At 40.5% G+C, this 129601-nt stretch overlaps 2 protein-coding genes and 1 long non-coding RNA gene across 11 annotated transcripts; 1 reads left to right on the top strand and 2 right to left on the bottom strand.

The window, feature by feature from the left end:
* Positions 1–16576: 16576 nt before the first annotated feature.
* LOC111093810 lies at positions 16577–18012 on the bottom strand. The gene is made up of 2 exons (XR_005383327.1): positions 17626–18012; positions 16577–16824 (listed from the first exon to the last, which is right to left on the bottom strand). It is a non-coding gene; the product is annotated as an uncharacterized LOC111093810 (long non-coding RNA).
* A 112-nt stretch (positions 18013–18124) lies between these two features.
* GTPBP8 (GTP binding protein 8 (putative)) lies at positions 18125–94152 on the top strand. 6 transcript variants are annotated; one of them, XR_005383325.1, is made up of 8 exons: positions 18126–18496; positions 20849–20947; positions 22919–23049; positions 24184–24283; positions 26239–26357; positions 44695–44800; positions 61907–62004; positions 93713–94152. XR_005383325.1 is itself a non-coding variant. In XM_038582821.1 (6 exons), exons 1-6 carry the CDS (start codon positions 18161–18163, stop codon positions 44825–44827), a joined length of 918 nt encoding a protein of 305 aa, XP_038438749.1. In that variant the 5' UTR covers positions 18126–18160; the 3' UTR covers positions 44828–44842. The 6 variants fall into 6 exon arrangements, 4 of the variants coding, with proteins under 4 accessions (XP_038438751.1, XP_038438749.1, XP_038438752.1 ...); XR_005383326.1 differs by lacking the exon at positions 44695–44800 and having other exon boundaries at positions 18127–18496; positions 93713–94148; XM_038582821.1 differs by lacking the exons at positions 61907–62004; positions 93713–94152 and having other exon boundaries at positions 44695–44842.
* On the bottom strand, positions 34809–48621 carry NEPRO (nucleolus and neural progenitor protein). Of its 4 annotated transcripts, XM_038582817.1 has the most exons (9): positions 48419–48621; positions 46362–46516; positions 43012–43091; positions 42339–42470; positions 41841–41918; positions 40742–41103; positions 40533–40594; positions 38067–38314; positions 34809–36045 (listed from the first exon to the last, which is right to left on the bottom strand). In XM_038582817.1, the coding sequence occupies exons 1-9, from the start codon at positions 48519–48521 to the stop codon at positions 35583–35585; spliced, it is 1683 nt and encodes a 560-aa protein (XP_038438745.1). In that variant the 5' UTR covers positions 48522–48621; the 3' UTR covers positions 34809–35582. The 4 variants fall into 4 exon arrangements, with proteins under 4 accessions (XP_038438745.1, XP_038438746.1, XP_038438747.1 ...); XM_038582818.1 differs by lacking the exon at positions 46362–46516 and having other exon boundaries at positions 48419–48554; XM_038582819.1 differs by lacking the exons at positions 43012–43091; positions 46362–46516 and having other exon boundaries at positions 48419–48553.
* Positions 94153–129601: the final 35449 nt, after the last annotated feature.

A 129601-nucleotide genomic window follows, 5' to 3' on the forward strand; every position in this document is an offset into this window, starting at 1 on the left:
ATCTAACTTCATCTCAGCTCAAGTCTCAGGGTCATGAGTTGAAGGCCCATGCTGACATGGAACCTACTTTAAAAAAAAAAAAAAAAAAGGCCTTTGTGAGTACATTGGACTGCTCAGATAATCCAGGATAATCTCCACATCTCAAAATTCTTAATCACATCTGCAAAGTCCCTTTTCTCATGTAAGTTTAACTACTTACAAGTTTCAGAGGTTAGGACATGGACATCTTGAGGGGGGCATTAAATTTAGTATTTATTTCCATTTATTTTCACCTTTAAAGAGCCAGACTGATCATTTGAGCCAAATTACAAATAAACACCAATCTTTAGCTATTACACATCTGGAATTCAGACTTACCAAAAAACCCTCAGCCTTCCTGTGGCTACCTCATATGCACTTAGATTATGTTTGGGAGAAAAGAAATCCTTTATTTGCTACACCAAGACTAAAACTCTTCAGGAAGGGGAAGAAATATTGCAAACAGGAAAAAGATTAAACAACAAGCATTTTTTTTCTTTTAGGCTAGCAGTTTCATCTTCCTTCTTGCCAAACATTAAACTATATATATATATATATATATATATATATATATATATATCCTCCCTTCCTCTTCTCAAGCTTTCTTTCTAGTGAGCCAATTTGATTGAGACAGTAGAATCAGGCACTTGAGGGCTTGGAGTACACAAAGAGATGTGCTATGTAAAGATGGTGGACTATAGCAACAGGAACTTCCCCATTGTTTAATATTTCACTCTATGTCAGAAAAATCAGTGACGAAATGTCATTTAAAATAAAGCATTCCTGGGGCGCCTGGATGGCTCAGTCAGTTGAGCGGCTGCCTTTGGCTCAGGTCATGACCTGGGGGTCCTGGCATTGAGCCCCACATCAGACTGCCTGTTCAGCAGGGAGTCTGCTTCTCCAGCTCCCCCTGCCCCTCCCCACCATTCATTCTCTCTCTCTCAAATAAAATATTTTTTAAACTAATTAATTAGTTAGTTAGTTAAATAAAGCATTCTGGTTTCCACTATGTAGAGGCCAAGGTTAAAGAGGTCAAGATCTTGCGTTTTGATAGAGGAGAGACCCAGGGTTGAGGCCCTAGTCTGATGATTCTAGGTAAGCTTCTTACTCAAGTCTGTAGCCTGTCCTTTCCACTTAGTATTCTATTGACATGAGCATTTTTTCACAATCATTTCATATCATCAAAAAAAATTTGGTGATAATCTATTTTATTGCCTGTTCAATTCCACAGCCCAAACTAAAGCACAGAAGGGACTTACTGACCTGCCTAAGATCTCAAAGTGACCTGGTGACATAGATGGGTGTAAAAACTCAAGTTTCATGTTTGCTAGCCTGGTGTTCTCTCCACTCAGTTCCTTTGGTTTGAGTGTCAGGCCAACAACTTTCAAAGACACACTCTCACATTCTCATCTCAGTCAGACTACAAATACAATTACCAGTTTAAGAGTCAAAAGAATGGTTTCAAAACACATAGAATTCTCAAAGTAGATTTGGGAGGATGAGCCTTTCTTCCCCATTCCTTTACCTCTTCCATCCAAAAGTTAGGGGAGTGGACCTCTAACCTCCCAACTCTAGCCCTTAGCTCTTATAGAGAACAAGTGCTTGGAGAAACAATAAAGGGACCAGGAGTTTGCTAGCCAAAGAAATGCCATGAAATTAAATATAATAAGAGAAAAATGTGCTTGTCTAGTAAATGTACCTCTTTGAACAATCTAAAGGCCCCAGATTCTCCTTAGTTGTGTCCCTTGGCACAGGAGCCCAAAAGCAGAGCAGAAGAGAAAGACAGGATCAAGAGAAAGGTTTGGCTCAAACCAGAAACCCAAACATTTACTCCCTCAGTCTTCCAATTTCTCTTCAATACTGCCACTTAAGAATCAGTGCACATGAGGGCTATCAAAATAAAAAGCTTGGCATAACTGAAGGAATAATCAACGAAACTAAAAGGTAACCTACTGAACGAGAGATATTTGCAAATGACATATCCAACAAAGGGTTAGTATCCAAAATACATAAAGAAATGATAAATTCAACACCAGAAAAACAAATAATCCAATTTAAAAATAGGCAGAAGACATGAACAGATACTTCTCCAAAGAAGACATACACATGGCCAACAGACAAGAAAGATACCCAACATCACGCATCATCAGGGAAATGCAAATCAAAACTACAATTAAAAAAAAAAAACTACAAGGAGACATCACCTCTTGCCTGTCAGAATGGCTAAAATCAACAACACAAAAAATAAGTGTTGGCGAGGCTATGGAGAAATAGGAATCCTCCTGCACTGTTGGTGGGAATGGCAACTGTTGTAGCCACTACGGAAAACAATATGGTAGTTCCTCAAAAAGTTAAAAATAGAACTCCCTATATTGCAGTAATCACAGTACTGGGTGTTTGCCAAAAAAAATTTTAAAAACATTAATTCAAAGGGATACATACACCCCTATGTTTATAGTAGCATTATTTACAATAGCCAAGACATTGCAAAGCAGCCCAAGTGTCCATATACATGAAATGGAATATCACTCAGCCATAAAAAAAGAATGAAATTTTGTCATTTGCAACAACATGGTTGGAGCTGTAGAGTATAATGCTAAGCAAAATAGAGAAAGACAAATACCATATGTCTCACTCATATGTGGAATTTAAGAAACAAAACAAATGAGCAAAGGGGGAAAAAAGAGAGAGAGAGAGAAAGACAAGTCAAAAACCAGACTCTTACCTATAAAAAACAAACTGATGGTTACCAGAGGGGAGATGTGTGGGGATGACGGGCAAAACTGGTGACAGGAATTAAAGAGTGCACTTATCATGATGAGCACTGAGTAATGTATAGAATTGTTGAGTCATTATATTATACACATGAAACTAATATAACACTGTATGTTAACTATATTGGAATTAAAATAATTTAAAAAAAAGAATCAGTGCACATGGGAGACAAAGAAAACAATATTATGCTGATTAATGTTGTGGTAGCTGAAATGAAAAGACTCAGAAAGCTTTACTAAGTTAGAGCTGCTTTAAGATATAATGCCCCCAAATTTGGACTGTTGATTTACTCAAAAACTGATTTATCTGCCTATAAGTGCTTTTGAAGTAAACTTCCTCTGGCCAGATGATTCCAGAATCAGATTCATATGTAGTCACAATTGAAGCCAGTTAAGAAGATGTTGTTCGCTTGTCCATTACATAGAAGCTTTGCATGGATCTTGAATACTTACTGCAGTCTCTAATGGCCTTTTACCCTTGACTCTTTGTTCTCCACTGCCTATCCTTTCACCTCCTGGATTTGAGTCCTGACTGCCTAGAGCTCAAGTAACTGCTTGCTTCTCCCTATCACATGAGAGTTAATCATTATTTTTTATATAAAGTCACAAATTATGCAAAAAGAAAAATTTGCAAATGTTTGAAAATAAAATATATGCAATCTCAGCAAGTCAAACCAGAGCAGAGAAATTAGTCACCACACTATATTTTTCTAAATATTAATTCTAGGCCTCCCTCACCACATCCATAGTAAATAGCATATGTCAAACCCTCAGCTTAACATCTAGCCCCTCGTTCTAAACACTTTATAAATATGGCCTCATTTACTACTTAAATTTTAACTCTCTTTCTTGTCTCCAATACCTCTCCTACACTCCTTATCTCTATTAAATCTATTCATCTATTCACTCACTATTTTGCCCATTTGGGCACTCCTACAGCTTCATAGTCATCTGTTTTGGAGAAAGAGATAGAGAGAGAGAGAGAGAAGAGTGGGGAACTTAGGGAAGAGAGGAGGGAAAAGAAGCAATAAAGTAATAAAAGAAAGAAAAAAAAACTGCTCTGTCCCTAATTCTCTAGTTGCAGAATTACTAATTTAGGATTACTCTTTGCTGCCCCCTGGAGATAATTTGGTGAAACTAAAACTAATGTTTTCATAAATTTATTTCATAAATTCAATAATAGCAAGCACTTTGAGATTTTGGTAATGTTTTGATGTGATTTTGATTGCATACCTCACATTGCACATTTATTTACATTTTTTGGAAGCTAGCTAAACATAACAATTGACTACTTGATGGATAGTATAGATATGACCTAAAGAAATATTATTGAAAAGAATAGTAATCATCTGAGACACCAGGATGGCTTAATAAAAACAGTGGTAGAAAGAGGTGGATGGCTTGTTGAATGGATTGGTGAATGGACGGTTGGATGATGGATGGATGGATGGATGGATGGATGGATGGATGGAAAATAGATTCCATGCCTCATTCCTGGGAAATTTGAGATAAAATTGTTATAGGTTGAATATCCTACAAAGCAAAATCTAAAATGGAGTTTAGTGTAAAAGATGTTTATTAAGGAATAACCTTGAATTCATCACTTGTAAAAATGAAGGAACAGGAACTAGAGTGGACAGAACCAGAAATAAAACAATAAGGTAGGCCCACAAGTTCAGCTAACTCCATTGGGAGCTCTGGAGCTTGAATGCCCTTCAGAGTTGTTCTCTGTTATGCTAAAATGACCATATTTTATACTTCTGCATCTATCAGTCATTAGATATAACTCTAAGAAGGAGCAAGACATTGGGTGAGGCAATCCATGCAGGATCTGACTTTAACTGACAACACTATCAACACTGGAACAAAAAATCCTTCACCGAAGGAATCAAGTGGTACCTCACAATGCCTGCCATGTGGATAAATGTTGGAGAATAATTGATCCAATTCTGGTCTCAAGTAGAGTGGTATGCCAATCAAATAATTGTCTTTCATTCCCAAAAAAACAAATTACTAAATAAAAACCTTGAAAAGGTAACTGAGGTGCCTGAGTGGCTCAAGGGATAAGTGTGGGACTCTTGATTTCAGCTTGGGTCATGATCTCAGGGCCACTAGATCAAGGCCCATGTCAGGCAACATGCTGAGCATGGAGCTTGCTTAAGATTCTCTCTTTCCCTCTCCTTCTACTGCTGCCAATCATCTTGCTCACAGCTCCAATTCTCTCTTTCTCTCTCTCTCTCAAAAAAAAAAAAAAAAAAGTAACCTTGTGGGAACTCTGCATTAGGATGCAGGTGAAAAGGGAATCCCCACCCCATGCCAGGACCCCCCTCTCCTGGGGCCTACTCACACTATACCTTCTTCCCACAGCCCCACATCCCACCTCCCCCAAGAGGAACTAGACATGGGGGATGGGAACATGGGGAATGGGGAGGGGAGCTGGCCAGAGGAGAAGCCCCCTTTCCCATGGCATTAGAAAAGAGAGAGATAGCTGGGGGTCCCCCTCCTATTACCTCTTTCTGCAAACTCCTGACCAAGTTGTTGAAACTCTTCGTTCCCCCTTGTGCACCCCTTAGCAAATCTTCTGAGATGATTTTTGGCCACTTAGGGACTAGATGGCAATTCTCACAGTGGGGGATGGGGGTGGACTTTAGAGGCAGTTATGTTATTTTCATCTATGAATGACAAAGGAGAAGTCCAGAAAAACACACACATGAACGGAAAAGAATGAAAAGCTAACTCATAAACCATGGCTAAAAGCTGATGTTCAGGAAAGTTATACTAAAAAGAGAATCAAAAGGGACAGGAGGGACACCTGGGTGGCTCAGCGGTTGAGCGTCTGCCTTTGGCTCAGGGCGTGATCCTGTGTCCCGGGATCGAGTCCCACATCAGGCTCCCTGCATGGAGCCTGCTTCTCCCTCTGCCTGTGTCTCTGCCTCTCTCTCTCTCATTCTGTGACTATCATAAATAAAATTTTAAAAAAAATTAAAAAAAATAAAATAAAATAAAAAGAAATATTCCAGAATTAGCCAAATGGGATCTGAAACTTCAAAGTTTCAGATAGTATTAAATTAATAATAAATGACTTCTGTGCAACTTCCTAGTAAAAAAATATGAAACATGAAAAGCTGATATCTGTCTGCAATTTCATTTAATTTACAATAGACCATTTTCAGGAGGATGACAAATATTCTTTTGAACTGTCTTTGTTTAATATATCAGTGATTTAAAATTCTTGTTTCCAAATTACATATTTGACCATGCTATCTTTTATACAACAATGTAACATTTTCAATGAATAACTGAAAAATAGTCTGAGTTGGCTGAACTTTAAAGAGTTAAATTTGGAAGTTTAAAAATGTTAGAATGTTTTTCCTAGTTTTAAAATAGCTGTTAAGATTATGGCTTGAAGTTGAACTTCCCCAATTCGCACTTCAGTTTTGCTACTTAGTTTTTGGTTACTATATTGTTTTTTTGTGTTCTAGAGTGTTTATTTTGTTCTTTTTTTCAAAACTACTGTCATTTTTATAATTTCTAGTTCTCTACCAAAGTTTTAATTTTGTTTTTTTAATCTTTGAATATTAAAAGGATATTTTATAGTCTCTGTCTAATAATTCCAATATTTAGAGTGCCTGTGGGTAAATGTTCTCTATCAGGTTTTTTTTTTGTTGTTGCTTCCTTCTGTAAAGTTAATTTCTTCTGGTCCCAGATATTATGTTTTGCTTTTCAAATCATAGAAATAATTTGAGGACTTTTAATGATTTTATCTTTCTCCAGAGACAATGTTCATTTAGGTCCACCAGGAATCTGTGAAGTTAGCAATCTGGGATCATCTTAATCCACTGTTAGGACAAATTTTGTAAATCACCAGGTGCCTCAAAGCTAGATTGCAGTCTACGTGAGGGATGGTTTTATTTTCTCCCCTTTCTTCCCTCTGATCCCTGCCCCCAAAAGGCTGTCAAAACATCCCTTAATTTTTCAGTCAGGTCATCTAGATTAATAAATATCCTAAAGTAAAAGCAGTTCCAAATTTCAGCTTCACTAATCCATGTATTTTTTTCTCAATCTTGGCCAGGTAATTTTTTGTTACCTTGCAAGTTCCCTGATAAATTCCTGCAGAATTACAATAACAATTATTATTATTTCTCACTTTTCTACTTCTTTCATTGGGAAGGTTGATGTAAATTTCTGTCTGCCATTTCCAGATATAGAAGTCTCATCTGGGACCCCTGGGTAGCTCAGCCGTTGAGCATCTGCCTTTGGCTCAGGGCATGATCCTGGGGCCGGAATCATCTCTCATGAATAAATAAATAAAATCTTAAAAAAAAGAAGAAGAAGAAGTCTTATCCTTTGATTCTTTACTAATTTTTTGTTTTGTTTTGTTTTTGTTGCACAATCCCTCAGCAAGTCTCTCAGACTCCTCCTTTTAATATTTCCTGAACTTGACCAATTCACCAGTGTCCGCTGTATTGGATTAGAAAAGAAAAGGATAAAATTATGAATCCAAAAGCATGGTTTATAAAAATAAATCACTATGTCACTTAACTTTGGATGGCAGCAAAAAGATAAAAAGACAACAGAAGCTGAAGAACCCTGTGTTTGGCAGCTGCTCCATTTCATACAACTTCCTTCGGTTTGTTCTATTCAAATCTTTGTTTATTTTGGTCACCTGTCACATTGATCATGTTAATAGAATATAAAAGCTCAGGTATTCCATATAACAAATTAAAACATTTTTTAAGTCAAAAGTCCTACAGTAAGATATCTTTCCTTGAGTACTTTATGTGGCATTAACATCTATCTAAATTATTTTTCCATTGACTGTTTTCCTACTAGTGACCTTTCTTTCTTATATGCTTCATTTCTTCTTATTAAATTATTCTGATTTAATATACTGCCAATTGCTTTGGAGTGGTTTAATATGATTTGAAAGTGTGTCTAGGGGAATTTTCTAAAGAATACTGTTAAAATTATCTCACCTTGGGGGAAAAAATGGTTACAAGACTTGAAAATGTTTAGATGTTAAATGCTCCATGCTGAGAAAAGATAGATAAGATCTTTTTTTTGTTTTTGATTTAGTGTTTCTATATTTTACTTGGCTGAACATGATAAAGCAATCAAACCCATGAGAAACTTCTAACAAATTTGTCTTAAGAATAAGTAAACCAATTATGACTAAGCCCCTACTAGTTATAAGAACCCTGGAGAGAATGAACCAGGGATGAGCTTGCATCATAAGTTGATCTATAAAACCTAATTCTTCAAAACGAGAACCCCAGAAACAACAGCCATGGAAACACCAGTAGTCATCCCTCCATCTTCAAAAGTCAGTCACTTTCGTAATATCTATCTTGAGACACCTCCATCCAGAGGGACAGCACCCTGACTTTTGGTAGATACTTTGGGGAATATGTGATGTGAAGAGTAGGCTGCTTTTATCTTTGTCCATTGTACATGTATTAAATAATTTCTGTTTTAAGATAATGCATTTTATGACCACTTAAATCTGGTTTGCCAATATGAAATGATCAGGAAAAGAGGGAAATAAACTATTGTGATTTCGAAGAGTTAAGTTTTCCTGGGTGTTCCATGAAAGGGAGATGTATGCAAAATGACCTCCAAAGACTGAAGGAGTCTTAAGTCTGAAAAAAATAAGCTGACAAGTCCAGTGTGACAAGAAATGTTTTTTTTTTTTTAAGAGAGCTTAAAGACAGAATTGTGTCTCAGATGCCACAGGACAAGTACAGCTCAGTAACCCCATCTCCCTAAAGACCTGCTTTGATAGCCCTAGAGGCTGGGCACCTGCTGGGGGGCCACCCAGGAGAGTGTTGATGTGAGTCATGGTCATATGCCACAGCAGATCAAAGACACTATGCCTGGAGGGTGTACCTAAGGGTGTGACTGAACAAAAGGAAAGAATGTGGGGGTGGGAGACCTGTACCCAAGAAGGCTTCAAGTCATAGAGCAGTCATCATCACAGAATTGTGCAAGTTGGCGTTAGAAATATGTCATTGAGTATTTAATATTTGTCTTAGTCCAGTTTTTTGTTTTGTTTTTTGTTGTCGTTGTTGTTTTGTTTTGTTTTTTGGCCTTAGGCCAGTTTGGAAGCAAATAGCAACTCCTTGTCCCCTGGGATATTAGTATTAATGAAGAAGACTCAATCCACAGATTGGAACTAATATGGGGGAAGTGACATGCTGAAATATTTCTTAAACATCTTTTTTTATTAATGCCTTACTTATATTCTTTTATACCACTGTTTTCTTCTTCCAAAATATATTCCCTTGTAGTACAAATATTACATAATTCCTCCAAGGTCTCCAATTTCTACTTGCCTCCCTATTTCGTGCTGCATTTTTGGTTGAGAGTAATGTCTTCACAAAGGACATCCATGTCCTATGCCCTAGAATATGTGAATATGTTACTCTACATGGCAAAAAGGATTTTGCAAATGTGACTGAACTAAGGAGCTTGAAATGGGGAGATTATTTTGCCTTATTTGAGTGAGTCCAATATAAGCATAAGTTTTTCATAAATAAGGAGAAAAGGGAGAACAGAGTCAGAGTCAAAGAGAGGGATAGAAGATGCTATATGCTGGCTTTGAGGATGGAGGAAGGTATCATGAGCCAAGGATTTCAGGCTGCTGCTAGAAACTGGTAAAGACAAGGAAGAAGAATCTCCTCTAGAGCTTCCAGAAGGAACACAACCTTGCCAACACCTTGATTTTAGCCCAGAAATTAAAGCCATTTCTGATTTCTGACCTCCAGAACTGTAAGACAATAAATTTGTGTTGTTATAAGTCACTAACTTACTTTATTACAGTAGCAATAGGAAATTAATACATCATTTAATCACTGTGGTACTGGTATAACTTTCCACAGTATGTATAAAGGCCTGCTATGATTCTATTTTATAATTCTACCTCCTTTATCAGGCCCATTCCTAATATTTGTGGAGCCAGGTGAGAGTGCAGGTACAGGCCAAATATTTTAAAGTTATAAATCAAGATAACAAATTGTTAAAAAAAATATGTTCTGTCTTCCTATCTTAACAAATATACCTTGAAACAAATTTTTTAATGTAACCTGTGATTTGTATAAGAAAAAATGTTGGCAAGATATCAAAGATGGCTGAATTTAATTACTATTATGTAGTCTAAGTGTTCTCTTAATGGTCCTTCTATGTTTGGATGAGATATAAGCCTTTATGTAATTATGTCATAAATCCTTTTCTTGTTTCTACACAATTTAGTTTCCCCACTCATATGAATTGATCACTCATATGCTTTGCCTAGCTTCTTATCTATTTGGGGTTAGCTATATACATATTTTTTATAATGTACTAAAGTTATTTTATTCTAGATATTAATCCCCTTAGCTGACTCATGCTTCCAATAAATAGTTTAGAAGAAGAGAAAAGGCTACCTATTTTTATCTTAAACTTTGACTCAAAGACAGAATATAGCATTATCTGATGGATTTGAAACTTGTATTTTGTTGTCTTGTTTTTTTTTTTACCAACATAAGAATCTTATCACTTTATTGGTTTAGATTATTTATATTTATTATGTTGCTGTGATATGAGGTCTTATTTCAGCCATCTTATTTTTAATTCTCTATTTACCATTCTATTTAAGGTTATCTACTTTTTTTTTCCTAATACTTCCATTAGAAAAATGCAATTTCCTTGTTTTATTTTAAAAGATCTACATCCTGGTTTCAGTCTTACAGTGGATTCTCCAACTTGATAAGTTTATATTCATGCTTATTTTTCACTATAAAGTGTTAAAGTTTATCAATACCTAAATCTTCTCTCCACCGTAAAACCAAGACAAACCTCCAAGCTTACTCTTTTGTCCCTAGGGTCTTACATACCCACACTTACCCCATGTTGGTAGCTTCCAGAGCAGTGCTACTGGAAAGATAGTTCATAAACCAGTGCTGGTCCACAAATGGATATCAGTTTGCAATTAAAAAAAAAAAAAAAAAAAAAAAGCTTTATGCCAGTGTGAATCACTCTATTACTAAGCTTTTAGTTTAGTTCAGCTGACTTTTTTTCTTAGCAAGATTTCCTCAATAAAAGAAGCAGTGTACTGATTTGATGTACATTCCCACACAAGCTCCTTATCTCATTGAGATGGATAACAAACTGTTCTTTGAATGGCCCTTTGAGTAGCACTGGTCTAGACCAGACTTTTGGTTCTAGATTTTAGAATATGTTTTTGTGTGTCACTGTTTGGTCAATAAAATTTACTAAGCTTGATTTTTATTTTATTTAATGCTTTAAAAATGCTACTTTACTCTTTTCTTGCATCCAGTGTTGCCACTCAGAAAATTTAGTCTGACTTTTATTGCTTAGTAGTTAACCTGCATTTATCCTCTAGAAACTTGTAGCATTTGTTTTTTTTGAATTTGGTGCTCTAAAATGTCAATTTAATATGTCTAGGTATAGAGTTTTATCATATGTCTTGATGATATATTGATATACATATAAGCCCTTTCAAACACATATCTTCCATTCTGGAAACTTCCAATAATTCTTTTTTTAAAGATCTCTTTTGGGATCCCTGGGTGGCGCAGCGGTTTGGCGCCTGCCATTGGCCCGGGGCGTGATCCTGGAGACCCGGGATCGAGTCCCACATCGGGCTCCCGGTGCATGGAGCCTGCTTCTCCCTCTGCCTGTGTCTCTGCCTCTCTGTCTCTCTCTGTGTGACTATCATGAATAAATAAATAAAATAAAAAAATAATAATAATAAAAAAATAAATAAATAAAGATCTCTTTTATTATTTATTTATTTATTTACTTACTTAATTGAGAGAGAGAGAGAGAGAGAGAGAGAGAACAAGCTGGGAGAGATAACAGGGGGGAGGGAGTGGGAAGGACAAAGAATCTCCAGCAGACTCTACTCTGAGTGCAAAGCCCAGTGCAGGACTCTATCTCATGACCCTGAGATCATGACCTGAGACAAAAATCAAGAGTCAGATGCTCAACTGACTGAGCCACTCAAGTACCCCAATAATTATTTTTCAAATACTAATATCCCTCCATTTATTTTACTGTGACTCCAATCATACTGATAGTAACATTTCCTCTCCTATACCCAACAGGTCTTAACTTTTTAATTTTTTTAATTTATTTTTAAAGATTTTATTTTTAAGTAATCTCTATACCCAGCATGGGACTCAAACTTACAACCCCAAGACCAAGAGTCACATGCTTCACCAACTGAGCCAGCTAAGTAGAACAACTTTTTAATTTTTTATCTCATTACCACCTCCTAATGCTTAGAACTTTACCCCTTTCTTAGAATATTCTCCAAACTGATTGTCCATGTCACTATTTTGTTCTTCAGCTGATTGTCCATGTCACTATTTTGTTCTTCAGCCATATTCATTCTATTATTCAGTTATGAAATCCAACCATTGGGATCTTTACATCAACAATAATATATTAATATCCAATATTTCTAATTGATTCTTCTTTGAAGCTTCCTGTTTCATATTTCCTATATTCTCCCGTATTTCTCCGATAATATTTACTGTTTTTATTTTAAATTCTTTGTGCACCAGGTCTGTTCACTGTACTACTTCCAGAATGATTTTTTTTCCTTCAGGGCTCATAATATGAGTCTGTGAGCTCAATTATCATGGTAAAATTAGTTAGCTACCTTGGCAAATAACAAATATCTGGGGAGAAGAGCGAAGGTCTAGGCCCTGGTTTGTATTGGTTTATGCGGTAGAGGAGAACATCACAGCATGAAGACTCTAACATTACATTCTATATTTAACCACTCCTGTGCCCTCCACCTATGAGGGCCTGCCTATCAGGTAACTGCCTGGTATTTCTACCCTAGGCATTACTCCTTTATAAAAGCAATCATAAAACAAAACAAATGTACTGTCCAGCCCATGAGGAGAGTGAGTAAGCAGATTGGAAGGATGAATGGTCAAGGATCTAGTTGCACTCAACAGCAGCTAAGCATTGCAGCAGAGCACACCTGGTCAACCTAGGATCTGCTATTCATACCAATTCAACCACTATCATTCAGTGCCAACTACTCTCTAGAAGCCCCATACTTCATTATAGGTAGCTGACCTAGCTACCTCCCACAAAGTTCTAGTTTAAAAAGACTAAAGAAGACTAGAGAAGGTTCTGCTAAAAAGACTAGAGAAGGTTTGTCCCACTTTTTAAAAAATCTCCAGGGAAGTTATTTGTATTTAGAGCAGAACCTAACGTAACTGACTTACCTACAAGTGAACAGTTTCATAGTAAGTGCAGATGAGGAACTTCTTACTTTTAAATTTTTTTACCTTAAAAAGGTACCTGGGTATCTCACTCAGTGGAGCCTCCCATTCTTGGTTTCAGCTCTGGTCGTGATCTCAGGATCGTGGGATCGAGCCTGGAGTCAGGCTGTGTGCTCAGTGTGGAGTCTGCCTAGGATTCTTTCCTCCTCCTTCTCCCTCCCACTCTTATCCTCCCCCTACTCTCTCTCAAATTAACTAATTATTTAAATTTTTTAACCTTTTAATCAATGTACAGAAAAGAGTTAACATAGCAGGCCTATGACTGCAATCTCCAGAAGGGCTTGTTTACAGACTGACACTTGGCTGGTGTTTGGGAACTTGATTAGAAAATGTTACCTAAATGACAAGAGTGGCTCAGTGTAACCTCTACTGTTTGTATGAAAGATAAAATGAGGTTTATACTGAGCACCTGCTTTCCTTCCAAGAGTCTGGAATTTCAGTGACTAGAGTCAGTTACTACTACATGAACAGCCCGCAATACAAATGCTAGAGTCTAGGCTCAAGTAAGTGTTCCTGGGAGACATTTCTCACATTATGGGCAGAATCAGGTGCATCCTGTGCAACTCCACTGGGAAAGGACTCATAGAAACTTGTGGCTGATTGACCTCCAGACATTACCTTGAGTGCCTTCCCCTTTACCAGTTTTGCTTTGTGTATTTTCACTGTGATAAATCATAGCCAAAAGTACAATCACATGCTGAGCACTGTGAGTCCTCCTAATCTGGGGAGGACTGAATTCTGAGCACTGAATCTGGGGAGTAGTCTTGGGAACACGTGACAAATCTATTTGTAAGTGAATTAAGTGATCTGAATATATCTCAACAGCTCTGCCCCTGGAATGCATCTCATCTACTCAGGGTGCCAGAGAACACACCATTCACTTACAATAAAGCAATGAAGATATAGATTAGAGATATACTACAAGGTAAATTTACCCATTAAAATAACTTGGTCAATTAGGCAAAAAGAATTAAAATGTTAATGAAGTCATCAGTGAGAACAGCAAAATCCATGCTTTTTTTTTTTTCTGGCAAAAAAAAAATGAACCTGAGTAATATAAAAACACAAGTTGAAGAGTGTTTTAAAATATTTTAATAGCTTAAGTATGACAGAAATCAAACACACAATTACAAATGAGAAAAACTGACTACATAAAACATTTTTTTTCTATTGAGAAAAACAACTTTGAAGGAAGTGAAGCTCTACATTACCCTTCCTCCAAACCCAAATCATTCTAAGAACTCACCTCCTACACATGAGCACTGTCTGATATTTAATCTCCAGATCTCTTTAAAGAAATCTCTTAGTACAGCAGGCACAACCTTAAAAGAAAGCTCAAAAGGCTTCTCTGAAGGAAAAACCCTCTCTGAAGTTAGAGAGAGTCTCTAAAGCGACATTAATGAAATATAAAGTGAAACTAAATTATGTGTTGAGTTCCAGAGGAAGAGGATCATCTCTGTTGTTCTAGATTGATGGTAAAACAATGAATCTCAAGAATAATTTACAATCCAGTTAGAACATTAAAGAAACAAGTCATACATCACATTGCATGTGTGCACCATAAACTTGTGTCAACATGTTAGGGGATATCTAATGTACATTTTTTAAAAGATTGTATTTATGTATTTATTTATATGAAATAGAAATAAAAAAAGAAAGAAATAGCATGAGCACAAGCAGGAGTGCGGGGGAAGAGGCAGAAGGAAAAGGAGAAGCTGGCTGCCCGCTAAGCATGGAGCCCAACAAGGGGCTCGATCCCAGGGTCCTGAGGCGAAGGCAGACATCTAACTGACTGAGCCCCCCGGGGGCCCCTAACGCACCTTTTTAAATGTATTTTTAATTGATTGATTAATTGATTAATTTTAAAGAGAAAGTGTGTGAGAGAGAGTGGGGGCAGGGAGCATGGGAGTGGGAAGGAGAAACTTTTGCAGACTCTGCAATGAGTGCAAAGCCCAACTCAGGGTTCCATCTCATGATCCTGACATCACCACCTGAGTGGAAACCAAGAGTTGGATGCTTAACCAACTGCACTAGCCAGGGATCCCTAATGCACTTTTTTATTTTTTATTTTTATTTTTTTAAGAAACTTTTTAAAAACATTTTATTTATTTAATCCATGAGAGACACACAGAGAGAGTCAGAGATATAGGCAGAGGGAGAAGCAGGCTCCATTCAGGGAGCCTGATGTGGGACTTGATCCCGGGACTCTGGGATCATGCCCTGAGCCTAAGGTAGATGTGCAATTGCTGAGCCACCCAGGCATCCCCCTAATGTACATTTTTTAAATAAAATGAGCTGTTGTGCAGAAAACTTGAGAAAAATATAATTAAATGCATTTTAAATTTACTGCATTCATTCAGATAGTAGTCATTACAACCTAAGCGATTTAAGTTACATGTGGAAAGTTCTTCCATGGTGCTCCCATTCATATAATGCCTCCTCCTTCTTCCTTTCTCCCAATATTTTCTTCCTATTACAAGAGTTGGAGGTCCCTATTAGATGGTGACCCTGTTTTTCTTTTATTCCTGGCACCCAGGTCAATTCCAGGCATAGCAGGCACTTAATACATGTTAATTACTATTACTAGGGAAGAGTATGGTAGGAAAATGTTTTGTGTCAATTGGACACTGAGATCTTTACCTTTCTCTGCATCTAGAAGTGAGTTTTCTAGAATTTCTGCCTTTGCTTCTGGCAGAGCATGCAAACTTCTTGGCCTTAGATGAGAGTTGATCTACGTGTATGCTATGCTTGCTGATTTGCTGATGTTATTGACTCTATCTACCTAGTTCAGCCTACAGTGTTTGCCTTCTCAGTGTCTTAGATGGATTCCCTAAATTTGACACCTATAGAATTTGAACATAAGTTGAGATCACCCCAGAACTAACGGCCAGTCATTATAGAGACAGACATTACTGAGGGAACAATTGAGATAACCCTGTCCTAATGCTAAGATCCTGCCACTGTTCTGTGTTCCTCCCATTCTCATTAGATGAAGGTGACAGAGTAATACTATGGCATTTAGGCCAGCCAGATTGTAGCAATAAACGCTAATGCTAAGGAATATATGCAAAGTATATAATACCTCCCCAAGTCATACTAAGTAGTAAGATCTTGTTAATTTTGTGGTAAACTACCTTCTAAACTGTCAAACACAAGGTACTTTTTCTCAGGAGGATGAACCATAAACACATCCTGAACTCTGCTGATTTTCACAATGTAACTAGATTACTGACCTTTACCAAAGATGATAAATACCCACTGGATGAGGAAATACTGTGAGTGGAAGGGAGACTTAAACTCCCTAAAGTCCAGCCAATACAGTAAGGGAGGATAACATTTGGCTTGCCTAATCTGCTGTCACAGGTACTTAACTTCAAGCCCTAAAGCTCTACCATGACTTCTCTCTAATAGGGTTGAAATTTACCTAGGACATTCCAACTATCCCACAAGTCTGACGGCTCTGGATTTACACGAGGAACCACACAACATCCTACAGTGCTATATTAATCAGGACTCTTGGTTGCAGCCAAATCCATGTCATATACAGTCCAGTAAAGGTGAAGGTGAGGAACATGATGACTTGTGTGACTGAAGAGCTGAAGGACAGAGAACATGATAGTCAACATAGCTCATCAGGAGTTATGCTGCCTGGACCCCCGCTTCTCGATATTGTTTTTCTTTGTGTGTTAGCATCATTGTCTCTTCAAGCGCCTTTGGTGTCCTCCACGTAGCTGGGAAGAATGGCCGTCATGAGTGCTGGACTCACATTCTACCACTGTGACTTAATGGCAGAGCCAGCTGCCCATCTGACTTCAACATAATGGCTACACACACACACACACACACACACACACACACAACCTCGTGACTCATCTTTGGCTTTTTCCTAAGCATTCATCATCTAATATATTCCGTGTTTTACTTATTTGTTGTCTCAAGACAATAACATGGGGACAGAATTAACATTTCTGTTCAATTTACTCTCTGATACATCTCCAGCGTCTAGTGTAGCACTTGCCATATAGTTGGTGCTCATTACATATTTGATGAATTAACAAATGATGGAATCTTGCAGGGGATGCCTTACCACTCTGTTAGATAATGTACCCTACAGTATTATACAGGGGAGTACACAGTGCTTCAGTGTGAGGAATACAATCCTCATTTATCGGCCTCTCCCAGCTTCTTTCTGTTTAGCAAAATACATGCTAACTTCAGTGCTGTGGACCTAGACCCAGGAGGGATTTGCAGAGTTCCCCGGGGAAGAGCGATGCCCTTGGGACAATTCAAGCCCTATCTCACCTCCTTGTTATGTTTGCAAACTCTGCATGATTTAAGTAGCTGCTTGGTTTCCTAATCCACGTTCCTCTTCCCCACTGGGATTTAAATCTTATTCTGAATCGAAGGCCTGAAACCCTGCCCAGCCAGGAGGCTAGGTCCTTTGCAGAGGGAGCTACTTCACCCAGACAGACCCCCTGGAACCCACATGCTGCCAACCGTCAGTCAAGCTATCACAAGAACACCTAGGGTACCATGGCAACACCCCATCCACCAGGACTGAATCTTTTAACACTGATGTGGCCTGATTTTCCCGGACTTTTGACAGTTTCCTCTGGGACTGTGCATCCATCGCAGCTCTACAACAGCTCATCACATCTCCGCCGAGTGATGGGAACGTCCGCATCAACGTCGATGATCCGTGACACCACCGGATACAGCGAGGGGTAAACAGGCCTGGAATCTACCAGAGTTTCACACATCTGCTCCTTCGTTTGATACTCAAGGGCCACGCAGCCCGAATATGTCTTTTCACCTCTGTAACTGTCTAACAACCGCTTCACGGTGATAATACATGTCAAAGGCACAGTCGTCAGCGAGCGGCTACGTGTGACTCAACCATCAGTTCCTGAGTCCCCCGCCCCCCCACCCCCGCAAGGAAACCTCCGCCTCGAGCTCTGGGGCGGAAACGCGTGAGGCCGGAGGAGACTACAATTCCCAGCAGGCGTAGCGGGAGCGGCGCGTCACCCAGGCGCAGACCACACGCCGCGGGGCTTGTGGGAGCGCAAAATGACCGCGCGGGGGTTGCGGCGAGCCGCGAGCAGGCTCCTGGAGCGGCCGGCGGTTCCGGGCCGCGTGAGCCGAGCTTGCAGCGCTTTCCGCACCTTCGCGGAAGTTCTCAGGCTGCCCCAGAGACAAATGACGAAGCTCGCGTTCCCCTTACGGGAGCTGGAGCGGCAGCTCACACCGGACTCGAGGGTGGGCCTCCACGTGAAGACCTTTGACCCGAGCCTGGAGGCCATCTCCCGGGCGGAGAGCGTCTTCACCGCCGGCGGCCGGCACCGCATCGAGTACGTCAGCTCCGCCGTGCGTCTCGACCACGCCCCGGACCTCCCTCACCCTGAGGTGAGAGCCGCCCCTGCCCCCGGGTCGCGGCGGCTGGGGCCTCCTGCCCTCACCTGTCGTTGGCACCGACAGAGATTTTCTTTTCTTTTTTTTTTTATTTTTATTTTTATTTTTATTTTTATTTTTATTTTTATTTTTATTTATTTATTTATTTATTTATTTATTTATTTATTTATTTTTGAGAGATTTTCCAACTCTGTGTGGACGCATAGAATTATTTTAACTAAATCCGCATAGAATCTGCGCATAGAATTTAACGAAAACATGTGTAGTTTTAGTTATTTTGGGGTAAATGAATATGGAAAAGATAGCGAAGCCCAAACCAGTTCAAAAAACAAAACAAAAAAAAAACCTGACTGGCCTTTTGTGACCTCTTTCTCTTTTAATGAAAGTGGGGAAAACGTGCCGAGAGGAACGAGACAGACGAGTGAAGAAAATGAAAAGTCTTCATAGTCCCACAAATGTGGTGGTGGCCCTTAAACGTACGTCATTTTCACCCAGTCTCGGTTTCCTGTCCAAAAAATAATAATCACATATACATGGCAACCACGTAGGTTTATGGTCTTAAACAGCGTGAGTGAAATTCCACGGAGAGTGCCTTTAACGCGTGCCTTACGGATGTCATTACTTGGGACTGCACCAGGGCGGTGGAAACTGTCCTTCTAATTACAACTGGTGTGATAGTTTGAATAGTGGGAACTAAGGGTGTAGGGAGGTCATTTAAAGATTTTGAGATAGTATCGTATTTTGACTGAAGCTTCTGAATTCCGGACTTTTTGTGTAATTCGTTTTTTGTTTTTTTTTTAAATTCAGTCTTACTCATACTGTTATTGGATTTAATCCGGCAGAGCATTTGAAATTTATGCAGGACTCAGATCAACTCCTGTTGAAGGACAGACCCCAGTCTTGCAAAATATTTAGCGTTCCCGGCCCCACCCACTGAGTGCCACCCAGTCGTATCCATAAGTAGAAATACTCTTACAGATTCCCAAAGCCCCCCCCCCCCCCCCCCAGAGGGTGATACCACCTTCACCAAGAACCACTGGTTGGGGGCAGCGGTTCAGCGACGCCTTCGGCCCAGAGTGTGACCCCGGGTCCTGGATCGGAGTCCCACTTCAGGCTCCCTGCATGGAGCCTGCTCCTCCCTCTGCCCGTCTCTCTCTCTCTCTCATATGAAATAAATCTTAAAAAAAAAAAAAAAAAAGGAACCACTGGTTAGTATTGTACCTCCTTCAATACCATGTTAAAAAGCAGGGTCATGTATATTAATGGTTAGTATCAGGAACATTATGTTTCTTTCTAGGCTATAGAAGTCTAAAGGGGAAAACTTTAATTGGAGTGAGAGGTCAAGGGGGAGGAATAACCTATAAATACAGTGGTGTTACAGTCTACTCTGGGATTTTTTTTTTTTAGGGAAAAATCAGTTTCCCGGCAGTTTCAGACTTGTAGTTGTACTTGAGAATAAGTTTTGTTGGAATGCATCTAGTTTTTAACTTCAAAAAGCTTTGTAAATATGGAATGCTTAATAAATGTCCCAGATATTCTTGAGTAGCATAATGTAATTCAAGGCACAGGTTCTGGATATAGATGTTCCGAGTTTAAATTCCCACTTCTTCCCTTTCTAGCTATATAATTTTGGGCCGCTTTTTTAGCCTCTCTCTGCCTCTAGTTTTATCATTTGTAAAATGGGGATAATAGTATTACCTACCTTATAGAGATACTGTAAAAATAGGTAAGAAAACATTCTTTTTTAAGATTTTATTTATTTATTCATGAGAGACACACAGAGGCGGAGACACAGGCAGAGGGAGAAGCAGGCTCCCTGTGGGGAGCTCCATGTGGGACTCGATTCCAGGACCCCAGGATCACTACCTGAGCTGAGGGCAGATCATCAACCACTGAGCCACCCAGGTGTCCCTAGATAATAAAATTTACGTTAAGTGCTTTGAACAGTACGTGGCACTGGGAATCATTCAGTAGATAGTAGCTATATGTTAGAATTTGAGGTTTGACTGAACATAAACCACCTTTCTACATGGCTAGGCAAGACAATAGTCTGACAGATTTTTTTTTTTTTTTTTTTTAAGATTTATTTATTTATTTATGATAGTCACAGAGAGAGAGAGAGAGGCAGAGACACAGGCAGAGGGAGAAGCAGGCTCCATGCACCGGGAGCCCGACGTGGGACTCGATCCTGGGTCTCCAGGATCGCGCCCTGGGCCAAAGGCAGGCGCCAAACCGCTGCGCCACCCAGGGATCCCTAGTCTGACAGATTTTTGCAGCTAATACAACATATAACAAAAATGAATATATATACCTAGTATTCAGTTATCTTCTTTTTCCTTGTATAAGGTATGTTTTATAGGCAGAAGCAATGTTGGAAAATCCTCTCTAATAAAAGCCTTATTTTCACTGGCCCCAGACGTCGAAGTCAGAGTCTCCAAAAAGCCGGTATGTTGAAGGAAAAGGTTGGGGAGGTGAGATATAAAAGAAATAGCTACTGAAATTAAAACATGTCTGAACTATCTCTGAAATGACTAAAGTGACTAATGTTGAGAGTTACAAGCAGTCATACTTGTTAAGTTCCTAGAACAATGATTTCTTTCAAACAAGTAGTAAAGTGAGACATTTTATTAATGCCTTTATATTTTCCTGAAGAAAAAGGAAGTATGTCTGGATTTTAGTTGTCTTGCCAGTTTCTTGAGGAAATCTTTTGTCCAAATCTTTTCAAAAGAGTTGCCAGGTTAAGTGTTCTATTGCCGTTCTGTATTCGTTTAAGAATGATCATCTAGTTCCACACTGATTTTATTTTATTTTTTATTAATAATAAATTTATTTTTATAGGTGTTCAATTTGTCAACATACAGAATAACAACCACTGCTCATCCCGTCAAGTGCCCACCTCAGTGCCCGCCACCCAGTCACCCCCACCCCCCGCCCACCTCCCCTTCCACCACCCCTAGTTCGTTTCCCAGAGTTAGGAGTCTTTCATGTTCTGTCTCCCTTTCTGATATTTCCCACTTATTTTTTCTCCTTTCCCCTTTATTCCCTGTCACTATTTTTTATATTCCCCAAATGAATGATTTTAGAGGAAACTGCTTTGAAGTGGTTTTTTTTCTCCTATAATCTTGTATACTTTGCTAACTTCTTTCTCCCTCTCTTTTCCTACCCCTTCTCTCTTTATATATAGATGTAGATAAGATATAGAGATACTTGCATACATATACATATATATATTAGGTAGACCTCAGTTTACCCAGGGCCAAATTATGAGATTATCCCACCCAGTTTGCTATAGTAGCTTTCTGTCCTTTTTTAAATTTCCTTTACTCTTTCTCAATAATGCACACCACCAATATCTAAGATACCGTGTCCCTAAAACTCAGCCCTAGTTCCCCTCAGCTTATTATCTATCCATGGCAAACGTTCCCACTAACCTACGGCTCACTGCCCCCCCTTTCCTTGCGTTGGAACCCTTCCATGAAGCTTCACTAGTCTTCTCTTGCTCCCCATTTCTTCATATAGTTGATTCCCTGGCTCCATTGCTGATGCTAATGATTGTTATAATTCATTAAACCTCCTATCCTTAGGCCTTCTCTGTCTCACCAAGTAATACAGCTAACCTCTCATTTCTAGGTAGGGTGGGTTGCCTTCCTGCTTTGAGAGGACAATGGAAGAAATGTATTCTTGACATTCCTCTGAAAATATTTGTTCTAATTCCAAACAATTTACTTTTTAAATTGTTTATCTTAATCTTTTGCTTTCTGATTAATAGTGCCATTGGACACGAGACCCTGACTTTTTATCATCTTTACATCGTTTTAGTTTAACATATATTTTATAGTGCTGTACATTCTTTTTAAAAATGGTTTAATGAAAGCACTAAAACCATCTAATGAAACATGCAAAACATGCTGATTCTAGGGAAGCAGTAGTCTATCAGGTTTTGCATCTAGGTTTTATGAAAACCTATATGACTGGCAGTAAGTATTTTTAGTTTAACCAATCTGTGCCATAATTTATTTCTCTTTAAAGTGGAAATATATTATTCATCAGAGAATACTGACTAATACGTGACACCATTACAAGGTAACTTTTCACTGAGAGAGAGAGCTAATGAAAAGACTCCCAACATATTTTGGGTACATATTCCTAATCAAAAGTTCTTCTAAGTCATATAGATTCTCTTAAGAATGAATTGGAGGGAAGAAGTAGTGTCATCTAAGCTTATCTCCAGCCACTTCTCTTTTATCCACTTCTCTTTTATCTTTTCCTGTATCATCATCAGCACAGCTAGGATTATATTCAGGACACTTAGGCTCTTAATAAATATTTGCTGATTGAATAGAAAATATTTTGAGTCATTAAACATGTAAAGGACATATTTTAAGAAAGCTTTTATTTTTCCATTTATTTTATCAGGGACACACAAAGAAAATGAATTTTTTCAAAGTTGGAAAATATTTTACATTGGTGGACATGCCAGGTTATGGCTATAGAGCTCCTGAAGATTTTGTTGACATGGTAGAAACCTATCTAAAAGAACGAAGGAAGTAAGGAAAAAATTTTCTTATAAGTTTAATCCAAAAGCACATTTTCATTAATGGAACATTAACATTCTCCACATTATGACTTCACATTAGCAAGTGACTTCTTTTAGAAAGTACATTTTACTCTCATAATATTCTGTAATATAATATTTAGGGCCAAGGTATATAATGCTTGCTTAATTTTTTTCCTATAGATTAGCTTAATGTTAAATTCAAGGGGTTTTCTAAATTGAGACTATAAATGTATTTCAGCAGAGTTCATTAATTTTCTTAAAAACCTCAGTATATTTAAATAAATAAATAAATAAACCTCAGTATATTTTAAATACTTTTTTAAAATATTTTATTTATTTATTCATCAGAGAGAGAGAGAGAGAGGCAGAGACACAGGCAGAGGGAGAAACAGGCTCCATGCACCGGGAGCCCGACGTGGGACTCGATCCCAGGTCTCCAGGACCACACCTTGGGCTGAAGGCGGCACTAAACTGCTGAGCCACCAGGGCTGCCCTATTTTAAATACTTCTGACACCACATCATCTATAAACGTTACTTTTGTTGTCTCCATAGGTAGTCAAATGGCAGTTCTATGTTTCAAGCATTACCACAACGTATAAAACAAACTTTTGAAGTATAAAGAAGTATCTGCAAGTATCTTGCTTGTTATAGCTTTACATAGAAACTAAGATGAAATATTTACACAAAAAAATACAAAACATAATGTGTCTGTTTTCTCTTACCTGTTAGTCTTAAAGTAATATTTGAAAATTTAGACATATTTTTGATAACTTATAGGTAACTGAGGTCATGTCTTGTTCTCCCACTAGAGTTCAAGCTTCTAAAGGAAGAGACTCACTCATCTTTGTGTCCAGTCCTTGGCAGGGGATCTTAGGTCCAATACTTGCTATTGAAATAAATTAATATTTAGTAAATGTAGTGATTGAAAGTAACAGCATTGAGATTTATTGGATTGTAGGATGGACTTCTGGTGAACCGAGAATTCCTTTTGCCTAAAAAAATCTTTAAATTTGGAGTGAAAATTATCCAAAGGAAAAATTTCTTAGCGTAGTAAGGGTCAGGGGGAGAAATGAATGAGTATATTTTATATTGTCATTAATTTTTATTTCTGCATTCTTATAGTTTGATGAGAACATTTTTGTTAGTGGATAGTGTTGTTGGAATTCAAAAAACTGACAATATTGCCATAGGAATGTGTGAAGAATTTGCATTACCTTATGTGGTAAGTATTTCTTTTGAATTATGGTTGCTATTGGAAATACCAGTTTGTGTATATGCATGTGCACTTGAGTCTGTGTGTGTGTGTATGTGTGTGTGTGCCTGCTCTCTCTTTAGTGAGAGAGCAGATCTTACCTCTGCAAGAGTAGTTTTTGAATAATCTTTTTATCAGCCTTTAATAGGTAAGTTCTATGGTACTTCTATTTTCTTTTCTTTCTCTCAGCGTTAGGTTTTCAAAATTATAATCAAAGTATTTTTAAACTGTTCTTTTAGTGTTCTGAAGTGCTTTTCCCTTTCATTTTTTTTTAATGGCAATATAAATACTTGTCTAAAACATGTTAGTGGCTTTTTAACAGCAGTTTGCATATAGTACTTACCAAAATGTCAATGAAATTGCAACTGAAAAATTTGCTAGTTTTTGAAGTTTAAGAATCATTTCAAGAAAATAGCTGGCTCCAGCATACACAGGTAGGATTTTTACATTCTTTAAGAAAAGAAAATTTCTTCTGGGAATATCGTACCTCTGTTTTTTCTGTTTGTCCTAGAATAGACAACTTAGTAGGTTAGTATCTATATTTTCTTTGCTTCATGAGTTCTCCAGATAAAATAGCACCCCAGAGTTCCAAAGGAAAAGTGAAGAACCCATTGACTATAACTTGGTTTCAAAAAAAAGTTAGGAGACCACTAAAACGTATCAGTAAAGTTTAATGCAAATCCAACCATGTTGCTAGTCAGCAACACTTTTGTGTTCTTGTGGTTATGGAATTTGGGGATTTGCAAAAGCCCTGTGAAGCAAAAACTAGAACTACAATTAGTATGAGGAGCCAAAAGTTGGATTATAGTTCATATAGCAGAAAATACTCAATAGTGCCAAACTGGTTTTATTAAGTGATATAGTATTCCTAATTTGGTATCATAGATACCAATTTGTGAAATCATATATTTTCCTCAGTTTTAACTTTAAGGAAATACTACTTTCTTCTTTGGAAAAGAGGTTGTGATAGAAAAAATATGCCTCCTTTTAAATATCAGCATATTTGCTCTTATGAGGAAAGATTCCAAATTCGAGGGACTCACAAGTCATTAGAAACCACAAACTTTCTGCCTCTCACTCCTTTTGCCATTAACATTTTCTATAACTGAAAAGCATAGGTTATTATTTCAGGAAATTTAATTTTATAGAAATTCCCCAGGAAAATTGATAGATCAAAGTTTTACTTTTTAATTGATTTTGTAATCATTCCTATAATTGTAGTGGATATAAGATACAAATAGCCTGATTTCTAGTTTTCCATTATATTATTATATTTAAGGCAGAACTATTTCCTGGTCAAAAATGATTGTAAGTTGGCAGTTTTATATGGATCAACCCAATAATACTATGTATCTTAGTTAACATATATAGTGATTGCATGAAACATTTGTTTTATGTCAATTGCAAATATGGCTCAAGGGTCCTTTTCACTGGTCTTGAATCCAAGATATTATGGCTCTCTGTATTTAAAGCACCATTAAACAGCAAACACATCATATATGCTTTATACATTGCATGCATTAACTCATTTAATCCTCATGGTAACTCCTTTTGGGGGTGTCACTTTTATTTTATAGATGAAAAAATAAGTATAGAGAGATTAAGAAACTTACAAAGGTCACCTAATTGTTATTAAACATTTGTAGCTAGGGATGCCTGGGTGGCGTAGTTGGTTAAGTGTCCAATTCTTGTTTTTGGCTCAGGTTGTGATCTTGGGGTTGTGGAATTGAGCCCTGCATGGGACTCTGTGCTCAGCCAGAGTCAGCTAAGGTTTCTCTTTCCCTCCCCCTGCCCTTCCTCCTGTGCCCTCATTCTCTCTCTAGAATAAATAAATAAATCTTTTTTAAAAATTGTAGCTAAAGTGTGTAAAACTGTATATTAAAAAGATCTTTATTTCCAATGCTTAAATATTTGTTTTCTTACAGATGGTATTAACAAAAATTGACAAATCTTCCAAGGGACATCTTTTAAAACAAGTGCTTCAGATCCAAAAATTTGTTGAGAGTGAAACACAAGGATGTTTTCCTCAGTTGTTTCCTGTAAGGTAAGACTTGATTTATTTTGTAACTAACATCCTTTGTGTTTGATACACATATATAAAAATATATATATAAATACATATAAAACATAAATATATACATAGTGTTTCTTAGTTTGTATTTGTTATATATTATATAGTGTTTCTTCCATTGAGGTATCACTTAAAATAAGAGGAGTTTGGAATACTACACACGTAGCCATGATTTATTGGTACAACCCATCAGCACTTTTATTTTTTCTTCCCTCTATTTTGTCTGCTTTCTGCAGGCTTTTGCTGGATCTTCCCTGTAGGTATCTTCCTTCTCTTTCTGCCTCAGCCTTGCTCAACCCTAGACCACAGCAGAAGTGAAAACTTTTTCCTTTTTTTTTTTTTTTTTTTTTTTAAGATTTTACTTATTCATTCATGAGACACACAGAATGCGAGGCAAAGACATAGGCAGAGGGAGAAGCAGGCCCCATGCATGGAGCCCGATGTGGGACTGGATCCTGGTCTCCAGGATCACGCCTTGGGCTGAAGGCGGCTCTAAACCATGAGCCACCCGGACTGCCCAAACTTTTTACTTTTTAAAATCAGCTAAACAATAGCCACAATAAAGATACTGCCATGCTCTTCTCACTTTCAAAAACAAACAAAAAAAACTACATTATTTTTATGAAAGAAACCTTATTCAGGCTGTGAGGGATAAAAATTTTTCTTTAAAAAAGAAATGCTTCACATAAGTTAGAGTTAAGCATTGGTAGCAGACAGAATGGTTATTTCTCGAGCTGGCAATTTTGAGATATTTGATATAGTTTAGTGATGAAACATGAGTTTGTACTTTGAGCATATACCTTGGATGTAGTAAGTGCCTTGTATTAGAGCAAAGATACAGTACCATTTCCATACGATTTTCTTACTCTAACTTCTTTATGGAAGGCACTATAGTATTTGCTATGAGAAATAATGAAACCAAGTAACAGTTTTATATGAAACTGTCCCCTCATCAGTTATTCAAGGTCCTACCAATCCAGATCACATTTAAATTGTTTGTAATTATGAACATGCCTGTCAAAATCCTTCATTCACTCATTTCTACAAAATGCTCTTCTCCCTTGACTTTCATTCAGGTATTTATCCTGTTCATTTGTCTGTGTCCCATCTGTACAATGGAGATTCCTACAGGCAGGAGTGAAATCCTACTTCCTAGAACCCTGAGCATTGTCATAGAACAATAGCTGTTTCTTTTTTTTTTTTTCTAAGATTTTATTTATTTATTCATGATAGACATAGAGAGAGGCAGAGACACAGGCAGAGGGAGAAGCAGGCTCCACACCGGGAGCCCTACGCAGGACTCGATCCCGGGACCCCAGGACGGCACCCTGGGCCAAAGGCAGGCACCAAACTGCCGAGCCACCGAGGGATCCCCAATAGCTGTTTCTTTTAACTATTTAATAAGAAGGAAGTGAGACCTTCACTAAAAATGCAGCACAAACATAAGATGGACAGATTGTGGCTTAAGAGCAGCATTTATTGGGAAAAAATTAAGCTTTAGTTGACTATAAGTTGAATATGAATTAACAGTTCAGTGAGGCTGGAAAAAACTGACAGTGTTTTCTTGATCTACGTTAATAGAATTATAGTGTTCCAAACAAGGGAATGATCTAACAGTAGTTCCACACTGCTTTGAGCTATATGTCATCAGACCAATCAGATTGGATTGTGGCTCGACATTAATAACAACTGAGCTATCTGAAAACAGATGGTCTTGGGGTGGTTACGTCACTACATCATTCATAACACTTACCTGGTCCTCAGAGTAAACATCCCTATGCCTAGTTAGGGATGTTTGTAAGTCAAAGAAGTGGAGTTGCAGAGAGATATTTGTTTAAATAGAACAGGGAAGCCTGGGTGGCTCAATGGTTGAGCATCTGCCTTTGATTCAGGGCCTGATTCCAGGATCCAGGATTGAGTCCCGCATTGGGCTTCCTGCATGGAACCTGCTTCTCCCTCTGCCTGTGTCTCTGCCTCTCTCTCTCTGTGTCTCTCATGGATAAATAAATCTTTACTTCTTGGCTATAGATTTTAAAGCAACTTACTTCATTTTCTGAGTCTGTTTTCTCCCTAGTAAAAATATGATTGTTAGAGAATAATAAAATGTATTGTGACCGATGTACACACAGCCATATAATAAATGTTAATTTTCCTTTTTTGCCTAAAATCAGTCAGTAAGTAGCATGGTTAGGCCAACAACCCAGATTATCAGATTCTCAGTATTTTTTAGAGATAATCCTTTCTTTAGATATGTCAGCATTCTCTGCTGTATGGTCCTGGAATCACTGCTGCCTCTGTACTCACCATAAGTGACCAAAGTACTGCAGAAGCCATACAAGTCTAAGACCTGAGGTGTAGAAGCCTGGTGACTTTCAAGAACTTCAGCATTCACTGTACCATAGGGACCACATACAGGAATTTGGCAGGCTATACTCTGTAGCTCTCAAAACCCAATTCAGAAAATAGTTAAACACATTCCTTGGTTTTATGCTCATGACCAAGTCCTAGTCCATCCCTCCAGAAAGAAGTTTGGCCTGTTCACGAAATAATTATTATAAAATATGTCAGGTTTTATTTCCTTCTCTTCTTATATGATCCTTGTAGGAGAAAGGTGGAAGTACAGTCCAGCAAATGTTGGCCTTTAAGGCTATAGGCAAAAGTTTAAATGCTAAACTTCACTTATAACCCAGAAATCATTATGGGCTGTTCTCAAGCAGACAGCTTTGGTCAAAAAGCTTAAAATGCTGTATTTTATCAAGAAGGGAATCAGGAGTACAGGAGAAAATATTTTACTTGTTTTATATACAGGTATATACCATTCCTATATCCATAAAAGTCATAGTGTATTCAAAAAAGTCCGTGTATCCCAAGAAACCATGTGGTCACTTCCAGCTGTCAAATGGATGGATGCATATAGATGATATAGTAAGATGAGTAGACAATAATAGACACAATAATGGTGATAATTTTTAAAAATAACAAAAGGTCTAAAGTATTAAGGTTGTTGAGTGTCAAAAAAAAAAAAAACTAAAAAGATCAAAACTTTTAGTCTGGGAAATAAAAAGCAGAATAGAAGATATTCCAATGACATTTTCACAGAAATAGAACAATCTTAAAATTTGTATGGAACCACAAATAGCCAAAGCAATCTTGAGAAAGAACAAAGCTGAAGGTATCATGTTCCCTGATTTCAAACTATATTATAAAGCTACAGTAATCAAAAAAGTAGTACTGGCATACAAAAAAGATACATAGATCAGTGGAACAGAACAGCCCACCAATAATCCCACACATAAATGGTCACTATGACAAGCCAAGAATATACAGTGGGACAAGGGCAATGTCAGTAAATGGTGTCGGCAAAAGAATGAAACTTCGATTACAGTCTTATATTATACTCAAAAATTAACTCAAAATAGGCCGGAAGCCATAAAACTTCTAGAAGAAAACCTACACACTTAACATCAGACTTGGCAATGATTTTTTGGATTTGACACCAAAAGCAAAGGCAACAATAGCAAAAATAAACACAAGGGACTACACTGAACTGTAAAAAAGCTCCTGCACAGCAAAGGAAACCATCAGCAAAAGGAAAAGGCAACCTACTGAAAGAATTTGCAAATCATGTATCTGATAAGGGGCTTATTACATAACTCCTATAACTCAATAGCAAAAAAATAAAAAATAAAAATAGGCAGAAGATTTGAAGATATTTTTCCAAAGAAAGCAGACATATGACCAACAGGAGAAGATGAAAATATGAAAAGATGCTTAGCATCACTAACCATCAAGGAAATGCAAATCAAAACTGCAATGAGATACCACCTCACACCTATTGGAATGGCTATTATCAAAAAGGAAAAAAAAAAAAACAAATAATAAGCATTGGTGAGAATGTAGAGAAAAGGGAAACCTTGTGCACTGTTAGGAATGAAATCACTGCAGACATTATGGAAAACAATATGAGGTTCCTTAAAATATTAAAAAGAGAATTACCATATGATCCAAAAATACCACTTATAGGTATTTATCCAAAGAAAACAAGAACACTGATTGAAAAGATATATGCACCCCCACATTCACTGCAACATTGTTTACAATAGCCAAGATACCAAACAGCCTAACTGTCCATTGATAGATGAATGGACAAAGAAAGTGTAGTGTTTATGTATATACAATGGAATATAATTCGGCCATAGAAAAGAATGAAGTCTTGCCATTTGTGACAACATTGGTGGATTTTGAGGGGATTATACTAAGTGAAGTAAGTCAGGCAGAGAATGACAAATACCATATGATCTCACTTATATGTGGAATTTGGGAAACAACAAAAAAGCAAAATCATAGATAAAGAGATGGGTGGTTGTCAGAGGTGGAGGATGGAGGATAGGGGATACAGGGAAGGGGATCAAAAGGTACAAATTTCCAGTTATAAAATAAGTCGTTGAAATGTAATGTACAACATGATGACTATCATACTGTGTTGCATATTTGAAAGTTGCTGAAAGCAAATCTTAGAAGTCCTCATCGTAAGAAAAAGAAAAATTAGGCCTGATGACAGATGTTAACTAGACTTACTGCAACCTTTTCACAATATATAAGAGTATCTAATCATTATGTTATACAACTGAAGCTAATGTGTCAATTCTACCTCAAAAATAAAAAACTTAATCTGGTTAATAAAAGGCAAATTGGTGGATAAGGTGAAATTTTTAGGATTCTGAGAATATGGATCATCATTTTTAAAATAGAAGAGGCTGGCAGAAGAGAGGAAAAATTAAGACATTATTTCATATATGAAACTCAAGAGTTTTAAAAGAGTTTTTAAGTTAGATGAATTCAGATACGTTACTACATCTGAAGTAAAGAAGAAAATTTTTCTTTTCTTTTCACAGTTCTGTGACCTATTCTGGAATCCATCTGTTGAGATGCTTTATTGCAAATATAACAGGAAATCTTAAGACTGATGGCCTCTAATTTAGCTGAAGATTCAAAATCCTTTATGCCAACTAGAGTTGAACACCTAGAATTTCAGCATTGTTTTAAATGTTGTGTACCTATTAATTTGCAGAAGGATCATTTTAACTTTAAAATCTGCATCTTGGGCAGCCCGGGTGGCTTAGCGGTTTAGCGCCGCCTTTGGCCCAGGGCCTGATCCTGGATACCCAAGATCGAGTCCTGCATCGGGCTCTCTGCATGGAGCCTGCTTCTCTCTCTGCCTGTGTCTCTGCCTCTCTCTCTCTTTCTCTCTGTGTGTCTCATGAATAAATAAATGAAGTCAATAAATCAATCAATCAATCAATCAATCCTGCATCTTCCCAAACCAAGAATGAATTTGTGCTGGGAAAAAGAAGTTTATAAATAATAAATTATGCTATTCATTAGGACAGATACTGTTTTATTTTAACAGTTCCTATTTTAGCAATGTTCCTATTTTAACAAACTGGCAAACAAGAGCATATAGAAATCCATAATAGGAAACCTATTTAGTGCTACCTAGAGAATGGTTTGCTGTGTTTTTATTGGGCTTTTGCCTTTTAAAGACAATGTTTATTATGTATATTTAAGTATTAAAATGGAATAGTTAATAAAGGGGTTACTTTTCTGTTAAGCACTTATAGGGAGATGGAAGAGAAATGCTCCTCTCAATGCCTTAACTTATCTTTTTTCTGAGTCCTTACCTGAAAATAAAATAATATTCTTGATAAAATTTCAGTCAGTCCATGATGAGGCTGGAGTCATTCACCTTCAGATGAACACAGGATTCAGAATCAGAACACCAGAATTTAAGTTTCAGTTCTAATATTTATTATGTTGGGCCTTGGGCAGATTACTTGATTTCTCTGCCCTTCATTTATAATTTGCAAAGCTATAGAGATTAAAATGGTATTATATGTGTAAAATATATCTGTTTACAGATTTATAAAGTGAAACCAATCCAAGAAACAGCAAACCTCAGATTTATCACAGAAAACCTTCTGTCCTAGAGGAGAAAACATTTTCTTTAGTGAAAGACAAAATCCAAAAACCAGTTTTTTTGAGAAAACTGGTATTTGCAAAAGGCGAGAAAAAAGTTGATCGGCCTGTTTAGAATTGGTACAGTAAGATTCAGAATGGAAAGATAAAGCCTTCCTTTGAGCTAAAGTTAACAGAAAAGATTTTTATGAAGATGCTACTGACCTATTCATGTAAGTAAGTGGCTTAGCTTTTCAAACTGAGAGTGAATATTAAAAGATTATTGCAGTAGCCCCAGATAAAACCTTAAGGCTGTAAAACAACTTTGGGGTTCTTTAGGGAAATTCAATTATGAATATATTTTCATAGTTGATAGCACTGGTCTGTTCTAACCAGCAGTGTTTTAAGCTCAAACAAACAAAAAAAAAACTTTAGGTATTCACAAAGTAAAATATATGGTAACAGTAGAATGATCTTAGAAGTCATCATTTTGCCTGCCAGTGTTACTTTACTGCTCGTCTTAGCCTTGGTTCTCCTAAAAGCAGAGTCCAAGACAAAAGTTTGCATTCAATCATTTATTTGGGAAGTGATTCCAGGGAACAGGAGCGATGAAGAAAGGAAACAGAAGGAAGGAGAGTCAATCAAGGATGGAGGAGTCGGACATCACATAAGTACTGGTCTTGATCTTGAGGCTCCCTTCTAGAAGAGGAGCCTTAGGAAATGTGCCTCTGAGTTGTCTTTGAAGTGGCCTTCTCCCCAATTCTTCCAGTTTGTGCATGCCTAAGTGCCAAGTAGTTCTTGCAACTTGTCAGAAGGAGCAGGAAGTGAGGGGTCTCTGGAACAGGAGGCAAAGTGCAGTTGTCCACTCCTGCTGGAAACTGGTTGGCACAGCAGTGGCTGAAGTAAAAAAGCTAAGTGGATTTAGAATGGGAGGCCTCAGCATAGTGCTCTTACGAATGAGAGGAGTGTTTTAATGCTACTAGGGCAGGAAAATACAGTATTCACTGTGATAACACACTAACAGGAGTTTTCTTGGAGGGCCTGGGGCGTGGGGTGAGGAACAGAGGGAAAGGAATAAAGAGAATCTTAAGCAGGTTCCATACCCATCACAGAGCCCAACATGGGACTCAATCTCACAACCCTGAGATCCTGACCTGAGCTGAAATCAAGAGTTGGATGCTTAACTGAGCTACCCAGGTGTCCCACTAACAGAAGTTTCTAATCTAATTTACTACTAATATATGGTTTGTATATCACAGATTTCACTTTTTAAAATTTAAAACATTAGAATTCTAAGTTGTTTGGAAAGATTAGCTGATCTAGAGTAGGGGAGAAGGAGGAGATGAAGAAATTTACTCCAAAGGAACATTAATGAAGTACAAGGCTTTCTAGTTTTACCTCCTTAGACAATTTACTGAACACTGGTTTTTCCACTGAGGGATAATCTCCAAAGTCTCTTTCAGCTGTCAGAGTTTATGATCCTTGAACTATAATGCCACTTCACATGAAGCAGTCTAAGCCCCAGGAACCTAACTCTGGAGTCATATGCAAGTAAAAGCAGAAACAAGATTGGACCTTAAATCTTAGAATCATAGAAGCTGATGGTTATTTCTAGACTGGTCATGAGATCTCCTTAGTATTATCTATGTTTTAAGGCACCAAGTAGCTTCTACCACTTGGTAGGAAGACAGGAAAAATATAAACAATGAAAAGTGACTAGAAATTAAGGACTTTGAAGTAAATCAAGATGTTTAGCAAGGCTTCAGGAAAGAAAGAAGCTGAAGCAGTGTTTAACTCTGCTTCGCTGGCTACTTGCATCAAAATCATCTAAGCTCCTTGTTACAAATGCAGGCTTCTGGGCACCTGGGTAGCTCAGTCAGTTGGGAGTCTGACTCTTGATCCCAGCTTGGGTTTAGATCTCAGGGTCATGAGGTCATGCAGGCTTCTGTCCTCATCCCCTGGCTGTGTTTATCTGTCTCTTCAGAAAGGTATCTGCATTTTTAAACAACCCACCAAGTGATTCTCAAAACAGCACAATGTATGAGAACCACTAGTATAGATAAGCAGGAAAATGTACGGAAAGAATAGGCCAAATAAAGAATGGAAAGGAAATAGAGTGATGGTGGCCAAGGAAAAGATGTGGTACATACCAGGCACTGTTTTATTTTTCTATAAATCTACATGTAAGATAAAACTTAAGGCTACAGACTTCTTAACAAATAGCTTACTGACCTAATTCTAGTAAACTAGACCATTCAAAAATACATACGATTTGCCTTGAGCAACAGTGCTAACAGTATACAAATGTCAGATGACAGCATCAGCACTAAATTATAAATTTATGTGTGACCTCACTCCTGGGTCTATTTTGTGTCAGCTAAGTTTTATTTTTTTCATTTGACTTTCTCATCTATTTCTACTTTGTTTTCCTGTTGTATTTCAGGTATAATAACCACATGTCACATTACATCCTTTTTGAAAAAGTTTATTTAGAATCTGTCACTAGCACCCAAATAAATAAACCAAAACCAAAACCAAAACAAAACAAAAAAGCCAAAAACTTTTGGAGAACTCTGTAAATTCTCCTGTGAGATGCCCTTCTGTGAGATAAAGTGAACAAATGAAGTAAACTAATGGCATGACCAGTCTCCCTGATAATACAATTAGTGGCAAAATTTTTAGTCCCTTGTGATGATGGATTCTAATATGTAATCAAGATAGCACAGGCATTGGAAGCTACAAACAGTGTTCAGCGGTGGATTTACTTTACCTACAAATGGAGCCAGTAAGACCAAAGTGACCTTTTAAGCACTCCTTGATATTTCCCACTCCACTCAACTCCCCATATACCTGAAGGCACAGAGTAGGTTTTTATAAACCTATTCACTCATTCACTCAGTTCTTAATTCTGTTGTTCCAGGGATCCACCAGCTTTAATCAAGGAATTATATCTGCTTCTCAAAGACAGGATATGGTAGTTTCTTCATCTTAACCCCTGGTACAAAGTTAAAAGTCAAAATTTGACTAATAGTCAAATACTTGTCAGTTAAATGACAGTTACTATAAACGTTTATTGAACGGAAATGAACTGCTGTACAATGTTATACTAAAGAAGCTCCTCTCTGAGTACCTCTTAGCACTTCCAAGTCCTTGCAGATTTTTTTTTTAGCAGTTTCACATAAAATAGCAGAAAACTGGACCAGTTTGTTAAGCACTTAAATGTGAGCACTCATATTTGAGCATCTAAACTCCCATTAAAGCAAAAATATCATCAATGTCATCTGTCTCCTTAATGGTTCCTGATGTATTATGTTTGTCCATTTGCATCATTTTCCATGAATCAGTTTCATTTTCATTGCTTCCTATAAGGTTTTCATGAATTTGTTTCTTTTTAGTTTGTATGACAGGGTCTGAAACTCTGCTACTCAAGAGTTGCTTACTATTAGGGTAGAGATCAGTTCTATGAACTGTACAGTGTGAGAGTCTCCATTTACTGCTATCTGTAGCATTCTGAGTCCCTTGAGGGGACTGCTGAATTTCTTTTGAAAGAGTCAATTGCAACTTTCTCTGCGGTTTCCTCTGTCCCAGTAAAAATCTATTCTGAGATCTTCTTCGTCTCACAAGACGCTCTGAAGTTTTGATTCCTGAGCCACGAAGAAGGCAGTTGCAAATAGAGGTTTTTATGCATTCCAATTTCTTTGGCAAACTTTAAAAGACAGCAAGAGAAAGGAAAAATCTGGGATTAAGACATAGAAAAACATTTTCAAAAACTTTTGTCTCTATTTTACCAACTCCCAAAAGAAAAGTACACAATTTATCTACAAGTCCTATGCCTACAAGTGTACAACCCCAGAATCATCACAAAAAATATGAAAATAGGAGCTTCAACCCAAATCTGTGTTTTCAGAGCAGAGCTTCCCTGTTGATTCAGGGTGTAGCCAAGTATGCCCCCATTACGTTCCCAACATAAAGTAGCTCCTACAACTGCCTACCAAGACAGCTGAATGGTGAGATCCCTCCTTACTTCAGTGTCACAGCTTTTCCCTGATAAGTGCTAAAGTTCATAGCGTAATAGTGGAGCTGGGGAAAGGATATATCACAAATAGAACAATCTGCCTGGATGCAGTAATGCGTTTCTGGATAAACAACTTCATGTTGTAGCTGAGAATGAACAAGTGGAAAGGAATAAAAGTGGAGGAGGGAGTTTATCTAAGAATGAGAAGACAGAGCTGCTGACATAGACCACCTACACCTTGGGCTACCCTAATTGTGACTCATACTTCGTTTCAAGTTGGGGAATTCAGAATTCAAATAGCTGATTAGTTTAGGTGTTTTGCTTCTGAATAAGGTATGGTGATAAGGTACATCAGTGCCTTGCTAACTGCCTCACTGTGATAGATTTCAAAAGATTAGCATGGGTCTGTAACTTATGCCCTGTCACCCTCCCCTTTTTCCTTTTTAAATAAATATGTAACTTTGAGGAAGCTCTTTATAATGTAGTAGTTCAGGAGGATCAGTTTCTAAACACTTTTCTTGTCTTACTGTAAGTGACGATTTTTAAGTGGGGAAGAGGGTAAGCGTACTTCCTAACTGAAATGGAAATAGAAGAAAAACAAAAACGGAAGAATCAGAGGATCTGAATTGAGTTCTAGATCTCCAGCTGTTAACAATCTGAGAAAAATCCCCTATGTCCTCAGCTACAAAATGGGAGTAATACTGCCTACTTCACAGAGTTATCATGGACATTAAGTAAATTTAAAATGTACTGTAATATATAACATACTGAAGCAGCAAAACAGGGCAGTACTAAAGAGCAGTATTTTTGTGGGGTAGGGAATAAGGTTTAACCAAATACCACTTTGTTACCATTCTCATTAACTCTTAAAATATATTATCTGTATCTCATCTACCCCTTCTCCATCTCAGGCTGAGTTTTCACCCTAGAATAGATCCTTTTTAGATGCTAGAGATCTTTAAATGACTCTAATGTAGAAATAGTTCCAACAATTCATTCATTCCTTAGGAATACTTAACTTCTCCTACAGCTCTTAATCAAAACTTGCTTTTGTGATCTTTAGAGCCATTTCTGTCGAAAATTGTTACCATGGGCAGGCATCTATTAGTGTCTCAATAAAAATATAAAACCCTAAAGTGTCTAACTTCATTGTTATGTTTCAAGTAATACTGGCTCACATCCTTAGGCAGTTCTACGAATCTAAATCAGGAAAAGGGAGAAATCAATATATGGAGAATTGGGCACCCATGAATGAACATTGCCTGACCCAAAACCCAGAGTCTGGTGTGTGTCCTTGTAAGAGGCAGACACTTCTCTCACACCCTCATCCTGCTGCACGAGGTGGGCAGACTGGCTGTCTCCTACTAGAGTGAGAACTAGAGCTAGTGCTCCATGAGGATTAAATCTGTCTTACACAACCTATCCCCAGGCTTAGCATGCCATAGACACTCCTAAGGCTTTCTGAATGAACACATGGAATGGTGAAGAATATAAATGAATACATCCAATTAACCAAGTTAACTTTCTTCCTCCCAATGATACAGCTGTACCCAACAAAAGCAAACAAAATTGCAGTTTGAATAGATCCTTCTCTTAGCCCCTCTAGGGCTACTGGACATTCCATTTTTTAAAAAGCTGACTTGAATATATATACTTTTGCCCTAAGTAACAACAGAAAAAGTAAAGGAATATAATTTTTAGTATATACCTACCTATAGCCTTGAGCTTCCACATGTTTAAGCCGGTTACTTTTAAGAAGTTTGTTACCCAGAAAGGAGGCCTGAGCCTTGAGTTTTTTGCTCCTGCACCATAAAATCGCTGTTTGGATTTCTTCAGAAAGTTGAATGAAAGTCTCAGCCTCTCGAAATCTTTGCACAAAACTTTTGGCACTGGGAGTTCCTGTTGCTTTCTGAGGAGAATGTTTGGTTGCCTTTAGTTTTGACTGAGAACCTTTAGTCTCCTGAAATATGGAAAGGTGAGAAAAGTATATTGGATTTGCTACTGACTTGTAAATATATAACAGAGAAAAGTTGACTATGAAAATTAGAAAATGTCTTTTTAAAAGAAGGAAAACTTAAAGCTCACTGTGCTTTCCTTTGTCTTAAAAATCTTAATTTTTTACCCATCACTCCTAACACAAGATTTTTTCCCCTCTGTGCAGCAAAGGTCCTATCTATAACTGAATTCAGACAGAAAATATAAATATTCTAACAGATATCTATTTAACCTATACATAAGAATGAAACTCTACATGAATAAATATTGGTCAAAGCCCATCTGGTAGGAAAAATAATCTCTGAAGAGCCCTTTTCCTTGATACTAATACACTACCACAAATTTGTTTGTCACTTACTTCTATACCCTGAGTTACTCCTCAATGATGAGTCATAAATGTTACTGAAAACGCACTAAGACAGGAATGATGCTGAATGTATGTTAAAAATGCTTAACTGAGCAACACACTTCCAATTCAGCCATCGTTTGATGTGGCACCTTTGTCTTTTCAACCCCCCTCTGTCCAGTAAAGTTTGAATTGTATCAACTTTTGTTGTTTATGAAAATGTGCCACTTACTAGGTCTGCTTTTTTTTTTTTTTTTTTTTAACTAGGTCTGCTTTTATCTTTCATTCAAAAGTTGTTCCAAATTTCTCACTCTCAAGAAAAACATAAAAAGTAGAAAATATTGGGCAGCCTAGGTGGCTCAGTGGTTTAGCGCCGCCTTCGGCCCAAGGCATAATCCTGAGGACCTGGGATCGAGTCCCACGTCGGACTCCCTGCATGGAGCCTGCTTCTCCCTCTGCCTGTGTCTCTCTCTGTCTCTCATGAATAAATAAATAAAAACTTAAAAAAAAAAAAAAGAAAATATAAAAGTAGAGACCTATCAATATTGTGTACTGCTGACTTGATAAAAGAAATCTGACCTTAAAAGGAAGCTGAGCCTGTTAGTGCTAATTGCTCAAACTGTGGTAGTGACTAGTCATGAATAGGGGCTGCTGACCAACCAAACTGCTTCACAACCAGCTCACCCAGGAACAGCTGGATGGGACTACAGAACTTTCAAGGATCAGAGAGCCATAGTTCTAGAGACAGAGTTGAGAAAACGATTTGGGGGACTGATATAATGGTAAAGAACAAAGACTGTGAACCCAAACTGCCTGCGTTCAAATCCCAACTCTGCCCCGTATTTGTGGTATGCCTGAGCAAGTTTCTTGTCCTATCCAGGCCTCGATTTTCTCACCTGAAATATGGAAACAATAATAACAGCAACAACCTTACAAGAAAGTACTCTGACTTATCAGAAATTATTTAGAGTTCTTAAATAGAAAAAAAGAAATAATCCATGCAGAAAACCAGGAGAAAACAATCTGAGAAGGACAGATGGTAATAAGTCAAGTAGTTACCACATGAAAGAGGGTGAGAGACACTAAGAGGAATCATGTTAAAGCTTAAACTGGGAAAGAGAAACCTCGTGACAAAAAATGAGGATGACAGTAGCTAATGACATCTAACATCAGTTAAGAGCTTACCATACTCCAGTCTCTTTGCTGAACACTTTACATGCATTAAAACTACATAACCCTATGAGGTGCATACTATATTAGAAAAAAGAGGTGTGGGCGGGTCAAGAAACTTACATAAGGTCACAACTAAAGCCAGGACTAAAACCATTTCTGTCTGACCACAAAGCTAATACTCTTTTTTTTTTTTTTAATTCTATTCATTTATTAAAGAAAGAGATTAAGCGGGGCAGGAGCAGAGGAGGAGGGAGAGGGACAAGCAGACTTCATACTGAGCACAGAGTGCAACTCCCAGGGCTTGGTCCCAGGACCCCGAGATCTTGACCTGAGCTAAAATCAAGAGTGAGATGCTTGACTAACAGCCACCCAGGTGCCCCCAAAGCTTATTCTCCTAATATATTCCACACCTATAATGGATCCTAGGAACACTTTAAAATTCTAGTGAACTCTGAATAGAATGTTTTTAAAAGCATTCTATAACCTGATTTTAGACCCCTGGGAGTACTTCTATTCATTCAGAAGCATAGGCTGGGAACTATAATAGCACTAAACTAAGAGCTGGGGATAAAAACAAAGATTCGATCTCTGCCCTTGGTTAAGTGGCATCTACTCTACAAATCAGCAGAACTCATAAGCCATAGTAATTATAAGCCAGACAAACCTGCATAGCTTTGTGTTTCAGCTGTTTGCAGAAAACTCTCACGTCAAATTCTGATGACTTTTCTGCAGAGATAGAGAGACCGCAGATACAAAAGCTTAGGCATACTATTTCAAATCAATGAATTCTTAAGTATATGATATTTCTTGCCAAATTACTACAAAAGAAATAAAGAGAATTTTAAGAGTATGTGTTATATCAAAGCAAATTACCTTTGATGATTTTCTTATTCTTTATTGGCTGCCCAAGATCCACAGTATTCTGTGTACTGATCCTCATTTCTTTAGCTTTTTTGGAAATTCTGAGCACAGTTTCTTTGTTAGACATCAGTGATTGCTCTTTTGTTAAAAACAGTTTATTTAACAATTTAGTTACTCCTTTAGCTGCAAAAGCTGTAGGCATTTTTTTCTTACAGATTTCAAAATAGGGCTGTCCTAAAAATTCAGCAATATCAGAAGGAAAGGTAAAATCTTTGAAGTAAGGCAGTGGTTGAATCCTAGAGACCTCCTGAAGCAATATGAACAATGGCTCATATAAAGAGGTCAGCCTTTTCAAAATACCTTTATAGAGAACCCTAGGAAAAAACATAGGAAGTCATGAATTAGCCAGTAATTATAATTTGCAAATTATATAATATCTACAACAGATTCAAAGCTGAAAATAAATGTGTATCAGTCTGCCACTATAGATTTAAAAAAAAAAAAAAAGGCTCCAGCACATATTTGCAGAGTCAGATTAGTCTAACCCAAACAGAAAAAAAAAAAAAATGTTACTTAAAACTAAATAAAGTACTAAATGGAAAGATGTCTCAAAGGATATGCATCAACATCTTATGTGTGGGTTTAGCTAGGTGGTGAGATTTTAGGCAAATTTCAGGTTCTTCACATCTTCTCTATTCTTTTGGAATGTGTCTAAATAAAGCATGTATTATTATTATTATAATCAGTAAAAATTAAAGCTGTCTTTATTACAGAAAAGAATAAAGCATGTATTATTATTATAATCAGTAAAAATTAAAGCTGTCCTTATTACAGAAAAGAATAATATGTTAGCTATTGGTAATTCTAATGTCGTTACCTCTAAGAATAAGCAGAATAAACAAGAAGATTGGAAATAGTACTTGAGAAACCCAGGTTAAGACATCAAAGACCTGACCAAACACGTAGGTTCCCAATCCACCCCAAATAAACTCTGATCAAGTGAAGAAATGGAACCCCTACACCATTAACATCCCATGGGAAAACAAATATGAAAACCTAGGCTGAGTTAGATGAAAAAAATTATTTCAAAGGTCTGTACATACATACATACCATAATCTGCTCACCAGCCCAACCATCACAAGGTTTAAAATAATGAATTCTTGCAAACCTAGATGTTTCACAGTCAAGCTGGAGAATCAAGTTAAAGTTGGAAAACAAAACCAAAGTAATTTGGGTTTTATAAATTATATTTATGAAAGAAACAGATTGGAAATAGAATTTTCTTGAAGAAATTCAGCTTTAAACATGTTCTATTTCAGTCATGGAAACTTTAAAAAAAAAATAAAATAATATGCACTCTGCTAGAGCTCTCATTATTTAGCTTCTATGACTAAGAATTTCTGTCAATGCCCTTAGGGTAATATGTGCTAGATGAAGACTGGCAGTCTCTGGCAATGGCTCTATCAGGCAATTCCAAAGGAGGCCAAGAAGCAAAATTTTAATAGGTTATAACTTCTACAAACCTCCTAGCTTTCAAACAGAAATACTATTAAGTATATCCAAACAATTCCAATTCAGAAGAAAGCATTTTAGTTAATTTAAGGATACAGAAATGTCTTGCAGCAACAGTCCAAGCAGCGAAGTAACAACTTGCAGGCTCCCAAAATCTTCATGAGCACCAATTCGACCACTGGTTGGCTGGGAATAACACATGCTTTGGTAGTTACTGGCTGGTTTTTGCTTCACAAAAATGGAAAAGAATGTTACTTTCATTCTTAAAGTTCATCAATTGTAAAGTACAGTTTTCAAGTGCAGATGAGCTAGAAGCTCAATTTGAAGTAGTTACGTTCAACAATGACTGGTAGATTATGTAATAATGTTTCAATATAATCAACCCTACCCCTGTCATGCCAGTCCCTCCCACTGAGGAGAGAATATCACAAAAACCATGTGTCCCTTATTTTTTCTTTTAAAGATGTAATTATTCATTCATTAGAGACACAGAAAGGCAGAAACACAGGCAGAGGGAAAAGCAGGCTCCTCGCAGGGAGCCTGATGTGGGACTCAATCCCGGATCGAGGATCATGCCTTGAAGTAGCTCAACCCCGGAGCCACACAGGTGTCCCCTAGGTGCCCCTTATTAAAACAAAATTTGTAAAGCTCCCCTGTTGGGTTATATCCCAGCACCAGGCAAAGAAAAGTCCCCAAAGGGTGATCATATTGAAGACCATGAGTTCCCAACCCACCACAAAGCCCATCAGAAAGCATCTGGACCACTTACTTGGAAGAAAACAACTCAGACAGATGTTGAATTGAACCCTCCAATCCCATGTTTTTCAAACGTTTTAAACATTGTTCAACCTGAGAGGGGAAGAGCAGCTCAAATTCATATAATACAGACATGGCCATTGATGTGACCAGGAAAGCAAAGAAATGCAAAAGTTAAAAGTATGGAAATATACTGAACACCAGAGAATAACTTTATTTTAGGGTAGTCTACCCCAAAAGCAATTGTTCCTGCTTAAAAATTTGAAATTAACCCAGCCAAACATATGTCTCAAGTTATAACTAAGAATTTACTATATGCCAGGATGTGATTGATGCTATAAAGTGCATCAAAGTAAATACGAGATTATTCTCAAACTATTAAAACAAGATAGTAAGTTAATTAACTACTAAATTTCAACAGTTTGTAAATGGCCACAGAAATGAGGCAAGTGACAGATTTTACAAATCACTTTACAAATGCATACTGAACATCTACTATTTCCAAGGTATGCTAGGAAATAAAGTAGTATATAAGATACTTCTCATTCTCTTGTTATAAAAATCTAGTAGTAAAAATAAGACATATAAAGTATTTAAATACTAAAATAAAAGATATGCCTTCTTTAAAATTGCAATCCCCTCAGCACTCTTCCTTTTCCTGCTTTATTTTTCTTCATGGCACTTACCACCATCTGACATTTGATCAACTGACTAATTGACTGATGGTCTTTCTCCTCTCAACTACAATGTAAGCTCCATGAGGGCAATATATTTCATCTATTTTATCCCCCACTCTAACTCAGTACTTAGCACAGTGTTAAGTAGGCACCTAACAGCATTTTTATCTTAAAAAAAAAAAAAAAGTAAGAGCTATCCATTATGCAAAACGTGGTAAGAATTCTATAGTCCTCAGGAAATACCACATAAAGGGCATGTACAGGACTGCATCTGGATTTTGAGGGTCTAAAATCTGAATGGGGCACTGATACTAGCAAAGGTATCTTGCCAAAGCCACATACATACTAATGAAAATTTTCAGAATTGATTCTATGATAACAGCATAGTTTTCAGAACAAGGGAGGCAACCATCTTCAAATTTTGAGGTTAGCACCTATCTTCAGTTTTTAATTTTGGACACTATACTTTGAGAGAAGTATTGACAAACCAAGATGGTAAAATTAACTTGGGAAATATAGTATGTGAGCTATGGTTCAAAACAAATAAGGGAAAATAATTTTGAGAATTGTAGCAAGGCAAAGAGAACTGAAACAACCTAAGAACAGTCTTCATATACCAAAAGTATTATACAGAAAGGGGAATCAAGACTATTTTCTGTGCTGTATGTATGGGAACATTAGAGGGATGCATGCTAATTCTACTACTTAGCTTTCCTTGAAGGGAGAAAAAAGTCAAGTGGATGACAGTAATGTGTAAATAGTGAAATGTTAAACAGATAGAAGGCAGTAGTAGGAATGGGGATAGTAGCTGCAGCAGCATAAAACACATTCCCTATAGTAGGGAGCACAAACTGTACACAAATAACTGCCACATGCAGACCATACTCAATATCATAAGAGAAGCACAAAGGGGAATCCCAAATAGCCCACAGTCATAAAAGAGGAGTTAACTATATTAATAATCAAAAAATGCAACTTAAAATGAGATTATCACAGTATGCCCTCCTGTTACACCATAGGAAGACGTTTATCAATGCCAGATGGCGGCTTGGAATGGGACTTGCAGGATGGGAAGTCCTTTACCAGGCATCAGATGGGCTGGGCATTCTAAACATACAGGACCAGGTAAGCAAAAGTCAGGGGAGAAAATGAACATGGTGATCAGGGGAACTCGTGAAGAGTTCAGGTTGCCTAGAATATAAAATATATGAAAGTGAGAGAGAAGCCTGAGCTAAAGAAAACTGAAAAGGCCAGATCATGGAAGATCTTATAAGTCAAGCTAAGAGGTTTCATCTTTATTCAGGAGAACCATTAGAAAAAAATCAAAGCTATTTTTTAGGATGATTAACCTGGCTTTGCATATGGAATATGCCAGAGTATAGTAAAGACTGGAGTTGAGGAAAGATCACTTAGGATAGCAAGGCAACTGAAAGTTGACAAGGTCTGAAAAAAGAAGATGCAGCCAGAACTCAAAGATGGGTCTAGATGCAGAGGAAGTTTTGACTGATCAGTTGACTGAATGGGAGAGCCAAATAAAAGGAAGAAGCAGAGAAAACACCAAATTTTTCTGATTGAATAATTATTTACAGCTTGGAAGCCAGAAGGAAAAAATAGGTTCAATCTGTATGTTCAACATGAAATACATTCAAGTGTGGTTTTATAAGACTCGTGCAGAGATAAAAAAAGCTGCCCCAGAGAAGAAAACTTAAGAGAAAGACCATGCTCCCAGATCTTTCTTTGATGAAGAAATCTCCATTCTTTTGCTTTAGGTAATAGGAGTGGAAAATTAGCCAGAGAGCACAAATCTGTGAGGTTAGAGAACATGTCTGTCTTTTTCACCCCTGTATACTGAGCACCAAGCACAGTGCCTGGCACATAGAAAGTTATAAAAAAAAATACCTGCAGAATGAATAAGGTGAATGAATGAATGAGCTTATAAGGAACCCAGCTAGACTTGACTATATGATGTAGTCCCTAACAAAGAGGACCCATTTTGTCTTAAACTCTAAAAATTATAGGAAACCACTCACTTTCCATAACTTGTTATATAACCATTCAGTCTAATATATTACTGATTAGATTATGTGCCCCACAGCACACAACTTTTGTTTTTATGATTTCAGGATTTTTTTTTTTTTTATTTATTTATGATAGTCACACACAGAGAGAGAGAGGCAGAGACATAGGCAGAGGGAGAAGCAGGCTCCATGCACCGGGAGCCCGACGTGGGATTCGATCCCGGGTCTCCAGGATCACGCCCCGGGCCAAAGGCAGGCGCTAAACCGCTGCGCCACCCAGGGATCCCGATTTCAGGATTTTTATTGTGTTCAGAAAATTCTCTTAATCCAACACTTTATCTTGCTCAAATCACTGTATCTGTGAACTAGGCAAAAGCACTGTAATTTATTACAGATTACATATAATGAAGAAAACTTTTCATGAAAATTACCCACTAGAAACAAGACTGAGAAAGAATTAAACATGGTTCCTTTCTGAATAAATTGGTTTTTGAAATGCTTTCCGGGGAAACAAAAATGAAAGTCCACAGGCAGTTGTGGACTAAAGATCTATTGAATCACAAGTAATTGAGTTTCCCTAAATAACAAAGTATTATATTAGGTGGCAGTGTGATCTCATTTTCATCAAGTAAACATGTTGAGTCTTTAACACAAGGCTGCCTCCTTACCTGTTTGAGGGCTAAATGGGGCTTGTGGCGCCCCATTCTGTTGTGATTGCTGTAAAGGACTGCGCATAGCACATCTGTTTCTGCATCTAAGGTTTGGCTCTTCAGTGACAGTGTAACAAGACCGCATTCTCTAATTACAGCTGCAACACAGAGGTCTAAACCAGAGATATTAATAAGACTTAATAAGTATCTCTACATTAAGTTTATTATGTAAAAATACTCTGAAGGAACATCTTTCCTTATTAAGTGGATTAAAAACAAACAACTTAACTATAAGAACATAATGAACAATTCTAAGTGAGAAGATAGAAAATGGTGGCCGATGAGATAAAAGTCCAGAAATCACTGAGAGAGCATCTGTTAGTGTCTTTGTATCCTATGTTATTATGATTTTTATTAATCTTTCATATGAATACTTTGCAATCATTTGGTGTATACTTACACCTAAGTACCTTGACAGTGGGGTATGTGTTATAAACTTGTCTAAATCCCCTATTTTAGGGGCAGCCCGGGGGGCTCAGTAGTTTAGCCCTGCCTTCAGCCCAGGGCGTGATCCTGGACACCCGGACCGAGTCCCGCATGGGGCTCCCTGCAGGGAGCCTGCTTCTCCCTCTGCCTGTGTCTCTGCCTCTCTCTGTGTGTCTCTCATGAATAAACAAATAAAATCTTAAAAAAAAAAAATCCCCTAGCAAGACAGATTGGATAAACTCCTATTCTTAAAAGCAAAGGTGCTGTATGCGGGTACTACTTTTAGGTAAGGATATACTCAGAAAAGAGAAACCACTGTGGCAACTGCAAGTTACACTGGTGAATGCCTGACTGAACACGGGGTGCTCAGCAGGAGGAAGGAACGGCTTCCTAGTCTCAAAAGCTGTGAAGCAGAAGCTGGAGTTAATGTCTCCGTGGCAGTAAGGATGGCGCCAGCTTCCAGATGGACGTAATACAAAGACGGATTCCTGTAGAACAGGACTCTAAGAAACCAGAATGGACCGCTCTGAGGAGCTGCTGAATTTCCAGGCCTCACAGAAATCCTGTTAAAGAATTTTTGAATTGAAGAAGAGGCAAAATGAATCATTGCACAGGCTGGGTGGCTGGTGAGATGGGTGTGAGGATTTGATAGGTTGTACTTAATGCTATCACTTGAGGGTCTATTCACCGTACAGGCCCTGTTCCAAACACTTTATAACAGTGACTCTTCCTCCAAACAGCCCTATGAGGCAGGTACTATTTTTACCTGCACTTGAAAATGAGCCGAGGCACAGAAGGGTTACACGACACCCCCGGCCTGCCCGCGCCCGCAGAGCGAAGTGCCAGGATTCAAACCCAATTTGGCTCCTGAGCCAAGCTCCCAATACTGGGCCCTCCTGCCTAAAAACAGGTACCATGGCTAAAACACTTTGGTTTAGGAGCACGCTCCCCTCATAACATCACTAGATGCTAACAGCCAGGGAGAGGTCGGAGGACTTACCCCGATTGATTGATTGATTTTTAAAGATGTTATTTATTTATTCATGAGAGACACAGAGAGAGAGGCCGAGACCCAGGCAGAGGGAGGAGCAGGCTCCAGCTGGGAGCCCGACGCGGGACTCGATCCCGGGTCCCCAGGGTCACCCCCCGGGCTGCCCCGAACCCCGTTTCACAGCTAAGGACCCGGGGGCCTGAACGATCGCAGGGTAAAGGCGGCGGCCCCGGCGCCCTCGTGGGAGCTCAGCGCAGCCTGCAGGGCGAACGGGGCGGCTGGCGGCCCGCGGCACAGGGCTTCCGGGCAGCACTCCTGCCCAAGGCGAGCTGCACCGCCTCTTCGCCCCCTGCGCGCGGGGCTGGCTCCGGCCAGGCCGTGCGGGCGGCGTCGTGGGTCTAGTGAGCGACTCCAGAGCGAGCCACGGGCCCGTGGGGCTGCCGGCATCACCGGCCGCCGGGAGCCCTCTGCGGGGTCCTGCCCCGCGCCCCTTCCCAGAGACCCGCGGGTGCAGGAAGTCCCGCCCCCCGCGCACGTGCGCCGGGCCCGCCGGACACCGCCTCCGGAAGCGTGTGCCGGCCGCGGGCCCCTCACTCACTCAGGGCGGCGTCGGGGTCCCGGACGGTGACCACGCTGCTGCTCCCCGCCCTCGGGATTCTCACGCGGTTCCACGGCTCCGGGCCCGCCAGCACCGTAGCCATCTTGGGAGGCCCGGGAGGGGCTCGGAAGGGCGGAGCTGGGCGAGACCTAACGGAGCGACCGAGGGAGGAGAGAAGGGAGGAAATCGGGGGGAGAAAGAAGGCGAGGGGCGGGCCCCGGGGGCGGGGGCCGGGCGTGGGGGCGGGGCCCGGGCGGGGCGAGGGGCGGGGCCTTCGCGAATCGTGGACCAAATCCAGTGGCCTGGAAAGGACGGTCGTCCAGTCCCTGGTCACCGAAACCTGGCCGCGGGTCCGAATCCCCCGGGGAGGGGCGGGGGGAGGCTCCGTCCCAGTCCTACTCAGTCAGATTCGCCGAAGAGGGTAGGAGTCTGCCTTGTATTGAGGCTTCCTTACGGGGACGTTCGGAATTACTTAAAAGCATTTTACAGGTGTAGACCCGGAGGCCGCCCGTACACCCCCATTCCCGCATCAGACATTAGGGGGAGCGGAAGAAATGAAATAAAGAGGCTTATGCAAGGTGTGGTATTTGAAACCCAGAAGAGGAGATTTACTTTGTCCAAGCCCGCCCAGGGGTTCCCCTATCTATCCGACTGTCGGTCCGCCCCCATCCTCGATCAGTGTTCACAGCAAGCTGGTGCTGCAAGCTCTGCTGATCTTCACCTCATTAATAACTTCTTGGTAGATTGTCTTCAGCCACACTGACGACACCTTACTTGAGAAAGGTCTATAACGTGTTAGAAAGGCAGCCCATGGGTTTTGGAGACAGACCACCAAGGTTATAATTCTAGGTCTGCCATTTACTACTAATTCTATGACCTCAGGAAATTTACGTAACTCCAACAAACCTTAGTGTCCTAAGGGGTAAAATGAAAATAGTAGTCTCTACCTTAGGGTTGTAAAGTGCTTTAGAACAGTGTCCGGCATACAAACATATTTACTCTTACCAGAATTAATATTGTTCTTATTTCTACCGTTTCATCGGAGTAATAATCTTGTCCTCTTGTAACATTTGCCAAGCTCTTCCTGCATGCCTTTGCAAATACTAATTCCTCCACTTGGATCATCCCTATGAAACACAGTCTTCCTTCCCCTGGTGGTTCTTCCTGAAATCCCATTCCCCACTCCATAGCTTGAGATAGAGACTTCTTTATATATTACCATCGTGCCTTGAATTGGCCTCTGTGTTAACTTATTATTGCTGCTGTAATAAATCACGACAAACTTCATTGCTTAAAAGAATTCTATTTCTGGAGGTCAAGTCCAAAATGGATCCCACTGGACTAAAGTTGGCAGGGCTGGATCCTTCTGGAGGTTCTAGTGGAAAATTCATTTATTTTTTTCCAGTTTCTAAAGACTACTTCTATTGCATTCCTGAGTTCATATGTCCATCCTCTATTTTTTTTTTAAGATTTTATTTATTTATGTATGAGAGAGAGAGAGAGGCAGAGACACAGGCAGAGGGAGAAGCAGGCTCCATGCAGGGAGCCCGACATGGGACTCGATCCCGGGTCTCCAGGATCACACCCTGGGCCGAAGGCAGGCGCTAAACCCCTGAGCCACCCAGGGATCCGCATCCTCTATTTTCAAAGTCAGTAATGTAGCATCTTTCAAACTCCCTCCACCCTCCTTTTCTCTCTCTCATCCACCCTCCTACTTAGAAGTACCCTGGTGATTGCATTGGACCCACCAAAATAATCCAATATAATCTCATCTCAGAATCTAACTTAATCACATCTGCAAAGTTTGTTTTGCAATATAAGGTAACAGTCACAGAGTCCGTGGTTTGGGATGTGGACATCTTTGCAGAGCCATTATTCAGCTACCACGTACTCTCTCGTAGAATTTACTTCACTGTTCAGGCTCCCTTTGAGGAAGCTGCTTCTCCCTCTGCCTATGTCTCTGCCTCTCTCTGTGTCTCTCATGAATAAGTAAATAAAATCTTTAAAAAAAAAATTTACTTCACCGTATTGTATTAGTGTACTTGTATGTTCTCTCCAACAGCATCTGAGCTTACTGAAGGCAGTACTACCAGTATAGTTTACTAATTTTTTCTCTTAATGCTTAGCTCAGAGCCTGGGATATAGTAAGACCTCAATAAATTTTAATAGCTTTATTTTTTAATAGCTTTATTGAGGTATAATTGCTATACAAAGAACCACACATATTTAATGTGGTTAAACCACACATATATAACTTCACAGTTTATCGATATTTACTGGTTGAGTAAGAGACTAGATAATGCTGGAATAGAGTTTTTAAAAGATGATTAGGAATTTCTCAGGCAGATAAGGGAAGAAGGACATCCCTGACAAAAGAGTTAAACAACATGGGTTGGAAGAATCATTAATCTTGGGTCAGTATAGCTGGAGCATGGTATGTGCTGAGGGATGAAGCTGGGAGTTGTGGTATCAGATCCTGGGCAGAACTTGGGTTTTACCCTGAATGCTGTTGGTTCCCAAAACTGGCTGATTGTGATTACTTGGATAGCTTTTAAAACATAGAAGTTATCTGAAAGAATTGACATGCACAGTTGTGGAGGTTGGATAGTCAAGTTTGAAGTCCATATAGCAGGCCAACAAGAGCAAACTGGAAATTCAAGCAGGAGCTGAAGCTACTGATCTTCTGTTTGATGGGATTTCTTCCTCTTTCCTGTTTTCAGGGAAACCTCAGTTTTGGTTTTAAAACCTTTTAAGCTGATTGGATTGGGTTTACCCAGATTTCCAGGATAATCTCTTTTTCACATAAAGTTAACTGATTGTAGCTGACAATCCCATCTGTAGAACACCTCCACAGAAACACCTCGTGTTTGACTGAGTAACTAGGTACTCTAGCCTAGCCCAGTTAACACACAAAACTGACAATTATGAACAGGAAATTACTTGCTCCCATACAGATTAAAGGAAAGGAGGCAAAAAGAGTTAGAGAAGAGTTAGAGAAGCTAGCCATACTACGGAGATAGAGGGGAGAAAATTAATAGAACAAGATCCATTATTCATTCAATAATTTTTGAGCATCCGTTGTTTGCCAGGCACCATACTAAATCCAGAGGAGACCAACAAGGATAGGATCAAGTATTCAGGTAAAGGGGTTGATTTAAAGATCAAAAAAGCCTTTATTATCCAAGCCAGGAAGGAAAATAAAAATAGCTTTAGATGTGATGTCTAGTGTGGGGTACTAGGAGGATGAGGGACCCCAGAGCAAAAGCATCTGTGTTGTCTGTGGAGGAGGATATACAATCATTACCAAGTGTAGAGGGCAGGGAAATGGGGTTGCAGATAAGCAGTGGATATTTCAAGTCAGAGCTTCCTTGAACTCGGGGTGGGGGAGTGAGGGGGAAGGTGTGGAAGAGGCAGGGGCTCTGTACATTAGAAAGTAAGGTTTTAGATCCATGCCTAGAAAATTTAGAGTCTGTAAAGAAAGACTGCCACAGACACAATGACCATCAGATAAATAAAACCTTGGCCATCTTATTAGTAATCCAAGAAATGCCGATTAAAATAATTTTCAGGTACTGTCAAATGAGTAAAAACATAAAAAGCATGCTATCCCATGTTACTAGGGTTTTCTACAAAAATTTAGATATAAAGTTATCTTTGGTTGTCATAAAAGTGGAAAATGATATGATACTTATATGATGAATCAGTTGGTTTCTAATATTTTGGCCATTGAATTCTTTTTCCCCACGGAAATCAAATATGTAAAACAAGTAAAAGTGGAATTGTTGTGATTGAGATATATGGTAGAATGCAGGGCCCTCCCATTAAGTGTTATAAGAACAGTTTTGAACCCACTATTGTAAATAAATAAATTTATGTATTGATGTGAGCAATTTTTGATGATACGATAAGGTGTTTTTTAAAGCAGCTTAGAACACTGTATGTAACCACAGCAACTTCTTGCAAGCACATCTGTAAAGGCAGGGGAAACAAAAGCAATAATGAACTACTGGGACTTCATCAAGAAAGAAAGCTTCTGTACAGCAAAGGAAATAGTCAACAAAACTAGAAGGCAGCCTACAGAATGGAAGAAAATATTTGCAAATGACATATCAGATAAAGGGCTAGTATCCAAGATCTATAAAGAATTTATCAATTCAACACCCAGGAGAGAAACAACCCAGTCAAGAAACAGAGACATTTCTCCAAAGACCTACACATGGCCAACAAGCACATAAGAAAATGCTCCACATCACTTGCCATCAGGGAATACAAATCAAAACCACAATGAGATACCACCTCACACCAGTGAGAATGGCTAAAATTGCACTGTTGGTGGAATTGCTCCCTGGAATTGCAAGCTGGTGCGGCCACTCTGGAAACAGTGTGGAGGTTCTCAAGAAGTTAAAAATAGAGCTACTCTATGACCCAGCAATTGCACTATGGGGCATCTACCCAAAGATACTGATGTAGTGAAATGATGGGACTCCTGCACCCAATGTTCCAATGTTCATAGCAGCAATGTCCACAATACCCAAACTGTGGAAGGAGCCACAATGTCCTTCAACAGATGAATGAATAAAGAAGATGTAGTATACAATGGAATATTACTCAGGCATCAAAAAGGATGAATACCTGCCATTTACATTGATGTGGTTGGAACTGGAAGGTATTATACTGAGTGAAATAAGTCAGTCAGAGAAAGACAATTATATGGTTTCACTCATATGTAGAACATAAGAAATAGTGAAAGGGACCATAAGGGAAGGGGGGAAACTGAATGAGGAAAAATTAGAGAAGACAAACCATGAGAGACCCCTAATTCTGGAAAACAAAGGGTTGAAGAGGAGGGATGGGTGGGGAGATGGGTTAACTGGGTGACCGGCATTAGGGAGGGCACATGATGAGATGAGTACTGGATGCTATACTATATATTTGCAAATTGAATTTAAGTAAAAAAAAAATTTTAAATAACACTGTATATAAATTTCCAATTTCATGGAAAATACACACCTTCACATTGAAAAAAAGGTCTAGAAGAATCTAAATGAAGGTGTTAACAATGGTCATCATTCCAGCAGTGGGATACATCTTTTTTCTTCTGAGTTTATTTGTATTTTCTATTTAAAGGAAAGGAAAATAAGGAAAGAAATGTGTGTTAATATCATGAGAAAAAAAATTTAATGCCAAAATAGTGTACACCAGTGTCAGGATGTGTGTGTGTGTATGTGTGTGTGTGTATGCACATGTGTGCACCATTGTATTTAGAAACATGTGCATTCTGGGCCATCTTACTGTGGCTTCTCAATTTCAATCCTACCCTTCTATACTTTGCTCTGTGATGCTGTGGCTGGGACTCTGCAAAACCAAATCATCTTTGCCAGCTGGTAATTACATTAATATGGACTACTAGAGGGAGGATGGAAGGCAGAAAAAAGGAGAAAAAGGACTTGTTCCTTCCTGTTTACTCCCTTCTAACAGTATTACTCTGCAACAGCTCTTTATCCTGGGTACTGGCAGTTTGTTCTAGTCTCTGACTCTTTTGACATGCTAGCAGAACTAGTTGACCCCTCAGAGGTCATAGCAGCACCTGGATGGTGTTCTTTCCTCTAAGATCTTGGTCCTAATTCTGCAGATCCAAAAGTCTCCAAAAGTCTATATTGTGATAATCCCAAACCTTTCCCCTTGCTTCTTCAGCTCCAGGAATTGTAACTGCTTTTGCATGTATGCTCTTCAGTTCTTAAACATCTATTTAACCAGTTCCTTATGTTAAATTCTCTCTAGTGGAATAGTATGAATCTGTTTTCCTAATGGACCCTGACTGTTATGAGACTCAGAACAAGAAGTAGTCCTGTGAAACAGTACCTCAAAATGGGATATTGTTGGTTTGGCCATGTCCCTTAGCTTTGAACTCAGTAATGATCTCCTTATCAAGAGGAACTGAAATATGATAAACCCATGCTGTGGGGTATTTTGTTGCTTACTTACCTGAAGTTGATTGTGATGAAATGCCTACTGAAACCCCAAGAGGACTAGATAACAATTATGGTAGCAGTGATGCTTCTGAGTGCACTGGAGAGCCTACACAAAATGACAAGCTCAGATCTTTAACTTTTAACTCTAGCCATAGAGAATCAGAGAGCTTCTGTGGTGGTCCTGCAAGAATCACTTATTTCTTATAAGCTGCAGGGCTGAACTTGATCCCAGATTTAATTTTGTTGGTTGAAGAATTCCAACCTAAATTGAATTTATTGACTCTCAAGTCTTGTATATACGAGTTAGGGCATTGATGGGTAAAAAGGACTCCCAAAACTGGGGATAGGAATTATCTAATTTGATTTGGGAAAATCTGAGAATCTGGGAGCAGGCTGTTACTTTGTGTCTGAGAAGGCTTGTGTGAAGACCCTATAAAAACCAGAAGACCCACCCCAACTTGAAAGAATCATCCTAGAGCTATACCTCAAGTAGGATCTCAGTTTGCTCCATGGAGACAAATATAAAGTTTGACATGGAAAGAGATAGTTTATACTCCAGAATAATTGCAAAATAGTGCTAATTTTTAGCACAGGAAAAAATGCCTTGGTTTAAGAGCAACTAGCATATGAAAGAGCAAGCCCAGAATTCCACCAAATGGTGAGAGAAGCTTTAGGAACACTCTCTGAGTCACAGGGACTGGAGAATGATAAGAGTTTATGTCCCTCCTCTATCTTGAAAGCACAGGCTGGAGCAGGGTCCAGACACTATAGCCAATTTTGCTGCTTTAGCAAGCTCCAAGCCCTTTAACCCATACTAGCTGCAATCATGCTGGGGCACAGAAAAAAACTCGTGGTTTAAAAGAGCAACTAGCATAAAAATAACCAAGCTTAGAACTCTACCAGCTGGCAGCTGTGGTGAGAGAGGAGCTATTGGAACACTCTCTGGGTGGAAGGGTCTGAAGGATACAGTCTACATTCCCCTTCCACCTTACTCATATGAAGGGATGGAAAAACATTTACCATGTAATGGAAGCAAAAGGAAAAAAAGTTGGATCAGACAAAACAAACTTTAAAACAAGTATTGTAATAAAAGACAAAGAAGGGCATTACATAATGGTAAAGGGATTAATCCACCAAGAGGATATAACAGTTATAAATATCAACACAGTCAACACTGGAGCACGTAATACATAAAGCATGTATTAATGGACAGAAAGAGAGAAATTGATGGAAATAGACAATAATAGTAGGGGACTTTAACACCCCACTTATATCAATGGACAGGTCATCCAGGCAGGAAATAAATAAGGAAACGGTGTCTTTGATTAATACATTAGACCAGATGGACATAACAGATATACAAAACAACAGAAAACACATTCTTTCAAGTGCACATGGAACGTTCTCCAGAACAAATCACATGTTAGGCCACAAAACAAGCCTCAAAAAATTTAAGATTGAAATCATACCATGCATGTTTTCCAACCACAATGGTATCAAACTGGAAATCACAAGAAAAACAATGAAAAACACAAACTTGTGGAGGCTCAACAAATGCTACTAAACAACCAGTGGGTCAAATAAGTAATCAAAGAAGAAATTTAAAAATACATGGAGACAAATGATAATAAAAACACAATCCAAAGTCTTTAGGACATAGTGAAAGCAGTTCTAAGAGGGAAACATATAGCATTACAGGTCAATCTCAAAAAATAAGAAAAAGTTCAAATAAATAATTTACACTTTCACCTAAAGGAACTAGAAAAAGAAAAAAAAGTCCAAGGTGAGTGGAAAGAAAGAATTAATAAAGATCATAGCACAAATGACATAGAAACTAAAACAAAACAACACAAAACAAAGAACCAAGAGCTGGTTTTCAGGAAAGATCAACGAAATTGATAAACCTTTACCCAGACTCATCAAAAGAAAAAGAGAAAGGACCCAAATAAATAAAATTAGAAATGAAAGAGGAGTAACAACTGACACCATAAGATTATAAGAGAATACTAGAAAAACACATATACCAACAAATTGGACAACCTAGAAGAAATAGATTAATTCCTAGAAACATAATCTTCCAAAACTGAATCAGGAAGAAAAAGAAAATCTAAACAGACCAACTACTAGAAACAAAATTGAATTGTTATTAAAAAAAAAAAAAAAAAACAAACTACCTAAAAAATGAAAATCCAGGACCAGATGAATTCACAGGTGAATTCTAACAAATATTTCCAAAAAAGTAAATATCTATTTTCAAATTATTTCAAAAAACAGAAGAGAATGGAAAATTTTCAAATAAGGTCAGCATTACCCTGATACCAAAACCAGATAAAACACCAAAACAAAAACAAAAAACCTTAAAGACCAATATCTCTGATGAACATAGATGCAAAGATCCTCAGCAAAATATTAACAAGCTACATTCAAAGATCATTCATCATGATGAAGTGGGACTTATTTCAGGAATGCAAGGGTGGTTCATTATTTGCAAATCAGGCAATGTGGTACTCATCAACAAAACAAAGGATAAAAGTCATATGATCATTTCAACAGATGTGGAAAAGCATTTGACAAAATTGAATACTCATGATTTTAAAACACTCTCAACAAAGTGGGCTTAGAGGAACATATTTCAACATAATAAAGGCCATATATGAAAAATGCATAACTAATATCAGATTCAATGGTGAAAAACTGAGAGGTTTTCCTCTAAGATCAGGAACAAGACAAGGATGTCCACTCTTAACCACTTTTATTCAACATGGTTCTAGAAGTCCTAGCAACAGCAATCAGACAAGAAAATAAAATGAGGTGTCCATATTGGTAAAGAAAAAGTTAAACTATCACTACTTGCAGATGACGTGATACTATATGTAGAAAACCCTAGGGACCTCACCAAAACAAAACAAAACAAAACAAAAAAACAAAACAAAAAAAACTAAGTAATAAATGAATTCAATAAATGTGTAGGATATGAAGCTAATACCCAGAAATCTGTAGCATTTCTATACACTAGAAACAAGTATCAGAAAGAGAAATTAAGAAAACAATCCTGTTTGCAATCATACCAATAGGAACAAAATACCTAGGAATAAACTTAACCAAGGAAGTAAAAGACCTGTACTCTGAAAACTATAAAACATTAATGGAAGAACTTGAAGACAACACTAAAAAATGGAAAGATATTCCATGCTTATGAATTGGAGCGTTGTTTAAATGTCCATATTACCCAAAGCAATCCACAAATTCAAACTACTAACAGCATTTTTCACAGAACTAGAAAAAATAATACTAATATTTGTATGGAACCACAAAAGGCCCCAAAGAGCCAAAACAATCTTGAGAAAAAAAAAACAAACTGTAGGTATCACAATTCCAGATTTCATGATGTACCTACAAAGCTGTAGTGATCAAAACCGTGTAGTACTGGCCCAAAAAAAAATAGATGTATAGATCAATGGAACAGAATAGGGAGCCCAGAAATAAACCCATGATTATAGAGCCAATTAATCTAGGATAAAGAAGCCAAGAATATACAGTGAGGGGAAAAGGCAGTCTCTTCAACAAATGGTGCTGGGAAAACTGGACAGCTACATGTAAAAGAATGAAATCTGGACCATTTTTCTAATACTATATACAAAAATAAACTCTAAGTGGATTAAAGACCTAAATATGAGACCTGAAACCATAAAAATCCTAGTGGACAACACAGGCCATATTTCTCTGACATTGGCCATAGCAACATTTTTCTAGATGTGTCTCCTAAGACAAGGGAAATAAAAGCAAAAAATAAACAATGGGACTACATAAAAATAAAATGCTTTTGCACAGTGAAAGGAACCATCAACAAAAAGCCAACCTACTGAATAGGAGAAGGAATTTGCAAATGATATATTTGATAAGGGGTTAATATTCAAAAAATATAAAGAACTTACACAAGTCAACATAAAAAAAAAAAACAGTCCAATTAAAAAATGAGTGGAGGACCTGAATAGACATTTTTCCAACAGACACATGTAAAGATTCTCAATATCACTCATCAGGGCCATGCAAATCAAAACCACCATGAAATATCACCTTAGACCTGTCAGTATGACTAAAATCAAAGACAAGAAATAACAAGTTTTGGCAAAGATATAGAGAAAGGATGTACACTGTTGGTAGGAGTGTAATTTGGTGTAGCCACTGTGGAAAACAGTATGGAAGTCCCTCAAAAAATTAAAGATAGAAATACCATATGATCCAAAAATTCCACTACTGGGAATATACTCAAAGAAACCAAAAACACTACTTCAAAAGATATGCATCCCTATGTTTATTGCTGGATTTACTGCAGGATTATTTACAATAGACAATCTATGGGAGCAACCCAAGTGTCTATTGGTAGATGAAAGGATAATGAAGATGTGGTATGTATATATACACGCATGTTCACAGTATACATATACACATATGTAATGGAATATTACACAGCCTTTGAGATGGATGAGATTGTGTCATTTGCAACAACAGGGATAAACCTAGAGGGAATTCTGCTAAGGGAAATAAGGGAGATCAAGAAAAATACCATATGATTTCACACATACGTGGAGTCTAAAAAACAAATGAGTAAACAAAAGCCAAATCAGACCTATAAATACAGACAACAAACTGATGGTTGCCAGAGGGTAAAGAGGTGGAGAATGGGCAAAATGTGGGAAAGAGAGTGGAAGAATGGAATAAACAAGTCATAGGAATAAAAGGTACAACATAGGGAATATAATCAATGATATTGTAATAGTGTTGTATGGTGACCATCTGTCAAATGCTATACTTGTAGGGAGCATAGCATAACACAGACAAATGTTGAATCACTATGTTGTAAACGAAACTAATGTAACATTGTATCAACTATATTCAAATTTCAAAAATTAACTAAAATAAAATAAAAATTTTGAATTAAAAAAAAAGTATAGTAGGATGAAAACAGGATAGGTAAAACTGCTATAATAAACAGACCCAAAAATATAATGTTTCAAACACAAAACCTGTTTATTCTCATCCACACTGTACATGATTATTCAGAATTTTAGGCTCCTTCTTCCCTTTGACTTTGAATTCCCATGGGGCCTTATCATTTGCATCTTGCTCTAAGAAGGGGGAACAGATAACACACAGGAAAAACACCGTCTTGAGAGCATTGGCTCAGGAATGGCACATATTACACTCAGTCATATTCCATTGGCTACACCTATCAGCAGGAGAGCCATGGAAATATAGTCCAAGAAGGAAATGGATTTTGGTGAACAGGTAAAAACTGTGACAATCATTTTTCAAAGATATGTAATGGCACAGGGAAATGCTCACGTTATATAAAGTTTATAAAAGAGGTTATAAGATGTTACATAGAGTATGACTCTAAGTTGGGGAAGAGGCGAAAAAGATCTATATCTGGAGTGAAAATGATGCCAGCATATTAATAATAGTCATTCCTGATTGGTGACTTTCAAATTCACTCCATTCGTGACTCACAAGTCATATCCTAAATCTTGTTGTCATCCACAATTGTTCCATCTCTGAAATCATAAAGTCAGACATTTCTCTTTGTCACATCAGCTTCTGTCTTTTCAACTTTCTTACTCAAGTTACTCCTTATAAAACTGATCTTAAGCCTCCCTGAAGCACCAGTCCTTAACTCTTTCTCTCTCCTCATTGATACCCTTTCACCTTCATCCCTATTTGTATGCAGCTTAGATTCTCCTAGTCTATCTCTTGCTGATGTTCCTAACTCCCTCACCTCATTATACTTTTATCACATTTGCCTGGCAAATGCCTACCCCCATATTAATTCCACTCTCTGAATTTTATGTGATTACAGGAAAAAACAAGCCCTTAGATAAGAATTCTCTCAAATTCCTAATGCCAAACCTATAAACCTTCTTGTCCTCCTTACCCATCCCCTCTTCCATTCCACCAGTTACATTGCATAAGGCAATCCTCTCTTCACCTAAGGCAAGTCCCCCATCTGTGTTCCATGTCTCCAATCACTCTGCCTTCTCATACACTTTAGGCAATAGATGAACCTACTCATGAATATCAACAATATACCCTCTTTCCCATCAGCATTTAAACATAAGCAAGTCTCTTCCATCTTGGAAAGAACAAACTCCTCCCTCCACTTCAGGGTATTTATAGTGGTTGTCCTCTCTCCTTCCCTTTCACAATAAGAGAAAAATTAATTCTGTGGCCAAATTTCTTGGATGTCGAACTCCTTCTTCACTATGTACTTAGTCTTTAACCCATGACAGTTTGGTTTCTGACTTCCTACTAAAACTGCTTTATCAAGGAGTGTGCCAGAAGGAAGTGGAATCCACTCCAGATGGCTCAGAAGAGGTTACTTACAGAGATGTAGGCAACAGCCATGTGATGGTGATGCACTCAGACAGTAGGGAGAGTGGTAAGCCATTATCATCCCTGGGGGTGAAGAAACAAAAAAGAAGGTAGTACAGTGAGAACTAAAACAGGAGAGCCGGACACTTGGTGGGAACTGAAGTCAAGTCAACTGATGTACCTACTCCCTGAGACCAGACACAGAAACAGGGAAGGAATGGAGGAAAATATCTTGCCTTTTTCTGCTTTCTGATCTGCCATTGGCCAAACGCAATTGGAAGCCAGAGAGCAAAGGAGCTCAAGTGGTAAAGTATTGACAGGTCTCAGCCTCTGGGGCACAGAGAAAGGGAGAGAAGGGTAGATAAATAGAATAACCAGCATATTCACACAGCCTCTTTTTCAAAATATCCTGTGTTTGGCTTGGACATTGTCAACTACTGCCTACTTGAAATAATTTCTTCCTGTGACATCTGTGACATTACATCCTGCCACTTTTCCTTCTTGCTTGGGATGCTCCCACTCAGTGTCCTTTGCCAGTCCCTCTCCCTCTGCCCAGTGGTTCTCTATATGCTCCCATGGCTACATCCAGAAGATGAAAACACAAATCCCCATCTGCAGCTCAGGTTTCTTTCCAGAACTTCAGACTTTAGAGCAGGTAACCAGAGCATGTATCTGTATTTTCCCCTGAAAAATTTTCCCAAAGCATCTCATATTCAGCACGTCCCAAACTGCACTTATTTCCCACCCCCTCCCTGTGAACTTGCACCTCTTCCTGTGTTTCACTGAATAACATTTCTCTCTTCCCGGTTATCCAATCAATCAGCCGAGCCATTCTCTTTGCTGCTGATAGAATGACTTTTCCAAAATTAAAAATATGATCATTTTACTCTTTTGCTGTCAATGGCATATTAAGTCCACGATAAAGCCTGAAACTCATAACATGATACACAAACCATGTATCAGAGATTGCTAGCTGTGCAACAAGATCGAGGTTCTCCTTTTATTCTTGGGTATACAGCTGGGCTGCTCTTCTTAGCCTCTCTGAATTTAGGGTGACCATGTCACTGAGTTTTAAACAATGGATGCCATCCCTAAATTAGTGTCTTTAGAATAATTTTGCCTCTTTCACACCCTCTTTCCTGTTCAGGAGATAGGATGAAGCCCTAAAGGATGGCAGAGCCATTGGTGGAATCATTGCCTGGAGGAAAGTCACTGTATACCAGGAACAACTGCTTGGACTATTAGGTGAGCTAGGCATATATTTCTATCCAAAATCAAAGTGAAAGGGCGCCTGGGTGGCTCGGTGGCTCAGTTGGTTGCATCGGACTCCTGACCTCAGCTCCTGTTGAGTTCAAACTTCAAGCTGGGCTCCATGCAGGGCAGGGAGCCTTCTTAAAAAACAAACAAACAAAAAGTATAATTTGCATGCAGAAGTCTCTCACTTGCGTTGAGGGACTCTCAGAAGGTATAAGACTAACATAATTCATTTGAATTCTTAAAGTGAATTTTGGTTTGGATTTTGATCTGAATATATAGGTATAAATCTGAGTTTATGATTTGGAGTGTGTCAGAATGACAGTTTTTCTCAATCAAATGCTGGTTTTCACTTCTTAAACATGTTTAAAGATTATTCTTTATGATATTCTTATAGCTCTCTCAAGGTACACGAAATGATGGTTGAAGGAAAAAAAAGAATTTAGAGAGAAAAACAAGAAACAAGTTCTTAGCAAACAGAAAAATAGGGAGTGGAATTAAAATCCCATTACTTAAAATAATACTCTTACAGAGAAACCTTTCAAACTCCATTTATTTAATATATCTTTCTATTGTGACATGTAGATTCACATTTTAGTTTAACTTAATAGCTTTAAGTATAAATTGTTACCGGGCACAACGGAGTCTTTAAGGCTAGTTCAATACCCACCTTTTCCTCCAGAGGGCAGCAAAAGGCCGTGCCCAGATTGCTGCCTCTAAATCATCTTTCTGGCTTCAGTCAGAAGCCAAGCAGAGGAACTTAATCTACATTACATTTCTCCAAGGGAATCCTAGCTCCACAACCTCAGACAGAATGGAGACAAATCAACTTATCTCTAGCAGAGGAGATTCAGATAATCAAGGAAACGTCTCACAGGCAAAGGACCAGAATCATCTGATCCTGAGAATGGCTAGATTTAAAAAAAAACAAGCTGATAATCAAGTAATTGGATCTATTTTTTTCTATGTTGAAGACTAAATGTCCAAGAACTGGCCTTGGAATCATTATTTCTACTTTTTGACAGCCTTGAGGCAGAATTTCCAAGTCAGATTTATAAGGTATATAGGGATTTGGTTGCTTGTTTTGCTTTCTTCTCTCTTGCCAGTTACCTCCTGAGAACTGGGCATGGGTCAGTAGGATCCCTCCATTGTGGCTGCTAGCAAGTCTGTGCCTGATTTGGCAGGTTTCTGAGAAGGTACCAGGGCCTCTAGTGGAACTTAACACCATCATGCTTTGCCAGGGGACAGAGCCAAGCCACATTTCGGTGTCTGCTACTCAACCAAGCTCTGAGCAGCAACCATCTTTCCTGCCCAAGAAGTTGTTCCTGGAACCGTCCAACTGTTTGCTTTTATAACTAAACTAGTTAAGGAAATGGTTTTTAAAAATTAAGGCTCACTCAGAAAAGAGATAGTCTTTGTACACCCAGCATTTTCAAGAGATCCCATCATCTATACACCCAGATATACTCACAAACACACTGATACACATGCACACACCCAAGAAACAAAAAGTTTGCTCAGGACAGTCATGCCTCTAAAGCTTTCCTTTTCACGCCAGTATATATATTGCTGCATATTTTAATAGAATCTACTGTAAGAGATGCCAGATAGCGAGAATTTTGCCCCCAAAAGCAAAAAAGCAAGCATGATCAAGGGCCATAAGCAAATGTATTCAAAGAGTAACAAGGAGCTCAAGTGTGATAAAGCCAATACATGGAGTCACATCTAACTCAGATCAACTCTAGGATAAAAGCTAAGGATATTAAGATTAGTATTAAAACTTTTCCCCCATAAGCACATAGACATCATGAGAACAGGAATGATTTGTTTCTTGTTTTAACAAGAAATGACTTCCTTCTTCTTACTAAGGACCTTTCCTAAGTGCACTCAATTAATACTTGTTGAATGAAAAAAATACTTAAGAAACCTACCACATCAGAGACCAATATCTCTGAGTAAGCCCTCTCCAGGTAGCCGTTTCTCCACCTCCAGCATTAAGGCAGATCAGGATTTCTTCGGTTGAACACTAGGTGAAGTAGTTGCCTAGGGTCAAGGGCCCATGTGGTGTACATCTTTAACAAGAATAATATTCAGAGAGACAAGCTGCTTACCCCAGAGAAGCATATGGGCACAGATCCTGACTGAATAAATATAAGATTGCCATCTCATTTTCTCTCTGGGGTAGGACTGCCAGATTTAACAAATAAAAATACAGGGTATTCAGTTAAATTTGAATTTCAGATAAATGAATTTATCATGGGACACACTTATATACTATAATAATATTCATTATTTATCTGAAATTCAAAATTAACTGAGCATCCAGTATTTTACCTGGCAGTCCTACTCTGAAGCATACACAGAAGGGTGAGGGATTTGTCTGACTTTTAAAATTTGTGGTCTTTCTTCCTTTCTAGGCATAGGTTATCATTTTAACTTAAGTATATGAATACCATCATTGTGGGATGATAACAGTAGATAACATTTAATCTCCTTAAGTGTGCCATCAAAAATTCCAGTATTTGAAAATGTTCTCTGGCCTCCCAAATTTTGAGAAGCACTAATACACAGTCTCTAGTAATTGACTGATCACTAAATCAGAATGAGGAGCCTGCCCTGTAACCTTCCTGGACCCCATTCTTTGGAAAATACTTTCTGGACAGATACCTTATTTTAGAAGGTTGAAACTAGGCCTTGGAAGTTTCTGTGTTTCCTAAGTAAGCTCCAGCTAATTATCAAGTTCCTAATAATGGAGTGGCTCTAACACCAAATTCTGGGGATGGGGCAGGGATTCATAATGCAAGAGTGTGGGGGAAAGTACTGAATTAAGTGAAGAGAATATGAATTCAGCTTCTCCAACATAAATAAGGCTTAGAAAAAGTGATCCTCAGACTTCTGTTCACAAACAGCCAGTATTAGTCCTGGATCAGAGCCCATCTTTCTTGAAAACCCATACCTAACTGTAATTCTAAACAAGTGAGCAGATCACTCATGGTCTCAAAGAGACCAGGTCCACCTTCACCCTGAGCTCAGCCCTTGTACTTCATGGGTCAGCTTAAACAGAGGCTCAGCAGATGACCCTGGACAACTTACAGGGAGGTGGGGAAGGAGTGGCAGAGGGGCAAAGAAATCTAGCTGGTAACGAGGAAGGGGACACAAATGAACACTTTTCCATAAGGAGATCTTGATTCAAGTGATCAAAGCTTTAGTTATGGAATTTTGTACAGAAAATGCTCTTTTATCACTTTTAAGTGAGCTATGTTATAAATGAGGATTATTGAGTAAACTGAGACCAATCAAATGAATAAACATGAAAACTGCTTTTCTAGAAACCTCTATTATACTATATAGCATATAAGACCTTTCACAAATTAACACTAATCTGTCTTCCCAACTTCATGTCTTGCCACTATTTGTAGGACTGCCATACTCTACCCCACGGTGTCTGAGTCTCAGGACTGTTGACATTTTGAATGGGACGATTCTTAGTTATAAAGGACTGTCTTGTGCATTATAGAACACTTAGCATCAACCCTAGCTTCTACCCACTAGATACCAGTAGCACCCCACCCCTAAGGTCACGACAATCAAAAAATGTTAAAATACATCACCAGATGTTTGCTGGGACATACAGTCACCCCCATTGAGAACCACCAGGGATAACTACCTCACCTCCATTGAGAACCACTGCTCTAACCCATGACACAACTTGCCCTTCTATGAACACATTTTCACACGCCATATCCCACTAAACACACACACACATACACACCTTTCTTCCTGTTCCCTTTACCTGAAACACCCTACTTTTCCCTATCTCGTTGATAAACTTGTACTTATTATTGAAGGCCTCAATCAAATGCTATCTATCTATATTGTTTCCCTTACAGTCCATGCCAACTTAATTTTCTTCCTTCCTCTGGCTGCCAGAGGCACTGCACACATCTTTGCTAGCACTGATAGTCTTTACGGTATGAAGTTGTTATTCCCTCCTCCCTAAGAGATTGTGAGTTCCTCAAGACCAAGGTCTGTGTATCCACACCACCCAGCATGATCTTGTGTGTGTGTGTGTGTGTGTATAGTGCATGTGTGTGTGTGTACCTGCACTAACAAAAAACATGAAGCACTCAAATAAATGTTTTTGTTGAAGCAAGCATAAGCCACAGTCCTAAGTCATGCCACTTACTATGTATTTCCTAAAGGAATATGTAGTTTTTCATACTCATCAAGAAGATTAAATTAGACTAGATAGCTTCAGCAAATCTGGATTACTCATGGTTTTCCAAACACCCATGGTACTTTCCCATGTTGACACAGTTGTTGAAATTGTTTTCTTCACCTGGAAAGTTCTATTCTTATTTCTCTCTGTCAAAATTGGCTTGGAATCCCTGAGAAAGAGCTGCTTTTAGAAAGAGAAAGGACCTCTTCTCTGAGAGAGAGAAGGAAAGGAAGGAGGAGGAGTGAAGCACCACATCACTAAGGTAAACAGGAAAGTGGAGGGACCTCACCTCCAGACATTCTCATCCCTAGAGCAAGATGGCAGAGCATGCGCCAAGGCCTGCCCAATGTGTGAACCTGTGGTACCACAGAATAATCCTCAGACAGATGTTATGGGTTGATTAAAGGATGGCAAAACAGCAGTGAGGTTGCAGGGTTCCTTTCAGATGGACATATCATCTCCTGGAAAACTCCTACCCCAGCTCAAAGTTCCCTTCTCTGACTTACCCAGGTAGAAACTGAACTCATGGGAATCCTCTCTCTCCCACCCCATCCCTACAATCCTTTTAAAGGTATTTACCTTGTGGTATCTCAGGTTTTATATTCACTCATCTGTCTCTCCTGTTAGCTCTGGAGTTTCTTAGGGATCATAATTCATCTCTATATTCCCAGTGCCTGGCAACATGGCCAGCACATGTTATGTGTTCAAAAAATAATGAGTGAGCAAAGGGAGGAAGGAATGAACATATGAATGAATGAGTGGAATTCTCTCCTCGGCAGAAGCTGACCTGTACCCACAGTAGTAAGCATCGCAGAGAGACCCAAGGAGAGGCTAGTCATCTCTGGCTACACAGGACAGGGGAAGACTGCACACGTGCGAGCCCATGTGCACACACGTGAAGGAAAGCAAAGGAAGAAATAAAAACTGTGAGATAAATGGGAAACTCAGATGGTTTTCTCAGAAGCCATATGCAGTCCTGAATAGCAGGGGAAAGAGTGGGAGGACAGGGAACTGAGTGCAAAAAGGAACAGGCCCAGGAGATAATTTACAATTGGGAACAGGATGACTTCCTAAATCGAAGAGTGTGTGGTCCAGAAAGCAGAGCACCACAGACACAGTTACTGTAAAAAGCTACTCGTGACTTTTTTCTTTTTTTTGGCAAAAACAACGTCTGTTTTGAATCTATCTTTTGAGCGGCACATAGCCGTTCTTTAAAAAGCAGTAGCTTTTTAAACCCTGTTTCAGATGGAATTCTGTTTAGTGTGAACACGCAGTACCTTGTGACACTGGTGGTGCTGCTTCCTGAACCCCGACCACGTGCTCTACGGGGCTGTCTGTATCCTTTCCAGCCTGCCTCTTGGGTGGGCGCACTGTTTCACACACGAGGAGACTGAGGCAAGGAGCCCTTAGATGAGTCACCCAAGGTCACACACTAGTACACAGGACCAATGTGGAAGGCCAAGGCTTTTTGACTGCAGAGCCCATATGCTTCCCATTATATTAAGCAGCGGCTCCATCAAATGTAATCAATAAAGGGTAGTGATGGGGACACCCACAGAATCAAGGGTTGGTGGACATGCTTTGGGGTAAGGCACGCAGGGCCCCGTGCTGGAATGACCCTATGCTTCCCTTCATGCTCTGCTGTTGTTGTCGTGAAGTTCTTAATACTTTTTTTTTTTTTAAACAAGGGGCCCTGCATTTTTATTTTTGTTCTGGGCCCTGCAAGTTATGTAGACAGTCCTACGTAGAATCATAGCATGTTTGAGCCGGAAGGGCTTTGAAGGTCACCAGTTCCACCCCCATGCATATTAGAGATGAGGAAACAGGCCCAGAGAGGTGGAGTGGCCTGCGTTTGGCCACATGGCGGATTGGCAGCAGAACCCAGGTCCTCCTGTTCTTTCTCCCTCACCGCGCTGTCCCCATGAGAACCTTTAACATTAAAGAAGGGAGGTTTCCCCTTCCCTACAGGAGCTTATCTTTAGCCAGAATGTCATTTGTGGCTGAGCTGGGTCAACTCATTTCACTCCTGGGCAAATGGCCCTCAGTATTTCATAAAACCAAATGCACATAAACCTAAATGTGATTCCAACAAAACCACAATGTCTACACTGTGGTAAAAGAAACTTTGAGCAGAGACTCTCACCTAACACCCCTCTGCCCTGCCCCAGCCTCCCTGACATACATTTCTTACCAGAGGGAGGCAAACTCAGCCAGGTCAGGCTGGGGTCACTGCCAGGGCAGCCAGGGGGAAGTCAGGCTCAAGGCCAACGCCGGAGCTCCTACCAAAGCTGACCCAGAGAAGAGAAAGCATTATGGCACAGCCAGTCTCCCTCTGGGGTCCAAGGCATAGATACTCTGCTTCTCCTAAATTGGTAACACGTTAAGCTCAGTCAGCAGGGCCTGTCAGGGCCGCTGTGAGGTTAAGAAGAAGGAAGCGGGGATCCCTGGGTGGCGCAGCGGTTTGGCGCCTGCCTTTGGCCCAGGGCGCGATCCTGGAGACCCAGGATCAAATCCCACGTCAGGCTCCCGGCGCATGGAGCCTGCTTCTCCCTCTGCCTGTGTCTCTGCCTCTCTCTCTCTCTCTCTGTGTGTGACTATCATAAATAAATAAAAATTAAAAAAAAAAAAAAAAAAGAAAGAAGGAAGCGTTTGTATTCACCTCCTTCATGCCCACATAATTTGGAATTTACAATAATGAAGACACAGGTTCTGATTTCCGGTTCGGAAAACATGTATTTGCCTCAGACACATGAGAACGTGTGGCTCTGCTCAGTGGAGAGCTTGTGCTGAGAAGTGTTTGTTTTCAAAGTCACGTGTGTGCCCCACGCCTGAAGGAGAAGAGGTGTGGTGCGTGCAGATCACCAAGGAAACTTGGTTATGTTATCAAAGAGCTTCTCTCAGTTTCCTGGTGTTCTGGAAAGGTTTTGCTGGTAGGCACAGTATGAACAGTTTCCATTTTTCAGTCAGAATAAGCACACTATGGATTAACACTGCTATGATGTGCTCACACCTTGGTGAGATGGTACCCATCAGATGACCGTTGTTCTTATGTCATGGACAACACACTTGTGGTGCTTGTCTGATATAAAGCACCACAAAGGCAGGGGATCTTCCTTGTTCACCATGTGTCCCCGCACCTGAATAGGGCCTGGCAACAATTGTTTATTAAATACTGAGTGAATGAATGCTACTGTGGCTTTGAAGGATTATTAAAATATCAATATAAATGAGAGGCCCCTGAGTGGCTCAGTCAGTTAAATGTCCAACTCTTGGTTTTGTCTCAGGTCGTGATCTCATGGGTTGTGAGATGGAGCCCAGCATCAGGCGGTGGCTCAGCAGGGAGTCTGCTTGAAGATTCTCTGCCTCTGCCCCTACCACCCCACACACACACATGCTCTCTCTAAGAAAAAAAAAATTGAATGAATTACTAGTGTAGAGTGTCATAGATTTTCATTCTGAGGTGGTGACCAAAAAAGAGGTATTTCGTGTACTCTGAGGAAGTTAAATGGGTCCATGGTGTCTTATGTGCGTTTGATCCAAATGATGACAAGTAGAGATGGAGAAAATGTTAGAAGTTGCCATTTCGTTTCCCCATTATTGTCCAAGGTCTGTATGTATTTATGCTAATTTTAGTAACACACATACAGATACATATGTAAAGTTTCTTTATAAATTTATTAATAGAGAAATACATACTTTTTATTTGCTTATATGTATATATGTGTGTGTATATATATGTATATCTGTGTATAAGTTTTGTGTGTGTGTGTGTGTGTGTGTGTGTATGTGTGTACAGAGAGTCTTTTTCCCAACATCATGACTCACGGCTCCTAAATGCTCTATGTCTACTTTGACAAAACAAGAACACTCTTTTGTGAGACCATCAGACCACTGTCCCAATCTGAAAATCAACATCAACACAACACCAACTTCCAATCCACTGACCCCATTCAAATTTCTCCAGCTGTCTGAATGTCTCTTTTTTCTCATTCTTCTCTAGGAACACCCATAGTCTCATTGTTCTCCTTCAGTCTGGAACAGTCCCTCCTTCTTTCCCTGGCTCTGTGTACTCGATAGTCTTAAAGAGACAGACTTTTCATTCACGAGGATGACCCTCCACTTGGATCAGTCTGATGTTTCCTTAGACACAAGCCATGCATTCTTGGCAGAAAAATTGGAGAAAAGATGCTGTGCCCCTCTCACTATGTCACATTAGGAGGCTATACTACAGCCTGTCCCATTACTGGTGATGTTAACCTCAATCATTTGGCCAGATTTATATCTGCCAAGTTCTCCACTACAAAGTCATCACTTTTCTTTGTATTTGATTAGTATTTTGTAGGGAGATAGTCAGTTTTACACCAATACGCTATACATCAAATCTGTACATTTAATAACTGGAAATGTACTGTAAGGAAGAACTTTTCCTTCATTTTTTATACATTTATTTATATCATTGTGAACTTAGAGATTCTAATTTTATTCATTGAGTTTCAAGCCAATGTTTTATTATTTATCTTGATGCTTTAGTGGTCCTGGATTTGGCCAGTGGAAGCTCTTTAAGCTGACTTATATATCCTATTGATTGATATGTCTTCATCATTCTTTGAGCATTACTTCCTGGCACAAGATGATTCGGGTTCATCTGGTTCTTTCCTTGTTCTTGCCTTACAATCAGCCATTCCTCTGAGGAGCCTTGGCTCCTTTTAATAGAGGAAGCAAATAAAAACCAAGATCTGGGGACATGGCATGCTCAAACTATTTCTATATCAATGTATATATATTTAAAATTCATGAATTCATACCAATACTTAAAACTTCAATCCACAACACCTCAGAATCTTTCTAGCCTTCCCTACCATGTTTGAAAATCTTGACTGAGATGGTAAGAAATATGAATTGACTCTCCTCAGTATATTTACTTATTTGCTCAATTAACTTATTTGCTAAAGGTAACCAATCTACAGACTTCTAGCTGCCTCCTCCATCTGCCACCTCTACATCTTCCCACTTTGTTCCTCCGCCATCAGACTGCCTCCCACCACCACGTCATCATAGTACTGCCACCCCCTTACCATCTTGCTTCTTTGGATGAAAATAAGAATGGAAGGAAATGGGTTGGTATTTTGAAAGCCTTTCCAGATTATTCTAAGTATTGATACACATTTGCACATCATTGGAATAGAGAGTGAAAGGAAGGCAATATTTACATGTAAACCTGAGTCCCAAATTATCAAACTCCCCATGTGGCATTTTCCTGGAAGCATCTCTGTTTTAGCAAGAGTCCACTATCTCACTGAATGGGTAGAGTTGGAAGGCCCTGGAAAGGGTGGGGAGTCATAAGACTTAAGCAAGACATAAGAGAAGCAAAGTAAGATGGAAGGACAGCAGAAGTTGGGGATGCCAAAAGAAATCATATAATTTTGCTACAGACTGGCCCTGACTATGCCTTCTCAAAATTATCTCCTGTGCCCTTTTAGAATGTGCATATGTGTTCACTGCTCCCTAATCTAATTTGCAATTGACCTCCTAATGCTTCAACTCCTGAAGTCTGTGAAGAACATGACTGTTTTTAATTTGTTGAAGGCTTCACTCAATTTCTGGCAGTTTTCTTGTGTTTTTCCACTTTGGAGAATGGATTGTGCTCCTGGGCATGGATATAGCCAATGCAAGCACCATTTGGTCTTAAGCACATCTCTGCCAGCACACCTCAGCCTTGACCTATGATATCTGTTCGTTGCTGATTCAGCCTCGGACCCCCTACTCAGCAACTTCATCACCTTCTTTATTTACTCTTTGCCACCATAGCCTGGTAGAAATTACAAACCCAGCCCTAAACAGCACAAGGCAGAAGGGCCAGGGCAGGACAATATTGACACGCCTGAGCCAAAATGACTGCACTTCCTCCAGCTCCACAACTAATGAAGAAATTTGTCGAATATTTATTCTGGAAGGGAAATTGAAATCAAGTTAATAGGAAAGGAGGATGAAGGCTTGAATTCTGTTATTGCCTTGCCTGGCTTCCTACATTGCTGGAGAAAGCCATAAAACCTTATTTGTGCTGTTCATTTTCATATTTTCATGCTTACATTATGGCTGAAAGAAAAGTCAAGACTGGCTCCAGATGAAACATCTCTGCCTGAAAAAGGAACACTTTGTCCTAGAGCCACAACTGGCACAGCCCTACAAAGTAAGCTTGCACAACAGAGTTAGGGCAAAAGTTAAACAAGGGAAGAACTGAAAGGATAAAGAGCACAATAGAGGCGGTTCTTTATTAAAGCTTTTTGTGTAGTATCTGATTCACTAATATTAGGTTGGTCTCTAAAATATTCCTCTGACCTGATGTTCAGCTCACAGCGATCACCATGGGTGACATTTCAAGAAGGAATCCTTGAGTACCTCACAGGCTGACCTGGACCACAAGAAAACTCCAGTGTGAGATGGAGTTCACATGGCCTGAAGTTGAGCTCTAGGAGTATCTTCTTTTTTCTGAGATACAAACAAGGAAGCTTAAAGGTGATTGTATTTTCATGGGTGTGTATGTGTACATTAAATATCAAAATACCAGAAGAGGAAGGGAACAAAAAGAAAAGCAAACCAGGCTAATTTGTAAACTGAAAAGAAAACCACAATAAATAAAATAAATTAGGGCCAAGAACTAAGACCAACTTGGAAATTATTACAGTTACTTTCCCTAAGAAAGATTATGAAGATACCTTAGTCTGTTGAGGGCTGCTATAACAAAATACAATAGACAAGCTGGCTTATAAACAATAGGAATTCACCTCTTAGAATTCTGGAGGCTGGCAAGTCCAAGATCAAGGCACCAGCTAATTTGGTGTCTGACGAGGGTCTGGTTTACAGACAGCCCCTCACTGTGTCTTCATGTGGTGGAAAGGGGTGAGAGAGCTGTCTCTCTTTGGGGGGGTCTATTTTGAAAGGGCACTAATTCCATTCATGAGGGCTCCACCCTTATGACCTAACAACTTCCCAAAGTCCCTGTCTCCTAATACCATCACACCGGGGATTAGATTTCAACTAATGAATTTTGGAAAGATGTGAGCTTTTAGTCTATAGCAGAAAGTAAGGAAGATTGTACTAATTTTTTTTTAAATTTTTATTTATTTATGATAGTCACACAGAGAGAGAGAGAGGCAGAGACACAGGCAGAGGGAGGAGCAGGCTCCATGCACCGGGAGCCCAATGTGGGATTCGATCCCGGGTCTCCAGGATCGCTCCCTGGGCCAAAGACAGGCGCTAAACCGCTGCGCCACCCAGGGATCCCAGATTGTACTAATTAAGGCACAAAGAAGTTCTGTCAACCAGTGATTTCACTTGTGTTCCTACTATATGTACAACATTGTATTGATACCATAGACCAATGAAAGAAGTAGAAAGTCTGATTTCTATTTACAGTCTAGCCAGACCAAGTGGTGTGCTGGAATTGGCTCACACCAGCTCATAAGAACAGTGTTAAATATTCAGCAAATTCTCGAGCAGGTTGTTAAACCATTGTTAGCATGAAATCAGCCACAAAAGTAATGTTTACACCATGAAAATGGACACATTCTACAAATTAGGACTTCATTTTTATAAAGCTGGTTTACCAGACACATGCCAATAACCATAAAGGGACACTCCCCAAGATTGGAGATGATAGATTTAGAGTTAGAAGGAATATAAGGATTGACATGAGAAAGGACAAGGTGAAGCCATGTCTGCAGAAGAGGGCAGAGCCAACTGGTGCCTTGAAGAGGCCCCCTATTGAAAGCAAGACTTGAGTGTGGGATATAAAAGAAACATCCTTTTTTCCCCCCCCCAACCAATCTAATCACCATCTCCTCATCCCTGACAAGGACCATCTCATCAACCTACTCATTTTCTAAGGAGAGGCAGAGAGGAACACAAACTAAGAAAAGGAAAAAGTAGAATAGCTACTGAAGCATGCAATTCATTGGCTTTTACAGATGAGACAGGCTTTGAGGATTACCCATCCCAAACCCTCACTTAAAGTTGTGGAAATAGAACCAAAGTGGTAGACTGACTCATAGGTCATGGAACTAGTTAATGCCATAGCCAGGGCCAGGTACCAGGTCTCATTCATTATCCCTACTATGTGCCAGGGACTGTGATGGTTCCTAATCCTTGCTCTTCCTACTTCTGCCTCCACTACAACTTACTCTTAAAAAGGTGAGGCAGGCTGGAATTAAAGGAAGAATGGAAACTTGTTAATCCTTCCCTTCCAGCCAGTGCATGGAATATGTATCATTTTGAGAACTGGGTTTATTAACGCCAACCATGAAGGGCCTGCCAACTTAGAAAAGGGATGTGTGCTTGAAGAGATGATAATAAAAGTGCTATGAACGTACCATCTTTTGTCCCACATTCAGTTCCAAGTCACAATTTCTTAAATCACAACCTTGACTCTCTAGGAAACTACCAAAAATGAGCTGATGATTTCAATTCTTTCCAGATGGAAAAAGGTTGATGTCATCCCAAGCCTTGCCTCTGCAAGAGTCATTTATACTGCCCCACATAATGGGGCAGCTGAGGCCAAGGTGTCACAGTTGGAATGAGTCCCTGAGACCAGACAGGCCCCTTGAGAGCTACTTCCTACCTGTCCAGATTGCACGGCTCAGACTCAGAGAGAGAAACTCATGTAGCTACACCAGCTGAAACTTCTCAATCAATAGAAGACTTGCTTCTGCACTTGCCATCCAGCCCCTGTCATCAGTATTAAACTCACATTATATTTTTAAAAGAGAGGCTCTTATTAAGCCAGTCTAAGTAAAGCCTTTGTGAAAAAAACAGTTCCATGCTGGTCCCCAGAGGGGTGGATGGAATGTATCGCTTGATTGATTCTCTGCCTCTCTGATTACAGTGATCATTCTAACAGAAGTAACAAGAGGATAAAGTCTATCTTGGCAACCTAGACTTTCCTTGGCAAGAGGAATACAGACGTTTTCTTTAGTCATTTTGGGACTAGAATTATATCAGATCAGTCTTCAAAATTCCTACTTTGTGTCTAATAATTAATTGAATTACCAAGATGACATAAAGGACAAACTCATCATCCATGGGCAAGTCCATCAGATACATGGTAACCGCCCCCCCAACCATAGTTGGCAATAAAGTAGAACTGTAGAAACACAGTATAGAGTAAAACTGAAAACGATTGCCAGGTAGTATCCTCTGACCACTCACTCACCCTCCCCTGAGGATAGCAGTTCCATCTAGATGAGATGCACTACTACATATGTGAGCTTCATAACGATTTTCTAGGTTGCAGGGTGACCAGTCATCCCAGTCTGCCCAGGACTGGGAGGGATGCTGGAGATGCAGAATTATAGTTTCAAAATGAGAATAATCTCAGGTAAATCAGGGAGAGCTGATAACACCATTAAACTCCAATTCTACCATCCCCCAATTCACTGACTACAAAACTGATGCTCTAAGAAATTGAGAAACTTGCTCAAGATCACACACTATGTGATGGCAGAACCTAATTTGTATCCCAGTCTGACTTCAAAGACAGGACTTCCCTTTCACTGGGAAATCTGTAAGGATATTTATATTTATTGACAAAAAGGGATAAAAATAGGGGCGCCTGGGTGGCTCAGTTGGTTGAGCATTTGTATTTGGCTCAGGCCATGGTCTCAGAGTCTCAGGATCGAGTCTCACATCTGGCTCCCTGCTTGATGAGGCGGTGGGGGGGGGGGGTCTGCATCTCCCTCTGCCCCTTCACTGTTCATGCTCTCTCTTGCTGTCTCTCGCTCTTGCTCTCTCTCTCTCTCAAATAAATAAAATCTTTAAAAAATGAAGAAAGGGATAAAAATATTAAAATGGTAGATGTTTCCTTGTAGTCCTCCATACTGGAGGCCCATTTAACAAAACAACAGGTTTAAAATCCAGGCTTTGACTGTGAAAGATTTCTTAAATTTCTTTGGGAAGGAAGCACGAAGAACTCAGATCATACAGTATCCACACATTTTATGGAAGACACAATTACTGATTGTGAACAATAGGTCATGAATAGGGTGACCATATATTCCAGTTTTCTGGGACAGTCTTGTTTATTCCTATTATTCTGATGAATAATTTAGAGTACTCCCTCTCACTCAAAAAAGTCCTGATTCAGATAATAAATTCTATGATTCGCCTAGCCAAGAGGCTTCCTACTCCAAAATAGAAGAATGTGATATAATGAAAAGAAAACACGGGCAGCCCGGATGGCTCAGTGGTTTAGTGCTGCCTTCAGCCCAGGGCGTGATCCTGGAGAACGGGTATCGAGTCCCACGTGGGGCTCCCTGCATGGAGCCTGTTTCTCCCTCTGCCTGTGTCTCTGCCTCTCTCTCTCTCTCTCTCTGTGTCTCTCATGAATAAATAAATATAATCTTAAAAAAAAAAAAAGAAAAACAAAACCCACTCTTTCTGGCTGTGGATTTGTAAGAAGAGACAATAGATAAATAGAAGGAAACAAAATTAGGTAAAGGAAGGCTCCAGGCAGCTGAATGTTGGAGTCAGCTTATACTGGCTAGCAAGGTTACTTTTTAAATATTCAAAAATTTTCTGAGCAGGTTGTTAAATCTTTGGTTGAAATCTTGAAATCAGCCATTTCATTACAGAAATTAGCAAACATTACACATTAAAGCTTTTTTTTTTTTCATAACAGATCTAGATGACCAACACACTATTGGATCCATAGAATTCATTCTCTCTCTCTCTCCCTCCCCGCACCCCACCCAGCATGTACATATGTACACAGGCCATGAGTTGAAATGTCAGGGGTGCCTTAGAAACATCCAATGAAGCAAGTGAGTTTTGAGGAAGGGAATCTTTATTTTGACTCCTCACTTGGGGCTCTGGAAGATTACATCTTGTGCTGCCCTTGATTGACATGGGATGTGTTACTTTAATGTAAACCTAGGAGTATGGTGTGGAGCAGAGGAAGGCATATTAATTTAGCTTGTCCAAACCACCTTTAGTTACCCAGGGCATACAGAGCTCAAATTAAGGTGAGGATCTATCTGGAGAACTTGCCACAGAGGGCCTGATAATCTGGCATGGGGTTATACTCAGCAGAGGAGACCACCTGGACCAAGGCCAAATACAGGTCTTAGCTCAATTCCAGAGGGGTCTGCATATGAGGGGTCTGCATATCAAGACTTCCAGCCATGATTACTATCCCTGCCTGAGCCAAAAGGGACCTCAGTATGCTGCTCACATTTGCCATGAATGCCAGCAAAGTCAGTAGTGATGAGATGCACAGAGGACACCGCTCTGGGGCCCAGAAGAGCAGAGGGCACATAATAGTAAGCACTTAATGGATATCTGCTCTTCCCAGTTTATATCTAATTTTCTTTCCTGACTATTGGCCTTGGTGACTTAGGGCCCCACATGAGATATGGAGGCATGGCTTTAAATAAACTGCTTAACCATTACTGTGCAAGGCCTAATCCCTATTAAAAGTCCCTTACTCTATGTCACTTACGGGTTTGCTTACTGATTCTTACTGATATAGAAACTAGCACTGGAAGTGATTTTAGAGCAGCAGAGCCTTAAGGATGGGTTCTCTGAATTAGCTTTGGGTTTTCTGGAATTGTTACTTTAATCTGATTGGATTTAATGGCATTAATTCCCTTACTGCCAGTGGTAAAGGGGAACACTGGTAGCCTATGTCATTCCAATACAGAATTTATATTATCACCTATTATGTGCAAACATGTGTAAACAACTGCCAACAGAAGTCAAAGCTTTTTGTGAAAAAGCAGACATTGTCATAGAACATAAAGATAAGAAATATAAAGGAGCTAATTAGATACTTCTTAACAAGCTGGAGAACTTAAAATGGTGAGTTCAGGGCTTCAGATTCCCAGCTCACATTGTAATGAAGATATATGGCCACATCCTGACCTTAAACCCCTAAGTTCTCTGAGTCTTCACTTGCTGAAAGGAGCATTCCTTCCTTCCTGTCTATGGAGGTTAGTCTCCCCTACCCAAAGAACCTGAAATGGATAATCCTGGGGTACTGGCCTTACAGGTAACTCCTGATATTTTTTTAGACCTTCCCCCACAAACTCTCATTGATTCTAGACCCATGACTAGACTCAAGTCCCAGCAGGCCCCAACGGTAACGTGCAGAATTGATGATCCATGAAAAGGTACTGTATACACAAAAAGAATTACACAATTTTGCCCATTTTCACAGAAAATGGGGAAAATGTATGAGAATCCTACATAGATCCTAAAGATGACAGATCAGTGTGGAAGGAATATAATGTTGGAAATGGCCTAATTCATTGATATGGGCACACTAAACCAAGATTCTGGATTCAAAGTACTAGTTCAAGCAGCCAAGAGCAGTTGGGAATGGCTCTACCATGAGTTGGTTGATTGAATTCTGGATGCAAAGGTGGCCTATCTTAGATAAAAAATCAGAACTTCTTTGAGCTACTGTAGAGCAGCAGTTCTTACAATGTAGTCCACCAAGTCCTGGGGGTCTGCAACACCCAGACCTTAAGGATAGGTGCATAAGATCAAAACTGCTTTCATAATAATTATTTCCATTTGTCACTATGTTGCGCTGATGGTGCAAAAGCAATTATGGGTAAAGTATGTTGGAAGAATCCAGCAGGATCACCAAACTATACTAGTCACCTTTCTGATCTACACTGCCACACACTCATAATAAAAAGAAAGTGTTAACTGCACTTAAGAATATCCTTGATGAAGCAGGAATAATATTAATCGTATTAGGTTTTAATGCTTGAATGAACATCTTTTAAATATTCTGTGTAATTAAATAAGTATTTTTTGTTGTTGTTTTTATTGAAGTTCGATTTGCCTACATATAGTATAACACCCAGTGCTCATCCCATCAGGTGCCCTCCTCAGTGCCCATCACCCAGTTACCCCAACTCTTCACCCACCTCCCCTTCCGCAACCCATTGTTCATTTCCCAGAGTTAGGAGTTTCTCATGGTCTGTCTCCCTCTCTAATTTTTCCCACTCAGTTCTCCTCCTTTCCCTTACAATCCCTTTCACTATTTTTATATTCCAAAGGGCAAGTATTTTTTTAAAGATTTATTTGAGAGAAAGAATGCACAGGGGAGAGAGCAGCAGGGGAGGGGGCAGAGGGAGAGGGAGAGAAAGAATCCTGGAGCAGACTCTGTACTGATGAGTGAGGAGCCCAATGCAGGGCTTGATCCCATGATCCTGAGATGACCTGAGCCGAAATTAGGAGTTGGCCACTTAACTGACTGAGCCACCCAGGTGCCCCCAAAGGGAAAGTATTTACAAAGCACTTCTGCTGCATGCTGAAAATATGATAGTCATCTTGAGAAAAAGCACTTGACTGTTTGAGTTGGGAGCTGAACTAGCAGGGTTTTTTCATGGAATATCACCTTTTACTTGAAAAAAAGACTGATGAACAGTAGGCTTTTCTTGACATTTTCATGTTACTTCTGTGAAAACAAATGGCAGCATTTTTTCATGATAAAAATTCAAACTTTTTAGTGAAATTAGAGATATAGAAAACTTGTATCTGCCACTATATGCTCGGCAGATTTTTTTTTTTTTCCATCTAACTGGTTCCCCGGGATTCAGGGCTAAGTGGCAGACAGTCACAAAGGCAAGGTGGATATGATTACTAGAATGGGTAAAAGAGCCAAAATAATAAACAGAATGGTTTGAACCTCCAAGGTCACTGGCATTGGCTAGTTAATTTTGCTGTTCCTAGAGCTGAATAGATGGACAGTCTACTAAAGGTTTTCTTGATTTGTAAAAGCAGGAAAACTAGATTTGCTCAACAGAACTCTGAGCTGAATCACTACAATAGAGACTTATGGCCCCTCAACCAGGTTTCTTGAGATCTAGAGCCCCTTAAATGAAGAGCCAGCTGAGACCTCGGTCTTGAGGAAATCTTACACAGCTAGAAAAATGTATATTATAAATCATCTTCCTAGACTTCCCTTCCTACAAGAGGCATAGCTAGGCACTGGAATGAGATAACTGTACCCCTAACTCTTTAAGTTCAACTCAACAGTTCAAGAATATGTTTATTCTGTGGCTCCTTCATGTCAGGCACTGGGCCAGGGGCTGGGTACAGGGAAGAATAAGACAAGACCTAGAGAGAGCTCTCAGGCCACAGTTCCTTAAGACACAGAGGGTGAGATGGAGCCCTGAGGACCTTCCCCTCCACAGTCATTTCATCCTCTACCTCATCCAAATTGAATCGTGACCAAGTATCTCTTCCAAGTTTCTTGTTCACTGCTCTCATTTTCTTGGAGAAAAAGTTTCTGTGGCAGCAGCAGCAGCAGCAGCTCTTTCTATGTGTTGAGTACTTATGCTAATCAGTGATCTGGCACCAGTTTTCTGATTCTTTGGTCTGATTATTTATTATTTGTAGAGTGTGGTAAGTGCAGATGGCATTTTGCAAAGCACAGAATTCTGAGCATGAAACCCCAGCCTCAAGGCGTTGACTGTCTGATTTAGGCTTAAACAAAACACTGAATAAACAGGGAGACATCTAGTTGAGTTGATGTGGCTGGAAAGGAGGAAAAAACTGAGACTGAAAAAAAAAAGTAAGTTTTATGGAGGGATTTAAAAAGGGATAAAGAGGCATCAAAAATGTGAGCTATTACCAAACCAAGGGGTTAAAATGGAAACAAAAGGAGCATTGAGGAGAGAGTCTCAGGAAAGAAAGAAATTCAGTAAAACTCCCTGATTGTGTCTTTTGGTTGAAGAGATGAGAGGCAGGGATGCAGGAGTTGAGAAAACCTTAATGATCATGGACCAAGTGACAAGGTCATGGTTTAGTGTTTACCTTTTGGAGAGAAAGGGGGAAAGATGGCAGTGGAAAGTGGGAGAAGATTTTGGGAAATCTGGTTGAGAAGAGAGAGGAGAAGACATGGAGAAGTCAGATGATGACTTTTGAACTTGGGTCAGGGAGCTGGCAAATTCTGTGCACTGGACCACCTGTGCCTGATTTTAACCTTTTAGCTAAGTTCAGAAATTTCCTCTTATTTATTCATCCAGAGATGATCATACCCTCAGTATTTTACTCATACTAATAGAATTAACAAAAGCTTTTATATAAATAAGAATTTAGATGTATTTGAGCTTGAGTAGATGATACAGGATTGAAAGTAAGTGGGTAGAAAAGATAAACCATGCAAGCAGTAAGCATAAGAAGGATGGAATGCTCTATTATATCAGATAAAGCAGATTTTAAGGCAGAGTATTTCTAGAGATAAAGAGGGACATTCCATAATGATAAAGACTCTATTCATCAGGAAGGCATAAAATAATAAGGGAGTATGCACCTTATAACAGAGCTGCAAAATATACAAAGCAAAAATGAGCAGACTTAAAGGGAGAAATAGACAAATACACAGTCATGGTTGGAGATTTTAACACCCTTTTCTCAGCAACTGATAGAACTAGACCAAAAATTAGTGAAGACATAGATGACTTGAACACTATTGACCCACCTCAACCTAAAAAATTAATATTTAAAAATATTTTAAAATTTCACACAACATCTACAGAAGATACTTTTCTAAAATGAGCCATAACCCTGACCCCAAAACTCTACTAGTTGGTTACATGAATGAATGATCTTTCACAATGTAGGAGAATGTTTCAATGTCAACCAGATTTCACATCTCTGCATCCAAATAGATTGCAATTTACCTTACACTTGTTGCAGTCTTCCTGTTTTCGAGTAGCGGTTCTAGGTTCCTTAGTAATACTTAAGGAATAGAATAATCTACAAGGTCAAACTACAAATTGTCTTCGAGGCTGAATTCTTTTCAAAGACCATATTGCGCTCGTTAACTTCTTCAGAATATACAGAAAATTCATTTTTCAGCCACTCTCTCCAACATTAGCATAAAATATTCTGTACCTGAGTCCCAGAAGACCTGGTTCTCGTCTCCCTGCATTCCATCCCAGCCCCCACACAAAATTCCTAGCCATGAGACTTTAGATACATAACCTCTTTGAACCTGACTCAGTTTCCTTGTCTATAAAAGTCTTAGGACTATAGCAAAATCCAACTGAAGGATTAAATGAAACCTTTTATACAAATATCATGGAGCAATTATTTTTGTACTAATACCAGTAGGGGTACCTGTAGTCCTGAGAAAGGAAAATTGGGGCAGGTATCCTGCTTCTGCCTCCAAATACAAGTGAGTCAGCCGAGATGAGTAGAAATTATATGGTGGGAGAATAAAGTAAAGGTTGAAGGGTTTATTCTGAAGCAAAACCTGTGAGAATCTTAAATTTCATATCTCAGGAAAGATTATAAAAAGTGTGATTGGCACCATTTAAAGTTTGCAGGAGGGCAGCCCCAGTGGCGCAGCGGTTTAGCGCCGCCTGCAGCCCGGGGTATGATCCTGGAGACCCGGGATTGAGTCCCACGTCGGGCTCCCTGCATGGAGCCTGCTTCTCCCTCTGCCTGTGTCTCTGCTTCTCTCTCTCTCTGTGTGTGTCCCTATGAATAAATAAATAAAATCTTTAAAAATAAATGAAGTTTGCAGGAGGAGACAGGGGAAAGCTTGGGCATAAAAATAAGAATTGGCCATTGGAAATTTTGTTGGAGGACATATTGGATGATACGATGGGTGGATTTCAGCCTAGGAATGATGAATTCTAGACCTTGTTCTATTGTGGAGTTTCTGAGTAACCTTGCACTAGAAATTTCATTTCTCTAAGCCTGTTTCTCCATCTAAAAGTAGGAGGTAATAATATATGTCACCTACAACTGTCCTCAGGTTCGATTAATGTTTGTAAGTGCTTTGAGCAATTTGGAAAAACAAGGTCTTTAAGAATACAACGAATTATTTAGAAAAGTGAAAGAACATGATCAGAGAGGCTGTGACTTGGAGCATCTCCCTCTATGTAGCCTTTTTATGAGCTTCCTCCCTTTTTGTCTTATAAGGAAAGAAAATCAAGTCAGGAGATGACTAATCCCACAGGCTAATCTCTTCCCTTAACTAAATTCTCTTGACACAGGCTCTTCTCCTATAGGAGTATGTCTGAATTTTGTCGTTCAGATTTCCTCATCACTACAAATGCATTCTTTCCTAGAAATATGATCATGAAAAATGGAGGCTGTGGTTTTTTGAGGAGCTGGCTGGGGTCCCAGCAGTCAGATGTTCTCTGTCCTACCTTGGGCCTTTGCAAATCACAGTGCTGTTCAGCTTTCTTTCCTCAGATGTACAGTTGGAATAAAAATGTCCCTTTCTGCAAGGTCAAATGAAAACTAATTAGCTGTGTTTTCTTGAAGTTTCTCTCCATTGACATTACAGCACTCTGCTGTAGTCATTAATTAGAACAACACTTTCAGACGTTACTTCTAGCCTATGACCACAAAATTCTTAATGGAAATGAATATGAAAGAATCTGGGAAGCTTACTAATCACCAAAGTTTGGGGATTCTTCTTTTTTTTTTTTTTTTAAGTTTGGAGATTCTGGTGACATTTCCTAAGGTTTTCATGTAGAAAATGTACAAGGGACCTTTGCCAAATCTATTAGCTACTTGCAATTGTGTGTTATATTAAGAACACTAAAAAGAAATTTTTATTTCTGTCTCTCTTTTCCTTCTTTTTTTTTTTTTGGTTTTTGGTTGCTATTTTTCTCTGAATCTCTCTGGGTTCCACCCCTTCTCACTTTCTCTGTTTCCCTTTCTCATTTCTCTCAAATTTAGGTAACTTGTGAAAATGGAAGTTTAGTTGAGGGTTATCACGAAGTTAGCCAACTCACAGCCTTGCTGGGAAATAAAACTCTTTTAAATACAACTGTCATCAAACTCATTAGCGTCCTCCTCCCCTTACCTCTTTCGCATTGGGTCACTAACAAGTTACAATGTTTTTCTTTTTCCTCTCCAGTCCCTGTTGTTTTGGGGTTTTGTTCTCTTCTTCCTCATTTCTGCGTTGCTTGCTCCATCTTAGAAGCATGGGTCACCCCTGCTGCCACCAATGCCATCACTCCCCAGCAGACAGAAAGGCTAAAATGTCAAAAGATGCCTCGGTTGCCTCTGACAAAAGTGCGGATCAGCTCTGAAAGGGAATAAATATGATAGGGGGCACAATAATAACAGTGTGCGCTTGTTAACTACAAAAATCCAGCAGGATTGGGGGCAGGGAGGGAGGGAACTGGAGAATAGAAGCTGCCTTGGCAGGAGCCCCTGGGGGACAGAGCGGAGGGGGGTCCTCCAGCAGCAACCATCAATTCTATGGCCTGGTTTTGTTTTGTTTTGTGAGGTCTGAACTGAGGCTCAGCTGATGGGGCAGGGGGGTGGGTAGGGGGTGAATAAGGGATTTTACCCAAACCAGTGACTCTGAATGGAGGTCTTGGGCTCCGTAGAGGGGGCCTCAACAGTGGGAGCTTGAAAAGAGGGTCTTTGGGCTATTGGGGGGGACAGTGGGGGTTGGGTGGGGGCTGGGGAAACATTTTGAGGTGGGAGGGATAGGGGGAAGGAGGAGAATAGCACAATAATGGGAAAAAGGAGGCCAGCTTCTGAGCTCTCATTTCTGACAATGAGTCCCATGTGGTTCTCTTTATCTCAGCCATTCAGGAGTCAATAGAGGGAGCTTTTTTATTTTCAACTCTGAGTATACAGCCACCCCACCCCCATCTCACACACACACACACACCTAAAAGTGTGGGACACTGGGCAAGACTTTAGACACATCTGAAAAGTTGTTTCCTTGAGTCAGATTTGCTGAATTTTACACCTGCCTGCCAGAACTGGACATGTGGGACATTCAGTTCAGGGCCAGTGCCCCCCACCCCGCTACTCTCCCTGCCTTCTCCCATCACCCCCACTCAGCCTCTGCACCTTCCATCCTCCATTGTGCACCACCCCCTCTCCTCCTTCAGTGGATGCCTCAGTCCTTGACTCCTTACAAGGACATGAGTCACATGATCACAGGTAAAGGAAACATCCACTATGGAGTGACGGTAATTTTCGACCCAAAAAAGCAAAAATGAAAGATTGGAGCAAACCTAAGATTCAACGGTAGACTGTTTCAACAAGCAAAAAAAAAAAAAAAAAAGGAAGTTGTTTTTGATGGTGGACTTCTCTGAAATGTTAAGTCTCCAATTAGACGGATCCCTTTCAATTTATTCCTAAGTCTGTGATTGAGGCAGCTGCTGCCTCCTAATGCACTCAGCCTGGTAGAAAATAATTCATCTATTTTCCGTACAATATCATTATGTGTTCTCATGGGGTACCTGAGTCTGAATAGGTATAGCAGTCTTAATCGGGAGTAGAGACTTTTAAACATATGAACTCCAGGCCTCACGTGTGTGTGTGTGGGGGGGGGGGGGATCAGGGGGCACTAGTCCAGTACCAGGCAAATGGTCAGGTGCTTCGGCCAGATCCATCCAACCAGGGGAAGACTCTCAGCTGCCTAGACTGAATGAAAGAAACAGGAAGGAGGAAACTACTTTTTCAATACCAAGCAATGAAGGTAAGGGAAAGAGAGAGCAACTGGAAATGACAAAATCATCAAGTAATTGCCTAGTGCCATACACTTTTCCTACAAGAATTGTTACCCCGTTGGAGGAGGGAAATGCTACTCAATCGTCTTAAGCAATTTGCCCAAAGTTACACAGCTGGTAAGTAGCAGAGCCAGAACCACCCCCACCCCACCCCCACCCCCAGGCCTGAATGACCTGAACAGCAGGCTCTGAAGTGGAGGGAGACTCCAGGAGTGGGGAGCGGTCTTCACCACAGCCCATAGGGATGCTCCTAAAGACTACTCATGCACTGGGTGGCTGTGAGCTGTGGAGCGGCTTCCGGCAGCTGCCCTTCTCATCTATGCTTGACAATACTGCCCTGCGTACTTGAAAGTTGCTGAGAGAGTAGATCTTGACATTTCTCATCACGAGGAGAAGACGTCACTGTGTGAGGTAATGGATGTTAACTAATCTTATGAATGCCATTATAGGAAGATATTGGATCAAGAGTTTCATAAGGGTTGAATTCAGTGTCGAATTATGAGGAAGTTTAGGGAACCTGTATTGTTTTGGATGAAAAGTGACGCTACTAGAAGGGTGGTAATCGTTTTGCAATGTATACATATATCAAATCATTGTGTTGTACACTTAAGCATACATGCTGTTCTGCGTCAATTATATCTCAGTAAAACAGGAGAGAAAATAAATTTATTTATTTTTTTTAAAGATTTTATTTATTTATTCATGATAGTCACACAGAGGGAGACAGAGAGGCAGAGACACAGGCAGAGGGAGAAGCAGGCTCCATGCAGGGAGCCTGACGTGGGATTCGATCCCAGGTCTCCAGGATCGCGCCCGGGCCAAAGGCAGGCGCCAAACCGCTGCGCCACCCAGGGATCCCGAGAAAATAAATTTAAAGAATTGTTTAAAAAGGACTCCCAAATCTCATTCCTTCTTCTTAACACAGTTTGCTCTGCTGAGCAAAGCATCCCCACACCAGGCACAGAAGGAAGATGAGCATTGCTTTCAGATCTCTCTCCTCTGTGCAGGGAGATTATAGCTCTCAAGGTCTCCCTCACATGATAAGAAAATCACAGTTACCCTTGCCTCGGCTCCATTTCCAGTCTTGCAGGTACGGCTGTGCAGCTTGGCTATGACTATTGGTGAGGATGTGAAGGACGTAGGATGGCAGACCACTTCCATGCTGCCGCCCTGGCTACTTCTCAGCTGGCTCTTCTCCAACCAGCTCTTCCTCATGGTACCTACCTGAGGGCCTGTCTAGATCTACTGCACAATGTGGATGCGCTCTCAGGGTTCGATTGTGCTCAGCGCCGCTCCCCAACTACACTGACATTGGAGGGCAGGACGCGGCCTGGTGGTTCTGCTGTATCCAAGCAGAGCGCTGAGCATCCAGGCTCCTTGAGTTATTGTCCTTTGCTTGATTCCCAACAAGTGCTTTTTAAATAGTTGCCGTGGTCCAGCATTCCTTACCATCTTTCGCTTGTCGATATGCCAGAGTTTCTGGATCATGCTGGTTGAGGTTATTAACCACCGGGACTCAAAGGCCAGCCCCCTTGGCGTTGTCTTCATCAACATCTTGTGTTCTGGAGCTTCATTGTCCCCAGTCTGTTGTGTTGGTCCCACATCCCTGAGTCATGCCCCCTGTGTACTGTCTCTAGGTGTGTGTTTCTGCTTATTTGGCAAATTCACCTTCATCTCAGCTGTTGTTTGATGATGCTTTTTATTCATCTTTTGCCCATTTCCTAATAGGATGGCCGGTCCAAATAGTCTCCATTCTCCTACTTTACCTTCATACCCAGAACTTGAAAACCGTCTCACATGATTGAGGCAATGGGACCCCCAAAAGCCTGCACCTGTTTTCTTTCAAATATATGGAGGCAGTGTTGTTTGGGGAGTTTTTTGGTTTAGATTTGTTTTGTTCTGTTTTGCCATGCTGCCATTTATAGGGCTCACCTTTTCTCAGGAAGCCCATCTCCTTCAGGATTTTACCAGCCTCAAATTCCCATTCCTCTGCAATTTTTAAAATACTATTTTTTTCTCTGCCCCTTTTTTTCCTTTCCCTTAATCAATACACAAAAAAAATCATGTCACCATTGTAATAGATGTAAAGGCCAACAACAACACTTGTCTTAATTTCCCCTTCAGTTTCCATTCTATTTTTACTTTTGCCTAAAGAAAAGTCCATAAATTCTTTCTTTGTTATGACTTGCTCACCCCTTAGTCTCCTGTCATCTGGTTTTCACCCTTCCACTCTGAGTTGCCCACACTGGGAAAGGCACCAGTAGCCTTGAAGGACCTTCCCCTGATCTGGTCATGCTGGGTTCTTCTGTGGCATTCAGTGCTGTAGCCCCTGTCACCCCATCTTCCCCTCTCTTCTTTCATTCTCTGTGTGCCTCTGCTTCTTCTCCCATCTGGGCCATACTTAGGGGCACTTCCCCAGATTCAATATCTGCATGTTTTTTCCTTGGAGAAACTCCTTGGAGTTCCTTGTTTTCCACTCCCAAGGTTTCAGTCACCACCCTGTCTCAACAGGGTCTTACTGTCACACTTCCAACTATCTATTGGATTTTTCCACTTATATGTCCACATAGTACTTAAAACTTAAAATATCTCAAATTAAATCCCCACACATTATTTTCTATTTTACTAACTTCAAGCCTCAAGGTCACTGCCCACTCATTGAGTATAATTAGTCACTAAAGTCTATGATTCCTTCTGGTCAACCCTTCTATCCCACATAGTTGGTGTCCTTTGCTACCATCCTAATAATTATGCCTTACACTTGGGCTATTGAAATCAACTTATTAGAATACTTTGGTTAAAATGTACTCTTCTACTCAAAATATACAGTGGTTATTATTATCATTATTATTATTATTATCATCATCATCATCATCAGAATCAGTCCAACCTTTGTAGCCTAACATTCAAGACCTTTCTTAATCTGATCCCAACTTTGTTGTTCTTACATTTCTCTCTACCATATTTCCTTTAAATAAATCACTCCAGCAGACTGTTCTACCCATAAGCCCCCATCACACTTTATGTTTTCTGGCCTCTGCACAGTTGTTTGTCCTTCCTGGTGCATTCATCACTCTGTTCCCATATCTCCTGGCTTAACCTTCTTTCAAATTCCAATTCATATCTTACCTTTTAGAAAACCTTCCCTGACCATCTCAATTTCAATCTCTTCTTCCCATAAACTCCCTTTAACTCCCATGAACACCTGGAAGTTTATGAACAATGAAAAATTATAGTTTACATTTTAAATTATTGTTTCATTTTCATTGTGTTATATTCCTTTTTTAAAAAAGACTTTATTTATTCATTCATGAGAGACAGAGAGAGAGAGAGGCAGAAACACAGGCAGAGGGAGAAGCAGGCTCCATGCAGGGAGCTGGATGTGGGGCTCGATCCCAGGACTCCAGGATCACGCCCTGGGCCGAAGGCAGGCACTAAACCACTAAGCCACCCAGGGATCCCCTACTGTGTTCTTTCCAAATTAGACTGTCCATTCCTTTTGGATCTGCACTCCCAAATGGCACCTAGCACCAGATACCTCGGGCAGGATTAACCATATGCAGGTGTGGATATTCTGTTGTGCGTCTTTCCAATCAGAATCATATTTATTGGCTACCAATGGAACTTTATTATGGACCTTACCTCTTCTTTGCCCCTTCTTTAGCAGGTAGGAAAGAAACAAAGTAGTTAGCTGATCATACTCTTTTCCAAGTAACCTCATGCCTTATCCTACAATGACTCATTTCTTTCTTCATGATGAAGTAACTCCACTGTTTAAAACAAAAACAAACAAAATTGAAACTTTGTAATAGAATTCTTGTTCAAGTGGGTAGAAAAAGCATTGAATATACACTGGACAAACAGAGTTAGCATATCTAGCTCATGAGTTCATTGATTATTTCTTTTTTTATATATATTTTTATTTAGTTATTCATGAGAGACACAGAGAGAGGCAGAGACACAGGCAGAGGGAGAAGCAGGCTCCATGCAGGGAGCCCGATGTGGGATTTAATCCTGGGACTTCAGGATCACACCCCGGGCCAAAGGCAGGTGATAAACTGAAGAGCCACCCAGGGATCTCCTCATTGATTATTTCCAAGCACCTCATATACTCACCAAAAAGGAAAGCTATGAGAATCATAATAAATACATCTTTTTTCTTAGCTGAGGAGTCAGAATCTTTATCAATGAGACTTTGGCTTCTCTCCTTCAGGTTAGAGTCAACTTATCTTTACAAAGCCCTCTCTACCTCTTGCCAAGATCATGAAATAAAGTCTTGCTATTCAGTATGTCAGTGGACCAGCAGTAACAGATCACCTGGGAGCTTGTTAGAAATGCAGAAACCCAGGACACTCCCCAGAATCGGCACTTTTATGGGATTGCCAGGTGATTTACATTCACATTAACATTTGAAAAGCACTGAAGTAAGACAGATTTGATAGACAGCATTGGAAGTATCTCTCAGATGGCATAAATACGAAGCTTAATGAATCTGTAAGACTCTTACAGCAATATGTGGGTGGTGATGGGTTGACCATAATAAAATAGCTGCATTTTGCAGACCAGAGTCCTGCTGTGGGCAGTGTCAAGTGTCAAGGGCAAGAGCCCTAAAAGAGATGCCTGCAGCCTTACTCTTGGGCTCAGGAAATCCCTCCAATGTTTACATTCCTCCCTGTTTCCATCATATTGCCTTCTGGATCTTTCCTCTGCCCTTTATAATAGACGTCTGGATTTGATGGGCTGAAACTGTCCTTGGGTTACTCTTCAACACCCCCCACAAGGCTGGGCTCCAGGAGAGGAAGGGCCTGGAACAGTGTGTAACCCAGGCATGAATTGCCCCAGAGAGTGTTTTTCTCTAGTGTGTCATCATCTTATACCTTTACTCTGTCATCTTTTTCAAACCCATCAGAGAAGTGTAATCACTTTAAGCATTGTATTTATTTCCTGCTGGGACATGTTATTTTCCTGGTAGGCTTTTCCTAAGTGTATCTTTGTTACAAATGCTAAGAAAAGGCTGAGACTCCTACAAGAAAGCAAAGACAGCAGACTAGGAACAGCAGACCATTTCGATGGGATGCTGGGTGCTCCTTAACCCTGAATACCACCAATGGCATTAAATGCTTTTTTACGCATGCATTCATTCTCAACACATGTTACTGAGCTCCTACTTGTGGCAGGTGCTAGTCTATGGAGTACAGATATGTTGGTGAACAAAACAAAGTCTTTGTCCTGTTGTGATAAATACTTGGAGTGGGTAAGGAAGGGAAGAGAGAGAACAAAAATGAGTACAACAAAACCCCTGGCCTCAAGCCTCCAGAGTAAATGGAACAATCTAGGCACAGATAGGAGGAGGAAAGGGAGAAATTGTGGGAAAGTAGAGGAGAAGGCAAGAAGTAGAGGAAGAAGTCAGAAAGGCCTGGGAGTGGCAAGAGAGGCCAAGCACAACCGCCTGCCCAGCTCTGACCACATGGTACAGTGGGCTCCCGACCCAGAGCCTGTGGCCGGGGGAGAATGCATTTCTTCTTTGGAAGGAGGAGAGCTGCAGAAGGAAAATATGCTAAAAAGCCAGAGGCCAAAGAGGCACTTGGTAACAAGAAACCTACTGAAGAGAGGAAGTTAGGAATCAGATTAAGGCAAAGATATATACTGGAATGTTAAAGCTCTGTAATTTTCAGAGGTTATAAGGACATTTCAGAGCCTCCTGCCCAGAGAGTTCTCACAGTCCTGGGCGATAGTCACACAAACGTGTCAGTGTGTGAAGATAGGAGCGCATGTGTATATGATGTGTTGGGATCATGGGGGGCGCAGCGCTAGAGCAGAAGGAAAGAATGAAGGGAAGGCCATTAAAAGCTTTGCTGAGAAAGGTATTTCTTGTGCACAAAAAAGAATCAGGCCCCTCGCTCCCTACTGGGCCCATTTCTCCTGCCTTTACCCGAGCTGTCAGGCATGAATCCCTGTAGCATTCCGTAACTAATTGACAGTAATGGGGGCCATTGGGAGTCTAAGAATACATGGCATTGCCCGGCATGCACTGGAAAGAAGGGGGGCTGCCTCAGGGGCAGCTGTGGGGAAAATAGAGGCTGTCTTGTAAACTTTTTTTTTTTAATAGAAGGTAAGATGTAGAAAGGGAGGAGCAGATTTAGACAAACTTCTATTTTAGCCTAAAAATTAAAAAGTTGTAAATGTCATATCTTATCCTGAGCTAATATCCCAGGATATTAAGTTTGCCACAGAGAAGAAACAGATGGAATTTCAATTAACCCCCGGGCCCCCTGTGAAATCTATATTGTACCCTCTGGATTTACAACATATTGTAATATATGACTGCGGGCTCTGGAGATTCCATCGCAAATCAACCCTCTTTATTCCAGGGGTTCAGGAGACAACTACAAAGGCCCACTTCAGAATCAAAAGTGGCCAACTCTTTACAACTTCATCCTCAGAGTTGAAACCAAATTTCTAATTTTACAATAGATCTTATTTATTGAACAGTCTCATGTTTTGTTTTGTTTTGAAGAGGGGACATTTATTTTTTCCCTTCTATTAATGATGATGTTTACATGCTAAAATTGTTAAGCCCAAATAGAAAATTGGAAAAGCACCATTATCACACCTTGAAGACTGATTTGTCTTCAGACCCATAGAAAATTATCTTCCAAGGACTTTTATATTTTCAAAATTCATACCTTTATAGGACATAGTCTCAAAACTAAAGATACTCACAATAAAAATAAAAGCAATTACCCCTGGGGATGCCTGGGTGGCTCAGTGGTTGAGCATCTGCTTTGGCTCAGGGTGTGATCCTGGGGTCCTGGGATCAAGTCCTGCATCAGGCTCCCCACAGGAAGCCTACTTCTCCCTCTGCCTATGTCTCGGCCTCTCTCTGTGTCTCTTAGGAATAAATAAATAAAATCTTAAAAAAAAAAAAAGCAGTTACCCCTGCTATGAGTATCATGTGAAGTTATGCACGTTGAAATAACTTTTAAGAATTCCAAGTTGTGGGGATCCCTGGGTGGCGCAGTGGTTTGGCGCCTGCCTTTGGCCCAGGGCGCGATCCTGGAGACCTGGGATCGAATCCCACATCAGGCTCCCGGTGCATGGAGCCTGCTTCTCCCTCTGCCTGTGTCTCTGCCTCTCTCTCTCTCTCTGTGACTATCATAAAAAAAAAAAAAAAAAAAGAATTCCAAGTTGTTTTCAAAACCAGAATTGTTTATCAGGTAATCTACAAACCGATGATTTTGACTCTTAGTTCTTTCCTTTTAATACTGGCCTCACCTTCCTGCTCCTGTTCTTCCTTTCAAAACGTAATATTTGCATAAACATTCAACTGTTCACACAAGAAAACTCTTAAAATTAATTTTGGCCTTTATTTGGAATAAATTTTCTCTGCATTTTTCTTAGCAAGACTAGGTTTCCCTAAAACTGCACTTCACCTCAAATTGCTCCTGACCTTCTGTGGAGATGAGTTATGTCCATGCAGCAGTTCTGACTCTTTCCTCCTCAGGTTGCCATTCTGTTGTCCAGCATCTTTTAATGGAAAAATTGCCTCTGGAATATTCCTGTGCAATAGCTCTAGGAAGTCAGATAAACAAAATTCCTGTACTTTAAGAAAAAAGTAATTTGGGGGAGCTGAAATGTGTCTTTTTAAAAGACGATTAGAGGTTGACATATGATGTGCAGGGTCCCCCTCACCAAAGTAGCCATGAGGAACTGAGGTCCAGGACAATTATTAGACTCACAGATATTGACAGATGGAAGAAATAGAAGAGACGTCTTTCAGGCAGCTAAGATACTGTGTATCCCCACTTTTTTGTTTCTCAGAAGGAAATAATTCAATGAGGCAGTCTCCGGGATGTTCCTTTCCAACTAGCCAGGACGGATGAGTTCTCTAGCCAGCTATTCATTTCCTCCACTGAATGCACAGCTTTTGAGGAGCACTTAAGGACCCTTTTCTTCTGCCTGCATCTTCCAGCACGTGGTTCGACCAGCGGGGGCCATTTTATGGCAAGGACATCCATCCAGAGCAAGCAGAGTTTTGGTGTGGCACAAGGACTCGTGGGGGCCAGCAGAGAACCTCAAGGAACTAGACAACTCGCTCTTCCAACAGATTTGGAACATTGGCCCCAAAGACAAAAGAAGGTTCTTCTGATGGGAAAGACTTGCATTTCTAGTGATACTGATTTATCCTCTTAAACCAGTCTTTAATCAGAAAAAAAGAAAAAAAAGTATGGTGTTTTTAAATAGTCTAAACATTCGCCTGTCTTGGACATCTTAATATCAGGCAATCAAAGGTCATTTTAATGTAATTATTAAAGTTTATTTCCTCATCTGAACAAAAACATGAATTTGTTATTAGACCCAGACCAACATTGATTTAAACTGTCTCATTTCCATCCTAGATATCATTTATTTTGGAAAGAGCAAACATGTGGTTACTTAAAAATAATATACCAACCAAATGTTAAGAGTGACTGGGTTTTTACATATATATTTTTTTTACCCTTTGTGTTTATTTATCACATGTGAATAATAAAAACTAATACTATAGTACTTCCTAGGTGTCAGGACCACTGTCCTCCTTTTCCAAAGAGAGATTATTACTAACATAAACAATGTTCTGAGTCCACGGTTGTTTTCCAGCCCTTAGAAGTGCTGGCCACACCTCAGGTTTTCTGATGGCCTGTTCATTTGCAGAGTTCGAAGTGACTTATCTTTTAAAACACAGTTAATACAGCTCTTCCACTTCCTTTTCCCTCCCTCACCTTCTACATGTGTGCCCTGAACTCCACACGATTTATAGCATCTTATTTGAGACTCCTTGAGTTATGGTTGGCAACTTTAATTTCGGTAAAATCAAGTCTTGATCTTTATCCTACTAATTTCCTATTCCAACACCAATAGAAGTAAAGGCAAGATTTAAAAAAAAAAAAAAAAAGGCGGGGGAAGAAAAGGATGATACAGGAAATGTCTTGAAATCACCTGGTTTGGGACGCCTGGGTGGCTCAGTGGTTGAGCATCTGCCTTCGGCTCAGGTCATGATCCCAGGGTCCTAGGATCGAGTCCCACATCAGGCTCCCTGTATGGAGCCTGCTTCTCCCTCTGCCTATGTCTCTGCCTCTCTGTGTGTCCCTCATGAATAAATACATAAAATCTTTAAAGAAAATCACCTGGTTTAAAGCTTCATAATCACATACAAGTGGGAAAAGTATACTGAATAACTCAACTGAAAAAATACATGGTTGGTGACATATTTTACTTTTGCCTTGTGTTTCCTCTGCTCCCCCAAGTTGGCTTTACTAGTTTTTCCTCTCTTTTCCCTGAACACTGAAACCACAATTGTTTTTAGTTACTTTGCTGGGCCAAGGAAAATGTGTACATTAGAACAAACAAATCTCCTTCTAGGTCTTACATATCAGTTTTTCCCAAAAGTTTTCGCTGACAAGGTTTTCCCACAGGTATCCGCTCCTTTCCTTGAATCCTCTTGGCATTCACATATACAGACAGTACCTCAACGCCAAGCCCTCGTTTATTATCTTGGCTTCGAACGAACTGTTCTCTATTCATGCAATTTACATCTACATCTACATCTTAGCTAGAGAACCAGGTTCCAAGGAAAAGAACTATTATTTTTCTTTGCAGATTCTGCAGTCTTGTTTTGTAGGTCAGACAAATTTGTTGAGATGAATTCGAGAGAATGTTATATATAAATGGCATATTTCCCTGAAGTCTAATTGCTGAGTGTAAGAGCAATGAACAACTGGGAAACTAGGCCAAGTAGACAAAGTATCACAGCAAAGATAGGAGTAAAGTTTGTCTGGCCTGGGCCACAGTCTGGCACCTAGGAAGGTAATCCTAGCTTGGGACTGGAGCCCAGACAGACTGTCTAGAATTTTTGAAGATGCAGAACTCACAAAAGTAAGATTGGGCTTTCTCTAAGCAAAAGAAAGGACATTTTCTGTTCCATTTGTGGGCAAGAGTTCAGAAGAAATGTCTGCGCTGAGAATGGCAAGCAAACCAATTGGACACCAGAGGTGAAGATACTCAAAGAAAAACATCTGTGTGGCTGCATGACTTGCCAGGAATCTCGGACTAGGCCATTACGGCAACACTGATCCCAGGATCTCATTTTTGTGGTTTCAACACCTGTTCATCCATCCTCTGCAGATTGCCTTTCTTTCCATAAGTGGGGATTTGGACCTTTTGTTCTCTTTGTCATTGGACGGTCATAGGAAGTCACTGCTTACAGAGGATCAGATTCTGCTGGTGAGAGCACCCTGTGGACTGTCCTGAGCATAGGACGATACCACTGCAGTGACGGCTCCTCGGCTCCTCTGCCTTACTGAGTAACACCAACAGTGTTGGTATTATTGCAGCCCGAATCTTTTTCTTTATATTAGCAAGCTGTTTTTATGTCTTCAGAAGTCATTTCTGCCTTTCATTAAGAATGATTCAGTAAGTCGACATTTACATAGGATCTTTCCAACAAGCAGCTAAAAGTCAATACTGAAGAAAGGGCTCTCTTTCTCTCTTTTTTAAGTAATAGACTTTATTTTTAGAACAGTATTAAGTTTCTGGAAAAATTGAACGGAAGTACAGAACGTTCCCATATATCGTCTCTTCCTTTCCAATTCCCTTATTCCTTTTCCTCTGTCGTTTCCCTACTATTGGCATCCTGTATTGGTGTTAGTACATTTCTTACAACCTATGAGCCAATACTGGTTGACTGTTATTAGCTAAAGTCCCTAGTTTACATTAGGGTTCACTCTTTGTGTTGCACATTCTATGGGCTTTGAGAAATGCACAATGAAACATATCCACAATTATGGTATGAAAACAGAGTAGTTCCACTGCCCTGGAAACACCTGTGCTGCACCTGTTCATCACTTCTTCTCGCCCCTCTACCCCCTGGCATACACTGATACTTTTAGTGTCTCCATATTTTTGCCTTTTCCAAAATCTCATGTAGTTGGAACCATACAGATTGCCTGATAGTTGGAATCATTCAAATTGATTTATTTTACTTAGTAATAAGCATTTAAGGTGCCTCTGTATCTTTTGGTAGCTGGGTGGCTCATTTCTTTTTATCACTGAATAATATCCTATCATATGGAAGTACCACAGTTTCTCCATTCACCTCCTGAAGGACATCTTGGCTGCTTCTAAGCGTTAGCAGTTATGACTAAAGCTGCTCTAAGCATCCATGTACAGCTTTGTCTCATTTTGAAGCTGAGTGACAAGAGCAAGCCTTCCAGAAGTCTATATCCTCACACTTTTCCTACCTGGCTTATCGACTGACTGGTCCCTCACGACTTACTGATTCCTCACAATTGCTCTTGGTCCTCCCCCAAGCTTACTATGGCAGAAGTTAAGGTCATAGTTCTACCCAAATTGCCTAAGGTCTGATCCCAGACCAGGGTGAGATGAGCTCTAAGATATCACCATCATGGAGAAAAGGCAGTCTAGGCCGACCTGGGGGAGCCCATGACCACCAGGGCTTCTGGCCCATGAAACTTAGATTTCTGTCCTAGAAAGTGTCCTAGAAGTCACTTGGAGGTGTTATGCCAAGCCACAGACAGAAAGCTTTCATCTTCTGTAGCCAATCCCCAGCTAGCTAGAGACTATCTGATACCCTATTCTTATCACCTTTCCAGCCTCAGGGAAATAGTCAAGTTCTCTGGTTCACTTAAAAAGGGATGTTCTTGGGCCACCTGGCTGGCTCAGTCGGTTCTTGATTTCTGCTTAGGTCATGATCTCAGGATCATGGGATCAAGTCCATGTGGGGCTCCGCACTCAGCATGGAGTGCTCCCTTCTGCTGCTCTCCACTCCCACCTCTCTAAAAAAAAGGAATAAATCTTATAAAAAGGGGGACATTCTTATTAAAGAACTCTCCACTTTAGATGTCTTCCGTTGGGTTCTTCTGTGTGTTATTTTGCTCTCCCCTGATTTCCACATATATTAAAATGTATTTGGGTTTTCTGTGGATGCAGAGCTTCCATTAGCAAAGTTGCAGCGGTGGTCTGTCTCCTCAGACTGCACACTCTGCTTTTCATACTAACCGGTAAAGGGCCCAAAATAGCCAAAGTGCCTTCCTTCCCTCATTGCATTTCAAAAAAGGAAATTTGCAGGTCAGCTGGAAGTAGGGTCTTTTTTTTTTTTTTTTTTTTTTTTTTAATGATAGTCACACAGAGAGAGTGAGAGGCAGAGACACAGGCCGAGGGAGAGGGAGAAGCAGGCTCCATGCACCGGGAGCCCAACGTGGGATTCGATCCCAGGTCTCCAGGATCGCGCCCCGGGCCAAAGGCAGGCGCCAAACCGCTGCGCCACCCAGGGATCCCTGAAGTAGGGTCTTCATATGAAGTTTCAAGATGCCTGAGCCCACCTCAGGGTACGGCTGTCTCGCTCTCCTGAGATGATAAGGGGCTTCCAGGCCACTAAAACCTCCTATCAGGTTAGCACCTCCGAGCTGCCTGAACATTTATCAGGAGCTCACTCATCATCTAGCTCACCTTGTGAACATTCCCCAAAGGCGATATCCAATTGTCATAGGTGTCATGGTGACTCCTTGGGGGTTCCCACTCCACATGCACCTTCAGAGATCTGATTCCGAAAGAGCTCCTCGTTGGAGAACATGAGCATCATGCTGGTTGTCAGCAAGTGGGCTTCTGATGCTCAGGCCCATGCAACCTCTCTCTCTTTTGTTTAACTGTGTGTGAAATGTGGCCCACAGTGCTTCACAGGAGATCACCCATAAAACGGCACGTTAGCACTTTAGCAGAGAGAGAACCGATACCTACCTGTCAAAGACTGGAAGGGAGGACAGTGGGAAGTGGGTCTGTGAGACAACAGTTAAGGCAGGAAAAAAGCAATAGCAGGAACTGGGGATCCAGTGTTGGCAGTCCTGAGGTAGAAGGGGGAAATGAAAAGGTGAAGAGACAGTGAGGTGAATTGAGGGGGAGGGTCTCATTGTGATGTATTTTGTGCACCAGGATCTCTGAGGATGCAGAAATAAAGAAGTAGTCTGCTCTCAAGACCTGATTGGCAATGAAAAACAGTTCTCTGTCTGTCATTCAAATAGCAGCAGTGGGTTGGAGTTGGGAGAAAGCTATTGATTATCCTACTGCCAGAGAGCTCTTGCATCAGCCCTGCCCTGCTTCATAAGCAAACTGAGCAAGGAAGTAGGCTCTAATATTTGCGCAGGACCCGCCATGTTTTCGGAGCCCCACTTCAAGGGGATTTACACGCATTACCTCAGTTTAGGCCTTTATCCCTATGTTAAATGGGAATCAATGAAAGCAAGAAAGGTTAAGTGACTTGCACAAGGATATACGACTCATAATTTTCGGTCTGCATCCAACTTCCAAAGCCTGTTCTCATGCTCTTGAGGAGGTTTGGATCCAGCTCCCCTAGTCCACTACTCTAGACCCACCTTCCACCAAGAAACGGTCACCTCCCAGGCAGAGGAGCTTGAAATTTTTCAATTAGAGATCTATTCCTTTTTCCAACACTTTATTCTTTGGTAACTGAGCGGAACGAACCCTGAAAAAGGCTATCCTTAATATATGTCTCACTGAAAACATATTTATGAGAACATTTCAAACAAGGAAATTTTTATTGTGTGCATGCGGAGTGGGGGGCAGTCAGAAAGGGGGCAAGGGGAGAGACTCATACCAAAGAGGGAGGCAGATGATAGAAGACATCCTTGCTCACTCCTCAGTGTCTGTGGGCACAGTGCTACCTGGGACCAGCCCTCCTTGCTTCTCCCTGTCCAGGGAACAGGAGGGGAACTGACTCCTTCTCCCCCACCCCCCAGAGAATCAGCCAGTGGGAGGAGGCCAAGGCAGGAGAGGAGGCTGCTGTTAGCAGAGGTGGGGGGAGCTGCGGTGAGGTGGAGACAAAGGGGGATGTAACTTTTTAAATAAAAACTGATATGTGATGAATAGAATGGCTAATCCCGAGGAGCCCTGAGAAGGCTGGACCGCCAAGCAAGGGCCTCTCTTTTTTTCACTTTCCTTTTTCTTTTCTTTTTAATTTTCTTTTATTTAATTTCGCTGCAGCACGTATAATCAATTACAGCCTGAATTGGGATAAAGGGAGGGGAAGCACTTTAATTCATAAATCAATTTTATACGGTCATCAGTCAGGTTGTGAATGCAAATACCTCTGTCGGTTTAGGTTATTCAGAATTAATTGACTCCCACCGGGCTGGGCTGCAGATGGAGAGGGGCTTTCTCACAAAGTCTCCTTGGACCCAGCATGGGGGCCGAAAGCTCCCTCCCTTCCCCCTCAGGCCCTCAGCCACCCCCTCCGCTCCTTTACCCTCTGGGCCCCAAACACGGAGATGGTGGGGGTGGGCGTCCGGCTAAGAAGCTGGGTGGATAAGAGCCCAGAAAGATTTGTTTGAAGAAGGAAGGGGATACAGGGAAAGATGAAAGCCCCCAAACAAACCCTCTTCAGCCCAGGCCCTGCAGAGACACCTTTATGTGATTAGAAATGCTTAGCTTTCAAGGGTCTGCTTTTAAGTTCTCTTGAGCTTCTTCAATAAGAAAGAAAAAAGAAAACAAACAGAAAAGCCAGAGCCCCTGGGCTGAAGCTGAAGGGATATCATTCAGAAAGCACCGGGTGGCAGAGGTTTGTGCGGCTGCCAGATTGGCGCTGGCTGCGGAGAGCAGCCCAGGATGGAGGCCCAGTGCATGCCTGCGGCAAGTCCCCTCCCAGGGCCTTAGGCTGGGGGGGGGGGCCCGGGATGGCCCTGCCCCATCCATATACAGGACAGCGACAATGAATCATGGTGCCAGAAGGACCTACAGAAGCTTCCTAACTGGGCAACACCTGTTCCCTAAGTTGGGGTCTCCTATCACAGGAGTTCTTCTGATTCGGAAAAGACACCCACCCAGCCACCCATACATTCAGCATATCATCGTGTCTTCTGCTTTTATGCTTTTTACCCTCAGCTGCATATACCCCTAACTATGTTGCTCCGAATCAGACTTCGTGGTTTTCAACACGGGCCCCCGTAGTAGAATCACCCAGGGACTTTTTTTGTTTTGCCTTTTGTTTGTTAATGCCAACTATCCAGGTCCACTTCTAAAATTCCTGCTTTCTTGGGTTTTGAGTAGAGCCTGGGGAATTGGTGTTTTGTAATAGAGCTGCAAGTAGGTCCAATGCGAAGATAGCATTGGAACCACTGAGTGTTTGAGAACCTCCCCCATCCTCATCCGCCTCCCCCGCCCCCCAAAACCTGGCAGTGTTTCTCAAAGTCTGGTGCATTAGAATGGCATAGGCAGGAAAAAAGATGGATAAGAAAAAAAAGAACAAAATAGAATATGAGATTATGTATGTTGCAGATTCCCTGGTCTCCTCTACACATACCTTACAAAGAATCACTGGAAAAATTTATAACTTAAACTCTCAGTAAGTGTGGAACCTGGGCTGAAGCAAAACACAGAGATATCTGAGCGGTCTTTGTTTAAAATCAAATCCTAGCCTGCCTGGTATGCATCATATTTTGCCTTGACTTAAGAGTCACCTGTTTGTGGATTTACCCAGAGAGATCTAAGCTACCAAAACTGGAATCTAGAAGCAAAAGGAAGCATTTGATGGGATGATCTTAAAGCTTGCATGTTCCAAAACATGGATTCTTAATTCGTATTGAGCCTCTACGAGATCAGCAGCAAAATTCTTATGTATTTTTAACGGGAACTCAAATAACCAGCCCCTGCTCTTTAATACAGTTGTTTATATGTAAATGAGCCATATTTATTTATTTATTTCAAAAGGCTAAGAGGAATTCTTGGAAATGCTCCCTTAGTCATTCATTTGTACTACCATGTTATTGAAGGCAATAAAACTGCCTTTCTTTAAAAATTTCAGTACTTTGGCCTTCTTTTCCAAGTCAGACTTCCTCTCCAAAAAGTCTGAAGGTCTTTAATGGAGATTAAATGTGTGCTTTCCCCTGCTGTACTTAGCCAGCAGCAAAGAGAAATTTGGGGAGGGGGGAGGTTCAGAATGAAAGGGCACCTTGTTTGCAAAGCCCCGTGTTTCTGAGGTAGAAGACATCCACTTGGAAAAAAATATCCTTACACCATGAGAGCAGTATGGCAGGGTGATTAAGTACACAGGCGTCAGTCTATACAGCCTGGCTAGGAAACTCCACTTCACCACTTCTATTGGGCAAGATGTGTAACCTCTCTGTGCTTCAGTTTCTTCCTCTTTAAAATGGGAGTATTGACAGTAGTTGGTTCCCTCCTGGGTTGTTGTGAGCCTTGAAACAGCTAAGCAGAGAGCACGCTCGTTGTGGGAGCTGACTGTGTCTGGCAGAAACCAGGGCTCAGTGGTTCCTGAGGAGCAGATCAATGGGTCTTGGGGGGCTGATGGGGTCCCCCGCAGTGACATCAACATCTCCTAGGCACTTGTTAGAAATGCAAAATCTCAGGCCCCGCCCAAGACCCACTGAACAACTGAGAAACCCTGAGAGTAGGATTCAGCACCCTGTGTTTTCACAAGGCTTCCGGATGATTCTGAACCATGCTCAAGTTGGGGAACCACAGGGTAGGTAGGCAGGCTGGAAGCTGGAGGCTTTGCAAACAGCTTTTTAGGGTCTTTCCTTTGTGGTAAAGAAAGAAGCAGGACTTACTTCTCTATAGGGGAAACTGAGACAAAGATGTTTCACACTGTTGTGAGTTTGAGATTAGGAGGAAAGGCAATTTAGAGGGACCAGAGTGTCCAACCAAACAGTGGGAATGTCACCGGTTGCCTGAAGGCCTCGTGTGCAACAGCACTGTGTGCAAAGCCCTGCCACTGATGCAGTTCAGAGCTCACAACCTCAGGCTGCCTCCTCTCCTCCACACCTCGGCCTCTCCCCAGACCCCAGGGCCCAGTGCCTCCAGCCCTCTCTCTCTCTGGGACGTCAGCAGACTGTACTGCTCCACTCTGTCGCCAGATGAGAGCAGCAGAGAAGTCTAAAGTTCTAGGCTTGTACAAAGAGGGAAGCTTTGCCAGGAAGAGGGTCACAGAAGAGCAGTCTCAGCCTCTTCGAGATGCCGAAAAAATATCTTCTCCCTATGGCTTTCCTTCTCCCGAAATAAGGTTCCCAAAGAGCCAGAAGGCTGCGAGGGGGGACAGTGGTTTGGAGTGGTGAGAACAAAGGAATTTGGAAGTCATCTGTAGAAAAGCAATATTTTTTGAGCCTTAAAAATGAAAGAAGAGAAGAAGTCTGGAGACTTCAGAGACCAGCAACACTCTCTGACCTACCACCGGGCTGCAGAAGGAAAAGGAGGTACAAGGACAACTCGAGAAAGTGGCTGAAATGCTCCCTTAAAGTTTTTTCCTTCCCTTCCCACAAACAATAATCGAGCAAATCCTGAGTGCCAGGTGTTCTGCTACTCAGAGAAATGCATAAGACGAAATCCTTGCCCTCGGGGAGCCTTGAAATATATAAAGAAGAAAATAGAAAAATGTCGCACATTCCTCCCAAAGCAACAGCTAAAGAAAGGAAAAGAACAAAACGACTCCCAGTTTCCTTGAACACTTGACTCAAATTTGAGATGGGGGTTCAGCGAACAGTGGTAATACAAATTATCCACTCCCAACCCCTCTCCTTTACACGCACACACGAGTGCATGCACACACACATACTTTGGCAGCAGTCATGTCCTTGACCAGCTGGCCAGCGAAGGACAGACCCCGTTGCTGCTGGCCCTGCCCCTGTACTCCAGTCTTGATCAGAAAAGCATTAGAAGTAAATTAAAGAAACAAATCTTAGACTTTCTGGTACATAAGCCAACTCCAGCCTACCCTCCTTTCAGTGAGGTAGGGATATAGGAATCTGACAAACACGGTTTCATTTCCTGTGGATGCACAAGGGTTTAGAAACTAAGAGGGAAGGAGGATTTGGACAAGTACATTTGGGTTTTATCACACAGCCCTTTTGTGGTGTTTATCAAGCCCCTGGGGCCCTGGGTTTCACCTTCTGTCTGAGCTCAGCCCTCCAGGCGCCCCCTTGGGACTGCCTCTTCCTTGGGGCAGAGAAGGCAAAGGCAGCCTTGTGCTGGACCACCAGGTCACATGGCTCCCAACACCTCGGTCCCCGTGGTCACTTTCCCAGGTCACTGTCCAACTTTCACACTTTCTCTAAATGTGAACAGGTCAGTTATTAGGCGAGGACAGCCCGGGAACCCCTAAAAGGGGCCGCTTTGTTACTCTTCCTAAATCGGCCCCCAGGTGCTCCCAATGTGCTCATTTGCCCCCTGAAGGAAGAAATGAGCTTTGAGTCCCTCTGCTGGTATTTATTTCCCAGCTCAGTTCCAAACAGCCAAATGAGTTTTTCAGAAAGACCACAGCTGGCTTGTCAAGGCCCAGGTAACAATATTAAAAATAACCAAGAGAGGAAAAATCCCACCCAGAACCCCTTGGGTGTTGTTTTCACAAAGTTGTTTTCTGGGCGTCCTTACATACTCAGGGTTATTCTTGTTTCCTTTCTCTTATCCTTCGTGGCTTTTCCTCTGCCTCTTCTTTTTTATCTATATTGCTCCCCAAGGCATAGGCTATGTGTCTATGATCCTGAACAAAGTTGATTCCAAACTTTTTTTTTTTTTTTTTTTTTTTAAAGAACATTCTTTAGACAAAACACACCCCTGGCTGCAGCTGGAAGCTGCTGGGATTTTTCTGTGCCTTGTTTTAATGCATGGCCCCTTTCATGAAACCCGGGAGAGTTCATGGAGGTGGGGAGTGGAGGAAGAAGAGGAGGAGGGGGGAAGAGAGGCGTGAACCTTTACACTCAAAGTGGGACTTCAGAAGAATTTACAGCCGTCTTTTCTGGAGACCGTTAAGATTTTATTACCCTAGTACCAGCAGTTACAATGCTCCATGGAGCTCAGAGCTAAGCCCATGCCAAGGATCCTCCAGCTTGCTGAGGCTGGAGAGAGGCCAACTCTACTGCAAAGTTCACTTCGGAAAGAGAGAGGGAGCCAGCTCAAGTGGGAGGTGGGTAGGAGGAGAGAGAGGAGCCCAGAAAGTAAGTAAGGCATTATAAATCACAGCCTAGGCTCTGCACTCAAACAGAGCTGGTTTGGGGTGACCCTCCACCACTGACTAGCTAATGATATCAAACAAGTGATTCAACCACTGTAAAGCTGGGGTTTCCCGTCCGTAAACCGGGGATCATACTGGTACCTACCTTGTGGGATTGTTGTGAGGATGAAATAAGACAAAGCCTGTAAAGAGTTGAGTACAGTGTCTAGTTCACTGTAAGAGCATAAGGGCTATTATTTTATGTTCATATAATTATAAGTGATGGCATGGCAGGAGGGGAGAGACCACTAAGCCGAGTTCTTTAAGGGTCTGTTCTTTAAGTGTCAGTGCATAGGGAGAGGATACACAACACCTCCTTTCTTAGCTCTAAACAGTCCCTTCTGTTGTGGCAACGCTCCCACCCAAGCCCACTAGGCAACTGGGGTGTGCAGGGAAAGACTAGGAAAGAAGAAAAGAAGTGAAGGAAAAAAGGTGATAAAAGCAACGGAGGTTTCTGGGGGGACATAACTGAGAAAAGGCATGCAAAAGGAAACTAAATGAAAAAAAAGAAAATGGAACTTGCTAAAGATGGAAAGAAGTTTTGCAGCTGGACATGGACTGAGCAGGAAATGTGGACGAGCGGTGTGGGAGTCTGGAAATGCGCAGAGCTGGTTTGCTGACCGACCCACCTTCCTCTGGAGGGGGTGATGACTCCTAAAAATGGTGAGCCTGTGAGTCTTTAAAGGAACCTGAGCAGCAGGGTAGATGTTCCTGCAGAGCATGTCACCCCCTCTGCATACTTGCTGTCAATCACCCACAGCCCAGGGGATGACCCGCCCCTACCTGCCACAGTCCCACGCCTGTGCACTTTACTGTAACCCTGAAGGCTTTGCTCCCCAAGGTGAGGTTGGACGCTTGATGCTGTGGTGCCTCTGTGACTAAGTGTAGGCTTAAATGATTCCGTGCCCAGGTTTGGTAAGTGCCCAACAAATGTTTGAGTGAAGATGCTGCATACCTGAGGCAGGCCTACACACAAGCAAGCCTGCAAGATGCTAATGGCTACAGGGTTTTTTTCTGGGGCGGGAGGAATGAAATGTTCTGGAATTAGATAGTGGTGATAGGTGTACAAACTTGTGCACTTTAAGATGGTGAATTTTATCGTATCTCAATAAAATAAATAAAGAGCATACACTATAGCCTTGGAGAAGCAGTCATGATTAGCGTTTTTCTTCCTGTGTACTCTTAACAGTGGGTCCTCTTCCCATCTCTTTGCTCCTTCTCAGAACATAAGGACAAAATGATTACCTTAAAAAGTCTTTATCAGGTCTTTCTTAGATTTTCAAGTTCTCTTGAAATCTAAGTGAGACCAAGAATGGCTAGATCTCATGGGTGCCAGGGTGGCTCAGTCAGGTAAGTGTTTGCCTTTGGCTCAGATCATGATCTGAGATCCTGGGATCTCAGCCCCACATTAGGCTCCTTGCTCGCTGGAGAGTCTATTTCCCCTCTGCCCAGCCCCCTGCTTGTGCATGCTGGCTCTCTCACTCAAATAAGTAAATAAAATCTTTAAAAAAAAGAATGGTTAAATCTCAGAAATGAGTGACTAAGTAAGAGGGACTCAGATTCCTCTTCAGCATTTCTCTAGGAGCTGTGAAAAGCTTGAATAGTCCTAAAGACAAAGATTCACTTCCTTGGTGAACCTCTTTACATGGTCCCAACCACCTGATGCTCAAAGATTGATGAAATTCTGGGAAATTGTTGGCAGTATTACCTAATTTAAATTTATGTTAGCTTTGAAGTGCTTTCACCTTCTTTTTCCTGACAGTCAAAGCATTCAAATAAGCAGGGATAATTTTCCAGATGGAACAAAGGAGAAAGACAAAATCCAGCAATAGATTCTCCTGCTCTTTTAACTTCCCCGTCCACTCAGAACTGCTTCCCCACACATACCTGGACACACATAGAAAACCTCCTTGCATTGGAAAGTGTTGTTTTATATGGACACTTCAGTCTTGTGAAATTGTGTGGTTAATTTATACAGGGCACTATTCTCAAAGGTTGCTTTGAGTAGTTTGTTTAGTATTGGTGAAGGAAACTGCTAAATCTTAAGCTACAATTCATCTAATGCATCAGTAAACAGACCACTTAGACAAATAGGATTTCAGGTTTGGGGGCTGGTGTCTGCTCTCTTCCTAAAAAATCAAGAGAGAATGAGTCCATCCATGTCTGCATCCTCCTCTAAGGATTGGGCCTAATGCAGGGTCTCCAAGAGAAATTGGGAAAGCAGGTTATATTCTGTTCCAAGTTCCCTCTCCAGCATCCTATCCTGAGCAGAATAAAAATGTGAAAAAGTAAAATGCTACTTATTCAAAACTAATCTTTAACTAAACAACCAAACCTTAAAATCTTCATTCACTCAGAGACTTGATTTGAACCAAGAGGCAGAAAGTTTACTGCCCTTTGGAGCTTGGTTTGTTGGTTTGTTTATTCATTAAGGGGGACACAGAGAGGGGAGGCAGAAACAAAGGAGAGGGAGAAGCAGGCTCCTTGTGGGAGTCCAGTGTGGGACTCGATCCCAGGACCCTGGCATCAGGCCCTGAGCCAAGGGCAGATGCTCAACCACTGAGCCAACCAGGTGGCCCTGCCTTTTGGCCTTTCTGAAAAGCCTACCCAGTCATTCTATGCTACTTTTTCACACTGAGAATCTTGCTTACCAAACCTACAAAGTGAAATTTAATCTATACCTCGGGTTCCCAGTTTTGTCACCACTAAGTCACTCATTCCTAAATTTTTGCAATGGTGCCATCATCAGCCGGCCAGAGCCCCATCAGTGCTAACAACTGAGGTGCTTGGCACATGATCAGTTGGCGAGTTTGTTGGAAGTTAAATGTATGATTCCTTTTAGGCATTTATAGTTATTAGAGAAAAGCTTTTAGAGCCACATTTTTACCTTTGAGGATCCCCATCTCCTACAATTTGGGAGCTGCTGGCCAGATGATGTGTGAGACCCTTCCTAACTTCAAAATACTCCAAGTCTAGAAAATCTAAGGGTGAATGAATAAGTCATGAATTGCTGGATTTGGCCCTCATTTCAGTCCATCCTGAAGATTCTCCCTGAAAAGCAGAGTTGCCATTGGTTGGACTATCCACTCAGAACTAGTTATTGCTGGCCTCATAGCTAGGGGAAATACGGCAAAAATGAAGACACGTGATTATTTGGATTTAAATCCTGGTTGTTAATTTCCTCCCAATGACTTTGGTCTAGAAATTTAAGGGAAATGGTTTTTCCTTTGTCCTTCCAACAAGACTTTGTGAATGTAGGAGATAGAAAGATTCTTATCCACTGTGCGCAAGATACTAAGTTGAAAAACTCTTGGATTCGGAGGGACTCTAGAGACTCCTTACACAGAGGGGAATGGCTAAAACTCAAGAGATAGGGGAAGGAAGGGGGAAAAAGACATCCGGAAACCCAGAGATTGTATAGCTTCTTTCCCGAGTCCCTGTCCCCTTGTGAGGGGGGCAGACATCTAGCCCCCACTCTCACCTCCTCTCTCTTATAACTCTGAATAGTATATTTGGGGTTTCCAGACACTGTGGGTGGCAACCCTTTATTATCCAACCTCCATTAGTGCAGAAAATCCCGAGCGGTGCTCTTTGCTGTAAGACAATGGCCCTTCACACTGGCCAGGACGATCACAGGTGCGGTCTCCAGTCTCAGCAAGCTTGCAGTGTGGCCCCTTGTCTGGTGTTCCTAAAACATTCACTTTGCCACTGCCTGATTTTTAAAGACCAAGATACATTTTTTTTTTTTTTTTTACCTCACATCTAGGAGCCTTTACTCATTTTTGGGAGGAGACATTTCCTTAGCATATTCATAAGTGATCTGATTCACTCACAGAATTTATTCTCCTCTCTGGAATCTCAGGGGGAAGGCATTTCCAAAAGCCACAATTTGTATCATTTTCAGTAAATCTCACTAGCCCTCACTCTTCCTTCCCAGAGCACCTTAAGTATTGTAGCTCCTTTCCTTAATGCTCCTTCCAGAAAGCGCTTTATGTTTCAGGGTGAACGTATGAACAGCTTTCTGGGAAGTTAATCCATTTCCTGGCAGCCCCCAGCAGAGACTTTGTGTATTATTTGCTTACTGGATTGATTTTGTACTGCTCCCCCAAGGAAATTGGGAAATCATCCAAAGAATTTCTGGAAATTAAGCATTGCTAAAACACTGTTTTTTTTTTTTTTTAATTCATTATCATTATTGCCCTTACCATCTCTATCACTATGCATTCATATCTTTTTGTCAGCAGGTGATCAAATGGACATCTAGTGTTACAAAAGCAAGATTGCTTGCTATTTTCCACGTTTATTGACAGGGTGCTGGAGCATGAATGTGAAGCAAACCCAAGTGTAAGGTCCTTGTATTTTAAGTAAATAAATGACACTCAGGACATTGAACCTTTCCCTTCAACTCCTATCCTGGGCAGCATCTTCAAATACAAAGATGAAGAGAGAGTAGAAATAACTCGTGAACCCTACTTTATGCTGTGGCCTATGCCTGTGTTATCTCAGTGATTCTCACCACAAACCCCTGAAGCTGGCACTAACGTACACCTTCACACTTGGGCCTCACAGGTGCTCAGTTAACCACTCTGTCGTCAGAGTGGTTTGGTCTGTGCAAAACTTCTTGTGTTCATTTGTTTAGTCCCTCCCTCCCCATAGCCACTCCCATTTCACTGCCACAGCCCATAGGCAACATGTTTAGTTATGTTTTTGTAGGTATTGTTGCAAAAGATACTCCTCTGTGCGCCTGTGTTTTTATTTACATAGATGGGTGCTAAGACAACATGTTTTCCATGTTTTAATCTCTGACATCTGGATGCACTTTGCAATCAATGGTATGTCAGGGCTGAATTGTCAGTTTTCACCTTCTTAGGCAAGACATAAAATAATGGTGCACAGTACAATAAATGATAGTTAGATTGGATGGAAATGTGATATATATTGCACCCTATTTTTTACCTCCCAGCCCCCACCCCCAGTCCCTGAGTATCAGTTTAAGACCATGCATGTTGCCATGTACTCATCTCATCTATTGCTTCTAGTTGCTACGTAGCACTCCAGGGGGGGCTTCCATCATACTTTATCTATGCACCCCTGAGGACACCAGCTTGGTTCCAACTCCTTGGCACCACAGACAGTACTGGAATAAGCTTCCTTGTATATATCCTCTATGGAATATTGGAAGTGTTTCACTTGGGAGCATATCTCTAGGAGTAATATTTCTGGATCGTAAGTTCGTAATATTGGGGCACCTGGGTGGCTCAGCGGTTGAGCATCTGCCTTTGGCTCAGATCCTGATCCTGGGGTCCTGGGATCGAGTCTCACATCAGACTCCTTGCAGGGAGCCCGCTTCTCCTTCTGCCTATATCTCTGCCTCTCTCTGTCTGTCTCTCATGAGTAAATAAATAAAATGTCTTTTTAAAAAGTTTGTAAATATCAATTTGACTAAGTAGAGCTAGATCTCTCTCCAGAATGGTTACCCTATCCATGTTTCTCCAGTGGTGTATGAGGGAGGGCCTTCTGTGCCCACATCTCTGCCAACACTTGGCATTACCCAGCTTCCTCATTTTACATATGAGAAAACAGAAGCTTGCATGGATGGAATCTCTTCCCTTTTATCAATAAGGCATAGATGTAGCTAGTGGTACCAGAGCCTGGACTACACCAAGATGCCATAAGTGAACCATGTGTTTCTTTTTTTTAAAAAAAGATTTTATTTATTTATTCATGAGAGATACACAGAGAGAGAGGCAGAGACACAGGCAGAGGGAGAAGCAGGCTCCATGCTGGGAGCCCGATGTGGGACTCGATTCCAGGACTCCAGGATCACGCCCTGGGCCGAAGGCAGATGCTCAACCGCTGAGCCACCCAGGCATCCCGAACCATGTGTTTCTTAATCTACATTTCTTCCATCATTTAGGAATGTCCCATAGCCTCCCTGGGCATCTGTGTTCTCATCCCTTAATATGAGTAATCTTTGATGATGCCCAGGGCTCTTTCCAAATCTCTTAATTCTCCCACCATGAATACTCTTCAGTGCCTCACTAGCAGTTGCCCCTGATGACATCTAAGTGCCAAGATATTGGAAGTGATGGGCTATTCTTTGTACCTTTTCATCTAAGTGACCAGAAAGCCTCCTGAATAATCAAGCACCCACACCTGATGTTGTCTTCTTTCATATGAACCTCCTCTCCCAATCTCCTCACACCCTCAACTGAGCTGATGCCCAGAAAGAAAACACAAGGTATTCAGTGTACTTTTGCAGGGCCTAAGAGTATGTTATGTTAAGTTCTGTTCCAGTCTTAAAAGTGCTATTTTCCCTGTCCTGGTGAGGGATGGATCACATCATCTCACTGAGGTGAAGTTCATACACAGAAATGACATCACCCCAACAGGGAGAAGTCAAAGGTCTCTCTTCAGTCACTTCTGGAATAAGGATAGAGAAGTGAGATATGAAGTGGGGGGTTGCTTTGAGAGCTTTTATGGCTAAATGCTCACTCCCCACTTATTTTTCTCTCCACTGGATGAGGTTCTGCAGACTCTCTGGCTTACAGCCACTGTCTGAAAGGGCCATTAGTGCATGTCCATCTATAACAGCCTCACAGGGATTCACTTCTGACAACTCCCTAAGGAAGACCGACCCTTCTTGGACCTCACAGATGACCATTTGGCAGTAGGTTTCCGCCAGCAATCTCCACCTTCATGCCTATCTTTTCCTTCCCATGTCCTACTCTTGTCAGGTTCCCAGATCTCAGAGACCTGGAGAGGCTGTATTTTCAGCTGAGTTTCAGCTCCCTCTTATCAAGAGATGAAGGACATCACTCACTATGGAGGGAAGTTCCGGGGACCAGACATCTCGGGTCCTAGGCTCAAGTCCTCAGAGCTGGTATCTCTTCTGTGTCTCCTTCCCTTTTGCCCATACAGCTCCATTTTGAACACTCCGTATACTCATCTATTCCAGTATTTTAAGGAGCAGGGTAGGAATTGTTACTGAGGGCAACTCAACCTGGCATTCATGTAGGGGCTATCTCATGTAATCTGGACATCTTGTTCTTCTAAACAAAGGACACCCAGCTGGCTGTTTTGCTCTTGCCTTTTGTGTGAGCTGTTTCAATGGACCCCTTTGCCGGCAGCAGGATTCAATCTTCTCCCCTTGATAGTCAGCTTGGGAGATTTATTTTGCTTTGCTATGGCCCAAGTTTGCTCATTGGGAAGAGCTGCCTAGCCAGTTTGCCTCAGCTCTGCTGGGACTTGGATGGGAAATCTAATATCGGCCCACATGGAATATTGCTTTGGCTTAGCTGCAGGATTATGGTTCAGAGTTCCAACATGCTTGTCTTCACTTACTCTGCAGGGTCACTGCTGGGACACAAGGGGCCCCCGCACCACTCAGGCTGATAGGGGAATACTCTGGTCTGGGACTTATTACTTCTTCTTTAAACTTTAAGTAATAGCATGTTTAGCAGAACAAACAGTGCACAGGAAGTCCTATTGTTACTGATCACACCAATTGAGATGAATGAATATTCTAACCAGCCTCACAGCAGTTCATCCCAGGTTTGTTTTTTTTACCAACAACAAAAAAGTTTTAAGGAAAGAAACATTTTATGATTTTTAGAGCTCTTTTTTTTAGATGTGAAAAATTGCATATGAGGGATTGTGCACCTAATTAATGGAAAAAGCATACTAAGCCTTTGATACCAGAAAAATATAGATTCAAATCCCATCAGACTGATTTGGGGAGTTGCCTAACTGCTGTAAGGTTCAGTTTCCTCATCAGTAAAAATAAAAATTATTATGACTACCCTTCAGCATTATTTGGAAGATTAAATGAAATATTGCAGGCGTAGCACCTGGTTGGCATAGGATAAATAGAAAGGAAAGAAAGGGTAGCTGTTAATTTTAGGATATGTGACAGGGTGCAGGAATGACCTAGAAAAATGAAATGTGGGGAGAAATACGAAACTTGGATTTGGGGAGAAAGTGGAGCTATTGTGGAAAGCCTTACCCTGAGAATGAGAAAGAAGAGTCTGAAGGATGGACACCTGATAGTGGACTATGATTTTTTTTAAGGTTCCAGGGGAGGCTGGAGCCTCTAAAGCAGTTGTCTCAAGCTATAGCAAGAATCTGGCACACTGGAGCTAAAGGAGGCATAAGGTTCAGCCAGAAAAGTTGGGAACCAGTGTGGGGGAACTAATTGTAGGGTATTGGTATGTCTCAAGCATCAAGTGAGTTTTTCCACTAAGAACACCAGACTTTTACTCACCTATGTACATGTCTACCCCAAGATTTCATTGCACTTCGAGCCAGGTGACTAAATTCATGCTGCACCAAAGCCCCCAAGGAGAACTGAGAAGTAAATTATAACAGCTGTAAGGTTGTGCCTGCTTATCCAGAAGGCCAGGCACGGGACTAGGGCAGTTTACCTCTGTCACTTCCTTAAATTCTTACAACACCACGAGGGCAATATTATTTTCTAAAATGAGGAAACTGAGGTTCAGAGGGACTAAATGATTGCCCAAGATCACATAGCTAGTAGGTGGTAGAGCTGGAATTCACCTTTGAGTCTGAATGACTGCAAGAACCACTACAATATCTTATTTCCTGCCGGTAAACAAGAAATGGCAGTCACAGATTTTATATAAGAAATCCATAACCTTTCAGATGTTTTTATGGAAGGCTACAGCAGTGGAGCTTTTGTGAGAAGGACCTGGGTCCCCTTCACCACGGTCTCCCTGCTTAGCCATGTCCCAGCTTCATGCCAACACCCAGTAGGTGTGACAGGTATGCCGCCAGAAGCGCACAATCTGCTTGAGGATCCGTGAAAATGTTTTAACGTATTATAAAATCAAGAGAAGAAATGAACATAATGTAGACCAATGGAGTTAAAGTAGGGTAATTTGTCATAATTTCATATGGAGGAAGGGGCGTACATAGGCAAAAGTACCTAGGGCCCATGAAAATCACAATGTGGCCCTGCCTGCTTTCTTAAATAATCTAGAAAGCGTATGGAGCAACCCTTGCATAGCATCGCCCCTCTCTCATTCATTTGGAGAATTATATCATTCTAGAAATCCTTAAGTAGGAAACATATGCTTCTCTTGGCAGGCTGTTCTCTTTGGCCGACATAAAAGTTGATATAAATATGTCCAAATACTCAGATATACAAATGTGAACAGACACTTAAATCTCAAGATACACAAGTTATACCCAAGAATTGTGTACCCCAACTTGTCCATAGGCATAAATTCACAAGCACCAGGGTAGCCCTAGGAACTTCACTGTAAACATATTCAACAGTACACACACACACACACGCACACACACATGCACACATGCACACACACAGACTAATAAGACAAATAGACAAGCAGCCAAAAAGATCAAATTACCATCCCATGAACAGTTAAAAAGAGAAAAATCCCAGATTTGGAGCCAATCTGCGGTAGGTAAATAAAGGGGCAAGAGGGGGTGGGAAAAAGGATAAAGCTGTGCAAATTGAGTCAATGCGTTGATTATGTTTTTTTCAAGGTCCAAGACCAGAGTGCTTCTTAATGATGACTCTCAGAGTTTCCCCAATTAGACATCCCCTGCTCTTTGAGGGGTTCCAGATCTGTACAACCCAGCAATAACATCAGATTTGAGAGCTGAGTTGGGGGTGGAGAGAAGGGGAGCAGGTCAAAGCTTTGTGAGTGGCTCCATGATTAAATGCCAGTTCAGCTGCAAAGCCTTAGAAGAAGCTATCTCATTAATTGGACCCTTTCACCTCTGTCCTTTCCATTCTGCCCACAATTCTTCCTCCACAGAATGTACCCAGGCAGAACAGTTGAAAGAAAGGGATTATCTGCCCTGTTCTTCAAAGCCAAGTTATTTTTGGTTAATTGGGGGTGAAAATGTGAGGCAACCTCTGGGCAAAGATACCTTCTAGTCCTGGCTGTTTGGAATCAAATCCTAAATCCATACTGATAAGAAGAGGTGTACTCATAAGGGAGCCTCGGGCCTCAGTGTGGTTCCTGTAATATTCTTTAACAACAATGTTGGAAGATTCAGGTCCACTGATTCTTTCCACAAAGATATAAAGGCACCTATGGAAATAATAATAATGGAGATGAGTGATAACAATGATCTCTTTTAATTCTCACAGCTCCATGAATTAGGCACTGTTAATACAGAGAAGAAATTTTACAGACAAGGAGATTGACCCATGGGGATGTTAAAAAATATAAACCCAAGTTCTTATAGTTACTAAATTGTTCACAGGCAGTGTAAGTCAGATCTGTTACTGTGGTATAATTTACCTTGGGTTTTTCCCTCATTGTTATTCATCACATAGGGTTTGGGCTGGTTTTTTTTTTTTTTTTTTTTTCAAATTTTTAACTATTAGAAATAATTTGACAATGTACTTTTTGTGCATAAAGTTTTTCTATTTTTGACTATGTTCTTAGAATAAATTCATGAGTAAGATGTCTGCATTAAATGGTTTAAATATTTTTTGTTCTCGCTATGTATTACCAAATTGCATATTTTAAACTTTTGCTAGTTTACATCGGGGGCATCACCATACAAATGCCCTACTTTTCTTGAATCTTTTCCAACAGAGTCAATTTGCTGATGAGATTTGGCTGCTTTCTGGCCACACTATTCCGTGTTCAATGTTAAAGATGCTCTGGAATTCCATTTCAGTGGCCTCTAGCACGACAAGGCTGTGAATGTGCTAGATTATAACAAGCCCCACAAAGGTCTATTACCTCTAACCCCTCTGCAATTTTTTGGCCAATACCTGTAATTCTACCATTAGAGGAACATCTTTTTGGCTTAAGGCTTAGAGTTTTTCTAAAATGACCTCTGGAAGGTGTTACTTTTAAATGGCTATCGGCTATTTTTATTCTGTTGCGAAGATGAGGAACCACATCATCTTGAGAAGGAGGAGGAGGAGGAGAGGAAGCCAGGAGACAGTGATTGGAGTTGGGGGGTGGGGGTGGGGGTTGGGGAGGGAATGAAAACCAAGAAGAAAGAAGGTGCATATCCTTTCCCTCCCCATCTGTTTTTCTTCTTCAGTGCCAATCCAAGGGAATGTAGTATTCATTCATTCATTCATTCATGCTATGAAAACATTTTTTTTTAGTGCTTTCTTATGATGTAGATAGCACTCTTGGTGCTGGACAAGGATATATCAGTTGAACAAAAGATGTGTCTAGATGTGTCTAGATTGTGGGGTTACTGTTCCACAATGAGAGCCACAGAGCTCTGGCAGGCCTTCCTCTCAGAAGTGTCAGTGGTGGGAAGAGTAGATGGCCCTGGAGGTTAAGGCTTACCCTGACCAGCTACTGCCAGGCGTGGGCCAGGCCCCTAACTGCTCCCCGCTGGGCCTCAGTTCAGCAAAATGAGGGGTTTAGATGCTAGGAGGACGATCTCCATGGTCCCTTCCACCCCAGCCCTCTTTTTCTACTCCGGCTTCCTTTTCTGCCAGTGAGCCCTCCAAGTACACAGCAGGATTAATCCATCAGCTCAGCCAGGCTGGGGGAGGAAGGGAGGCAGGCGGAGGAAGTATCAATGATATTGCACTCCAGTGAGCACTGAAGAGGCTCCATTCATGGGCCAACAAAACCTGGGAGAAGCCCCCGACTTAATCAGCCTCCGAGGCTCCAGCAGTAGGAACAAAGGGAATCAAAGCCTTACTTGGCAATCCAGACACCGCTTCTGTCATCTCCCTGACACCTGAGCTCACGGGCTCCACCGGTACGCACACAGGCACACACACACACAGAAGCAGATTGAGGGGTTATAGGTTTCCAGGAGGAAGGGGAGGACAAAAAAGCAAAACACCTGGGGAATTACATGAGAGCTGATATGACTGAACAAGAGCCTTATTTTATTTTATTTTATTTTATTTTATTTTATTATTTTTATTTTATTTATTTTATTAAATAATTAATTTATTTTAAAGATTATTATTTATTTATTTGAGAAAGAGAGAGAGAGCATGAGCGAAGGGAAGGGCAGAGGGAGAGGGAGAAGCAGGCTCTATGCTGAGCAGGGAGCCCGATTCAGGGCTCAATCCTAGGACCCCTGGATCATGACCAGAGCTGAAGGCAGACACTCAACGGCCTGAGCCACCCAGGCATCCCAAGCCTCATTTTAATAATACTGTTTAGGCCATGCTGCTGGAATGCTTACAGTTTAAATTTTTAAAAATTAAGATCCTTTTTACACTTAATAACCAAGGAACATTTTGATGACGTTTAAAATGAAACTCTTGCATGGACTTCTGCACAAAACCTTTGAGGGTCCTGGAGTTAAGTTTCTTACCATATTATAGCGGTTGCAATGCTTTGTATCATGAATCTCTTTTTTTAAAAAAAAGATATTATTTATTTATTCATGAGAGACACAGAGAGAGAAGCAGAGACACAGGCAGAGGGAGAAGCAGGCTCCATGCAGGGAGCCCAATGTGGGACTCCATCCCAGGACCCCAGGATTATGCCCTGGGCCAAAGGCAGGTGCTAAACTGCTGAGCCACCTGGGCTGCCCTACACTAGATATTTTAAAGTCAGTCCCTGCTCCTCTGTCAGTGCCCTCTTGGCCCTTGGGCTGTGCTGGCCTCCTGCCCAACTTGCCTGGCCTCCTGCCCAACTGCCTCCTGGCCACCGCCTATAACACCTCAGGGATCTCCTGTACTATGCATTTCTATAGAATATCTAGCTAGGCACTTTTTTTTTTTTTAATATTCTGACATCCATCTAGTAAAGTAGATAGAGATTATGCATTGGCCCATTTTATAAATGGGAAGCTGAGGTTGTGTTTTTTACGGCTGCTTTATGTCTGTAGTATGCTGCTGTGATCACCTGGACCAACTTCATCAACAGGCGTGATCATCCCTGACCTGAGGGTAGTGCAAATGAGCAGACAACCATCTCCCTTCCATAGGTAAATGCCAGAATGAGAACGGGCAATTAGGATGCCACACACACACAGCAACTGGTAACTTTCCATGCTAATCACGATGCCTTTGTCAGATGTTGAAAGTAACTGGAAGATTATATTATTAGGATGACTCACAAAATTCATTAATTACTTGTTTTTGTTTTGTTTTGTACTCACATGGCTGTGTTATTTTTTTTTATGTGACCTTCTGCTGCCCTGTACTATCACAAATTACATCTTTCTGAGGGCAAGTCTGAGGAAGTTTGCATACATGAATATACATCAGTAGCATTTCAGTGAATGGGCATTGTCTTAAAAAACTTGGAGTTGTCAGCAGTGTTTTGTGGGGTCTTCAACAACAATATTTGCTAAATAGCTTCAGGGCAAATATTTCTGTCTGAAAAGTCTAACATTAAAATGAAAAGAAGAATTTTGCAAGCAAAGAATACAGTTTATTGTGTTCAGTTTTTTCTCCATAGGGAATAGGTAAGAGATGTGGGATCAAAAATGTATGTTGAGCTGCCATGACCAGTGGATGATGGACATGGTTTCTTTTTAAAAATATGATACCTGTGGCCACAACTGATGGCAGGAAAAACCACAGAAAAGGTGTTTCTTTCTCTTGGGTTCAGCTATTTTCCTGTTCTATGCTTCTTTCCCTGCTAGTGATTTGTTTTTACCTAGGAATCAGGTGACTCTTGGCATTCCTTTCAAGATGTTCTTGATGTATCTCTAGTCTTGGATATTTCCTTGAGCAGTATCCCTGACCTAGGACCAAACACACTTCTTTCATTGATACTTTCCAGCTCAAGGTCCTGATTTTCTAGTCCAGATATGACTTCTTGATAATTGGATAATTTCAGGCATTGTCCCCAGGACAGAGACTTTTGGAGGTTAAAGAGCCTTCACACAGCACTCCTCTCAATCTCCTCATGGAGGGTCCGCTTATGAGTTGAATCTGGTACCTTAAGACCTCTATTCCCTATAACACAGAGGGAGCCCAAGCTCTTGTCTAGGCTTGTGAGCAAAGTGGAGGAAACTGTTGTAGTTGTAAAACTATTTTGAAGTTCTTTTGCAGAGGAAGACCTTCTGGTGGCCTTAATGTTTCTTAATAGTTTACCTTCCACTCTCAGTGGTGTGCATGCAAATTATCCACAAACCTCTAGGCCCCTTCTTCACCACATGTCTGGCCTTCCTGCTCCACTCTCTTTCAAGGTGAAAACAGCCTCTTCAGACCTGCCAGCCTCTTTGAGTTGACCCCTCTGTCTCTAAAATTACTTCCTGCTTTGGTAACACCTTTCCTTAGAAGGAGCTGGAGGTGTTTTGCACAACCAGCACGTGGTGGGGACAGTATACATGTTGGCAGAGTTGAACAGACTGCTGAGAAAGAAATGGGGTCCTTCCTGCACTAGAACTTGGCCTGCATCTGGGACAGTGATCTTCAAAGGGTGATGGAAGGCCCACAGTGGGCTACAAGGATGCCTTGTGAGCCTTGAAAGATTAAGACATCTTTGTGATAGAAGACAGACCAAGCGAGCCATGGTGCCTTTTGCCATAGTCAAAGAGGTTGGAAAACATTGGAGAAAAGTATAATCTTGCCAGGAAGCAAGATAAGAGTACTGGTTATTCACTTTGGCATGACACTCTCTCCGAATGGAGGGAGGGAGTGGAGCTTCAGAAATGCCTCTCTGGTAAACAGCTTTAGTGTGCTCTCTTCAAGTCAGGGGCAGGGGGCAGGAAAACTTCCGTCTGGGAGAGCGCCTGAGCAGTATACCAGTGTTTGCCTCTGTAAACCCCATTATTATTTACTTTTACAGCTGATAACTTCCACCCATCAACCCCACTCCCTAGACAGACACATTCTGTCAGAAACATTCTTCAAATACTATGCATTCCCTCGATTGGGTTCTCAGTGCTGTCCCACCTGCTTTCCTGAGACTTCTCCTAGTTCATCTAATTGGAACATTATGTATTCATAATGAGCTTTTGACTCACACATTTAGGGATCATTTCCTGCTTTACTTGCACAGATAGCTAATCACATCCATTGTATAAGGATTTTTGTAATTTAACTCTTAGGGCAAACTGCATTTCCAAAGTCTTAGAGTATATCTCATTGTGGCCTCAGGCCCTACAACGTCTTCTAATACTGTGATCTATTAGTAGGAATGAACTATACCAAAATCACAGCTTCTAGGTGACAGATAGACACTGAACTGGTGTATTCTGTTTACTATCCCTCCTCTGAGTTACAGAGAAGCCTTCCACCTGTCAGTGAAGACAACTCTAGACATTCTTCCTATACTGCACTTACAGAGCTGAAATGGTATTCGGCGGAGTCCCCTAACAGCAACTCTGTGTGAACAGCAGAGGAGTCAACAAGAGATGAAAGCAGCTGCCAATGGAAGTGTATATAAACTGAAACCTTATCGACTCATGCCCCAGAATAGTCTCTTCCCTCTGGAGGCTTTCAGAATGGTCTCAGCTCCTGAAGAATTACATGCTCAGAAAATATCTACTGGTAGCATCTAAAGTGCCAGGCAGAGAGTTGTGGGTGTAGGATGAGTAAAAGATGAGTAATACCCAGTGTGTGCACTCCTGGAACTCACGGTCTAATAATGGCAGAAACATTGGCTTGCTGGCAAGTGGTTCTTGGAATAAGTTATGGGATAATGACCGGCAAGAAGGAGAAGGAACAATTGGAATTACCTGGAGACACATTCAACCTTGCAGTTCTTCCAGCAAGCATAAGGCTCTTTTTCAGTGCCAAGAGCCCTGCTCCCCTTCTTCCTTCTCCTTGCCTTCCCACTCTTTCTTCTTGGCCTTTGGAGTCTGGCTGTTAGCCTGTCTGAGGGCTGTGGCCACTGCTTTCCAGGATGAGTCATTCCAACCCATCCCCACACACAGAGCAGCACCTCCTCCATGAAAGGAACAGGGGATCTTCAGATTAAGCTTAAGTGTGGGCTGATTGATTGATTGATTTTAAAGAGGTTAAGAGTGAAAACTCTTATTTGAATATGAACAGGCTTCAACACTCTTTCTCAAAGCACAAGGATACTATTAATGTAAAAAAAAAGAATCTACTCTCCAGGGCTGGAGAACTTGGACCAGTGAGGGAGAAAAAGCAAGTACACAAGCCTGTTTAAGAGTTAGCTAGCAGACTTGTATTCATTTTAGCTAAAGCAAATTCCAAAACCAAGTGAAATGCTTCAAGAAAAGGCATCCCTACATATTCTATTACTCATAAAATGATAATCCAACATACTATGAATTTGACAAACATTTAGTGTCAGTCACCTTACTGACTGAGCCCTGGAAATACTGCCCAAGACACAGTCCCAACCATCATGGTTCCTTGAGGATGTTCCTTCAAAGTAAAAAGTATAGCTTCCTAAAGGTTCTCTCAGAACTAAAACACGCACGCGCTCTCTTGCTCTCTCTTCTCTCTTTCCTCATTCTCTCTCTCTTGCTCTCTCTCTCTCTCATTCTGTGTGTGTGCATGCATGCGTGTGTGTGTGTGTGTGTGTGTGTGTGGTGTTCCTTCCTCCTTTCTTTCAAACCTTCATCCCCCTTTCTTCCTCTCCTCACACTGGTGATAGTCATAGCAGAGTATTTTAGTAACTACCACACAGACAACCACGCACCACTTTGTATGACCCATGATTTGCTACATGGTTGTATCAGTCAGGATAAACTAGGTTATGCTGTAGAACAACTCCAAAATCATAGTGGCTTAAAACAATGAAGATTTATTTTTTGCTTGAGAAATGTATTCATCATAAGTTGGCAGGGATCTTTGCTTTTTGTATTTACATAGAGACACAAGCTGATGGAGCAGCTGCCATCTTGAATGTTGCCAGTTTTTGTACCAAAGGGGAAAGAAAGCTCTGGGAAGTCGCAAAAACAGGCTCCGGGCTCCAGCTTGGAAATGTCACATGTCACATGTATACAACATTTAAAGGCTATACCTAGTTACAAAGCTCCATTCAACCATAAAGAAGCCAGGACTTTCAGTCTTACTCTGTGCCCAGAACGGAGGAAAATGGAATATTTGCCAAATAGCACTAGTGACTACTCACAATGGATGTAGTGGATTTGATGGATGCTTATCCAAACCCTAAGATGCTAGGCCACTAGGCAGTTTCAGCCTCACCATAGTGAATTCTGTCTCTTTAGCCTCAAAGAAAAATAGGAAAATCGCAACTACTGCTAAATATCCAGAATAGCCTGATTCCAGAGTGACCTCATGCCATTCTTCAGCCATACAGGTAGACACGTGAAACACATGGAGATAAGGGTGGTGGTGAGGGCTACAGTAATAAGATGATTGAATAAAGAGGTTTCAAAACCAGGCCCATTTGGATTTGCATCCTTGTTTCATCATTCACTACCCATGTGACCTCAGACAAATTTCTTAACTTCTCTGGGTCACAATTTCCTCATCTGTAAAAAGAACTAATAAAGCTTAACTCATAATTCTTTGTTGGGATACGCTGACTGAGATAAATCATGTAAGTTCCTTAGTACTTGATAAGTGATCACCATTATTGTGTCAGGATTGGAATAATAAGTAAATATCACTGCCGTATGTGAGAGAAATCATGTGCAAATCTGAAGGATATTTTAAAGTTGTTGCCTTTTCCTAGAGATGCTCTACTAGGTGTCAAGAAAAGGAGTGTGGAAGAGATCAATGCATGAGTAGCAACACTGATGCACAGGAGAGAAGCCAGTGGTATGAGGCATACTGTGTGTAAAAGTCCTCTATATGCACTCCTAAATACCTTTTAAGATTAGAGCGTCTTCTGGGATCCCTGGGTGGCGCAGCGGTTTGGCGCCTGCCTTTGGCCCAGGGCGCGATCCTGGAGACCCGGGATCGAATCCCATGTCGGGCTCCCGGTGCCTGGAGCCTGCTTCTCCCTCTGCCTGTGTCTCTGCCTGCCTCTCTCTCTCTCTCTGTGACTATCATTAATAAAAAAAAAAAAAAAAAAATCTTTAAAAAAAAAAAAAAAGATTAGAGCGTCTTCTCTAATCTCAGACCTTGACTGAGTGCCTCCTATGCACAGACATCTCACACTTATTATTCCATTTGTTGCAATGAGCCCATCAGCTTGTATTGTTATGCCCATTTAATGACTGGGAACCTTTACAGCCAAGGAGGTAAGAGCAGAGACTCTGGAATCAGACTACCTGGATTAAAATGTGAAAGCTACCAGTAATCAGCTATGTGACCTCAGGCAACTTACTTTACCACTTGTTCATCTGTAGCAAACTATAGAAATGATCCCTGAAAGTATAGTCTTCACTTGTTCATCTGTAAAATGGGAATAATAATTACCCGTCACAGGTTGCTAGGTTAATTAAATGAGATAATGTATGTTAAATGCTCAGCTCAGTGCTTGGCATGTAATAAGGGCTCAATGGATGTTATTTAGAATCAAGACTCCAAAAACTTAAGTCCCTTGCCCGAGATCACACAGTTAGTAATTAGGAAAATTTAAACTCTGGACTTTTCAAATCCAAAGCACATGTGCCTGCGTTTTACCACATCATTTCATTATTTCCACTCATGCAATTGCCCTTAGGACTGCATTACTCTTCTGAAATTTGGGGCAGGCAGTTCTCAGGCACAGTTGAAGAAAAGCAAGAAATCATGCAGAGGGTAGACGATGACAGTGGCAGGAAGCAAGTGGAGTCATTCTATTTTCAATCCTGGTCCAGATAGGCTCCTAAAGTTGCTTTAGTCTGAGAAGGGGGAGGTGCTACTCCCAGGTTTTGATGACCTACTATTAGGTACCTGCAGGCCATCAAGCTCTGGGCCTGGTGACTTCCCTGCGTTTTCTCACTTCATCTTCACACAGACTTTTGAAGGAATGTCTTCTTTTCCCAGTTTTTTTCAGGAGACTAAGACTCAAAGGGTTAATTAAGCAATGTGCACAAGGTCACGCAGGTGGAAAAAGCAAAGCCTCTGAAAGATAGATTAGGTGGAAAAAAACCTTTACCTACTGAACATTTAATAATCTTATTTTTAAAATGTAGCACATCTCCAGATCATCAGAATAACAAATGCGCATTATGGAAAGTGGGAAAAGTGATACAAAATATAAAGACGCAGGAAAAATTATCCATGACTATGCCACCCAGAGTCAGTCACTACTAGCAAGCCCTTTAGTATATTTCCTTCAGGTCTTTTTTCTACCTTCCTTTCTCATTACATAGGTAATATCATACTCAACGGTGTTTAGTGCTGTGTTTTAGGAGACCAAGAACGAATTCAGTAGGCATTTCTAGTTAATATAACAAAATCTTTGGTTATGAGACTTGGGGAACTAATAACACCTTCTATTATGCACAAAATGCTTTTTAATTAAAGTATCTCTTTTTATCTAGCCTATTCAAATAATTAGAATATTTATGCAACTAATATTTTAATGCACTCCATTTTTTAAGAGAAAAAAATAGAAGACAACAGAGAAGCTGATAGATCTAATTTATTTTATAAACCCAGACTAAACACCACCAGGCTGTAGCCTGGATATGTACCCTTGTATTGGGATATGAAGAAAAAGACAGGAGAGGAAAGTCTCTTTACAATTAATGAAAATGCTCTAGGTCGAGTAAAATGTAGAAATAGCCTCCGTGTGATAAGAACACTCGACCCCCCCGAGGGTCCAAAAGGAAGATGTTAGGGGAGGCTCTGGCTGCAGAGATGTTAGAGGTCAGAAGTGGACTTTGGGACTTTATTGTTTTTTATGTTTAAATACTCTGTCTGTGTTTTGATAACTGAACTTGCTAATAGCCAGCCACTTGAATTGCTGCTTCCAGTTCTTTGTTTGTTTGAAATAAGAAGATTCAGCCAGTAAGAATGGGAGGAGCTGCAAATGATTTCCCCAGTTGGGAGTGCCTGCTTATTTTTCCTTCTGCCTGGGCATGCTGGTGTGTAGGCCCCACTCACAGACTCATACATCTGAGGATATAGCCCAAGGGAGCCCTTGATCAGTATATTTATGTAGGAGGTGTGTATAAGAAGGCCCTCAAGTACCAAAATATATAGTTAACTGTGGGTAAAAAAGGACTCCTGTTGCAAAAATTTAAATATGCCATTTCTCCTATATTCATTTGCTTCTTTCATTTGGCAAATCTTAATTGAGCATTTAGCGTGAAAAGCACTGTGCTCCTTGCTGTGAGACAGCTGAGATTTCTTTAAAAATGGGCCTTTACTCCTCCCCTTTAATTATTATTATTTTTTTATTTATTTATGATAGTCACACAGAGAGAGAGAGAGGCAGAGACACAGGCAGAGGGAGAAAGAAGCAGGCTCCATGTGCCAGGATGCCCGACGTGGGATTCCATCTCAGGTCTCCAAGATCGCGCCCTGGGCCAAAGGCAGGTGCTAAACCGCTGCGCCACCCAGGGATCCCTACTCTTCCCCTTTAAAAGCTTACTATGTGATAGGAGTACTCTGATCATCCATTAAAGCATACCCAAGTCACCCACAGTGAACAATACTATAGGAGAAATACTTTAGGAATGAGACTGAACATAGGTATTGTAGGAATCCAGAGGAGTAAACATCCACTTCTGTCTCAGAAGACACTGAGGAAGATAGGTATAGGAGACAAAGTTGGCTAGGAATGGACAGTAAATATCCAGAGGCCAAAAAAAAGGCATGGTACACCAGGAGACTGGTTTACCTGGAGAAGAATCACATAGCAAGGTGTCTTGAAATGAAATTGGAAATTAGGGGTCAGAATGTATAGAGCCTCTAATGTCAAGTCCAGTTGACTTAGACACATATAGATGGAAAGTTAGGGAGGTGCCTCCTAGAGTCTCAGAAAAGCAGGAGATAAGGGTGACATTAGAGCAGAGAACAACAGTTCCTCACTTTCAGAATGTCTGCTAGGCCAACAAGCCATAGTTGTACCTCAAGGAAATACATTAATATAGTATGTATCAAAGTTGTAGAAAGAACATAGCTTCCAAATAAAAGATAGCTCTTTAAATCAAGCCAATTAAGAAAAACTCATTTGATTCTGCTTATTTTTTCATCATGGCCCAGTGAAAAGTTAATCACAGCCACTGAAGTGCCTAAATCCCTTAGTCCAAGTCCAAACTCAGTAAGGAAACATACGACTATCATATGAATCTATAGGAGAAGAAGGCACCAGAGGCCGCCTTGGTGCATTAGCTGCCACCCTGGCCTTGCTTAGTCTCTTTAGAGCTTTACTAGCATGAATAAGTGTCCTCCAGTGGGATCAGCTCTTAGGATACTGGCCAGCCACAGCTCTAAAACCTTCAAAGCCTAAGAGACTAAACCCTAGATTTTGGTGAATTCACCAAGGAAAATGGATCTTTCTAGAATCTGATCTGGGCAGCTCACCAGCTTTCTCTCCTTGGGCCTCCTTAGAGAGTACCTTATCATTCAAAATACCCACAGTTCTAGTTGTAGAAAAGTTTAGTTTATAGACTCCGTTCCATATGTGAATCACCAATAAGTGAATAGAATACATTTGCACTGAAAGAATCTAAATGTTTCCATTTTTTGATGATTCAAGAATAGTTCACCAAAGCATACATCTAGAACTCTCAAAACATCACAGAAAACAACCCAATGCAAAACAAAAGTGGTCAAGGGGTAAAATTATTGAATAGGTACTTCACCAGAGAGGATATCTGGGTGACAAGTAAGCACATAAAAAGTTGTTCAACAACATGACAAGTTACCATTGTATACTTAATATAATGGCTAAAAGAAAAAGTACTGACAATATCAAGTGCTGACAAGGATGCAGAGAAACCAGAACTCTCACGCATCACAGGTATGAAGGCAAAATGGCAAAGCCACCGTGGACAATGGCTTGCCAGTTTCTTTTAAACATGCACAAGCCATATGACCCACAATTCCTATGCCTGCATATTTATTATAGAGAAAAGAAAATTTATATTCACATAAAAACCTGTCTGTGCATGTTTATAGCCATTCTAGTTATGATCACCAAAAACTTGAAATACCCCAAACATCCCTCACTGGGTAAATGGGCACACAGAAGCTACTTCAGAATCTTATAGTACTTTGGGGGAACATTATAATCGATTAATATCATGAGGTGGTCATAGAAGAAAAATGGCCATATATTTTTTCTACTTTTTAAATGATTCCAGATAGCATAAGGATTTTATGCAATTGCAAACATGAGAAAATGTGTAAATTGTTCACTGATGCCTGTGTTAGCCATATAGTTCATGTATGAGTATATGAGTATAGGTTTTGAAGGATCAGAGGGTAAAGTATGTGAGTGAGAGAAGGAAGAGAAAGTCTGCATGTAGAATAAATAAGTCTCTGTCAATGTTGGCTTCAACTCCGGAACAAAAGTGAGGCAACTGCCTGCGTGTGTTTGTGTTTGATTAAGCTGTTAAAAAATTAGTTCTTAAAATCATTGAATTTTTTTAAATGGTCTTTTTTCTGTGTGAGAGGTAGAGAGCCCTATATTTATTTTTATTTGTTTGAGGATTTATTTATTTATTTTATAGAGAGAGAAGAAAGAGTGAGCCCATGAGTAAGAGGAGGGACAGAGGGAAAGAATCTTTAGCAGACTCCCCTGCTGAGCCCAGAGCTGGAGCCATCAGAGGTGGGGGACTCTGTCTCACCATCCTGAGATCATGACCTGAGCCAAAATCCAGTCAGACACTTAACCGACTGAGCCACTCAGGCGCCCCGAGCACCCTATATTTAGATGAACTCAAGAGAGTAGACACAGAATTAGCAGGGTGGGTGGCACTGCCGGAGGAGACTGTCCCTCTCCTCATACTGGTGCAGTCTTTGCCATTCGCTGTCCTACGTGCTGAGGGACATGACATGGTGTGATCCATCCTCCCCACGCATCAGCTCCTGCATCTGCAAACCAGTGACCAGTCCTGAAGCAGCTGTAGTTCTTTTGCTGCAAAGCCAACTCTGCATCCCAAAATGTATTTCATCAACTGAAATAAATGAGACAGAAGTTTACCAGCAGGTGGCAATAGAGGTAATTGTGTATCCCAAAAGATTAAACTTTTATTATTTTATAAACCAGAGCTGGGGACCATCAGAACTTCTTCACTGAGCTCCAGCTTCCCTTCTTACCGTGTTACACCACCATTCTATGAGACAGAATTGTTCAAGCCTTAGAAAATTTAGTGAGACACGTAACCTTTCCCAGAGTCAGCTGCTGTTGTGCTCAGATTGCTAATGGGGGCTCCTCTAAGAGTCTGATAGTTTGGGTTGAAAAAAATGGAAATGGTGGCAACATCATTATAGTCCCATTAATGAGATGTATTTGTGGTGAAGGGAGGCTCAAAATAGTGAAATAAATGCTGTGTTCAATTATCACCTCCTGGCATTATTAAATGAGTCTTACCCTCTTCAAAGAACAAAGATAAAGCACTTAGACTGCTTGTGAATGGCAAAGGGACCCTAAGTGAATTTCTCAGACCTTTGTTAATTCCTTCCACATAGGAGAACACCCTTAGATTTCAATAGGAAAATAAACTTTTTATTTACACACAATAATTTCAAAGGCCAGTGAAAACAGAGACATTTGCTCTGAAACTCATGTCCCCAGTGGAGAGCAATGTGTTGCAAGAATGTCTCACTTGACCGTCCTTGCCCTAAAACTTACAGACCGCCCATTCACCTTTCTGCTTCACCAGCTCTCCCTGATTCTCTGGCTCTCTCTCCTTCTCGATGGCTCCTAGGCTCCCGACTCTCAGTCTCATTCCCCCTGGTCTCCCTACTGTCCTGTGGTTCATCTCTCCCTTCAGTTTCCCACAATCACTCCTAACTGAAAGGGAATTTGGAAGGCATAATTTAGAAAAATTGAAATTGCTATTGCTGTATTTCCTGGTCTTCAATTTAAAGGTTCATTCAACTCCATGATATTTCTAAAAATCAGAAGTGAATTCCTTTTTCAATTATTTAACTTACTTTTTAAAATAAACACATTCATGTGAATCAAAATTCCAAAGACACCAAAGGATAAAAATTCTCTTCTTACCCCTTCTCCTGCACAGCTCTCTTTGGAAGCAACTAATGCTACTATTTCCTGATAAATACTTCCAGAGATATTAGATGCATAAACAAGCAGCTAAACATACATATATATTTTATGTGTGTGTGAGTTTAGGTATATGTATGTATGTATAAATATGTATGTGTATACCTTCTTTATTTTTTCTTATTTTTACATAAGTCATAGCATACTTCATTAAAAGTACCCTGCCTTTTTTTTTTAACTTAGCTATATATCTTGGCAATCATTCCATATAAATCCAGAAAGAACTTTCTCTTACTTTTTCACAGGCTCGGAGTATTATGTTTTGTGGAGGGTCCATAATTTATTTAACCAGACCACGATAGTAAGGATGTTTCCAATTGCGTGCTATTACAAACAATTCTGCTGTGAATAATCTTGTTCATATGTCTGAAGGATAAATTCCTAGAAGTAGAGTCACTGGATTAAAAGGCATGTGCATTTGTAAGTTTAATAAATATTGTAAAACTGTCCTTAGAAGTCATACCCTCAGAAGTATGAGAGCACCCGTCTCTCCGCACACTCAGCAGTCAGCCCTTTCCATTGCTGTTTTTCAGAATTCTTTTGACAATTCTTGTTTTTCTTTCCTTATGAACTTTAGGAAGTATCTGTCAGCTTCTGTCCTTGTCCACCCCCCACCAAAAAAACAAAACAAAACAAAACCCTGTATGAATTTTTATTGGAGTTGCATTAAATATATAGATGAACTTAGGGAGAATAGATAAATATCTTTATGATGATTCCCTTTACAGATGCTTTTTATTTGATAAAGTGTTCATTTCTTTCCTCAGTAGCAATTGGATATTTT

The sequence above is a fragment of the Canis lupus genome, chromosome 33 (genome assembly GCF_011100685.1).
Source record: "Canis lupus familiaris isolate Mischka breed German Shepherd chromosome 33, alternate assembly UU_Cfam_GSD_1.0, whole genome shotgun sequence".
Taxonomy (NCBI): Eukaryota; Metazoa; Chordata; class Mammalia; order Carnivora; family Canidae; genus Canis; species Canis lupus.

Bases quoted from the DNA above. Each gene is read 5' to 3' on its own strand.
- GTPBP8 (XM_038582821.1), top strand. From the start codon at position 18,161: ATGACCGCGCGGGGGTTGCGGCGAGCCGCGAGCAGGCTCCTGGAGCGG. The intron at 23,050-24,183 runs GTAAGGAAAAAA...GCATTCTTATAG, and splicing joins TATCTAAAAGAACGAAGGAA to TTTGATGAGAACATTTTTGT. The intron at 26,358-44,694 runs GTAAGACTTGAT...GTTACACCATAG, and splicing joins CCTCAGTTGTTTCCTGTAAG to GAAGACGTTTATCAATGCCA.
- NEPRO (XM_038582817.1), bottom strand. From the start codon at position 48,521: ATGGCTACGGTGCTGGCGGGCCCGGAGCCGTGGAACCGCGTGAGAATC. The intron at 43,092-46,361 runs GTAAGGAGGCAG...TTCCCCTCTCAG, and splicing joins CCCATTTAGCCCTCAAACAG to GTTGAACAATGTTTAAAACG. The intron at 40,595-40,741 runs GTAATTTGCTTT...CTATCTCTGCAG, and splicing joins GAATAAGAAAATCATCAAAG to AAAAGTCATCAGAATTTGAC.